We start from the raw sequence: 144,179 nt of genomic DNA, 5'->3' as shown, positions 1-144,179 counted from the left end.
GGCTACCGCTCCAACACATTGTACATGATAGGTTAATGGGCGGGACATCTCTAAGCGGTTGCCCAATCACAACAGAGCCGGCTAGCTAACCAATCAGATCAGACTGGGCTCTGGTTTCAGACAGAGGGTGAAAAGAGGTGCTGCAGCACAGGCAGTATGAGAAAGATAAAGAGCTTTTTGAACATTAGAGCATGGAGACATGTCCCAGTAGAGACACTACATACTGATATGAAGCTGAAAATGAGCAGAATATGGCCCCTTTAACACCACTGTTGCTTTCAGTCCGAAAAAAGTTTTTTTTCTTTTTTTTTTACTTACTAAAAAAGATTGTGTAAAAGCCCAGAAGTAACAATTTATTCATTATTTAATCAAATAAAATGTATTTATAGAAATTGAATAACATAATAAAATCTTGTGCCAGTAATACAATGACCGTTTTGGCTAAGAAAGTTACATTCTTAAATCTAATTTTACCTTCAGGAGCTTTAATGGCCAATTCATTGTAGTAACTGTTTTCTTTTTCCTTGTAGGTTCTTGCCAGGAGAATTAGCCAAACATTTCCAGACATCTCCAATGAAGTTAATAATGACACAAACCTGCCAGAGAATGTACAAACAATGATGGCCGAGAGCAAGTTCGCAAGAGAGGTGACGGCATGAAGCAGAAACGCACAATAATCATCATCTGTGATTTTCACTATTCCAAACAGTTTCATTTACTTTTCTTGTTGAATCTCTGTCAAATATCATTACATCATCCCTGTAACATCTGAATGAAACCCACTGAGGGTCAAAGGTCAAATTGGCCACTTTGTTTTTTGTTTGTTTTTGCATCAGTGCAGCTGTGTCCTCTGTCTGAAGTGGACATCTGTATTTATCTATTTAAATTATGATTAAGTTTAGTTATTTCTCAGCGCTCCAATAGACATTTCTACCTAGTTTTGTAACATTTTGTAATAAAAAGTCTTAATCAAAAACGGTGCAGTGTGTGCTCACTGAGAGGATTACTGAACAATGTTTGCAAATACACTCTCCTGTATACGCGGCTGATATTAGATCCAACATTAATCTAACACAACAGAGGAGGTCTCCTGTTGGTCTCTCATGTATACAGTACTTTATTCAGTGTGGAGGAAGTATTCAGGTGCTTGACTTTAGTAAAAGTATGTATACAACAATGTGATGGTACTTTATTACAAGTAACAGCCCAGTAATTCAAGTTTTACTCAAGTAAATAAGTAAATATAGTCAAAATGTAGTTTAACTATCAGAAATACTTTTCCAAGTGCTTAAAAACTGAATTTGTTAAATTAAGGGATTATCTTTTGGTGTTTTCTGTTGTAATAAGCAGTGGTGGGAAGTTAGTACATTTACTCAAGTACTGTACTAAAACACAATTTTGAATTACTTGTACTTTACTTAAAGGTGGGGTAGGTAATTCACTTCAGAAACACTTTTTGTTATATTCCATGGAATGCTCTTAACATCCCGATGGCAATGAATACATTAAATGCTTTGACAATAAATATATATTACAAATATTTCATCTGTGGAAGCCGTGGCGCTGTAAAAAGCACGACCAATTATCTGCCTTATAACTTATCTCGTGCCCTCATTGGTCATGTGCGTGTTCGTGTGTGTTGGAGGAGGGGCTCTGTAAGGAAGTCTGAAGGAAGGGGCAGATTCTTTTCGGTTGTGTACTTTCAAATTCTAGGGCACGCGAGCTGGTTTCTCCATTCTTACCTACCCTACCTTTAAGTATTTACAAAAAACATTGTGAAATCACTAAGAGGCCAACATCTGGTCAGCTCATTTTCAGACAGGTTTTAAAATAAATGGATCAGGACAAAAAGAGAGAATCTTTTTTCATGAAACTTTCAGAGTCTCTTTACACCAAGGCCCCCCATTTATGTATACAATACATTAAACAGTGGATTTTTCATAATAGGTGACCTTTAAAGATAAAATAGCAGAAAATGAAAGTACTCAAGTACCTCTAAAATGTACTTAAGTACAGTGAGAGTACACTGACTATACTCTAAATCTGAGGAAGGTAAAGCATTTCAGTGCACCACTTAAGAAAAAAAGAATTGATTTGATTGATTCTTTTGCAAGGCATTCACGTTTACCCAGAATAAGTGAACGCAAGAACACTTTATAATGAATATTAACCAGATATTATAATGGGCGTCTATACCATGTGTGCATAATAACACACACATACATACAGTAAGGGACCACACACACACACAAGCCTCTGCAGGATGTCAGCTGTTTCTCATATCCATCTAAAGCAACAACCAATGACACTTTTAATAGCTTTGGTGAAAATCAGAGAAAACTTGAAATTCCTTTTTTTGTTTTTTCACCCAAACTCAGCATGAAAAGTGCTTTATTAAGGTTCAGAACACTTTGAATATATGTTATCTTACAGTATCTGTGTTCGTAAACAACTGCCCAACATTTCAACCAGCAGAGAAACTCACAAGTTCAAGCTTATGACACAAAGCTTAGAAATCACACAATCTGTATTACAAAATAACAAAGAAATGAACATGAAATAAATGGATAAAACACTCTGTTAGCTAATGTTTATGGTATAGTTCATATTTTGGAAGAAATCCATTTTGGTAGAGTACTTTATAACATTCAAACCACTTGCTGCAACGGTAAAAACAGCAGATAAAAGTCAATAAATATGTTTAAACTAAGAAAACAAATCAATTAGTATTAATAGGGGGGATATATACTATACTGGCTTGAAATGAAATGAAACCCTGGTCATGTGTACTTAAAGCCGAGCACAGCAGGTATGTTGCTATGTACAGGCTTAGTAACAAAGGTTGATACATTTAGACTGCACACAATCTTACTGCAGAGATTATCTTGTGAATGGATTTAACATTAAATGGTCAAATAATATCAAATACATGTCATTAGATGTGACGCCCACTGCAGAGGATTAGGGCCATGTGATCTCTTTGGAGATCTGACCAAAAGTGAATTTCTTCTGAGAAAAAGTGTCAGAATTCTGAGATAAAGCCAGGATTCCGATAAGCTAAAAAAAGTCAGAATTCTGTGATAAAGCCAGAAATCCGACAAGCTAAAAAAGGTCAGAATTCTTCATTTTCTTTCTCAGAATTTTGAGATTTAAAATTATTTTTATATATTTTGAGTTCTGAGAAAAAAAAGACTGAGAACTTGTCAGATCTCAAGAAATGTTTCACATGCGGCCATAATCCTCCCATGTTGATACTTAGAAAATAGGTAAAACATTAAAATGCAGTTAGCAATTATCCTGAATGCTGAAATACATTCTCAGATGGGGTTTGATGGCCAAATGATTCAGGAAACTGTGGAAAGGCAGTGAGCAAAGTCAAATGTAAGACCTGGATGTAAACTAAAACAGTTTAGTCGGTTCTATGCGGTAGCGGTCATTGTCATTACATAATATAAAACATAATTTGAGCATACATACATTGAGCCCAACAATCCACAAGGTGCAACAAGAAAAATCAAACTTAAGGCCAACATTTCAACAGCTTTTAAAATAATCTACTATTTTTCTACGAGGTTAAGTAACAACTGAATCGGAACATCACACCTAAACCAAGGTTATCACTTTCATATGAATGAAATCAAAACAAATATGGGGACAAACCTTAAAAGGAATACTTTACCTACAAAATGACCATTTCCATTAAAAGGACCCCGTGTAACCTTTAATTATAGAAGAAAACACAGATTGGACTCGCAGAGAGCGCATGTGAGAAACTGTATTTCAATTGTAAGCTTTAAATAAAGAAGCACGTGTTTGGGAAGTATTGAAAATAAAAATGGATTTTGTTTAGCGTGTATGAAGGTGAGAAAACCCAACGTTTTCTTTAAGAATTTGAAGTAACACGGAGTGAGTAATTCGTCATTTTGTGGCTAAAGTTGAATCCCTTCTGTGATGTAGAACTACGTATGCCAGGTTTATTAGTAATTAGTGAATCTTCAAGTTAATCAGAACAAATAAAATCAGACAAAGTAAAAAAAGAAGCTTGAGATCTAAAATCATTTCACCATTCTACACAAGTCTTACCCTTTCCCTACAACAAGAGCTACCTTGTGTCATTGGAAATCATATCATTGGTAAAGTGAAATCAGTCCGGAGGACCAATTATTCAGTCATTTTGAGATAATAATGGTTTAACTTTGGAAACGTTCCAATAACACTTGTCATGGCACAGCCGGCAGCTTGCACTTTGGAGCAGCAATGCTATAAATCGTTGGACATTGCACAATTTGAAATCCCCTTTTTGACACATCTTAAAATAGGTTCACTTGTGAGTTCCTTTCCGAGGAGCAAAAGTCACTTCTAAAAAAAATGTAAAAATAGAAAAAAAGACAAAGCAACATTATCCCATTTAGAAATAAATAAAAATAGCAAAAATACAGCGAGACAAAAAACACTTGTTGCTCGACGCTGCACCTGGTTATTTCTAATCTTTTGGAGAGCAAATGCACAATGATACACCCACAATGCACTACATTGAAACTGATCAGTCCACTAGAGTCCAGTAACTCAGTACAGATGGGTGCTATTGTTACACTCTATCTTGAATTCCCAGCTTTCTGACATCATGAAGTATGTCATGGACTTTATTGGTCAGTGAATGTAACAGCCAATGTGGATTATAGAGCGGAATTCATAGCCACAGAACTTAAGAAGTTTGCAGCCGCCCGGCGTTGACCTCTGACCTGGGCACACTCCACCAGGGCAGGAGACCCCGCTCCTTATGTCTTTAGGCAAGAGACTGGAATGCAGATAACGGGGGGGGACACACACACTAAAAGGAGATGAAGTCCTTTTGAATTAGTGTGTGAAAGAGGCTAACTAAAATAAATGCAATGTGAGAAGAAGTGGGTTTCACTGAAGATAAAAAAGCCAAGGATTATCTGCTGAACAGAAGGCAAGTGGAGAAAAAAGGCCAACAAATAAAAAAGTACAAAATGGTGATAAAAGTAAGATGTTAAAATAATTAAAGCCAGAGAGAAAGCACGGATGGAGGTGGACAGAGCCATCCAAAAGGCATGCACGAAGAACAACATACATCTGTACTGTCGCCCAGCCGTCCGTCACTCCACTCGCGGCGCAGCGCGGCTACTGATTCGCTGAGGGTCGGGACCCACTGTGCTGAGTTCAGGCCGTCCACCAGACAAGAGGAGATTTCACAACTGTGTCATCTCCTGGCCAGGTGAAGGGACGACCTGGGGGGGAGAGGGGGGAAAGTCTGGGGGGGGTGGGGTGGGGGGTGGGCTTTAGAGGGGACAGAGGAGGAGGGGAGTGTGGTAAATGTTCAGTGCTTGCACGGCCCGTTGCTATGGAGTACGGCGTTAGAGATGCTGTGGAAGGAGGAGTTCATCAGGTCGAAGGAATTGTCGATGAGGGAGGGGATGTCGTCTGACGTCAGCCCCTTCGTCTCGATCTTTGGGAGGATCTTGATTCTGATGGTGCCTGCAGGAGAGAACACTGTCAGGAGTCACATCAAGGAGCCGAGAGGGCATCTCAACTGATGATATCATCACAGTAGGATAAGCCTTGTTTCAGGACTTGTTTTCTACTATCAGTGTGTGTCTTGATAAAGAATGCTAAAGGTCCATATGTCCAGTGCCACCTTTTGGCTGAAAGAGAGTATAAAAGCTGTCTCAGTCTTCAGACAAAGGCTCCTGATTCACGTATCCTGTCTCTTATACTGTTGTAAAACAATAATCTATAACTTCAATCACCAGCAGTTCTGTGTTTCTATTGTTCTGTATTCCAATGTCCAGAGTGTTGGTTAGCAGATCCACGACAGGACTGCTGACACACTGCATGTTGCATGGTATACAGAGAGAAAAGGTATCCAATACCCTGTTGTTAAATACAGTACTACTGTATACCACATTTTATTACAATGAGTACTTTAAGAACGGTGTATTCATGAGATGAAACATGTGGGCATGTTTGTACTCCTATATGCATGCTGCATCTTTCATAGTGACTAAACAGGAGACTTGGCTGCGTCGTTGGGTTTTGTAGGATTTCTATTTGGGAATATTGGGAATGAGAGGGGAGCTGGAGACGCCATTGCAAAGATACAAAGCTGGTTAAACATCGGCAAAGTATTCCTTTTAGAGTTCCACCAGTCTTAGTTGGATATTTAAGCAATAGCTCACGACAGGCTGTGGTATATGGTCACTATACGCTTCGCGTCGGGCCGAACCACGCCTCTTAGCTGTGATATAATGACCATATACCACGGCCTGTCGTGAGCTATTGCTTTTATAAAACGGTTACAAAGTATGGCAATATGAAAGAAAAATACACACTCTAATTTAAATGTGAAAAGTAACTACAATTCTACCCGTGATATACGCTCATATCACGGGTAAGAACCAATCAGATTGCTTGATTTGACTTATCCGTTTTTATAATTAACTGTATAAACGCAGTATGATACAATAACTTTTTTCACATCCTTATTGACAAAATAATTTCAAATTCAATGTCTTGTCATCTATTATTCCAATACTTTAACAGATGTTTTAGGTTTTGCCGTGGTATCCTTTCAGTATCGATGTTGAGGTATTCATGAATTGAAATCATTATTTTGGTATTGTGACCAGACTTCTTTCAACAGAAAAATGATGTTAAAATAAAGATTACCCGAATTGAACTGCTTTTGTTTCCGTAGGTAGAAACCGCTGTAGGAGGAGAAAACAATGGGTATGATGGGTACCTGAAAAACAAGAGAAGAAAAGGGATTAAACAGACTATACAAATATTATCATCACCTTTTTTGTAGTTATGTTAAATATCTAAAGTAATGTGACTCCTAATCTTTCCCTTCTCCTGAGCCTTCAGCCACAGGAGGAGAATCAAACAGACAGAAGTGCATGACTGCAGCTCCATCACGTTCTCTCTCTCTCTCTCTCTCTCTCTCTCAGCACGAAACTAGCAGTCTCCGTCTCCTCCACTAATAGAGGCCGAGTTGCTCTCCCGAGGCCCCGAGTGGCCCCTTCCCCGGGACTGGCAGAGCCGAACGTGGCTCCCCCCTGGGGGCTGTCCTGCTTCCACTCAATCTGGCCGGCTGGGTACAAATGGAAAAGGCTGCGCGGTAACTCGGCAGAAGCAAACACGCAGAGATAGAAATAGTCTCAGAGCCAACAGGGAGAAACCAAAACACACTCGGTGCGTTCTCCAGACCTCAAATGAAGTTATTCCGCTACCTCTCTCCAACACAAACACACAACAGATCCAGCTCGAGTATCGAACATGGAAAAACTATTTTTAGGCGGAATAGTTTGAGGATTCATTCATAGTGCAGCTTCTTTTTTTTGCATGTCTATTCCATCTGTTTATAGTCAGTATTTCTGCAAAGTTGCAACATTTCCAATAACCCCAGATCGTTATGAAGTCAAAATATCTTAATAATAGATTATGTTATCCTTTCCAAAATTCACAACATGTTTTTTATAATTGAAATATTCTGCTTGAATCCTATTTGTTGGCATTATGGAACTTTATTAACGGGGCAGCAATATATATAACTCCTGTGGGGATTGTCCACAGTATTGAGTATGTAAGTCGCTTTGGATAAAAGCGTCTAACAAGTAACATGTAATGTAATGTAATGTAATAACACCAGCATAACAAACATAAATAAATAAATACCAAACTAACTAATTTAATCTAATAAATCACATTATTCACATAAAGAACTTTATTTAAGGACATTTACATTATTTGTATACTGTTAATGACATACTGTTATACTACTGATAATACGGCTCATACCGTGTAAACTTTTGCTTTTTTGATATTTGTCATATGTATTTGCTTGTATTATACTATACATTTTACTGTACTTAACTTCTGGTTAGATGCTACCTACATTTCGTTGTCTCGGTAGTTGTAGTCTGTGCAAATAATGTAAATCTAATCTGATCATATGACGACAGACATTTGAAGCTCCATGTGTAAACCTGGATTAAGGCTCTGAATGTAAAGAACAGACATTTGGTCCAGCCTTCACTGTTTGTGTAACATAAGCACATGTGAGCCGCGCGGCAGAGCCAATAGAGGCCCTACAGACATTGTTAATGGGTTTGCTAATAAGGAGCAGCAGGGCTTTGTTTTTCTAGCCTCTCAGCCTCACTGCATGCACATCTGAATCAAACCGATATTAATCTTTAGCAGCAAGTAACAAGAAGAAATTGGCTCACACAACACACCACAAGGTTTACGCCTGAGTCGCGGTTCCTGGCCAGATCTCATTCAACAATGTTTTTTTAATTCTTTCCACCTGTCGGACCTGCAGAGTGAGCGCTACGAAACGTGGACTCAAGGACAGAGACCTCCCACCTGCATGCAGGAAGAGAGCAGCTCATAAAAACACCCTGCCAGTCACTCTGCAGTCATTATATGCCGTCTTTTCTAACTTCAATCATTAGGTGAGAGGAGTCGGGGGGCAGATTACGTCACTGCACAGCCGAGAAATCAATTCACAGAAGACAGAAAAAGTAAGAAAGGGCTCAGACAGACAAAACAAGTCTGACCATTTCAAAGCATTCCTTGTTTCATTCGATATTGGATATGGTAGGGCTGTGCGATTATGGCAAAAATCATAATCACGATTATTTTGGTCAATAATTGATATCACGATTATTAAATACGATTATTCATTGACTTTGAAAACGTCAATTTATTGAACTTTAAAACAAATTAAAATAATAATTTGAACAGTATCTGTTTAACTGTTGATTACCCTGAACGTATAATTCAACTGAAAAACCAATACATAAAATAAATGATACATTTATATTTACATTTACATAAATAATATCAAAATAATAAATACCAATAAAAAAGATCAACAAATATTTTGGAGCGCACTTCAACAAGCTACTAAACATATATAAATATGATAAATAAATTAGACTATAAAATAAATTAGATCAAATATGTCACAACCTAGCAAAGCAAAATAATCGTTTTTTTTCGATTATGTTGTTTTTGTAATTGTGGCAGGCCAAAATCGTAATTGCGATTAAAAAACGATTAATTGCACAGCCCTAGGATATGGTTAAATCAAAATGTGCCTTGTGCCACATAAGGTTGCTAGCTCCCCCATGTGTCTAGAATCAGCACATTGCTCCTTCTTTTAGGAAACAAAACTTGGCAGAAGTGCCCTTGAACACAGCCAGCGTTATTACAGGCGCTTTTTGCCAGCAGGGTTAAGTAAACGAACAGGAAGTCATGACACAGGAAATGGGTACGATAGCAGACACTTTTTTTGTCACTCAGGGGGAGGATTCACAAAAGTGGATTGCGGTTGCTGATGGCATAATGATTGTCGTTCATTTGAGCAACTGTTATCTGCTCAAGGTCGGATGCTAAAATATATGACTACTGATAGTAAGTTTTGCAGCTGAGTGCAATTTTCCTTTTTTTGCATTTGATTTTAATTATATATGTGGCAAAGTATAGGCTTAAATGTTGCATTTGCACCAAGAACACAGTAGGCAAAACAATTGCAGAGGAGAAAACGAAATATACAATTTTCAGAAAGCAAGCTACGAGGAGAGATGCAGAGACATTCCTCAAGACATCAGGAAATAGTGTCAACATCACAGATGAAAAACCTATTTTTTTTTGTCAGTGTCAATTACTGTAAGGTAATAATCCTTTTTATTTAAGTATCATTTTTCAAGCAAGAGAGTTTTCCTGGGCAAGGAAATTCAAAACTAAATTGCAAGAGGACCATCACTTGAATTAAAAGAATATTTGCATGAGTCAAAGCAGAAGAAAGTCTGGGCCTAACCCTTCTTATGCCTCAGGAACCACCAACTCTCTGAAGATAGAAGCCATGCAGTCCCTTTGTGAATGTGGCCCTGAGTAAACATACACAACAGCATTTCAGGAGATAAGAGGAAAAGGGCTCACTTGTGCCTGCACTGCCAGATGGAAAGCTCCTTTTTTGAAGGGCAGCAGGTTGCCCGTCTGGTTTCGCGTTCCCTCTGGAAACACCCACAGACGAATCTGTAGAGGGAAAAGCACAAAAGTGTCAATTCAAATCATAACAATGACACATTATTTGCAGAAGGAAAATCTAAGAAAACGACACATAAATAACGGTCAAATTAATTTGACATAAAAGCATCTCCTTTTTTTCTTTGGGATGTAAAGGCTTACTTTAACTCAGATAAACAGATCTCCCTTTAACACTGATTTCAGGGTGTTCTGGTGTGACATCATCCACATTACCTTGTCGTCCAACATGGTTTTGGAAGCGTCAATCATCACACTCTTGGCGTCGTTCGGCTTCTTGCGGTTGATGAAGACGATGCCTCCCAGCCAGCAGATGAGACCCACGGTGCCGGCGTAGATCAACTCCTTCTTGGCGATCATGGTGCAGCGGTCCGGCAAGATCTCCATCAGACCTGAGGAACAGAGGATAGCAGAGGAAACAGTCAGAGGAAATGCATGTATAAAGGGCTTTATTTAACCAAAAATAACTAATGTCAAGTACTTCATAACTTTAGTTAATTATCTCCAGGTAAAGTCATATCTGAAAAACTGCATCCTAAATGAATGAGTAAGCTATATAGCATAGGAGTTCGAAATAGGAGCAAAGGCAAATCATTTAGGTGTTTAAGCAACATATTTACAACGAGAGGCACGCACGTACTTTAAAAAGGTGGTCTAATAAAAATCTAACGCCACCATAAATGACATTCATTTAGCGACAATTAAAGTATTTGTATAAGATGATGTAAATTAGTCATATTTCAAAGGTTGAAGACATCATAAAATATGATGAAGATTTGAAAATACATTTGAAAACCTCAATAGAAGCTACTAAAGAAAAAATGACTGTGTAAAGCCCTAACCATTTGTATAAATGCTTAAAAATGTAAAAAAATGACTAGATTTAATTAAAGGTCCCATGTTATGGCCATTTCTACTGATCATAATTCCATCGTTGAGGTATACTAGAATAGATTTACATTGTGCAATGTTCCAAACTCACATTGATTTCTCATACAGCATCTCTGTATAGTATGTGTATTCACCATAGACTGTATATATAAAGGTATTCACTCTCTGCCCTAAACGGCTTGTTGGAGCTCCTGCCCCCCCCCTCCCTATGAGCCCACTGTGCTCTGATTGGTCAGCTCGCCCACTCTGTTCTGATGAGTCTACCACCGTTACAGCGGAACATCAGTGATTATGTGTTACAATGGCGTTTTTAGCAACCAGAAAACGACACCAGTAATGACAAACAGATGAGAATGCTGCGTGGGGTCTGGGTGCCGTGTTGGTGGGACGTTGCGGGGCTCGCTGGTCCGCCCTGTGGGGCTCGAGGAGCGGACAGTGTGAGGTGGATTACTGGGTTGCGGTCGAATAGTCCAAAAATCAGCTCCTATCGTCTATCCCTATCGTCTATTCCTTGACCTCCGAGTGAAACGTCACGGGGTTAAGGAATAGTGGATAGGAGAATTCAAAAGGACTTCGGAGAAGAGACTGCGGTGCTTTGAGAATCCGACTGCACTTTCACTATCCGACGTATTTATGATGCGCCAGCGGACGTCATGAATGTGTGTCTGCTGCTGTGGGGAAACTATGGAAACTACAGTTTTCTATACAGCGGACTACAACAGGGATGTTTAATAAGAACGAGGGACTACTGTAAACTCATCTAGAGACTCTGCACCGTGCTCTGATGCTGTTGCTTTATGCTTTATGAACGGGGACAACAGAGAAACATATTCTTCATGACCAAAGTTGGAATTGAAATAAAAAAGGAAAGTGAAACTTATGCTCGTCACCCTCTCCCTCCGGTCCACATTAATACAAATGATCCCAATACGTATGACTGTATGAAAAGATCTTAAAATGAATACAAATGTATTTATTGTATTTTATCTCAACATCAGCAAAACAAAGGAGCTGATTGTGGATTACAGGAAGCAGCAGGGAGAGGGACACGCCCCCATCGCCATCAATGGGACTACGGTGGAGAGTCAAAAGCTTCAGGTTCCTTGGGGTCCACATCACTGAGGATCTGACATGGTCTCTTCACACCACCACCATCACCAAGAAAGCTCGACAGCGGCTCTTCTTCCTCCGCAGGTTGAGGAGGTTCAAAATGGACTCCAGGATACTCTGCAACTTCTACAGGTGCACGATAGAGAGTATCCTCACTGGCAGCATGACGGCCTGGTACGGCAGCTGCACCGACCTCGATCGTAAGGCTTTACAGAGGGTGGTGAAAACTGCACAGCACATCACCAGGACGGAGCTGCCATCCATGGAGGACCTTTACTCCCAGCGGCTCAGGAAGAAATCACTACGGATTATCAAAGACCCCCATCACCCCAGCCACAAACTGTTCTTTCTGTTGCCGTCTGGCAGACGTTACCGCAGCATCCGGGCAAGGACAAGAAGATTCGGAGACAGTTTCTTCCCGCGGGCAGTGAGACTGTTAAAAAATTGAACTGTTGAAACAACTTCAAACATTCATCTGCTACTCAGTAGTATGTATCTAATACCTAATATATATATATATCATTCCAATAACTTGTATATAGACTCGTACTGCACTATTCCACATCATAACTTTATTTCATTTTTATAACTATTATTATTTTTGTATTGCTCTTGCTCTTATTGTTATTATGTTATTATGTTGCATTGTTGGAGAAGCCTGTGACATAAGATTTTCAACTGCATAATTACTCTGTAGCTATGTCAGATTGACAATAAAGAACCTTGATTATATAAACGTTAGTCCTTAACATCTATCACTGTGTATATCACCATTCAAACATCTTTTCAAAGTTGAACAAACCCCACACAGCTCAGTAAAGACTGTGAAATGTTGACTTTATTTGATAATTTCAGTAAAAACTAACGTTCATATTTCTCTTTGTGATTATAATACTGATGATTGTTCAAAACAAAGCACTTTTGGCAACTTACCACATACGTTTTAAAATGCTTAATAAGTCATCGTAATTTTCATGATATCATTTCTCGTTCATAATCGGTTGTTTCCGTGAGCGGTCGACTGTTGTGTGACGGCAAATGCTGCGGCCGCAAGGCATTGTGGGGCAGCATTTTCTCCTTTCCTTTCGTAAAGGGAGGTCCAGTGGTTCCTAAGCTAAAGGAGGTTATAAAGGAAGTTTGAAACCTCCTTTCCTTTCATCAAGAGAATTAGAACGGCTCTTATCATGGCTGCCACTGAGGTACTTCTGCGGCATTTCACTCCGTTAGGAAGGTTCCTAAGCTAAATGGACTATTCGACCGCAACCCTGGTGTCATTTCCTGGTTGCTGCGTGGGGTCTGCCTGCCATGCCAGCGGGGCTCAGCCTGAGCTGAGATAAGAATAATGAAAGATATCACACACAATATTAGAGACAATCAAAGGATGGTACACAGCAAGTAGATGAGTTGAAGCTTGAGGGGAGAAGACAGAGCAGACAGAACCAAAATTAACTCAGAAAGGGAGCTTGAATCGGAGCTGCAGAGGTGAGGGATCTCAGGTCCTCGCGGTGTTATCACATTGCTGGAGGAGAATCAGCTAATACTGGCTGGGTGTAGCTGCTCCCATGGCAACCAAGACGCCAAGCAGACTCCTGTAGAGTCTGCTCAGCACTAATTAAATGCCTTGTTCTCCCCTGCTGTCACCTCCTTGGCCTCCAGCCTTCCCTCCTCACTCAGCGGCACAGAAACACTCTCCCAGGTACTGGTGGAGGGAAACCATTCCTCTGCTCAGCACAGCCAGAGTCCTCGCAGATTCAGGATAAAGAGGAATGAGGCAGTGCTCATTGAGTCATAGACAAATAATGAGACTAACCCCGAAGATCAGCTGTGAATGTCTGTTGTCATTTTTTCATAACGTCATCACCATAAAAAAGTGGGCCGGATAGTTGGTTGTTATATTTATGTAATTCATGGTGCTGTTTAATTGCTGCTAGAATGCCCCAGTAATTAAGCTGCATGAATCCCTTTATGTGCGGAGAATAGGAGAATAGGAAAGGCTAAATGACAACAAATATATCATTTTTAAGATAAAGAATTATTAGGAATTTTGTATACATCTGTCTTTATTTTGACTTGACAAAAATATGTAGTTGTTGGAAATCTGGAATCTGTATACAACTTGTATTATAGGTGTAGCCTAAGCTTATCTTTCTCTATGCAGAGATACCAGGTTTACACAGAATAAATAGATGAATGTGTGTGTTTGTAAAGGTGTTGTAATTCCTGTGGTTGCACGGCACTCGGCTGAATTCATTCTCCTTTTTGTCTAACACCCTTTGTCAGCACAAAGCTGGTATCATTTTACATTTGTCCCAGTTTCTGCAGGACTGTTGTTAACCTACTCTGCAGCCTGCCTGAGCACCAACATCAGGACATGTGGAGTTTGGATGGGGCTTTATTATTCTATTCAAAAAGGGTATGCACCAGATTGTTTATGGTATTTAGTCGATGAGGCATGGAAGCACTGATGATGTCTACAGTAGTCTTTATTTGGTTGCCGAATGAGATTGTGACTAACGGCAAATGTAAACAGGATCTGTCCACGCAGCTGTCAGAGACAATCCGGCTCTCTGCGATCACAAACACTGTGATGAATTCATTTGTGAAAGGTTACATCAGATCTGTGTGAAGCTATGAAGAGGATATTTAGTTTGTGTCTTCGACAAAGAGTAGGCTTCACTTGGCGATAAAGACAAATGCTTCAGGTTCCACATTATTTATGGTTCCATCGCCCTTTTTCAAATGTTGCTTTTATTTTACACCAACTTCATAACCTCAACCAAGCCTAATAATGCAATATTTGAAGTTATTTTTTGCAGTTTTTTTTTTGCAGAAATGGAATCTGTGCACAGAAATAGCTGGATGAGAATGCACGTATACACGCTTGAGATGATGAGGGGTTTGTGCTTGAGCCCATTCACCCTACAGTGAAACACATTCAGGTCATCAGCCAGTTGTTCATTGTCTGCAGTGTGAGGGGATGGCTTCCTGTGTGACTCGGCAGTGAGCTCATCCAGGTCAGCAGTGCACTCAAAGCAGGCAGTATTTCATGATGGAAGATTCCTAATAGTAAATCTGATTTTTTTTTTTAAGAAGCGGAGGATGTGAGACCAAATTAAGAAAAACTCAAATGAGTGCAGAGGAAAAGCTGCCATCTGCACAACCATCTTGCGTCATGATGAACCAACACAAACATTTCAGTCAGCATTTACAAATAGATGAGACTGGATGCATTTCTAAAACTTTCAGCACCGTTTCCTTCTAAAAAAGAACTATGACTGTTCTGAAATTGTACAGGAAAACAATTAATATGACAAGTTCCAATGTTGAAAGCTATCTTAATTTATGTTTGGAAAGTGTTTCAGTTTCAAGGTTCGCTTATACTGGTTTGACAATGTAGGAATCATAGTTCTTTTTATACCATCTTAACTGTTTGCAGCAAGAAAACTATAAGGAATAACTTAAAGTGGACCTATCATGCTATATTTGAATAATATAGTGTAGGACCATACCTATATAATGCATATTTATACTTTTTCTTTTCAAAATACCAAACGGATCATGCATTTTAGCCATGTCTCATTTCGCTCAATTTGAAAAATGTTAGCTCTGTTTTTGCAAGGGCAGATTCAGTGAGAACAGCACCATCTACAGGCCTGGCATATGTACTACAGCGTCTCCAGCGCTTTCGAACGGCAATGCCGTGGTTGTCTCCTCCTGATTGGTGGAGTTGGCCCAATAGCCGTAGCGCCACCGTCCTGACGTCAGGACAGTGTTCAAATCTGGATCAGTTTTTATCAGATCCGTTGCAGCCCCTTTTTTAGAGATTTGGGTATGGAGGAAAATAGAGAGGGTTGTGCTTTCTGACACTTGGTGAGTTCCCTGGAACACCGGGGACACATATTCATGTATAAAAGACGTACAAAAGTGCATTTTGCATGATAGGTCCCCTTAAAAGTCAGCAATTAGCATCCGTTTTTGTTTTAATTCATATCTGAAAATCTATGGATTGGATGCTTTGCAAGTTTTCTGCAAGGTGTAGAGCAACAGAAACTGTTGTTTTGAGAATGAAATACATATCCATCTTCATACATAAATGAAGCACAGCACCCACCCAAAACATCCAGGGAGCTCTGGTGGTTGGAGATGATGACGTAGGGACCCTCGGTCTGCAGATGTTCCCAGCCGCTCACATCAAACCGGAGACCCAGGAAATACTTGACATGACGAACCAAGGAGCGGATAAGCCTGGGGGGGGGGAAAGAGGTCATTACAGTCCAGAATAAGTATAGGTTACTGTTCACAGTCATGCATGTGCAGCAGGCTACATATTATTAACCCAGGACCAATGTTTGGGGAAACAGTAGGCTGTAGAAAGCCTGTTAAATAATAAGGTATTAAGAGAAAAAAAAAAATCCCACTTCAAATGTTTAAATATTGACCTAAATCCGACAATCAGGATTAAAAATACAGGATATCTGCTTAATTAACTATGTGCCACATCCCCATCAGCTTTGTTTGTTTCTTGGTTGGTTAAATCATCGCCTGCAGTAAGAACAACGCTCCAATAAGCTTTAAAGAAAATATCCTCCCATCTGCCCCTGAAATAAAACAAAACACACAATTAAAGTTACTCTAGGGATGTTTCTGATTTGATCAATTCTTTCATTTGTCTGGAACCAAGAATGTTTTTATAGCAGTGGCGTTTTTGCTAGAAGAAAAAAAATCAATTTTGTATATATATTGTCTAATGTCTATATAGTCTATATTGTGAATAAATCAACTAATCAATGTCTATTTGTAACTCCTACCAACATAATGAAACATATTGAAGCTGCATTTAGCCATTATTTGACTGGACTTCTCTCTGTGATTTGGTACAATGAGTGACACTTACACATCACAGACAGGCATTTGATCTAATGTAAATATCAAGATACATTATGAAGCTTTAAGAACAGTGTGCAGGTTAACTATTCCTTAGCCCAATGACATTGGAAACACAGATTTTCACACTGAATTTTCCTGTTTTTACACTCTCCGGTCAGGGCTTATCTTCAGGAACAAACCACACTTGAACTGTGTAGTGACAAAGAAGATAACAACTCTGAAATCTGTAAAGACATACGCAAGGCCTCTGCTCCCACTTGGAAAAAAGGTCAATGCCTTTCGAAAAACAACAATGTTCAATGTGAGATAGGGCTGCTCGATTATGGCAAAAATCATAATCTCGATTATTTGGGTCAATAATTGATATCACGATTATTAAAAACGATTATCCATTTACTTTGAAAACATCCATTTATTGAACAAAATTGAACAGTATGTTTTTAACAGTTGATTACCCTGAACTTTAAGTATAATTCAACTGAAAAACCAATACAAATAATAAAAAAATAAATAATAATAATAATAATAATTAAAAAAGAAAAATCGTTTTATTTAGATTACGTTGTTTTCGTAATCGTTGCAAGCCAACATCGTAATTGCGATTAAAATATGATTAATTGAGCAGCCCTAATGTGAGACCTGTGTTGCAACCAGAGGTGTTCAAGCTTTTACTTCTAACAACTGATATGAATTCTCAGCAAGCACTCGCATCCATTACATCTTCAGACAAAAACAAAAGGGCAGTTATTTTCAAATGAATCTAAAATCTCTTGATGTGTTATGATGAAAGGAAAGCCTTGGCCTTTTATGTCCAGGCCAACTCCACATTACCAGTCATTGAGCACTCTATTTCTTAGCCTTTATTTGAAAATCACCCTCTTGTCACCAAGGTAGCAGTGTAATCAAATTGTACATAACTGCTGTAAAATTACTGTTACACTTAGTGTTTTATCTTAAAGGTCTCCTATTATGCAATTTTTAGGCATATATGGGTCTCGGATATACACAAATATATAAAAAACATGGCTATCGTGTTTTGCTCAAAATACCAACAGATCCTGCATTTGAGACATTCCTCATATCCCTCTATTTCAGCCCTGTTAGAGAACTGCAGGTTCGGGGTCCTTAGCTTGAAAAGGAGAGGAGGGGGAGCTTGTGCCTGCTCAGAATTCTACGAGACACAGCTAAATGCTGCCGTGATGAAATCCCATATCATGTTCCAAACCACATCAAGAATCATTTCTGAAACAGTATGGAGCTCAAATGCTTTTTCTCTTGCAGGTTTACCACAAGGTGAGTTCCTTTTTTTATTTCCTGCTTTTTTTACACATACTCTCTCCAGTACAGGTTAGCTCTGAGTGTTAGCGATGCTTGCTAATAATAAAACACGTCGGGCATTGTTTCTGATAGCAACGTTTCTGATAGTGCCGTGGGTCCACATTTCCGATGTTACGTCATATCGGACCCAAATCTGGATCAGCTCCGTTGTACCTCCGTTTTTAGAGATTTGGGTACGGAGGAAAAGAGAGAGGGTTTTTTTTTCTGATACTTTGTGAGTTCCCTGACACACAGGGGACACAGTTATGTATACAAGACATCAAAAAGTGCATTTTGCATGATAGGTCCCCTTTAAGGTTTGAGGACTGAGTTGATTTAAAAATTGGCAAAGGACAATGAGGAATATGAGGCACTTAAGGTAGCCTTGGAGTTCATCTTAGCCCATAGCATTTAGGAAGCTACAAATACAAATTTTGAATTTTTTACGTTAGATATGCCATCTTTGCAAATGTGAATTGTCAATTATAACATGATCATACAGACAAAACTCTGTCTAATTCGGGTGATGCTTTTCAGAGTAGGGCTGTAACCGAAGTTTTTGATTGAATTTATTGAAATCTCCAATATCAACGTATAGGGATGGGTATAGCCTTTCTGTTTACAGTTCTGTCATCAGATTATTTAATACGATTTGTAAAAACATTGTTGTTTCTTTTGATGTGAAATATTATTTATTTTTTATATTTAATATCCGAATATTCGCTGCTGAATACTATCGAATATCCGGAGCCCGACATTTTTTATTCGGGACAGCCCTATTTCAGAGGAAAGAATTTTCCTATTCAAAATTGAACCACACATTTTTGGAAAACAAATGAGCTGTTTTGCCTGTGCAACAAACCAAAACAGACTTCTGTTACACCATTATTTCGACCTTCCCTCTGAGGGAAAATAGATGAGTAACTCACCATCTTATGTCTCATCTTCTTCAAAAAATACCTCATGTCCGTTCCTCATCAGTGAATCACATCCCTTCTCTCAAACTCCCTCATGTTGTTGATGTAATAAGCTCTACTTTTAAAAATGCCTTCTACCAATTTTCTTGTAATTTACGGACCTACAATCTTAGACTTTGCATTTATCTTTGTTAACTTGGAACTCACGCTTTACAACCTTGAAATAATGATGGCAATAATGTAATAATAACTGTTATAATAAAAAAGAGTGGGCTCCATGTTTATTGACAGTTTACAACAGTAATGTGTAAAAAATAATCAACCTTTTTCAATAAGCTTTCGCAAATGAAAGAAAATGAAATGATTAATTAAAGGCTCTTGCTGTGCTAATTCTCTTTGGTTATGCTCCCGATAATTATGGGATTAAAAAAATCAAAGCCACTTATAAAAGCCTTTGTTTCCCCTCATGCCAGAGCTGGTTATTAAAATAGACCAAAGAGAACATTTTCCTGGACATAAAGACTTTGTTTAGATACTGTACAGCTGAATGGCTGTGAAGCTATGGATCAGGGGATCAGGGGAGCAGGGATTTGCAGTTATCTGATACTGTGGTCACTGGTCACTGATCTATGAGTCAAAGCTCACAATGTTAATCAAAGACACAAGAAGCTCCTGAATGCATCACCTGGGCTCGTTACCTTGTGACTCTCCCTTGACACTTAAAGTGGACCTATCATGCTATATTTAAATGATATATTGTAGGGCCATACCTATATAAGGTATATTTATACGTTTCTGTTTTCAAAATACCAAACAGATCATGCATTTTAGCCATGCCTCATTTCGCTCTATGTGCTGTTTGCTGTCTACGGGGCTGATTCTGTGAGACCACGCCCCCCTGCAGGAGAGGGTAGCCGTGCTCTGATCAAGTCAAGAGGGGGAGAAAAAAAGATCTCCGTCCTCCGTGTTTTATCCTGACGTCAGGACAGTGTTCAAATCTGGATCAGTTTTTATCAGATCCGTTGCAGCCCCTTTTTTAGAGATTTGGGTATGGAGGAAAATAGAGAGGGTTGTGTTTTCTGACACTTGGTGAGTTCCCTGAAACACCGGGGACACATATTCATGTATAAAAGACGTACAAAAGTGCATTTTGCATGATAGGTCCCCTTTAAGCTTACCTTGCACATTAAGTATAATTGACTGGTAAACTATAGTAAAATAACTTAACCTTTGACAGGAATACAGTCGCTAGAGTTATCTTTCAACACAACACATTCAGTCTAGTGCAAAAGCCACTGCTTATGCAATGACTCGGCCATGGTTGCAGCAATTGGAAGATTGTTCAAGGGGAATGAAATGGCCTTGGTTCGGTTGGATTCTTTTTATTGCCAATCCACTACGCTTTACCTTTGGTTCATTTCATTATTAGTCTCTAAATAATTTCCTTTTTCCTTCAGAGCATAACACCATTTATGCTGATTTATTCCCAGCATTAATTCAATACATCCTGACTGCTCAGGGATTAAAAGGTCAGCCAGACCTCCTGTTATCCCTGAAAATACTGTACCGACAAAGATACCGGTGTCGAGGCTAATTCAGGTGCTAAAGGTCCGAGAACTGTTCAGGAAAGTGACATGGTCACATGGTCACATGATCACAAAGACACAGTTAGAGTAATTCATTCAGAAAGATAGGCACATGAAAATGAGTGGTTTACCATGTAGGCTTTAAAGGTCAGTTATCCAACAGCCAGTCATACTGACAGCAACACTGGTGGCTTCCCATTGATGATAATACTCCATTCACAATATGGAAACTGAGCCTCTGCCCTTTCATCTGTTGTAATAAGATCCTACCTGATCATTAATATTTCAGCTATAGCAAATATATCAAACAATAAAGCAATCAAAACCATCGTTGTAAGTCTTTCTATTTCTCTAACAATCACCAACTCTAAAAGAGAGACTGAATAAGTAACAACTATAAAAAAAAGAAGTAACCACTGTCAAATTCTGCTTTGAACTGTTAACTAACCCTTAATGCTGGCACATCCATGACACAACAGAAAAATTATAGATAGGCAGACTCGTCTACTGGCAAAGGGAAAGCAGTCTATTGGCTTTTTTTGCGAGTTGTTTAAAACAACCTCTAAATACGTACTAATTTAAGTGGGAAACGGGTATAAGTGACAGGTAAAACTTAGCGTCTGTAGCACAAACAGTACCAAGAAACCAAGAAGAGTGTTTCAGGGAATGCATGCACAACATTCACATTCAGCGTCTATGGATGCCTTTCACAAATTGCACATGCAGAGGCCTGTTCTGGCCAACCATTGTTTACTGTGTTACATTCAAGTCCCCAAAGTCAGCTGTGACGCAAGTCGTGAACCCCAGAATTCAAGTCTTTGTGCACCAATCTGACAGGAAATGTCTGTGAAAAAACAACTCCATCCTGGATGAATGAAAGCACTCTTTATGCTATGGCTGGCTGGTGTAAAATGTGCATCCATAAAACTATTTTTACTCACTGGGCCAGGTCTGAGCCCGCTTTGTCACAGTCAACAGGTTCTGATAACCTTTGAGCTGGCAGAGTGGCTCAATGGTGCAACATGACACCACCACCATAGCTAACATGACTGTGAAACGGTTATTCCTAGAGTAGAGAGCGTGGCAGTGAGGTCTGCTGTTAAAACTGACAGAGCCAAGACCAAGTGAGGAAGCATTGTGCATCATAACTATCCCGTAAACAAACTCTTATCAGGGGAAAATGTGCTATCTGGCATGTCTCTCTTCAAGGGAATTACTGGAATGCAGTCACTTGAGTTCAGCAATCTGTCCTCACTATCTAGGTCACAACATGAGAAATAACCCTGCAACAAAGTGGACACTGAAGGCACACTACATTTCTGTCCTGACAGGTATCAGTTGACCAGGTTAGTGTGCGTGTCGGGTATAACATAACAGATTTCAACCAGTAGTGAGGTCAAGGGGTCATCCATACCAACTGCTGGATGTGTGGAAGTTCATTAAATGAATATAATAAGTCAATATATGTAATGCTGGGTTCACTACTTATTTCTGCTGCAAACAAGTGGTCAAAATTCAGGTTATTACAGGTTTAAAATCCAAGAATATAATAGTCACGGGAGCACCAAATGTGGATTAATCCGCAGAGAAAAAAGCCCCGAACACATGCAATGCTTCCTGCTACTTTAGTACTGTTTGGTGAAAAACTGTGTGCTGATGTGAGTTATTTAGTCTTCTAATTTAGTCACAAGACATATGTTAAGTGTCTTGTGTGCTATATTAAGGGAAAGTAGAACTGGGGAACATAAGGATGACCCCATGACCACTGCCACTAACTATAGCCTCAAGAAAACACCTCATTAATATACTTTCAAAAAAAAAAAAACTTCATAACATTAAAAGCTTCATAACACTAAGATTTGTTGCAGGGCTATAGAGTTGGATTGCATATTTAAAGTGCATTTGTGTTTTTTGAACAGGCACACTGAAATCAGTTGAATTTTCAAAATTCCTGAACAGATTTAGCCTCGAAATGTCCACCACAAGTTAAAGAAAAAGGAGCTCTGATACCAGAACTAGCCAAACAATGACAGCCTTGTGATATTCATTAGGCAGACTAGTGTGCTCACCCCCGTCTAACTTGTTATAGCAAGATATTTGACTGGAGGGAAGATAAGTTAACATTCTTACTGCATATGTAATTACCGTTATCTGAGGCTGGGATTGTTTCACTCACAAAAAAACAAGCCGAGACTTGGCTCGCTATCAGGTTAAATGTTAGCATTCGTGTATCCAGCTAACGTTATCACGTTCCTTATACCAAGGTGTTAAGATAAGATAAGATAAGATAAGATGGTACTTTATTGATCCCAATTTGGGAAATTTCAGACATAATGGTAAACTACAAGCTCCCTTGTGTTACACAGTCGTTATTTTAACATACACTATGCGTCAGTAAGACATTTAAGGTGGCTTGCAAGCATCATATAAAGTGCTGCTAGCCAGCCAGCTAGCACGCAAGCTAACGTCGGCTGGCTGTCAGACAAGCGACATTTATCATGCAAACAAACTCACCTCATGTTTTCAACGTCTCTGCCCCCGCTTTTAAGGAAACACAGGGGAATTGCAAGCAGCGCCAACACCATCATCCAGGCGACGTAAAAGAACTTTTTGAAATAAAATACAAACGTGCTGCTGGTCAACATCAGGAGTGGAAACAGCAGCAGCAGCGGCGGTGCCATCCATAGCACATCCATAGCGATGAAAGTCCTGCTGCCAGCTAGAATACACACACGCGGTTTTTGGGATGAAGAAGCCGCTTAAAAACACTGGCCGGGGCTACGGTGCGAGCAGAGAGGAAAGCACCGCGACCCTGACAACCATTACACAGTCAAAAGTAGTCCTTTAAGGGCACCCTGGCAATGGCTGTGCTCTTCTCTGCCCAAAAGGAACATGTACCGCTGCTCAATGCTCATCTGTTGCTTAATGGCATCAGAGGTGGAGTCAAATCGTCATGGGTTGGGATTTTTTTTTTTACCATTTCCGGTTTGCTGGACCACTATTTCTGATGTCACAAGCTACCAGATGTGGAAGTACTCAGATATTTATGAAAGTAAAAGTAGTAATACCAGAGTGTAGAAAAGTGAAATTCTTGCACTAAAATCTGCAAAAATACATCTTCTAAAACTATAACCAATATGCCGATTGGCCAATTAGAGAATAATATTGCCTACATGGTTTATTTATAATTGTTGATGCATACAGTACACCACTTTAATTTTGCAGCTAGTAAATCTGTATGATGTGGAGCTAATTTGTAATTAATTAATTTATAGATGGGTTGCACAACATTTAATAATACTCCATCACTTATTAGAATAGCTCTTAAACTGTCATTTAAAGGCTGTGAAGGAAAAAGTACAATATGTTCCTCTGAGCTGTAGTCGAGTAGAAATATTAAGTAGCAGAAAAGGAAAATACAAAATATAAAAAGTACAGTACAGTAAATGCAATAACAAGTGAAAGCTACTTTCTGGAAAGCTGAATAAGACATTATAATTATTCTGTTTGGTGGGTACCCATATTGTATTACATTTTGGAAAGACTTTCATGATAAGATTTTGTGCAAAACAACACAGAGAATCAACAATTATTTATCACTTATTTGGAATGTGATGATAACAGCTTTAGCTATCATTATCCTATAATGGACAATTCATATTCATAAAGACACATTTAATTAAACTCTTTTTTTTTTAAAGAATGACATGTTTATTTCATAGCCTGTCTGGTATTCAATTAAATCAATATCTGTCAAAGCTTTAATTAGAACGTTGATATTTTATATAAATCTCATGTTGCCAAAACATAACAGGCCTAGGATTCTCTCTCTCCACACGGGTTATCTTCAGAATAAGATCAGTTGGACAGCGGGTTAAAGCACAACATGTGTAATTGGATTAGCAGTGATAATCCAATCCACGGCTCTAATCTGACTCTGACCAGTAGCCTCACTGTGAAGTCTCGGCCGTGTTTTAGAGCTCTACTTGACATGATTTGGAGGATTAGGATCCATCAGTCATTAATCCTGATTTAACATGTGCAGCTATACTAATCATTGGCAGACTCTAAACCTGGCATCGGACCAATCATTTAGAAGCAGCTATGATGCTCATTTTTACCTTGCTCTTTTTTCCATATGCCCCACTAAACATATAATATTGTACATATTTGTTACAATAGTTTTTATATTAGGCCACATATCTTTTTTATATTATTGTTGTAATTATTCCATTCTATTTTTATGTTGCAATGTATAGCCTGTATTATTTGTATTTCCTCTTATTATGTTCACTGTTTCCTTGTAAGGGAACACCTTCTTGGCATTAAACCCTGTTATAATTATGTAAGATAAAGAGGCAGAGGATATCTGTGTGGTGTAAAGTTTCCAGAATTGAAACCTGACAATATGTTGGGTATCAAAATAAAACAAGAATCTTAAACCTGGCTTGTCCAGATTTGTATTAAGATATTTTTATAAAGATATGTATTATTATATAATGCCTCCGTTGCACATATAAACATAGCAGAAAACTTGTAATACAAAGAAATATAGTTTCATGGTGGTCTATAGTTAAAAATGTACTGTGTTGTTGCAAGCATTTTTAAACTGACCTTTACATGTACTCTCAGGTACCACACGGACATATTTTACGTTTAAAAGGTGTTTTGTTTTTTTAAAGGTGGAGGTGTTACTAAAATGGCCAATACTGAGTTCACATTTCCATGCAACAACATAACCAGAGGCTATATCTTTTTTGAGCTTCAAGTTGTGCAGGCTGCAAGGGAGTCAGGGCAATAACAACTCTGCTGCACAAACTGTCCTTTACACAGCAAAGTGTCAACATTGAGTCATTACGAGTTTGAAGTGAAGCTGGTATGGCACGATTGTGTTAGGGTGAAGTTTATGTCAACAAACTGGGGTCATTGGTGTTTAAAAAGTCATGGATTAGTTGGCCTATTGCATTTACTATAAGAGAGGCTGGTAAAACAGTACAAAGAACTTGACTTGTTTTGTGAAAAGTCTCATATTTGTGTGTTTTCAAATTAAAATCATGTGCCCCTGATAACTCTTCATTCACAATCCTTAAATATCTTTCATATTCCTGATTGAAAATAAGATGTCGAACACACAGTATATGATGTTTTGCCTTTAGGGGTCTCTATAAAATCAATAAAAGACCAAGAAGCGTGGGATCATGGGAGTTCTTCCCTTAACCACCAATCAAGATTGTTCAGGAGGTTTGTACCTGGAGCCTGATGACAACTACTACAGTACAAATATATATGTGTAGTTGTTTTGACACAGTTTCAAGCTGAAATGCAAAAGGCTTTTTATACTTGTACGTATCCTATTCTGCTTCCCTATCTAGGAAACACTTATGCAGGTACACAACACACCCATTTGTTATGATAAGTCTCATGTACTGTTTACTCAGTAACAAGTGTCCTGTCAAGATCTAATGCAAAAAGGATGTTATACCAAACAATGCTGGAGATCTATTGAGTGTGTTTGTGTTGTGGTTTGATATGTGGGTGTGTATTTTCAATAACTATGATATGTGTGGATGTTGTAGCCTATATCTGTACTGATTAATGAGTTTGTCTTTCATCTATATTCTGTATATTTATTATGTAATATTAGCAGATTTCACAAAAGGCATGTGGTTTAAAGATAATGTAAAATGGTAAAGATGTAGCAGCAAATTGAGCTTGTCCGTATCAATTTAGACAACTACATCTGACAGTTTTATAAAAAGGCTAATCCAAACTGCCATTTTAATTTCCTCACTTTATCCCACCACAAATGCAAACAGCTGTCATGCTGTTTCACTTCTGCTTACTTAGAGCTAAACTAAAAGTGTGGTCAAGTTATTTAAGTAAGCTTTACAAGAAAAGTTTGAAGAAAGACATTACTGAACACTACATCGGTTGTGTTGTCAATGAAAGTCGTTATATCAGGATACAGAGCTATGATTGTTTCAATTTGCAGAACTACGTTTTCCCCCTGCTTTTCTCTGTTAACCAAATGTTTACACGCAGGGAGTATTAATAAACCACCTGAACTTAGACCAGGGGTGTCAAACTCAAGGCCCGGGGGCCAAATCCGGCCCGCCACATCATTGTATGTGGCCCACAAGAGCTTGCAAAGAATATAATACGTTTATTATAAGGTTACGTGCCGCTTTACAGGAGCACGTTGCCCATAAACTACATGTCCCACAATGCATCTCATTTTGTGAGATGCGCACTGAAGAGACTTGCCATTAATTGCAATTATTTGCCCTAGACTTCTGCTTTCAGACGTAGTTAATTATTAAGTTATTACCCTATCCGATAATAATCCAATGCAGAGGAAATATTGTTAAATAATACAATATTATATATATATTACATATATTTATCTATGTATATTTATATAGTCTTAAAGTTACCACCGGCCCTTTGAGTGCAACCACAATTCTAATGTGGCCCGTGATGAAATTGAGTTTGACACCCCTGACTGAGACGTTTGAAAGAGGAAACACTCTGTCTGCATCATGCCTGGCTCATGAAGAAAGCAGGTTGTGAAGGAGCCTCCATGGTAGAATGCTCATTGGGAAACAGGCAGGGTAAATGTGGAGTGGATCCACTGGAGGGGCAAGGATCCAGATTTAGTTGAAGCAACATGCTTGTCTCATCCCTTTTGATGTGCATGTGACAACATCAGCTTGTCAGTGGGTCTTATATCGTATTGTTTTCTTTATTTATGGATTTTGTTGAATGCATAATGAAAAAAGGGACCAAAAGAAACAGAGGTCAACTTCTAAATGTTATTTGTTGGGATTCAGAATCTGTGCGAGCCATGACTTGTTTTATCAGACCTGGGCACTCGGATAGATAAAGAGGCTCAGCTGTCAACTGATCACAATATGGTGATGTGTTTGATCAGACAACAATCAAAGAGTCATGATCTCAAGGGATAAACTGAAAGCAGGTAACATAATCTATTCACATTACTGTCCTTTTAAAGTAGAGCCATGCAGACCTCAGATTCAAGTGTCTGCAACTGCTACGAAGAAAGGAGTGAAGCTGGTTGGTTTAGGGGACAGGATGTGTAACGCATTTATTGCTAAAAATGTCAACACAAAAAACGTAATGTTAGTTGTCTCTGATTTTGTTTGCAGACTAGGTCCTGACACTGAAAGCACTTGTGCCCCCCCTACTGGTGAAAACGTTTTCTCTCACCTCAAATTACGTCATTTTATTGTTGCAGTGTCTTTTCTTTGAAGCACAATCATTGGTTCCAGATGCTAAAGAAACAAGTTGCCCTATTTAACTTAAAATGCAAAATAAAAATAAAATTGTCATTGTTGCTGTGCAGTTGGGGAAGTAAATATTTGTTGGAAAAGGAAGAAGTGTTGGATTTTCTGCGTTATTATGACACAAAACTAATTTTTTGTAATATTCAACTAAAAGTGGTTTAATCAATTTGGTGACTGTACTGAAATGCTGGGTATAAAGTCCTGTAAGAAATTCAGTACAAATGTTCCCTAATAATACTGGATGCTAGTTTTAACCACTTTCCTCTATTAATGCTCACAGATGAACTCAGCAGCAGACATTTTCACTATGATCACAGTAGGGAAATCACAGGTGTACGTATTGAAAGTGTCTCAGTAAATAATGCATCTATCCTGAATCCAGCACACCTGAAAATAATGACAACATAAAGTTATTTATTGTATTGTGTTAGACATGTAAAACTGTTTTCTGTCTGTTTTTTTGTTTTAAAAGCCTTCATTGACAGACCTCCCTTAATTTCTCTCAGCTGAACTCACTGCCCCTGTGTCTCTGCATGTTGTGAACATCCAACCACTAGATGGCAGCGCTGTTGTAACAATATGACCAAAGCATTGACAATGAAATGCACCTCATTTCATAACTTCTAATTAAATCACAAATTCATTATTATAATAAAGCACAAGACTTATATCTACTTTACTTATTTACTTATTCATCACAATGATCGTAATTGCCATGATATGTGCCATTATGTGTATCTTGCTTGGATTCCCACAAAAATAAGTATTTTTTTAAACAGTTTTTGACTCCCCTTAATAATGAATACAATTATTTGATGCCTTTGCTTTTGTCTGATATAGGTATCCACCTATTTATTTACCCATTTATTGTATTTATCTGAATGTCACCTTTGTCAACAGTTGGTTTTAAATGTACTGTATGAAGTAAATTGTATTTGACTATTGAACACATACCTCATTTATCAAGGTCAACGTCTCTTTTAAAAAAAAAAACAATAATCAAAAGGCTATAAAAACACAAGTTACTTCAATAAAACCAACAACAGAAACAAACTAAGACAACTGTCACCCACTCAAAATAGTGTGCACAATGTTAAGAGTGTAGGCAAACTACACTTTTGTCTATTGTCAAAGTCACTGAGTCCCGTGATATACTTAATTAATTGCCAAGAAATAAATACTATTCATAGTAACAAGATGGAGAAGCTTTCAGTAGCCAGGGAAATTAAAGGAGGGGTAAATACAATGACCATTTGCAGAATGGGATGAATTATGTTGGTATGGATGCCTCAACTTGATTCACAACCAGTTTTGTAGGTAGATGTATCTGATAGCTTCTCATATTAGTATTATGATAGTAACATCTGGTTCTGTCTGCAGACAAATGTCACCAGTTAAGGCCTTAAGTGTAGACATGAGCAACAGGTCTATTTTAGCTTTCCTTTTATCTCTTGTCTTTAGTACATGCACATTTCTAAACTCTGCACCCTAATGCGACATCCTGTGTGCACACTTCAGTAGAAGCTGAGGCTGCTGTGGGTGCCATGATCATGCATGGTTAGTCCACTTATATCAGAGACAGAGAGACAATGACAGAAGAGAAAGTAGTTGTATTAAACTCAGTGGGGGAATTCAATGAAACATCTGCCGAGGGTGGTGACCTCTTTGACCCGCCTCCCACCCTCCACCACCCCCCATGTTCCCTCAGCAATGCATTCAACCCACATTTCAACAGCTCCTCGGTTCAAACGCACCAGGAAAAGCTAGTGAGCTTTATTGGACATCCCTGCAGAGACACCCCCCCCCCACATACACCACCACCACCTCGCTCTCTTTATTTCCTCTTGGCCGTGCGCGCGCAGGAGCAGCTGTCATTGGGTCGAAGCGGGTGCCCGCGCTCTGCATATAGCGAGACTATCCTGTTTGAAGATTATGCTGCAGCTCTTGGCCATCTTGTATCAGACAGGATGAGACTTTGATTGAGAAAATAACGCGCACAGGAGCACCTTTTGTTTTTTTCCAACTGAATACGGTCGCCAACAGCAAAAAAAAGGCACGAACATCACCGCGGTGTGCTGAAAACACCTCCGACGAGTTGTGGATTATTCCGAACTGTACTGAAACCATGAGCTGGGGGGCAGAGCTATGGGTGAGTGTCTTTTGAACCGTTTGTGGTTCCTTTATACAGGCGTGTGGACCTAACGGTCTCTTAGATAAAATAATATGAGGCTGACACAAGCCGCAGTGGCTCCATGTTTTTGTTTTAGCCGCTAAAACCATGTCTGCACGCGGCGCTTTGTGAGGGTTCTAGCCCTGTGTCGATAGCTAATTTGTAGCGCTAATCACTGGTGTTTGTTTGGGTTCAACCAGTGTATAATAAAGGCAAGCAGGGTATGTGTTTTATTTATTCCGAGCTAACCATCCATTTTAGTTTACATTTGGGAATTCAAACCACGCTCTGCACACACCCCCTCACATTTTAACATGTTGTATGTTCATGTTTCAGTGACACTTGTTTTTTTTTGCACCGGTTTCATAAACGTTTGTATGTAAATATGATGCATACTCATGCTGTGTAGGCTATGATCACTGTCAGTAGAGGAAGTAGATGAGTTCTCTTATCTGCTGCACACAATGGGGACTGGAGCACTGCTGGTTAATTCACATGTGAAATGCAACTGGTTAAATCCAGAGCTGGATGATATAACTTAATACAAAAAAGCAATACCACACTTAAAGTCAGGCAATCAAAAATATACAAGTAAAACGTGTTGGCAAAATCAAAATACTCATTATGCAGAATGGCCAGTTTCAGAATAATGTGAATGCCTGTTATATAACTGGATTATAATTAGTGATGCATTCATGTGTTCATCAGGCTAATGTTGCAGCTGGTTAAGGTGGGACTCATCTACTTTATATACTATTGGTTGGCCTAATTTATAATTAATGTATTCATATGTTGTATAAATAATCAGAATTTGCAAAGACGATAGTGACTGGTGAGGTTAGATACATGTACTGGAGGAATATTTGCTTCTAAAATGGGATGCCGTAAAGGAATACGAAGAATGAAACAGGGATAAGTATCTGGAAATGGTACTGTATGTGTTCTTCATCTATAGTTACTTTCCACCACTGATTAACTCACTTCCAATTGATCTCATTTCACCATGACTGGAACTATAGCTTGCTGTTTTTATTCATGTATTTTTATACATATAACCAGGACGAGACACATCTGACAGTTGTATGGCAAACATCATGTATATAAACATAACATCTGTGGTTTGTAAACTATTTATAAAGCTACAAAGGGAAATGTCAGATAGGTTGGTCTTGGATTGACCACCACTTGCATTTCAATTCAATGAGTAACCTAAACCCGCACACAAAATCAAAGGGACCAGGAATGACCTGATATCTTATGAATGTTTTATTTGGTTGATCAGGCATTCTGTGAGCCCCAATAGAAACAAATTAGAAGCCTGGTGACCTTACTACAACAAATTCCTGTGCAATCTAGACACTGTGTCAGTGGTATTTCACTTTATTCAGACACAAAGATACTCAGACGTTTACGGCATTGCATTGTAAACTACACCATGGGAATAATGAAGGTTATAGGACTGTGTCAGACTATTTTTACGGCTTGATAATAAGCAGCTGTGGCGAGAGGAATTCCTGTTGTTAGGGTTTGTTTCAGTAGCTCATTGTTGTTATTTGGTTGTGGCAATGATCCACTGTATAATAAAAGCTGTCATTCTGCAGGGGAGCTGGCATGTTGTTGCAGGATCATTGCACCTTGAGTTTGAATGATGGTATGTTTAACATGTTTGTGTGTCAGTGCAAACATGCATGTGTTTGCCTGCAGGTTACTACATGGAGTTTGCATTTGACCCGGCAGGAAGGGTCACATTTTATTGTCTTAAACTCACGATCTGTAGCTAAACAATGCTACATTTGATTTCCCTTCTGCAGTTTGGAGCACGTTTTTCCTTTTCTACAAAACAGCAAAGGGGCCTGGAGATAGTTAAATAATGGGATGTGTTTTCCTTTCTAAGAAAAAAGGGAGGGGAATGCCCTCCCCTGAATTCTCCAGTAATTTACCTGGTCCAAAGTTCACAGTGAAAACAGCTAGTACTCCCACATTCTTGCGTTTTCCCACTCATGTCAGTGTATTTCTGTAATGCTTGACCGAAGAACACTGCGACCCAGGTACTGATGCAAAGCGACCGTAGCCTGGAGACATTCTGCAGGCTTTCATGTGTACCTTAAGTCTGGAAAACATTTGAACCTTTTTTAAATAGAGACTGAGCTTTTGCAGAGTAATGTATCACAACCAGATGCTGGCTCTTTTTCTGTAGCGGGGCTGAATGAAATCCAGACACTTGTTCCTTTAATCTCAGGCCCTGCCACAAATGGGCAGTTGACAGAGCGGAGCAATACTCTACAGGTGGATTATGCAACTGGAGAATGCACACAGCTTGATTTCTTTTTGCCCCAACCCAGATATTTCTGCAGAGCAAGGGCAGGATGTTGTGAGTTATACTACAAATACTTAGTAGTTATATGTAGGACTTATGACTACAACTAATTGGCAGATCAATTGATTTGAAATGTTAAAACATTTTGAAATGTGTTGGACGATGTCTTCACATTGTTTGTTTTGTCATACTTTGAGTCAAAAACCCCAAATAAATAGGTTACATTGGCATATGAGAGAACATCCTCACATTTTTGGAGCTGAAATCAGCAAATGTTTGGCATTTGTGATAAAAAAAAAATCCACTGTAATGATTCTGAGACCAATTTCTGGGTTAATTTTCTGCCGATGAACTAATTGATTTATTCACTTGCACTGCAGAATCAGAAACCCTTTATTCGTCCCACAACGGGGACATTCACATTATTACAACAGCAGATAAAATGAGGATTTTTTTTAAATGGCTAATGCACACGTTATTAACAACAAAATAAGTAAAACTCAAAATCAAAATAGCAGGATATGTACACCATGGTAATAAGTGTGAAATTGCAGGAGGTTATATTGCAATTGCATGTAGCCTATGGCACAACGTTTTATATAATCAGACTGTGTTATTTCACATCAGGGGTGTTCCAGTCTATGTGGGGGTGGTCTACAAGGGGCCGTGGTGGTCTTATGGTGCAGTCACACAGGACGCGATGCGAATATTCTAATCGCTCCTATCGCATCGCTCTAAACGCTCAAGTTTCACCGCGGCTGTCAGCTATGTTTACTGGCATCATTCAAACAAGACGCGCTGGCTAGGGGGCTACAACTACAACAAAATGAACATATTTTACCGTGATTTAAATGTAATACATGTTTCAAAATGATGCCGAAGTAAAAACATACTGATACCAGTTAGTAAAAAACATGAATTAATGCTTTGACAAGTCTGCAGACAAGACGGCAGGCAAAAAACCTTTTAAAATGCGTGTTTTCTGAATGGAGATCGGATCGATCAGGCTAAGCTAACGTTGTAGCTGCTCCGTCCAAACTCACAACAACGGCCTACAGACAGAAATAAACCATTGACTGTATTCGCCATGACACAGGCAGTCTGTGGTTTGTACTTGTTTAACTTTTGTCTAGTTTCTGAACAGATATGAGGAGCTGTGAGCTCTGTGTGCTAACAGCTAACGGCTGATGTTTTGGTTTTCTGGTTCAACGTCAGTGACGGCAGGCTGAGATCCTCACAGCTGATTGGCTACCGCGAGATCGCGTCATGCGAATTTGACGCTCGAGTTGAAAAAATTGAACTCGAGCAGTTGTCGCGGCCCCCTCCAGTCGCCTCAATCGCGCCGCGGCATTCGCATCAACCGCTTCATGCGTGCCGTCGGAGCGAATTCGCGTCTGTCCGCGTCTCTGCATTGACTTTACATGTAATCGCGCCGCCCCCAAAAAACTGCATCGCGTCCGGTGTGAACGCACCATTACAGCCTGACTGCTGCAGGAAGGAAGGACCCGTGATATATTTCTGTGAGACACCGCTGAATATAATAATATAACAGAAAGTTCCTCTCCTAAATCATTCAGATGCAACATTTTACTCAACATTAGCTATTCTGAACTCAGGCGTTTAAAGGGAAACTCGACAATCTCAACTTTCCTGTATTTAGTTTAGTTTTCTGATAAATTAGATGAAGCGCCATGACAGATGTACGATTAGGCCCCTCACATTTTATCTTGCTCACTGTGGTTCCTCGCTGTTAACAGGAAACCAAATGATATGTCAGGAAGTAAAGTCACACTCGTTTCTCAACCTCTTACACAATCATCTTTCGTTCTGGTGAAGCAGTGCAAACCGGCCTTGCTGTGATATAGTACTGGTTTATAAAGTTAGAAGCATGGGATTTAAAGTTAATTTCAATAGAGACCTGTTATGGGAAGTCATGGCTGGAAGGGCTTTGTTTATGCTGTGTGTGTCAGCATGAGTAAAGCACCAGTCAGCTGATAGACTCCAAAATGCTGAATGCCTTCTGGGCAACATCACAGTAATGATTACAGTCTTCACCATCTACTTAAAGACAGACTGTGGGAATGTTAGCCGCCATTAAATGATGACAAACACTGAGCTGTCTATCTAACATTACAATCAAGGTATCTTTTAGAAGTGTTGCAAAAGCATCGTTTGCTTAAAGAGACTCCAACTCTGACCTGACCTTGAAAGAATGTTAAAGATCAGAAAACAAAGAAACAAGGAAGTAAAATGTGGTGAGACATGTGACTGTTTCTCAGCGGAACAGGGGTCCAAAAAAAACCAACACAAAAAGGACTATTTTACAACTAACGACAGCGGCATCACACCTAAAATAACCACTCTCGATCGAATTAGCTGAGCTTGTTTTAGACATTTCGAAGAAAGGGAGACCGCAACATGACGGAAGTATTCCCTCTTGAGGGCTCAGGTGTCAGGTCTAGCTGGCACTGTACGCAGCAGAGGGCCAAAGTTATTTTGTGGCACACACATAGACTAAATATCAACCATCCATAGTAGCTTGGAATACAAAAAAGGAAGTTAAACCTTGGTTTTCAGGTTTTACGTCAAACAAAGGGACTACTACACCTTTCCATTATGACACACCTTGAATGTTTCACTTCTGATTTGGGAACTGGATGTGAGCTATACTTTTCTGGCAGTTGCACACAGGAGCCCACTAAATGTTCTGTCTATAGGATGTAAAAGCATCTTGTCCTATCATACGACTTATTGATAAGGAAACATGGTTGAAACTTTTCTCAAAGAGCAGCAGCTTAAGGTAAGTTGAGATGCATCGGGGTCTTCGGCAGTAGCTTTAGGAAAGTAGGCAAATAGGTCGACATGTTGCCCTTAACTGAACCATGCTTTGTTACATTAGTGTGTTACGGTGTTTGTTCTGCTCTATAGTCGCAATGATCAGTAGATTCATCTAAGCAAGTTGCTGGACAGAAAAGTATCACCGACAATCTTTTATAATCTGTTCATTCAAAACTTCATTAGACTGACAAAACTTTTAAAGACAACCTCTTTGACTTTATAAACCGGGCTGAACATTTTCCACCATTTTCTGACATGTTATAGATCAAACAATTCATTGAATAGCCTGAAGAATGAAAGGCAGATTCATTGGTATTGGAAATAATTGTTAATTGTAGTATTCAACGCATTTTGAGTCGCGAATATCTGCCTTGCCTTTGGGGACAGCTTGAGAGATTTTCAATTGTAGGCACACTCTTCTCTGTTAACCATCGCCCTTTTGAGAAGGGAAAGTGCCATTGTCTGCAGAGGCTTTTTAAATGCCACTTGTTTCTCTCATGTCATTAACTGGGGCTTCAGACTTTGCCAGAGGGGAGCAGACAGAAGTCTAAACCTCATGGTGTTGTTGGGTGGGGATGCATTCACAGCAGATATCAGGGAGGGTCTCCTGGTGGTCTCCTGGTGGTGTTCTTATGAAACAGCCAGTGTTAGACGGAGATTTCCTCTGTGTTGTACCTCGACCCCCCCGGGGTCAGCCTCCCCCCCTGCTGATCACTTGACATTTCGGGCCACCTCCAGCACTGAAACCTGAGCTAGTTTGTTTCCCTCTGTCAGTGTGATGAAGTCAGGGGGGGGGGGTTCAGAGTCTGAAACCTTTAGCAGACTACAACAGACATCCCTTCACCCCCCCATTACATCTTATACTCATCACCACCCACCTGCTGGCTCAGTGAGCCCTTAGAGAGGCCCTTTACTCCTCAGTCTTTGAACCTCCATCATGGTAAAGACTGCACCCCGGGGAGAGGAGCAGAAAGAGAGGAGGGGTATTTCAATTGACACATGTAATACATGCAGATACATGAAATAAAAAAAGGGATTCTCTTTTGTCTAATAAGGCTATCCTTGTTTGTCTAGAACATCATCCTATTGAACAAGGTTAGGGTTCTCAAAATACAGTTTGAAAGTAGTGTTGTTTTAGTAAAATACTTTAGTAACAAAATCAATATTTTGAAAGTCCTTTAAATTATAAGATAAGGAAAGACCTTTCGGTACTACTTTACAATAAGACTACCCTTATAAAGGGTTTACGGATAGTTTGTAATTCATTTATTAGGTTGTGAACACTTTATAAATCATTAATAAGCTTTTATAAGACATGAGATAAACAGGGCAACTGTGACCGGTTGCTTGCCAAATAGTGAGCCCACATGTATCTGTATTGCTAAGCCTTATATTGGCTACTTAGCTTACTTCATCTTCTTCATCAGCCAGCATCCTTTGTATCTGTTGCTCACTGAGTTGATTCTCGCTAAGTAGCCAATATAAGGCTTAGTCATCTTGCCAAATAGTGAGCCTGTGTTGATGTATGAAAACTATGTTAGAACTGGTTTATAAATAGTTCTTAATGATTAATAAAGTGTTTACAACCATAAACCCTTTATGAATCCTTTATAAGGGTAGTCTTATTGTAAAGTGGTACCGACCTTTCTTACCTAAGCTAATTGACTATCCTCTGACATTTATATGTGGAGGTAGAAACTACAACATCAATCTGCCACTATATCTTAAAATATAAACAATATACAATTCTCATTGTCTCTTTAATTGGCTGCCTCTGTTCTCTTAACATTGTAGTATATGGAATATATTTGTGTTTGGTGGAACAAAACAAGATATTTAAAGACATCTCTTTTGATTGCAGGACATATGACAGATTTGTGTTGCTTCCAAAATGTGATGGATTTTTGTAGATTCTTTGTACACCAGTTTGTATCTTACCATAATAGTGCTCTTGCATCCCGATAGCAGGGCTCTGGGCCATTTAGTTATTGTATCAATGAAAAGGTGACTCAATCCTTTCAACCACATACCTACTGGTACAGGTACACAGGTACTCGTGTAGCCTTTCATCTGGACTCTGGAGTCATCATTGCTGTGACAGTGGATATTATACAGCTGCTGATCTCACACACACTCTGACATTTTGTCACCTGAGCCCCCTCCCCTTCCATGTTCTCCTAATTACTGTTATATTGTACTGTAGGTGTCATTTGTTCTGTGTCAGCATTGAGTTTCCCTCCACAGAGTAATGGAGCAACATCAGCTCAGTGATTGCCTGCTCTGTTCAAGGTGAAGGATGAACACAGGGCTACATCCTCTTTTCTCTGCAACATCTCCATTTCACCTGCTGATGCTTTCAGGCCTCAGTGCGCCTCATTGTGGAGGTCATTGTGTAGCTTGTAATAGTAGTGAAGTGATTGTGTTTGCATAAAATAAGAGAAGTAAGCAGTGGAAAAAGCCATAGAATTGGCACAATATAATATTTGTTCATGTATTTTTTGTTGAAGCAATTGTCCTTAGAGCTGAGGAATGCATGGAAATATTGGCGCCCCATCAGTATCATCTGTATCGCTTTCTAGCAATAAGCATTTCCAGCAATATGACATATGCGCATGTACCAAGAACAATTAAAAATGTCATTGGTTAATCATGATAAAAATAGATAATAATATGTTTATTTCATTACAAAAGAGTCTTGATCTTCTCTGCAATTAGGTAGGTGCACCCAAAAAAGTGTGTTTAATAGACAATTCATGAAATAAGTATGAAAATATGGGCCTGAATTACATTTTGTGCATCTCTAGAAACAAGCTCATGTCTTCCTGTACACAACAACTAATAAACATTTAGTGTGTGAAGTAAATGTTACATGTTTGGACTGAATGCAAAGATCGTTTTATTTGAATACCGATTTGACATCTGGAGTACTTGGTCAGTGTGTGTTTATTATCCTTAAAGAGCACATAGTGATAGCACAGATGTACGCGTGGTGAAGAACTAAAGATACTGTTGCACATTTTATTAGCTCTGGTATCTCAATCCTCCATCTGTCCTCTATGTGATCATCAAGCCAGGGAATGTTTGAGGCCAGACCGTGGGTGTGCTGCTTGTGGGACAGTGCTGGTCTGTTTTTCTTCTTCCTAAAATCTCAGGGAGGAGAAGATGTCATACCAGATGTGGTCAGTGGACATTGTGGGCACCATGTGAAGCGTTTTATATGTAGCAGTTACTCTACGGCTGCTTGATGTGAAATGATTCAAAGCCATAAAGAAAACAGGCCCGTGCAGCCATGCAGTTACACACTTGTCTCCCACTGCTTAAGAATATTTTAACTGCTGGAGAAATTACCAGCTTTCACTCCAGCCCACTCTTGCCTTTTTTCACATTTCCTAATTTGCTCCGTTTTTTTCTCAATACAGCTTTCATCACGCTGACTCATTCCCCTCTCCTGTAATTGCCTCTGTGAAACCGGTGGATACCGAGCTTGTCCTCAGTTAACTTTCTTCTTCTAGATTTCTCAGCTTTGTTCTCTCACAGTGGGAGAATCACATTGTTGTGATTATTGAGAGGCTGTGTGGGCTTGAGGAGGCTTCTTGGCATCATACTACATCATTGTGGTCTGTTATGCTCTCCAATCTGCAGGACGTCAAAACCTATTTGCTTCAGCAGGATTATCCATCTTCATTTAGACGTTTTTCGTGATACAGACTGTGGATATTTATCAATGTACATGATGGCTGGAGTTTTTGATTGTATTAGTGAATTGTTTAGGCAGTTAAAGTCATTTGGTGTAATATCTATCACTTCCTCTAGGGGGGCTCTGGCTTTATTCAGTAACAACGATGGTCTTCGTTCCCCCCCCCTTACTTTGGTGTTTGCGGTCAAATTTGACCGGTCCTGTTTTAACTGCTATTACATTAACACAAAAACCATTAATCATCACCAAATGTCATTTAACACCCTTTCAAACTGTAAATATTGTATCAGACTACTGGTATACATGAACAACTGCAGTAAATATACAAAGAATAGACACTGAACATGTATTGAGTGTGCCAGGTGTGATCCATGTGGGGGGAGGGGCACATTAGAGTGGGACATGTGTCAAATTGGTGTGTGTGTGTGTGTGTGTGTGTGTGTGTGTGTGTGTGTGTGTGTGTGTGTGTGTGTGTGTGTGTGTGTGTGTGTGTGTGTGTGTGTGTGTGTGTGTGTGTGTGTGTGTGTGTGTGTGTGTGTGTGTGTGTGTGTGTGTGTGTGTGTGTGTGTGTGTGTGTGTGTGTGTGTGTGTGTGTGTACACCATAGGGCTGCTCGATTATGGCAAAAATCATAATCTCTATTATTTGGGTCAATAATTGATATCACGATTATTAAAAACGATTATCCATTTACTTTGAAAACATCCATTTATTGAAAAAAAAAAGTTGAACAGTATGTTTTTAACAGTTGATTACCCTGAACTTTAAGTATAATTCAACTGAAAAACCAATACAATTTCTTTTTTTTTTTTAAATAAATAAATAATCGTTTTATTTCGATTATGTTTTTTTCATAATCGTCGCAAGCCAAAATCGTAATTGCGATTAAAATACGATTAATTGAGCAGCCCTAGAACACCATGGGTGTTACAAAGTTGACTAAATCATCCAAAATGCAATGAAAGTGGTGATCAGCAATTTGATATGTTCAAATGTCTACTGTGAAGGATATCATACAGCCTTAATGCAATCGAATGTAAAACAAAAAAGTTATGATTGATGAAAGTATAAATCGGTCAGATTTGACCCGAAGACAACAGGAGGGTTAACACACTTAAAAGGGGCCTTATTATGCTTTTGGGGTTTTCCCTTTCCTGTAGTGTGTTATAGGTTTGTGTGCATGTAAATGGTCTGCAAAGGCTGACATCCCTGTGTTCCCTCTCCCACACACACAGTAGAGACACTAAATACACATATTAACCTGACAATGAGCATAATATGTCCTCTGAACAAACACTGGGTGACACATGAAAATGCAAATCTGAGCTTCTCTAAGATGAGGTTCCTACTTGAAGCCTCTTAAGAAATGTTTACTCATATCCTGAGATGAGCCATGTCAGGGTGGAGTTAAAGTGCTGCCACCCAATTCAGAGAATTTGATAAACTGTTAGTGCTTCCAGGAAAAACCCAAAGATATTTCAGCTCATTTTGATGATTCGGTGAACAGACTTGGTTACCATGTCATTTCAGATGTTTCCCCCCCCAAAAAGGATCGTAAATATTTATAGCATCAGCATAAAACTCTTTTGTTGTTAGTAAGAGAGAATAGCTATACAGACTCTAAGTGCTTGTGGGCTTTTAGAAGGTTCATCTGTTGGCTTCTCTGACGGTAGAACAAAAGAAGCCAATAATCTAAAATAGCAGAGAGAGAAGATGAAGAAGATGATCAGACATCCCTAAAGCTTAACTCCATATATTTAAGTGTCTTATTCTATAACAGGCGAAGGCAACCGTAGGCGTTATGCCACCATTGTGGTAGCTAAACCAAGGGGTAGTTAGTGTTCAAAAGAGCTTTTTGAGGAAAGTTGAAGTACACTCTCATTCACATGCTAAATGAACTCTTTCACAGCCATTTCAGTTCCACAACCTGTCATTTAAGCTAGCTTGATTCATTAAAAAGAAGTGCATTTCCTATGAAAGAGATTGGTGGAAAATTGGGTTTATGATTTCAACTCTGATGTGGAAATGTCATAAAGATGGCAGCCTTCTTGTAAAGTGCTCTTATAATTAAAATGTCCTGATAATTGGACAATTTTGATAAAAGGAATACAATTACAGATCTTTTAGATATTTAATTTGATGTTGTGTCAAAATTAAACCAAATTGTACCTTAATGTAGATATCACACTGACTCGCAATAAAAAAATGGCACTTGATATGAAAAGGTTGCCTACCCCTGTTATTTAAGGCCATTTAGTTTAAAGTCAAATATTCCTCACCTAATTTGAGTAGGGGAGAGTTCTCTACATCATAGATTTAGCCAACACACTGTTGAGTAAAGCCATGCTAGTTTATCTGAGTTAACATCAGCAGACCTTTCCAGCGAAATACAATGCTCTGGTTAAAAATAGCAAACCCCATGCTCATTGGCTGTACCAGCTGCACTTGGCTGCATGGCTTTAATCTTATCTTATGACGCCTTTCTGCAGTATCTAAATTGAATAAGAAGTGTATGAGAAGGGCTAACACTGCACCAGGAACCCAGAAAAGTAGTACCACACTCCTGTATTCCTAGAGAGGAAAAAAGAGAAGAGAAATGCAATACATTGTTGGCGCAAAGCCAGATGAGCTAATCCTCAAGGGAGAGATTTGACTGGTCATCTGAAGCAGAGTTATTAAACTGTGGAGGCAGAGAGTAGAGAGCCATGGCAAGAAGAGAAGCCTTGCATCAGGCAGACAGAAACAGGCAGCATGGCGTCACTCAGATCTATTTATGAACTGAAACCGTGAGCAACACACACAGTTGGGTCTGAGTGCAAAACACATTTTAATCTAGTCTCTCATTTACCACCATCATGTTGGCCTGCAGGCTTAATTATATGCTAGTGCTGTTTGTTTGTATGTTTTTTCCCATCAAGTTCCTCTGCAGCTGTGTGATTAAAAGACTGACACCTATTGGCAAGGAAGTATAGTAATCACAAAGGTAGTATTTTGACTTTTTGAGCAAGAGAACCTGCAGTTATTACGTTCAAATCATGGTTATTCTTCAGCGGAAAAAGGTCTGCCGGGGCGGAGACATGTCATGGCAGCACATAGCTTGAGTGCCATGGCAATAGACTCACCTGAACCATGTACAGTACCATGAGGGGACAGCTGAGCAGGGTGTCATTTACAGAAACACTGAACACAGTGTTGACTCTCCTCAAGCGTTACTTCCTTCCCAGAATGACCACTTGTATTCAATAATTCACCCTGTGTTACCTTTTACATATTGAAATACATGTTGTTTCTTGCACACTTCTCAAGTGAACCAAGAATCCAAACAAGGAGAATATTCTTGATGGATTCAAGTAAAACAAGTCTGTGTTTAACCGGATTTTTTTTGTTGAAAACATCCATTTACAAATCACACAACACTTCAGTCCAGTTGTGTGCTCAGTCATTCCCAAACACAAGATTCTTTCCCAAACCTTCAAGACTTAGGAATGTTTTGATATATTTTCGATATCATGTGTGTCCCATTGACTTCAATTCACCAAGAAAGATTTTGGGTTCTTTGTTCACCATAAATGCACATTAAAACAATTATTTGCAAATTCAAGGTAACACGGGCACAGTAACTCATTGATATAGAAAGGATCTTTTAGGGGTAAAGTGATATTTAACATGTTTTATGCCATAACTTAATATTTACCCCCTTGATATTGGAGTCTGATACTGCTGTCTAGGAGTTGGGAAAATCGGATATCAATATTTTATCTTCCAATGTTTTTTGATTACGTTATCACATAACAGACAAGTTAGCAGGTTGAAATATACTGTAAAGTCCACTGAAGTCTGGTAACTTTGATTTATTTAGCCAAAGCTTTGATTCAGTCAGACAGTGTTGTTGTACTGATACAGATTAACTTCTCCATAAATAACCCCCCTTTGTTCAGCCCTTCATATCCATCAAAGTGTTATCAAGCTTATGGGCTAAGAGATGGCCTATCTCAGTCAAATCTGGATGACTTTATCTATCACTGAATGAACTACCCAATATCTTGCCAAGTTGTAGCAGTTTACTTTATAAAGACTCATTGCGGTTCTCTCATATTAAGTTCAATACCTTTAGTTTAATTCCAGAGAATGTGTTATATAAGATTTAAAGAGCTTTATCCCCCCCAAAAGGACAAAAACAGCTCAACAAGAACAATGGCTAAAGTGTGTTTTCTGGCCTGGCAGGATTAATCCACAGAGCCACGGCGTCCTATTGGGTGGCTCAAGTAGTAAGGAGGGAGGTGTAGTAATCAGATTAATGGTCATTTTATCAAGCTCTGTGCTGGAACTCGCAACATTTGTGTTGGTCGCTCTCATTGTACCTTTAGTTCTGTGCTCTATTGGTGAATTGGTTCTTCAAATACCAGGATATTTGAAATATTTGGCTCCAATATTTGCATTACTATGTCCAGGATCTTAAATCTTTGAACACTGCTTTGCTAAATCAAGACTTCTTCTCTCGTGTTGTACTCCTCGAGATGGATTAACTTGGTCCGGAGCTCGTTTTTTTCCACTTTGTTGTTGCATGAAAACGGTCACAATGTTGCGCAGAAAAAGTGAGTTTTTCATTTTCCTGGACAATGTTCGTTCTGGGAAATCTGAAACGGAGGAGCAAAAGGAAGAGCAGCAGCTGAGTCCTTATGAAGACTATCTGCAGGTGCTACTGCAGATGAAGATGACTAGTGATGTAAGTGAGCAGAGACATTGTTGATTTTTGAAAATGTACTCCTTTAATTTCAATTAGCACTATTAGTCAGGCAATAAAGGCTGTGGTAGTCATTGTACCAAATTACAAGAAGCACTTGTTAGATGGCAGCTTTTTAAACTTTTACAAGGGCGGAGAAGAATGCTGCAATAAAAGTTTCTTTTTGAGACCATGAATGAGTTGACTACCCTTCCCGTTACTATGACTCACAACTGAGAGGCGGAAATTTCCTGTTGCTTAACCGTTGAAAGAAGGGCTGGTCTTTCTAATCGAGTAAACCAATTACTCATACATGAAGATGCTCTGGACCAATATGCTAAGAGGTAGTGGGATTAAATGGTGCAGGGGTCTTGCACAGGCAGGCACGGAGAAGACATGTTTTATGGACAGGGAAGCATGATACACGTGTGCATACGCCAACACACATTCTTAGATTTCAGACAGAAATTTCGGCAGAGGAGTTGTTTCTATAAATATCTGCATGGCATGCAAACAAGCGCTCTTACACATAAGGTCACCCACTGCCCAAAACAGCTGCTCATATCTTGCAGAGCGTTGGTGTGTGTACATACATGTGTGCGTTTCACAGTGGGCATGTGTTTGTTTTGTACATTCAGAGGAATATTTTGCATGAATATCTTTACCGAACATCAGGCAGTTGGTAACTGATCCTTGTCAGTGGGAGTGTCTATGAAAATGTAAGCCTACTTGTTAGTGATGGGTCAGTATTGAGGTACAGTAATCCAGCATCAAATGAGTGTATGTTGCACCAAAGATACTAAAACCAAACATGTAATAAACTTACCCTGCAGTTTGATATTTGTATGGTCCCATTGGCTTATTTTCATAGTGATAATTGCCTAATAATAATTTATTTTGGTCGATTCAAAGTCTGGGTTGGACATTCTAAAAAATTGTTCCAAGTCAAAGATGATGTCACTGATGTCTTGTTTTGCCATTGAAAACACAAATGTATTCATTTGGAAATCTCCATATTCAAGAAGCTGAAAATAGAATTTCCTGACATTTTTGCACGGAAAATCCCATGATTATCAAGATAGTTGTCGTTATTATTTCCATGATCAATTGTCTACTTGATTGGACCTCTTATAATTCCAGCTCTTGTTGCTTCTTTTGCTTTCATGTGTGAAATTGCCACTCAGGGTGCGTGGTAGGTGGCTGAGAAACACTTCTTGCCCTTTAATAGACCAAAGAGAAATAGCTTAGGGCAGCATTAAGCAGCCATGCCTGTGTGTGTGAGGCTACTGTCCTATTTCCTGGTACTCCTCTCTGACACATGGGTTAATACACCGGGCTGTGGAGCCATTGTTCCGCCCCGCTGTCTTATACAAAGCGCAGTGTGTGTTCCAGAGAGGGTTTGGCATCTCCCCCAAATATTTGTTCTCCCTGCAGGACGCCCACCGTCCTGAGCCACAGTGGAGCGTGCATTGACCCACTCATGGAGGACAGTAGATTTCAGAGTCATCTCTCTGGTGTCTGCCATGGTCTGCAAGAATGGATCATTAATTACTAGAACAACTCCATAGCATTTGACATTTTCTGCCACCATGCTTTAATCACGGAGGGTGGGCTAGTTTTGAGAACAATTGGGCTACTTGTTTATGATTTTATTTGGCAGGACACTCACAGCCTAATGACCATGTTTGGATGAATGCTCTCTCCTCCTCACCCCCCTCATCTCACTGCAGTTTGGGCTTTGTTAGCTAACAAGTATCCTGCAATAACTCTTTCATGTTTACCGTAATAGTTCCAATAGACAAGCGCATCAAAACTTTGCAGTGTAGTCAGTCACTGAATTCAAATTACATGGCCATTTTTGTAATTAGAAACGTTATCAAGTTGTAAAAACAAAGTTATCTTATGCTTAAACTTCCATTTTCAATTGAATTAGAAATAATATTAAGCAACCAATTTTTTTGTAATGTCTTTACATAATCCTGATCATATGTGATCTCTTACGACCCAAATCTGATTAAAAAAACACACTTACAACTTCTATTATAACTCTTTAAACTAAGTAGGTATAGGTTTCACATTCATTCCTTCCACTATAGTTTCTGTCACACCATTTTCTTTCTTAAATCTTAATCAACAAATGAGTATGGACTCCAGGTCATTATGCTCGCCTTGGAACAGTAAAGTTTCAGTCTGTCCTACTGTCCTACTCCACACACTTAACCATTAAACAAAGACAAAGGGATCTGAAGGCCTCTTGTCCTATTGTCCTGCCTCCAGAACATCTGTCCCCTCAGCCTCTGTCTCATTTCCTTTGTCTCCTCAGGTTTCCTGTCAGACGTCATATAGATACCACTGACACAACCTGAAAGCTTGAAGTGAAGTTAGGGGAGTTTGACATTTAGTTGTGAGAGCTTGAAGACCACTTTTGGAAAGTTACATATTTTTAGTTTTTAGCAATGACTGCAACAGAGCAACACTGAGGAAGGGCTGACACACATACGTTTCCTAATGTCCTACCAGCAGTATGCATTATTTAAAGTATTACACACTGATTTGCAAATGTGGAAGAATTAATAATTGTCATAATTTACATATTTGTACCTTATTAGTCAGAGGTGTCCTGTTCATCCCCCCCACCAATGAAACGGCTCACTTTTTCCTCTTCTCCTGTGTTTTAATGGCACATTGATTTTGTGATCATCAGAGCAGCGCACTGACCTCTGCAGAAGTGGCAGAGCTGCAATAAAGAAAGCAGTGGGCCCCGGAGCGATTTGTAAGAGGTTTTTAAAAGCAGTGCATTGTTATTGAAAGTGTTCAGTTCACACTGCTCCTCACTTTCTTTCTGTTGATGTGTCTTTATCCACGTTTTCAATATCTTGCCTTTAATCCACACTTATAACAATGACCATTAATAGCTCTTGAAGGCAATGACAAGTAGAATAAGACTTGGTCAGATCATGCCTGAAAATGTTCTTGCATAGCAGCTTTTTTTGCAACAGCAACAAAGACGAAACATTGAAAGGTGCATTATTATGTAAGACCCAGCGGTCCTCAGGACATTTGTGGTCAGGTCAGAGAACACTTCTTCTACATGCTCCATTTATTTCAGACTCTGTGTCTTTAAAACCCGCTGAGGATTTAAAAAGAGCATCAGCAGTAGAGTTAGTATTAGTAGTGCTATTACTCTCTACTGCCTTCTGTGGTGGAGGGGAGGAGGAACAGGAAGACATTAGGGCTGAACGATTAATCGATTTTTCTTTCCTTGTGTGTCAGTCATCTACACCAATCAGAAGTGCTGTGCTCCACATGTACCAGCCATTGTTAACCAATCAGAAGTGGCCCATGATAGAAGGTGATAGACAGATTGATCCAATCACCTGCCAAGTATATTTGAAAGTCCCTGCCCTTTTCCAAATGGCTTCCAATGGAGCTTTCCTAGATGGTTTGGTGAACCATCTGAGTCAGGTTAGTAATGCTCCATCACATGTTTCTATTACAGGGTGAATCTTAAACTGAAGCTTGACTTTAACCCAACGGAAGTTTCATGTAAGTTTAGTTCTTTCACTCGTAGCTCGGGCTGCGGGGGTGCTAGAGACGGGAGCACGTTGATACAACCTTCCTAGCCGGAGATATGGCCGCATTTTACAATAAACTTCCGTTGGGTCGCTTAAAAACAAATATCGCAAATCGAATCGCAATCGCAATATCTGTCAGAGAAATCGCAATTAGATTATTTCCCCAAATCGTGCAGCCCTAGAAGACATACAAATAACCGCCTCCTGGACAATAAAGAACACACAGACAGGTACAGATGCTGGTGTGTTTAAGGAAGAGGAGTTATCAGTTCAGATCAAAGTCAAATGTTACAGTACAATACATTTTGTAGTTAGATTACTCAGTAGTAGTTACATTTCAATATCAGATATTCAGTTGCTGTAAGGTTTACACTTTTTACAGTTGCAGTCCTAAGTGGTACACAAAAAAAGACATGAAAGCATTTAAGGTACATGCAAAGTTGGTAAAAGAGTCAGAAGGTAGGACAAAATATATAATAATAAAAACAAACAAATAAAACAAAAAAACAGTATAAGATGAAATCATTTAATTAAGATCAAGTCAGAATAAAATCAAGCAGTAGCATGAATAACTAAACAATGTGGTAAAAGTGTGTTTGTTGCTATATTCTGCTACGTGAGAACAGAGGAATCCTCTATGTTGTAGGGATGAAGGTCAAAGGGCCGTCCGTGTGGATGGAAAGAAGAGATTTGATCTGGATTGGTAAATAACGTGCATTAGTTCAGATTAACTTGCAGTCTAATACATTAAACTGCAGCATAATCTGCATCAGCAGTTGGGAAAGGTGGGGGGGGGGGGTCAGGGGGCTGATCCTTAAACAGGCATCTATTTGTTTTCCTACTGAACATATGGACAGACGACATATATTTAGTAACAGCTAAGTGTCTGCTTTGTTCTCCGTTTGAACCTGTTCCCAATTTCCTGGATAATAAAAAATATTTAGCTGCACGGTTCTATTTATTTTCCTCCATGTACTACCACAACACTACATGCATCAGAGTGAGTGGGATCGTCCTGAAATAACAAGCAGAGAGGGGCGGGTTGGTTTCCTGCAGGGACCCCCCCCCCCCAGCCCCCTCCTGCAGGAGCGAGGTCAGGTGTCAGAGGCCGCACATGACGGAAGGGAAGTTTGAAGCTGGAGTTATTAGTCTTCAGTACGGGGGGGCCATAGGAGGGGGTTTACAGAATTCCTTTGCATGTTTTAATATGAGTGTACTGTGGCAGAACACCTGACACTATCATTTGCATGCAGTGCAGACTGAAGGTACTGAATTCATTCGAAATTCATATATTCCTGCTGACATTATTTTCCTATTGCTTTACAGAGGAGGGGGGCGGGGGGAGTCATTTAGTCTTTACCTCTGTTTTTAGTTTTGAAATATTTGTATTCATAGTAAAGATCATAGCCTGAAATATAGCTCAATTGGAATGGATTTATATCAAATGTGTGGTTTTCTTCAGGGTATGGTTACTTATTGTTTCCAATGGGAGAAAGTTGTCTTGCGTCAATACCAAACATCACAATATAACAGAGTAAATAGGAAAACACATGCAAACATTAGCCTTAGATAAAACTATCAAACTGTCCCAGGTAATGAAAGAAACTCACATCATCACTTCAGCATCATTCTAAAGGCCCGGACACACCAAGCCGATTTTGGCTTTTCGACACGCCCTACTCAGATTGGTGTGTCCCGCACCGTCGTGTCTTTTCAGCCGTGCCGACACCTTTTCGGCCGAAAACCCGACCCGGCAGTCGGCCAAAGGCTGTCGGCAAAATAAATCGCTCTGATTGGCTGTTCAGCTAGCGAATCAGTGCATGAGAAGCAAAACGGAAGTGAGGGACCCAAACAAACTATTAAGAAGGCAAATCTGAGATTTCATTTAACTCCAGCTCTCGACACAGGTTCGGGAAAGCCCCATGAGCTTCTTGCTGTAGAGTGAACATGGAACGCACACGCTATTTGTTGTTTGTTTATATCACGCAGTCTGTTCTTCTTCTCTCGGTTATCACGCAGTCTGTCTTCCGGTTGTTGCCTCTTTGCTTGGTGTGTCCGGGCCTTTACTCAACATTTCAATTCATTCTCATCTCTCATTCTCAATTAACTATTATTGTCTTCAATAAAACGTAAACAAATAAAGTGAACCTTTCAACTTACTAGTTTGTATTGATTGACCAAAAATAGAAAACCCAATAATATGTACAAAAAAGTACTCGTATGTGAATTTCTGCTCCGGGCGTGATTAAACAATGACCAAAATAGTATGGATTGACTATTCCTCCCCCACTTCACATGCTTTTCTGCTTTTCTTTGCTCACAGATTTCTCTCATTGGATCTGATTTCCATTGCTAGTGCCAAATCACTTGCAAAGTGCACAATAATCTGTACAGGGCTAGTCATTGTTGAAGGCAGGAGGCTAATGTAATACAGCATGCAGACTATGTCTGCCCTCATCTGACACACTTTCACATAATGTGTTGTTGTCTTTGATACTCGCCCCACTCAGACTCATCATTTATTAATCAGCTCTTTCCCTTGGAGGTAGAGAAAAGCTTTGTTGATGACTTTTCCATTTTTTCCTCGAGCAACTTCTATCCCATCTGATGTTAGCGATGATGAGCTCGGAATGACTCGTTGTGTCTCGGTTCATAAAGTGTATTTCATATAGGCTATACTTTATATGAAATATGGTAAAGTGAAGGGTTTATGAGACCCCAGCAGCAGTATGACCCCCCCCCTCCTTCCATTATATGTAATCCCCTCTCATATAATCCCGCCTCTTCTGTCATTTCTGCTCCTCTCAACCCCCCTCCCTCTGCTTTTCCTCTCTCTCTCTCCCCATCCCACTTCCTCCACCTTACGCCTGATGGAGCTTTCAGCCTGAATGCTGTGTGCAGCCGTGGCCTCATATCAGTGTGTTATGTGTGTGTGAGGGATCCAGAGCTGCATCGCTTCCTCTCCTGCTCTCTGGAATTGTTCTCCTCAAAGACAATCTGGAATGACTTGCTACCACTGTGTAGTTTCTTTGTTAGCGCGTGGGGTCAGCGGACATTGTTCCCCACTCTAATCTGAAACTGTGGATGTAGCCTAACCTCAGCCTATTGTGCTGCTTTGGAGTTGGTGTTGGATGGACGTTTTTTGGATTAAGATATTTTAAAGGGGTGTATACATTCCACACTGGATAAAATGGTGCCCCAAAAAAAGGTAATGTGAGTTTTGTGTGTGTGGAAGAGTGATTTTGTGAAAGAGGAGAGTTTCATGTGCATGGTGTAGCAGCAGTGATGTTTGTTGATTTCCAAGAAGGGTTGTTGCCTATGTGATAATGAAGCAAATGCTGTTTTAATTGGCACACAGATTTGAGAGTGAGCATGCTTTTGGGAATTAAAGGGAAGGGAAGGGGAGCTGTTTTGCAGAATCAACAAATAGGAGTCTTGGGGGTAGAGAAACTGAGAAAAGAAAAACAAGTGACTAGACTGAGAAGTTATCAAAATAAACGTTCTTATTGTTAGGTTTCATCTTGTCATTCTTATAATGAGTAGTTGATTGATTGTTCATTGACTAACAATAGGAAGTCCCTCTCATTGAAAGTTCTCCATTGTTGTCTTTGTGTGCTTCAATTGGGAGACGTTTAGTCTGACTGCAGCTTTAAAGGTGTTTGAACGATGTCATCACACTTAGGACATGTGACTCAATCAAAATAGAATAGTATATGAACATGTTGTATATTCAGCATGCCTTATTCTAATAACAAGTCAGTTAAAGAAGTGCTGCACAGAGGCCTAAACGTGACGCTCAAACTTTTCATCACCACAACCGCTTCCTGTGTCTTTGATATGAAACTGCTCTTTGTGCATGAGAGGCTCCTAGCAGTCGTAGAGTTCATTCTTGGGGCTTTTCTCAGAGAATCAGACAAACCTTTTTAGAGCTGGTGCTTCACTTGCTTGGTGTGCAGTGCTAGAGGGACTGTTACAGTAGCTGGAAGACTTCAGACATGGTGGAGGACAGGATGGGGGACTGTTGGAGCCACACCAAGGTTGTTTTTTATGTTTATCTTCAAAACCAACGCTATGGTCATTTGGAAGAAGCCGTATGGTTGTCAGTGGAGATTAGCTGTAGCATGTGTGTGTGTTGATGAAATGCTTTTTTCTGAACTGATGGATTTCTAAACGTGACCTCAGCCAACTAGAGGCTCATTTTTTCCTCACAAGTCAGGAAGAAATCATGATTAATGAGTTCAGCTGCCCCAACAGCTGTATTTGGTTATCAGTAGTGTAGGCTGTGAGGGCCTGTTTTGACTATGAACTACACTCAGTCCCTGACTCCACTTTGAGATGGGATTAGGGGAACCAATGGAAACTCACTTGTCAAATCTACGACATCCAATGCTGGGTCGCTGTAGGCCAGGGAATTCCCCCTTTGAAGGGGTTAGATGTTTGAACTGTTGCCATGAGGGCAGGTCAGCTGCACGTTGACAACACATTGACTGACACACATAGCATGGTTGCTTTGGCTGAAAGAAAGCCAATGGACAATATTTACACAACATGAGGATAACTTGAATCTTTAGACGATTGGTAACAATGTGTCACTAGGGTCAGGCAATATATCAATATTATATTGTTATACAGTATGACACTAGATACACACTTGGATTTGAATTTCGTTAGATGGCTTAATTGTTGTCTTTACCTGGTGTTATAGACTGAGATACAGCAAAGTGATGTCATTTTCTATTTTTTATTATTGGTTTTAACCCAATTATACATTGTATTTTAATTACTGATCATTATACTCCATACGGCCAAGCCCTATGTGTAAAGGCTATTTCTGAAATGCTAATGCTAATACTCTGGGATATTTGAACTTCATTCAGAGCGGTGTGATACTTGACTTCAGCTTTAGTTTCCAAAGTGTATACAATAGAAAGTCGTCATCAGGTTGATTTCATCTTTCATTATGCTTTATTTTTCTTTCGTTTTCTGTCTGCTTGTGATGATCGATTGAAGTCTCTTGTATTTGAGTGATTTAATCATCATGTCGTCGTCTTCTTTTCTGCAGGATCAGTTTGACAACTTGGAGAAGCATACGCAGTGGGGGATCGAATTTGTGGAGAAGTACACCAAATTCGTCAAGGAGAGGTCGGAGATTGAAACAAGCTATGCAAAACAAATTAGGTGAGTACTCGAGCTGACTTTTAAACTACATTCAGGGTTGAATGTTCTCCATCCAGGTGGCTTTGATAGAGACCCCCCCCCCCCTCTCCTTTAAAGCAGGATTTGACCTACTGAAGTGTCCTTGAAACGGGAGACTGAATCTTCCCCAGCTCATTATGTAGCTGACCGTGATCTCTGACCTCCCTCTGGGTGGGGGGAAACTGAAACGGGGAAGCAGTACATTATCGCTGATATATTTTTAAGTATCATTTATTTCCACAACTGTAGATCAAAGTAAACCGCTGTGCAGAGGATGTCTGCTCCCTCCATCTTCCTCTCTTTTTCTGTGTCTCTGTCTGCCTCGCTCTCTCGTGCACCACGCTGTCTGTTGTTGCCTCTGCTTCGGCCGAGAGGAAGTCAGGTTGCGGGGGGGATTGGGCGGAGCTTGTGTTTCCATAGAGACTGCTAGGTATCAGCATTATCAAGCCCAGGTCTGACCCAGATTTTTTTTTTCCTTTTTCCTCCAACCACGCGTATTGGCCCCGCCCCCTCATAGTGCAGTCACTGATCCTCAGAGGCAGGCATGGTAGCATGAGCAGCCCCCCCCCCCCTCTTAAGTCCTCATGTATCCCAACACAGTGGGAGATAGCCCCACAAATCCACAATCCTCATCTTTAAAGAGGCCTGGCAATATGGCTAATGCTCCAAGTATCAACCCCAAACCCCCCCGCTTCAGATTGACAAGCCAATACCAATCCAGCATTCAGATAGTAACCCTGTGTAACAGATCCTCCACAGCATACTGCTCAACATAAGTCTGCTTGAGATAATAGGACTAGCTGTCTGTGTTTACATGCATGCAGTAAAGCAGAGCCCTACACCCATTAACTGTTAACACTTGAAGAAAGATCAAACTGAATATGTTTGGTTATCTCTCGTACTTCTGTTTCATTATTTTCTTTCTATGCATTTACTGAATTAAAAGAAACACTGTCAAACGTATGCAAAGCAAATCATTATTCACAGAAAGTATCATTATCAAATGTCTCAATATTTGAGAGGCTAAACAATATTTGATTAGATAGAGTAGTTGGATTTCTTTGTCCCGTTGACTTAATAATCAGAATCAGGATATCTTTATTGTCATCATACTCAGGTAAAACACCATTTTGTAGGTTTCTCTTAATGTAGTAAAAGACATAGGAAGAATGAATAACAGTGATAAAAGCAGTAGTAACAGCAAATAGAAGGCACTTGTTAGGTTAAATTAAATGTACAAATTGTACAACGCAAATGTACATATATGAATAACTAGATGGAAAGATTAGTGAAATTACTAATCAAATCAAATGAATGATTGATTCAAAATCAAATCCTTGCAGCTCTAACAGAAAATATTCAGGTGCATTCATATCTTGTTTACAGTGGCGGTTGAATTACCTTCTGATAATGTGTACAACTTTATCAGTAAGTAAATCAGTTTAGAGCACTGTGATGTAACCCCCAAACATACGCACAGACAGATTTTCCCTTGCATTTCAACTCAAACAGATATCCCATAATTCAATTAGTCAGCCAGCATCTGTGTACAGTATGTTGGACAAAGGGTCGGGGGCTGGACTCCTCTCCTTGGCAGGTTGGCTGTTATTAAACTTCAGGCTCCACAGATGGTGCGGATGTTTTCAGTCGCTGTGCTTACACAGACGACCTGCTGTCAAGCTGGGTCTGTTATCAAGCACACACACACTTGCACGTGCACATTTGCACACTTGTCAGTAAAAGGCTAAAATGAGGAAATTAGGATGTACTGACAGGAGAGCTTGAGTCATAGGGTTTCCTGTGTTTTCAACACACTGAGCCTCTTTGTTGTGGAGCCACTTGGCCCTTACCTCAGGACTAATTATCCCTCTTAATGAAATTAGGCTTAATCTAACGGGCGCTCAAACAAACAGAAACGCAAGGCTGTTAGATCTAATGCAGTAATGGAAATATCTGCTTGATCTTCTCTTCTTTTGTCTAAGCGCTGTTATTGGGGAGATTTTTGTCCTTCTGCGCTACCCTTCCAGAGGTAACAGGCGCTTGAAAATCCCCCAAAAATAGTGAAAAAGTCCTCAAAAAAGAAGAAAATCTTAAATATATTTGAGAGGCTAAAGAAATCAATTTTTGAATGAAAAGTGACTTTCAATTCATTGATTGTCAAAAAAGTTGAGTGTTTTTTTTCTGTCAATCTACTAATGGACTAGAAATCCTCTGATTGCAGCTTCTTAAATGTCGTATTCGGCTTTGAGAAAACGTGATCGTCATTTGTCATTATGTTATGACAGTCACAGTCCAAACAACTAATAAATAAAGCAAAATGAAAATAATTGTACTTTGTTTGAAGTTCAGCAGAAGTTTTTTTTAATACAGTCTACATTTGTCTCCAATTGAACACCATCAATGCCTACCACACTACTTTGTACCATTTCGATCACCCCAGCAACCACACACTGCACTAAGCCATGAATAATCCTCTTCCAAGGCAATGGTGTAAACATGCACAATGCTTCAGTCTAGTTAATGCAGGGCAATGCATTAATGCCTCCTCCTCCTCCTCCTCCCCTACATTCCTGTCTGGCATAATCCATATCACAGTGGGAATAAAGTCCTGCTCACAAAGAGACTGGGTGAGGTTAAATAAAAGAGTCCGTCATGGCTGGGTTCATATTGAAAACCAGTGTATACTGTAGCAGCCATGTTGTATCACCTTTCAGACAAATACACTCAGAGATAATAAGGCAATACACAAACATGTATTTGTGCAACACGTGCTTGTTAAATCCTAATTATGAGCTAACTGCTGGACTCATTTTGACATGTTTGTTATAATATGTTGTTGAGGTGAGCAGGCACACACAATCTGACACATGACATCTGGCTGTGAATGAGAGAGTGAGTGAGAAGCAGCTCTATAATTAGAGATGGGGTTAGAAGGACATGGTAGACAGATAGATCTGCCTAGCAACAGTGCAAACACCACCAGGGAGGAGAGGCGTGGGGGATGTGAGCCGAGCGAGACAGCATTACATGTCGGTTTTTTTCTTTAGAACATGCATTATTTATTTCAGCAGGAATTTTGAATGACCTTTTTACAACATGTTCATGCTGAGGCATTTAGATTCCAGCAGTGCTATAATCTCACAACAAGGGCATACCACCAGCGGTTAACAGCTCTATAAAAGCACATTATCTTTTTGATTCTCATATGAAAAGTGGATAGACTTTTTGAGCTTCTCACCTTGTACTAATAATTGTGATCTTTTTATACATTTTATAACTTTTTTTGCAAACATTTTTCTCTTTTTATATATTTTTACAACATGGATGCATTATGAAACCCACAGAACAGACACATACAAGTATAAAAGGCTCAACAATAGAATCAAACCAAGAGAACAGCAGCTCAGAATCATACGTGCAGCACAAAGGGTTAAACTGATAATGCAAATAAGAGAATAATCAAGAAATTCCCTGCAGCATTAAAGCAGACCACCCTCTTTTATATAACTGTTTTTTTTATGTTTAACACATGTAATGTGATATAATGGCACTTCATCAAACAGCTTTCTCTGCCATTAAACTCAACAATATCATGTATTTTGTTGCGGCATACAAAGAAAAACATTCATTATCTTCCTGTTCTCTTATCTGCTTATTAGGCCCTGTCCGTCTCCAGTTACTGAACCGGCATTTTTTCCTTTTCAATTATCACATTAGACGAATATCTACTGAGGCGGAAAATAAATCAATCTTAATTTAATAGTATCCGATCCAAACAAATCTGTGCAGCCATTCAACAAAACATCCTATTAAGCTGTGGCTTGACTTGTAGGACATACTGTAACATATGGTTGGATCATTTGACTCCCTCATTTATATTTGTTATATTCAGATTAGCTTTGTTTTAGTGAAAATGAATGGCTGTGCTCGTTTGTGTACATGCATGACTTGTTGGCTCATCTTTTCAAATAGAGAACAGTGCTCTTTAATTATGATTTAACAAAGCATCCTGAAGGCCTGAGCACACAATGTGCACCCAAATCCATCAGAGCATAGTGCACGTTATTATGTTTTGTTGACAGGGCAGCCATCAAACAGAGCATTGGGTGTTGCAGTGGCATGATTTTTTATTCTAACCTTTTATGCTCTTAACCTTTTTTATATTACCATATTTTAATCAATATGGTCCTTAGATCATTTTTTATTTAGTTTTATTATTTTCTCCTTATAGCATTGTGAAGCACCTTGAGATGACGTTGTTTTTAAAGTGTGCTATATAAATGAAATGTATCATTATTATAATGATGGAACAAGGGCTGACATGATGGACTGTAACAATTCAAAAAAACACAAAACGCTTGCTAGGTTGAAAACAGGACATTGAAGGATGGTCAGAACCATATCAAAGTTATTGTCCGCAGTCTTATCCCTACAGTACTCCGTCACCTTCATCTTATTTTCTTTCATCCTTACACACCGTCACATTTTTCCTTCTCCCCTCACGCTGCACTTATCTCGTGCCACTTACATACAGCCAGAGTCAAAACAAGGGCAATGGCCGCATATGAAAAGCAGGCCTGTTTCTGGTGACTGGCTCTGCATGCATGCTTCTCCTGGAGGGCATGATTTATGAGCAGAAGAGAGGAAAGGGGATGTTGTGGAAGAAAGCACTCTGCTGGATTGAATGGTGTTCTGGATGATCCTTTGGCAGGTTCCATAAAGGCGGTGTCAGGGAAATATAATGGGAAGGGTGCACTACCCGTCTGCAGAATGAGCTTTTAGGAAAGAAATGTCTGACAAGGCTGCATTCTTTGTCCTTACAGGAATTTATCAAAGAAGTATCAACCCAAGAAGAACTCGCGAGAGGAGGATGAGAGCAAGTAAGTGAAAGGATGTCGCTCTTACAATAAATCAAAGTAATATTCAATTGTTTCCTGGGGGGGAAATAAGGTTATGTTATAGTTTATCTATATATATTTTTTTATGTTTTTGAAGATATTATCAACATTGCACCATTTTCTAAACAAAAGTATATCAAATTCGTAAAAGAAATTAGTTTGCAAAATGTGTGCATTGTACTTCAATATATAACAGGGAATAGAACAAAAAAAAGAAATATGCAATGTGCAAAATATGTATTTTACAATATAACATTGTGTAATTGAAAAAGCACTTACCAAAAGGGTGTTTAAGTGTTAAAGATGAAGGAATAGAATAAATAAAATGATATTTTACCAATGTACAGGATTGAAACGGTTATATTTAGATATTTAAAAAAAAAAGTAATCATTTCTTAGGAAGTTATATGAGTAAAAAATTCACACCATGTGAAAATGTATATTTGTGTTTTTAAATGCTATTATGTTGGATTGAACGTGTTTCCTTCATTTCTAGTCCTTATGCTAAGCTAAGCTAACCCGATGCTACCTGTAGCAAAAAATAATCATTTAAAGGTGGGGTATGTAATTTATTTCAGAAACACTTTTTGTTATATTCCATGGAATGCTCTTAACATCCCGATAGCAATGAATAAATTAAATGCTTTGACAATAAATACATAAAGAAATGTCATCTGTGGAAGCCGTAATACTGTAAAAAGCACGACCAATCATCTGAGCCGGCCCGGCTAAAATAACTGGATGGCCTACCTGCCTGTCAGCCTTCCATCTGGGCACAAACTTATCTCGTGCCCTCATTGGTCATGTGCGCGTTCGTGTGTGTTGGAGGAGGGACTCTGTAAGGAAGTGGCAGATTTTTTCCGGTTGTGTATTTTCAAATTCTAGCGCACTCGAGCTGGTTTCTCCAAAATTACCTACCCCACCTTTAACATGATCCTGCAAGCATCACTAATCCAAGCTCCAAATGACTTTATCTGAACATATTAATTGTGTTTGCCTCCGTTTGCAACCGTGTCTTTCCTCTGACATCACTTCCTGTCTCTCCAGGTTCACCTTCTGTCGAGCCTTCCTGACATCACTTAATGAGCTCAATGACTACGCGGGTCAACACGAGGTCATAGCGGAGAACCTGACGTCTCAAATCATCGCCGAGCTGTCACGCTACCTGCAGGAGCTCAAAGCAGAGAGAAAAACCGTGAGACACACTTTTATATCCGCACTTATTTCTCTCTCTCCATATCCAATGTTTTATTTATACGTCTATATCTTATTGCCCATTCTCACAGTGCTTTAAATCAAACATTCATTCTGGAGTGTGTGAAATGGATTCTATAAAAGAAAAGAAGACACACAGGCCTACAAGAAATGAAGTAGTCCTTTGCCTCGCTGCATCCTCTATTTTGCATGAACTGAGGTCATCGCTGAGTAAATATAGATGCACCCTGAGGCTCGCTAGAAGTGCAGAACGTGACTAACTGAGTCATCGTCTCCCTATCATTACAGGCTTATTTCTCTCTTTTATAAACCATTCTACAACCACACTATTTTTACCGTTAAAGTCACTTTGGTCCTCGCCATTATGAAGTGATTTGGTGGAGCGGTGAGCCTGCAGTGCGTGATTCACAGATAACAGTGTGGAGCCCATTACATCTATGGAGTTGTTAGGTGGAGCAGAGAGAAAGCTGCTCAGCTGGAAAAAAAAGTAATCCTGAAAAAATATTTCATGCACTCTTGAGTCACGGACGTCCAGCTGAGGGAACTGGAGTGGAAAACCATAAGCAGAGGGTTGCTCAAAGGCACAGTGACCCTTTTTTGGGAGTAAATGTTCAAAGCACATGATGGTGACATCCATGTTGCTGCAACTGCTTCTTACACTAAATACTGGAAGCCCTCGGTTGCATTGTTAGTGATCAGTTGTGATTTCTATCTCAGTTTTAGCTGCAGCAAATGCATCAGAAATGGGAATTTCCAGCACATCTCAAGGGGAATCATCCACCGCCCCCAGGCCATTTGCTCTTTTGGCTTTGTTTTAGCGTGGCCTGGGTTGGCTTGGCACATCATCTGTATCACTAGTGTCCAGATAGAGAGTCCATGAACAGACCCCTGCTGTCCCGAGCCTGCAGGATGTCACTCTGACTCCCCTCTTCCTCCTCACTTCCCTGCAGTTTCCCTCTTAATTTTGACATGATATCCCTGTTTCTCTCTTTCGTTCTCCCTCTGTCTTCCTAGTTAGTCATGTGTCTGCCTCTCGTGAATTGAAAAAGCTTCCAGTTAGCCAGTGCTGGGGAGTTTCCCTTCATAGCATAACTTTGTGTCTTTTCTGAACAGAAGCTTGTTTCATCTCAAAGGCATTGAGCAAATAGTTTCTCAGTCATATGCAGAATAGTGTCCTTGTAGGGTAAATGTAGTGTATTAGCTTTTCTTTTCTTTTTTTAGTGTTCATTGAAAGACATCGGTGCCCTCAACACACTCATGAATGATGGAGATTTAAACTATTTTACATGTTCCAAGTGTTTAAAAGGCAACCAAGCCAAAAGAACCTAGCTACTCTGTACCCGGACAACAATAAGCTTTTCATATTTTTGTTCATAACATTATTAGAAAAAGCAATATTGTGAAAGTTGTTGTTGTAAATCAATCCCATGACTTCCTCAGCTTCCCGTCATTCTTTTCTCTGGTTTCAATCACATGCATTTTTAAGCAGCACTTTCTGTTGTTGTTTTTTTTTTAATATCTGCGTGTATGTCAGACAAATCCGTGCAGGCAGACTCAGACAGTGGGATTAGAGGAGGGTCCGCCAGTTTATTGGACAGGTAAAATCCACGCTACAGACCAGAAGGAGAAAGAGAAATAATACCTCATTAGTTTCTCCTGTGGGGTTGTTTGGTAACTCCCTGAGTGAACCTCTTGCTAAGCTCAGCTTGGGGTGGCACAGGAGGCGCGGCCAAGAATGTTCTTAAAGGAGTTCATAAGAGAGCAGATAAACAGTACTTGTTTTTGCAAAAGTTGAACCTTGTTTTCAACTTTTGGATTTAGTTTGTTGTTGAAATATATTTACTTCTTTAGATTTAAACATATCATTTCTAACATTATACATTTAAAAAGTATAAAAACAACTTCATCTATGTTAAATCTTTTGCCATAAAAAGGTTTTTGGTCAGAATACTGGCCTCTGATTGGACTCCTTTGTTTACTTTTGTAATATAATGACATCACTATGTAACACTCGCACTTCTAATGGCTAGCGCTCCAACACACTGTACGTGATAGGCGAAGGGGCGGGACATCTCTAAGTGGTGGACCAATCACAACAGAGCTAGCCAGTTAACAAATCAGAGCAGACTGGGCTCTGGTTTCAGACAGAGTGTGAAAAGAGGTGCTGCAGCACAGGCAGTATGAGAGAAATAAAGAGCTTTTTGAACATTAAAGCATGGAGACATTAGTAAAGGCACTAAATACAAATATGAATCTGAAAATCTGAATAAAATGTCCTCAGGAGAAATGTACTGAAACATTTATAAACTTCACTGCGTATTTTGACATGTGTCCAGATGAGGGTTAGGTTCATTTTGTGCTCTTTTGGATCCACTTGCACCAACAGCACAAATGATATCTTTGGGTTTTTGGGGTTGGTTCCATCGGTCTTAATCCTGCTGAGATGTGACATGTTCAAACAGCAAGAAAGATAGAAAATATGTCTTATTTAGCTGGCAGGGTCTGGAAAGTAAGCAAAAAGTCAGCTGAAAACTACAAGGTGCTATAAAACATCTTTAGGTGGGTTTGGCAGGGCATACTGTCCTCATTTATCTCTTCAGAGGCAGAGACCAAAGCGGCAACCTCGGAGAAAGAACAATGTGTTACTCTGGACGAGCCTCACAGCAGAAAGACAAAAAGAAAGAAGGGAAAGAGAATTGATCGTTGGATATTTCCATAGTAGCTGCACTCACATCTGCATCCTGAATACTTTAGTATAAATGACCTCAGCAATGCTCCGAACCACTGCCTAATGGTCTAAACATGAGGAGCCTCTCCTGAGATTCAATCATCTCTATACATCATGTATGACTTGTGGCTATTTCTAGTACCTTATGATTATATGTATGTTGACAACTGTAGAGGACTGCAGGTGCACATTCCTCTGAGCCAAGTCAAGTCAATGAGTGAACAGTGTGTAAGAGAGTGTGTGCACACAGATGTCCATGAGCACCTCTTCACAAACACAGCACTGAAATGAAATCCTGGAGCAAAGTTTTCGTTCCTCTATTGTGTGGAAAATAGAGAATGGAATCTCTCAAATCCTTTTATTGGTTTTACAATAGTATTGAGAACATTGACTGATTAAACACTAACCATCCCTCACTTCTATCAACTCCTACTCAACCTTCACTTACCTAGTATCCCACCCACATTCCCAAATTCCTCATTCCCATTCCCCATTCTCACAGTGCTTTAAATCAAACATTCATTCTGGAGTGTGTGAAATGGATTCTATAAAAGAAAAGATCACACAGAGGCCTACAAGAAATGAAGTAGTCCGAACAAATTCCTCCCACTGGCGAAAATAAATCATAATGTAACTCAGAGGAAAATACTGTAGGTTAATTGATCAGACAGTGGTGGAGGATGTTTGTTAAATGTCCCGTCCTTCTTCTCCTGTCATCTTTTGCTCAAACATATTACCCAGCTAATAAATGAGTGTATATGTGGAGGGGACAGCCTGTGAGTCACACAGCCCCATCAGAGCATGTCTGGTGCAAAGATGGTACAAAAAAGAAGTCAGACATTGGACACTTCATTTCATGGTTAAGTGTCCATCATACACACAATAAGAATAGACTACTTTATGGAGGAAGTGGTTTACAGTTTTACAACCAAACAAAGTAAAAGTTTTTACGAAATGAATAACCTTTACAAAGTATACATATAATTAATTTGTGGATAAATACAGCACTAAAAACAGCGCTAAAATACTGTCTAAAATTCAGGGTATTTGTTAGCAATCTCAGATCTCTGTAGAGGGTTTCTGCCTTCTAAAATCACTACACTTAAAGTATATTCATATTTGAGGTATTGTAAGACTGCAGAGGGAACAACATTTGATAAAATGTTGACATTTGAACCACGCAGTGATAATACTGATTATTGTGAGAACTTGTCATCTCTTAACTTTCTCTGTTGGAATTAAATCTATTAAATCTAAAAACAAAAGTCCATAGAACCACATTGATCTATATCTTTGTTTATAACTACGTCTGTGTATCTTCATTCTTACCTGCCTTTGTGTTTTGTTACCTGGAGATAGTCTTGTGCTGGGAGGTGCGAAGAAGCAGAGTCTAGCATGAAGAATTACTTTGTTTTTTTCAATGTAGTCATAGCACAGAGCAGCGCTGCTTAGCATCATTTAGTAAATATGTAATCAGGCTGACCTAACGTCTCTGGATGAATAATGATCATATTTTCCAGTCCTGCTTTCATCACAGTGCAGTTAAGTTTCTAACTGTTACTCAGATGTGTTATTGTGTTGGTAACTGGAGCTTTTCCTCTCTTGTCACTGTGTAAGTGAGAGTGGCAGCTTCAGGTCCTGTTAGAGTTCCCCAGATGTCTTTAACAGTCACATGCTGTTACTGAGACGGACAAAGAGACACTGGGTGCGTCTAATCTTTCTTGTGCTGAACAGACTAGCTGTATGGATCCCTGCAGTGTATTGGTTTAAACACAGAGGCCAACACTGCAGAACATCTGCCTAAAAGCCTGCACCATTTCATACCTGCCTCCCAGATGGCTGTTTGTCACATATGATGATACATCAGGTTCTTTTAATCTCGTTTGATAGCGAATGAGCTCATGTTCCTCTGTTGTGGTCTGTACATCTTCATCCTGCAGCAGTAACTGTCACGCTGTTTGGGGAAAGTTTGTATATCTTTGTACAGATGGAGGATTTGTTGATGCAGGCAGCATGATTTTGTTGTTATGGAGACGCATATTTGGTTGATTCAAACAGTAATAATGATATCACCCAATCTGCTGCTGCGTGTCCTAAAAAAGCTTCATAGTATCTTCAGCGTATCGGCATATCTTCATCGCTGAATAAGACTCTTCTTATCAAACAGGAATTTGAAGGTCAAGCAGTTGAAAAAATACAAAAATCTTTATTACACACCAGTTCTACTTTAGAGGCTCCACAATGTCCCATTTTCAGTTGAAATACTTCCTCTGAAACACTGAAGCACTTCCCCTTTTTACCCAGCTTCCCTTGTAACTTTGGGAAGTGCTACTACCTGAGGTAAACCAGGGCACGTTCTGACTAACACATCCCATGAAGTGTTCAGGATGGATTAACCTTTATGCCTCTGCTTCATTTCACATCTCTTGCTTGTGTGTTTGAGTTAGTACACAGAATACTAAGGTGCTGAATGCAAGAGAAGAAAAAGCCAAAGCTCTCTGTGCCCGTTTTACTGGCCTGGTTTCGTTATTGAATTGCAGCATCGATATTCAGCTCAGCTACTGACCCTGGCTTCCGCAGTCAGCGCAACCCGGGGAAACCTCATTGATAGTCAGGTCTCTGTAACATTTTCAACTTCATTTAGTTCCTTTTGGATATTTTTTAGCAGATTAACACACCACAGACTTTGAGGATTTTTGTTATATGCTTTGTGAGTAATCACAATCTATTTCAAACAGGTTTAAAGTTGCTATTATGTGTGCAGGAGGTCTGGCTCTGGTCCATTCACAGAGCTGTAGAGAGCGTGCTCTGCCTCCGGGCCAAGTGCTCTGCTCTCCTGGAGAGAGACAGGCCAAGTGAGGTCTTTTACAAAATCACATATATGCTGTGTAGTCTAATAGGCCACATTTTGCAGTGCACAAATCAATCCTTACATTACTGTGGCGCAGCTATCCTCAGAAGCTCATTCAGCTCATTAGAAAGAAGCCAGAGAAACAGTTCTCAACCACTTCTTTTCAACCACAGTTCTCAATTTACTTTTTTGACAAGTGCCTTCATAATGACAGACTGCCTCTTCAATTATAATACAATACCTATTTTACAAGAAACAAATACCTCTCACTCCAACAAAAATCCTCCTGAATTATAAGGAAATGTGTATGAAGAGGTTTCGATAACAATGAACCAACTAAACAAAATAAAGCCTGTGTGTTTTATAGTTTTAAGTCTTGAACAAATACTACTACAATTTCCCCTGATGCAATTTAAGACAGAAAAGTAGCTCAAAAGTATTGTTCAGTTCAAAAGAAAAGGGATCACCAAAGTTATACCTAAGGATATATTTCATCTTTAGTGGGACATGAATGTCTGCACCAAATGTCATGTCAATGTGTTCAATAGTTGTTAAAATATTACAATTGTTACATTTTGACATTTATTACAATTGACATATTCTTTGTTGAACAGCAGATAGCATTCAGGTTTGAACTAGTAGTTTCATGAAATTATTATATAATACACTATGTTGGACCTTCTTGTATTCATCTCTAGCCTTCATTCAGTTGGGTGTAGGGCTGCTCGATTATGGCAAAAATCATAAACTCGATTATTTGGGTCAATAATTGAAATCACGATTATTAAAAACAATTATCCACCAGCTATTATTTACTTTGAAAACATCCATTTATTGAAAAAAAAAATGTGAACAGTATGTTATTAACAGTTGATTACCCTGAACTTTAAGTATAATTCAACTGAAAAAACAAAAACAAAAACAAAAAGAAAATAGATAATCGTTTTATTTCGATGATGTTGTTTTCATAATCGTTGCAAGCCAAAATCGTAATTGCGATTAAAATACGATTAATTGAGCAGCCCTAGTTGGGTGTTAGTTTTGGTGCTATGTTGAAATCGTACGAGTACGTCCTTTTTTGCACTCGTGTTGAACTGTTGGGTTATAATATGGCTGCTCTTCAATCAAATCAACATACAGCCATCTGCTTGGTCAAATCTCTGAGAGTAAAGCTTGTAGGTTATGCGGCCATCATTTCTAATGTAGCCACAGTATAATGTCTATTTGCCCTACTTTCTCAGCTTACATGAATGCTTCTCTGTCACAGTGTGAGTAATATGCATAGTGTTTAATGATATGGTTGAGAATCCCACTCCACTGTTTCTAATTTATTATCCTTACTATGTGAGGGTCACTTGCTTTTAAATCCCTTACGCTTGTGAATGGTATGATAATATCATTTTTTCTCATCTCTTCTGACAGTCCTTCCATGATGGGCGCAAGGCACAGCAGCACATCGAGAGCTCGTGGAAACAGCTGGAATCGGTGAGTGACCCAATTAATGTGCAGTGCAGTTATTCACTAGAAGCAGTGGCCATTGATCACAGTAGAATCAAAGGAGACAAAACTCGAGTAAAGTAATTAACCCTTGCCTTGTGACTTACTTTTGCAGTTATATATATCACTGAAGCACCTGGGCAACTTGGTTTCCAGTACGACTATTTCAAACGCCAACAAGTTATGATTTTATACGGTGAAAGCGACAGTCAGTGCTGGCTAAAGATGATAAACTTGTTAACGTTAGAGAACGTTGAGAAGTAAAACGTTTAATATGAAAATACAGCATTCATCAGCTCGAATTATAAAAAAAGAAAATAAATTGCTGTACTTTGTCATTTTTCCCAAGATAAAACCAGTTATCAATTGATTCATTATTTTAATTATGACTTAAAATTACGTATTTTATAGGTCAAGTTCTGATTATGAACAGCACACACACACTTTTAATGGAATTTTAGCTATGTGCTTTTAGTTGCTTCAGCTATTTATCAAATCATACAAAAGATGCATCAAGGACAGGTGTACTATTGCAGAAAATGAATAAAAACCATATCAAATTGTTTATAAATGTTCTGTTGATATTGACAGTCTTATGATCAATCAGCATCAATGTCACATGATACCACAACACATGTTTTAACAGGGACTTCATGAGGAGCTTAGTTATTATAAAGTACATTATCATCATCAAAAGCTTATTGTCAGTGGGTGGCAAACATTCATTTCTGAAAATCAGCAGAGGGCCGTGCACAGAGCCCTGAGGGACAACTTGTTCCGTCTTCACAAAAAAACGCTTACAATATGCTATTTATTTGAATCAAAATGTTGATATTAATAATAAACAGGACAGTGTTACATAAGGATTGAATTATGGTACATAAATCATGTTGGTTTAAGACTTGTGTGTTTAAGTGTATCATTTAAGTTGTCTTCTTTTAGGGTAGCAGACTGATCTACCACAAATTGGTCGGTTAAAAATCAGACACATTGTGAAAAATACTGAAGTAGAAACTGAATTGTAAGTTCCACTTGTGTGGCCTAGTAGTGATCAAACAGTAGACCAGACTAAAACACATGACGTTATAATTCCTATCTTTGCCAAAGACCTAGACCTAGATTGTCCGTTGTATTTGTTTTATTGAAGCAGCTGAAAGAGAGATTGCACAGAACACCGCTTCTTATCTCTGCCTGGCCTCTTTGACAGGGTACAGACAGAAAGAGTGTGAGAGAGAAGCAGAACTGCCTTGTCCTCCTCAAACTTTTCTCTCTTCAATGATGCCTTTGTGAGCGAGGCAGATAGGCATAGTTCAGAGTGCACACTGACCCAACAAACACTGATTGTTCAGATGGAGGGGTCGAAAGAGGGTTGAATGAATGCTTGTTTTCCGTACACAAATGGCCACTATGAACATTTATTTAATCTGCAGGCTGCACACTTTGACAGACCCCACCGCTGTGTCAATGGCATAAACTGACCTCTGTCACAGACAATGCTGTGTGTGAGATCTATATGACGCATATGAAACATGTTAAGATGTCATTACTATGCTTATTAAAAGGTCAGGTTATAAAGTGTTTCCCCCTACAGCTCAAGGCAGGAAATGAATGACTCACAGGTATTATATTGAACATTTCCGCTATAAAATGTCTAAAAAGACTAGACCTATATTATATAGCTTGTTGAGTTGTTTCTGACAATTGTCAAAAAATCTACAGATTTAATTAGGGTCATTTTCCTTTGGTCGCATGTGATGGCTGCATATCCCCTTTGCACAGTGTTGTGGTTGTCTTAGCTGTCATGCATCAACTTTGTATCAAGTTCAAGCCTTATTTTTACATTTTCTGGATTAGAACATTACTTATTTTACGTTTAATGTCTGTGTTCTATTACATTTTGCCTTTCTTATGCTCTATTTCAGTGTAAAAGAAGGTTTGAGAGGGACTGTAAAGAGGCGGACAGAGCACAGCAATACTTTGAGAAGATGGATGCTGACATTAACGTGACTAAGGCTGACGTGGAAAAGGTATGTGTCATCTCTCACTCCTGTTTTACAGCCACCAATCACGCAAGCCTGTCGTTTTCTCATCATGCTCACCACGATTGCCTGCCCCCCCCCCACCCATCATCCTTCCCCTTTCTCTCGCCATGTTTTTTTTAACATTTTGTTCCCCCTTCCATGCACCCCAAGCCGTGAGTCGCTCTCGGAAAGACAGAAAGATTGAGTGACCGTGTGTTTGATGCCAGGGTCTGTGTGTAAAGGCTGGCATTGTCTCAGCAGCACAGTGATGTCCTGCAAAACAAAGCTGATAGCAGTCCTCATTATCACTGGAGAGCAGAAACCAAGCCTTAGCAACAGAGAGGACTTTGTGTCCATGCTTGTGCTTGTTTGTGTCTTATTGTGTTTTTATGGCTGCAACTAACAGAAAAAGACATTACACATACACTATGTACAGTATATCGCCTAAAGAATAATAATAATAGGATATATGTAACAAAAAAGTTGCAATAAAATATTTTAAATAAAGAACATACTGTACAGAAATATACAGATATTAGTAGTACATTAATATTCTAAAGAGAGATCATTTAAATCACCATAAATGATAAACTATGTAAATGGACATATGACATTTCCAAAAGGTTTTGACAATAAATTGGTAAACAAAAAGTGAATCCAATTATATCTCACATACTAATTAGACAAGGTCATGTCTAGTTCCTTTCCAAAATAAATTAGGAATTTCGCCCATATTTTATAGGAGGTATCAGGCTTTCCCTTTAAATCATCGTTTAAAAAAACAAATTTATATATATTAACAGTCTTTTAGAACAGTTGTGGATCATATTCCTTTGATAGGCTTATTAGTTAATGAACTACTCATTGCAGCTCTAATGTGTGTGTGGATTACACACATTTTATTTGGCTTTTTTACAGTGAATAATCTGAATATATAGTTTTGTTTTTCTGTGATTACACACACTCACATGATGCAGCGATGATCCGATTCAGAACTTGTGGACGCAGAGCCCCCTGGGCCTGTAGCGGATTCCATTTCCTGTTGTTATAACCAATTAAAAGAGCCCTGTAAAATCTCAGCCTTTAACCCACACGGCTCCCACGCCCGCAAGGCATCATGGGTCATCAGCGCGTGCTCCTGCCGCTTCATCAGCTGTTGGAGCAGAGCCCCGACTCAGAGTTGACACAGTTCAGACCCGATTATTATGCAAATATAGGCTGGAATAAAGAGCCTTTCTGCTCTCCGGACATACAGCCAAGAAGCTACAAAAGGCTCCAGCGAACACTGAACTCAACTGGAAAGAGCCGGCACAGCAGCTCCAGAAACCAGCGCTAAAACAAGAGAGGAGCTGTGTCTGATTACAGTTATTTCATTTATTGAACCGTGAAAGACTCTCACATTACACAGCAGTCAGTACTGTATTATTGCTCTCAGTTAGTATCACTGTTTGTGTAATGTGATCATGGAAACAGCTCTTTAATATGCTGGAGTCAAATCATCATGCAGGATCATAGCTTTAGTTTTGCCTGTGCTAATGCTAAACTTTGAACCTGAGGCTTTAAGTTATTTTTCATACCACTTCAATTGTAAAGATGCTTCATTTAATACAAAATAAGTATTTATTATTTAGCAGAAGTACCAAAGTGAACATGATACTTTTACAGTGTGCATATTTTTTTATTCATTAAGTTTTGTTTAAAGGAAAGAAGTGTATGTGTCAATCAAGCTCTAATTCTCACCATTGTTGACATTCTAACTACTGGTCAGAATAACCTTGCACTGGAAAAAGAACTCAAATTGTAAATGTTTATATAAAATGTAAGTGTATTTCTCTCTATAACTCTATCTGAAGGTGGTAGAGTAACCATGAAAGTAGGAAATACATCTAAAACCCTTTTAATATGCATCAGAAAACGGTAGGCAGCAATGGAAACTATATGAGAAATGTATTTAATGGGCTCAAACACAATGCTTTTCAGCAGACCTAAAACCCCTTTAAACCTCCTGAATCATGTCATTAAGATGCTGTGGCAAACGATCCCACATACCTCAAAAGATAAAACAAACGTGCCTTTTTGTATATTGTCTTGCTTGCCATTGTGTAGATCCTTGCAACAAATAATCGCTTTCTCATTTGCTTTTCCTTTCTGTGTGGGTCGTTTGACCCAAGTCAGTTTTTCACCTACTCCCATTTCCATTCTCCAGAAATGTAAAACGAATACAAAAGACTGTCACATCTGTCAGCGTGGAAGATCTTTCTCCCACATGTTCCTTTTCAATTCTTCTCTCATGTCCTTTATTGGTGTATTGTATCTGTGGGATTAGTTGTATTACCTATGATTTTCTAACTAGAGTCTAGAAAGGGCGCGAGAATATGCGGATGTTTGAAAAAAAGAGAAAGGAAGTTTGTGTTTTGTGTCAGTCTGTGGTTTAGACACTCAAGTTTTGACGCCTCGTGACTTTTCCACATCCGTTGTGTTAAAGGTTATTTAGCTCAATTGCAAATAGCATATAAAAGCAGCACTACTATTCTATCGTTACGCTGCATCTGCTATGTTAGGGTGAAAGTGAAGAAAAAGTCAAGTACCATTTTATTTTTGCTCAAGTTATGTTTTGGTGAGAGCCGATCATGTGTCTCAATGTGTTATTTTCTGTGGCATTTTCCCTTCAATATTTAGAGGACCTCTGAGTATTTATCACCCGAAGGAATGACATGTCACAACCCCAGCCTTATTTGTGTTTGTGTCATAGTTGGAGTCTTGTGGTGAAAGTAGGTTTGGGTCAGACAAAAAATATGTTTTAGTTATGTGTGTATTTATGTCTGTTAACATTGGTCTTCTGCGTCTTAAGGCCACTTTCAGATCCCTTTGATACTAGTGAGGACTAGGCTAAGTTACTTGTCTGTGCGATGTCTCCCCATTAGTTTGTTGAGCTGAGGTCTTGTGGTTTTCCCGCAGCTGGAGCAAACCTCGATCTGTTCCCACTCCTCCTCTGGCAATCAAACCCCTCAATTTGGGGTTTTGGATTTGCAGCCCAGATACCCACACACTGTTAACAGTTCTTTGAGGGACCCCCCCCCCCCCCACGCCCTCACACACACTCGCAGACTTGCTATCAAGGAGATCCTGAGTCATATTATAGCATCGCAAAAAATAACACTTCTGCACTTCTCTTCAACTTGTTTACACCAACTTCCCCTTTTGAGTGATGACACACGAGGAAGTGCATCTATGGCAACCTGTTGTTTAGCTGGAAACGGCTAACAATCCTTCTTTTTTGTTTTGTTTGTGTGTTTTTGCTTATCTATTTTATGCAATGCCTTGAAGCGAAGTTCCCACAAGGTAGGTTCAGCGTTTGGAGAGCCTGTTATATCTGTGGGAACACACACTGTCTCGACTATTGTCTCGACACACACACACATGCCTTCCCGTGGAGTTTGACACGATGACCTGGTCCGGGTCGCTGTGACCTCGCTCCGTCCTGTCTGACTGTGATCGGCTCCCTGTTCTGTACGGTGGCTTGTCTCGCTGTCTGCTGCTGAACACGTTCTAACCCTGAGGTTTATATGTGTGGTGCAAGGAGAAAAGAGAGAAGGCTTTTACAAAAACATTCATTTCAAATATTCTTAGAAAGGTAGACAAGGGCTCCATCATATATCGTTTTTATCCTCCCGTTGCGCGATAAACATATTAGAGAGACTGCGATACCGTTCTCAACAATCTTTCTTTTGTTAAAGAGGCCCTATTAGGCTTTTTGGGGTTTTCCCTTTCCTGTAGTTATATAGGATTTTGTGCATGTAAATGGTCTGCAAAGGCTAAAATCCCTGTGTTGCCTCCAGAGGGAGTTTCTCTCCCTTATTCCCCCCCCCTGCCTGAAACACCTCCATTGGACTCCTTTGTTTACTTCTCTAACATAATGACATCACTATGGAAAACTCACACTTTTTATTGGCTTGCGCTCCAACATGTTGTACCTGATCTCTAAGCAGTTGACCAATCACAACAGAGCCGGCCAGCTAACCAATCAAAGCAGACTGGGCTCTGGTTTCAGACAGAGGGTGAAAAGAGGTGCTGCAGCACAGACAGTTTGAGAACAATAAAGAGCTTTTTGAACATTAAAGCATGGAGACATGTCACAGTAGAGACACAAAATACTGATATGAACCTGAACATGAGCAGAATATGTCCCCTTTAAAAGTCCCCTAATATACTGTTTTTCATCAATATATTATAGGTCTCAGAGACAAACATGTCTCTGAAGTGTTTGGCTCGAAATACCAAACAGATCATTGCAGCATCCCATAATCCCCTCTGTTTCAGCCCTGTTTCAAAAGTGCTGATTCTGTGTCTGTTACTTTAGATGAAAATAAGGAGCCACTCCCCACGCCTCTCTGAGAGATATTTGGTTAAAAAGAACACAATGGTGCTCTAGGAGGAGATTCAGGTGATAAGGGGGGGGGGGGGGGGGGGGGGGGGGGGGGTTACCTTGGTTGGTGATTGGCTAATGGTTACACAAGCCAAAACATCGTTATGACATCATCAAGTGGCCAAAATCTGATCAGATCATTTTCAGACAGGTTTTTATATAAATGGATCAGGACAAAAAGAGAGAGAATCTTTTTTCCTGAAACTTTCAGGGTCTCTGTACACAGAGGGGACACGTGTTTATGTATAAAAGACATGACAAAGTGCATTTTGCATAATAGGTGACCTTTTAAAGGGAGTTTAGTTTTGTTGGTACCCTTAGTGTTCAGTGCAATGTTACATTTGTTCAACAAGAGGAATCCCTCAAGTGTTTTTCTATTTGACAAGCAATTTGTTTTATTTGAGTCGTATCATGAAAGCAGCAGAAAGGCAGGTAGTATCAGCATTGAGGTTTTAAACAGCCCATATTTTCCTGATATCATATTTACCTTAGGTTTAAAGATAAATACTGGTGATAAATATTTGAGAAGGTGGACATTTACACATGGATTCACACATGAACATGTGTGTGAGTAACAGAAGGGTGATTTCCAGAGACTGACAACAGGATGTGATGTTGCTGCAGAGACAGCAGCTTGTTACGAAGTTTGCCATGTTGCCATGGTGATTGTGTTTACCCACATCATTTCTCAACACATTGGGCACCACTTTGCATGCACCTACAGCAGCACTGCACACATCCCACAATGCATGCACACTTAAACAGCTGGACTTTCACATGTGCTTTTTAGCTTTTCTCTGGATTTCACATTCCTTTTTTAGTTTCTTAAGACTGTGAATATCATTTTCCACCCGAGGTATTAACTGTCATCCCTCCTGCGCCGGAAAATAATGTACCATTGTGTCTGATGAGTGTCTCCACTCTGATGTCCTCCTTTTCTTTTAGTATGTTGTCTATTACTAACCCATATGTGTGAGTGTGAGAGTCTTTACTCTCGCCTCAGATCAGTGCGTGGGTGAAAACTGGATCCTTGTCATATTTCCCTCAGGAGTTTGACATAACAGGGTTATAGGGACTCTTTGTTATAGATGACCCAATGAAACCACTGATGGAAAGAGGAAACAGATACGAGTACTTAGCCACACACACACACACACACACACACACACACCACACACACACACACACACACACACACACACACACACACACACACACACACACACACACACACACACACCCCCCACATGCTGTCTAGCTGAGATAATCTCATCTCCATCTGCTTGCATTGGATCTGTAATAGGCTGCTCTTGCTGCATTTCTGACTGCCTGCCTGAGACTGAACTAGCTTAAAATAATCGACAGTAGAGATACGCCAGACTGGGCGGGCAATCAAAATCCAAATCCCCTCATTCTGCAGCCTGTGCAGGGCTGTTGCAGTTCTCTTTTTATACATGTATGTGGTCATACACTGACTGAAAACAAATGCTAATGGCTGTTGATTTCAATTTGCACTTGTGACCTTGTGTCCACGAGCTTTATGTTTATACGTATACACGTACATGCATGAACACTCCCATGCACAAATGTGTCAAATAATGTGGTTCTTATGCACTGACTGTGTGTGTGTGTGTGTGTGTGTGTGTGTGTCTGAAGTGTGTGTGTGTGACCCATATGTCCGTGTTGATCAGGGGACACTGAGGTTTGCCGTGTTTCTGATGAGCATGTTTCTGTGTTTGTTTTTTTCCTCAGGCACGACAGCAAGCTCAGATGAGGCACCAGATGGCTTCTGACAGTAAGAGCGATTACTCCGCCTACCTGCAGAAGTTCAATCAGGAGCAGAATGAACATTACTTCACAGTTATCCCCAACATATTCCAGGTAAATGTGACAGCACTGCATTTCATCTGATTTGTTGTTGACTGAAAAATCTGAACATTGGGTAAAGTTAGGTTCAAAAACTCTTGCATCCAATCCACTTTATTTATATAGCACATTTTAAAAACAGAGGGTTTGCCAAAGTGCTTCACAATGAACATAACATTATAATAAAAATATAATATTACACGAATAGATAAAAGGCACACATAAGAATAAATGCAAGGCACACAAAGGCTATGGACAGACAATAAAAGCATAAAATAGGTAGAGCTCAGACTGACTCGAAAGCGAGGGAAAAGAGGTGGGTCTTTAGGCGGGACTTAAAAGCTTCAAGAGTGGGCGACAATTTGACATGAGGGGGGGGGCAGGTCGTTCCAGAGCCTGGGGGCTACCGCTGAGAAGGCTCGGTCTCCCCTGGTCTTTTTCTTTATTTTAGGGACTACCAGCCGCTGCTGATCAGCCGACCTCAAAGCCCTTGAGGGGGTGCACACCTGTAGGAGGTCGGAGATGTACTGAGGGGCCAGCCCATTAAGCGATTTAAAAACAAACAACAAAATCTTAATTCTAAAATGGACAGGAAGCCAGTGGAGGGAAGCCAGAATTAGTGTGATGTGGTCATACTTGCGGGTTCCTGTAAGCAGACGAGCCGCAGCGTTTTGTACAAGCTGCAGGCGTGCCAGCAAAGTCTGGTTTAGGCCGGCATAAAGTGCATTACAGTAATCTAAAGGAGTAGAAACAAAGGCATGAATTACACGCTCAAAGTCTAAAAAGGATAAAACCGGTTTAATTTTGGACAGGAGCCTCAAGTGATAAAGACTGGACTCAACCACAGAGTTGATCTGTTTATCTATCATGTCTTATAAATCAGGCTGTGAATGATATATGATAATAAAAACCCTATATTAAATAGATGGGAATGTATTTGGGTGAATAATATGTAAAAACAAAACAAAAAAGCTCAAATACATTAATTGTAAAATTCAAATGACTTTGCAATAAACTACAGGTGAATGGCGTACATCATTTGTATCACTATGATATTCATATTTTCTGAAATTAAATGTTTAAATAAGCAAATGAGTCATTATATAGTACATTTCAGTGAACTTAGAAGAAATCTACAGACTCAAAAACACAAAGTTAGTAGCATTAGAACCTAAATGTGTGTTTTGGATGTTGCTTCTTTACAATAGTCTGAAAATACATGTTATGAGAGCACAATAGCACAAAACTCTTTTAAAATGCTGTATGAAAATGCAGAGTACTCACATTAAAAAGACAGTGCATTCATGTGCGATCATTAGTGAGCTTTTGAATCCAATTATGTTTGCAGCCCACCACCCCCCCTCCCCTCTGGGTCGACTACTAAAAATACATTCCAAACATGTGGGAAACACACATCATGATGACGAGTGCACTAAAAGCTATTTTGTGTGCTCATTTGTTTGTTTAAAATCTTTTTTCACTTCTCTGATGCTTCATTTTCAAAATAGGGTCAAACTTTTAGAAAAATGAAAGTGCATCAGAGATTTCCCAGATGTCAAATCTTTGATGCTCAATATCAAAAGGCAGCTCTTTCTGCCAGTTTAAATCCAAACTGGCTGTGTTTCATTTTGAAGCTCTGCCATCTCTCATTCATTTTATAACCCAAGCTAATAAATCTTGTATGTATGTATTAAAATGCCTGCTTTTTATCACACAGAAACTTCAAGACATGGAGGAGAAACGAATTGACAGGGTAGCAGTGTGCATGAAGACGTTTGCAGACGTGGACCGCCAAGTGCTGCCCATCGTGGGGAAATGTTTAGACGGCATGACGAAAGCCGCCGAGTCCATCGAGCCCAAGACTGTGAGTACACAGCGGTGAAATATATGTACACACACACACACACACACGCACACACACACACACACGCACACACGCACACACCACCATCTGGGACGTATTACTCACTCAGCCTGTGTGTCAGTCACAGCCCACACACGACCGATTAGGCTGTCATTTAAGCAACAAATGCGGGAGGGTTGGTACTCTTTGGGGGCCTTTTAAAAAATACAAACAGCCCACCTGTGAACAACAAAGTGCTTACAGAGTGGTGGCAGAGGAGGCAGGGTTACGGTCCATTGAATTTAAAGTAATAGTTTGATTTTTTATGGGGGGAAAGAGTTTGATGAGAAGATTGATGTCGTGTCTGCCTCATAATATGAAGCTACTGCCAGCTGCTGGTTAGCTTAGCATAGTTAGTGATATTAAGGGGAAACAGTTAGCCTGGCCCTGCCAAAAATTAACAACATTCTTTATGTAGCCTTGTATTTATTACCCGGAAGTAAGTTAGCATTTACCTCTTCCAGTTCCTTCGCCAAAAAGCAATGCAATTTCTCCATAGGATTTTGGAAAATAGCTTGAAAAAAGGTCTGTGGTTGAGACACATTGAAGAGACGGATCACGTTTTGTTCTACGACATTAAATACATCAGCAGTGACCCCGCTGGTGATTTTTGAAGAGTGTATGTGTCTGAAAAACTATGGTTGTTAACAAGTGGCTGAATATGACTACAGAAGTTGTCGAGGACGTTGTACGTCATTACGCCGAACACGTAAACACTCCAGCTAAGTTTGTTTTCCCCTGTTCTGCTTGAAAGCAAGTACCTGCCTCCTGCAAACTGTTCAAACAAACGCTTCAACTTGGACCATTTAGAATCTGTATGTTTGAATATGGATCTTAAGTTGGCGTGACGTTGAAGCAGCGACCCTGCTGTAGTTCGTTTATAGCATAACGTTAGCATTTTGCTTCTGGTGATTAGATTTACGATTAGAAAATTATCAAAGTAGGGTAGAAATGTGGAGATTATCCGACTGAACAAAACATGATCCGTCTCTTAAATGTGTGTCATCCACAGACCTTATTTCGAGCTATTTTCCAAAATCCTATGGAGAAATTGCATTGCGTTTTTGTCGAAGGAACTTCCGGGTTTTAGGACGCGTCACTGTGGCACTCTATTGTGCTCACTGTAGTGTGAGACAGTTGTATTTGCAGATCACACTTTGCAAAACGTTGCTGCAAAACGGCTGACACTGTGTCCCATGGCTAATTATTGTTTATTTGGAAATTGAAATTGAAGGCAGTGTTTGTCTGCGTTAAAGAGAAAATAAGCAGGGTGATATATTGAGATGTCACATGTTGGCTGCCCACCGTGTGACAAAACAAAAGACTACCTCGAGGGAAGTGTGTGTGTGTGTGTGTGTGTGTGTGTGTGTGTGTGTGTGTGTGTGTGTGTGTGTGTGTGTGTGTGTGTGTGTGTGTGTGTGTGTGTGTGTGTGTGTGTGTGTGTGTGTGTGTGTGTGTGTGGCCCAGCTCCAGGGAGATGACTCTAGCCTGAGACTGTCTGCTGCAACCCATCACATGTTCTCTCCCTGTCTCTGTCTCTCTTCCTCTCGTAGTCTTCTCTCATGGCCATAGTGCACAATCTCTGACCCCTGACCTCACTCCAAACCAGACCCTCAATGTGTTATCAGTTCATTGAGGCTGATGCACACTGCACTTGATTAATGTCCTTCTTCCTGTGTGAGAGGAGCCTGGCTGTGTCCCGACCTCAGTGTTTCTGTCATAACTCCTGCCTGACAGATTTAGGTCTTTCCCTCTTTCTTCTGTGGCCCAAAAACTGGATAACAGCAGCCTCCTGCCCTCCCTCTGCTTTTATGACACATTCATGAACTGTTTTCAGAGAAATGAAAAAAATATAAACAGGAGGGTCACCATTGTGCTGCATCTTATCTGCAGACCTGCTGATAAGCTGGACAATCTGTACAAACAAAGACCCTGCTTTTTTGGTCATGGCTTTGAATGTTGTGATTGTTCCATTGATGTTTAAAATTAAAGGCCCTACGTTTTCATGTCCTTTTTGAAATTATAAAACGGGTATAGTCTATATAAATACTGTGAACAGTATCAAAACACTCAATCCACTGGGAACTTTAAAAGTCCGTATTCAGAAAATGTGCCTTTACACATCCATCAGGACTTAAATTCACAACTTTGTTGATACACAGTTTAGTAAATAGGTAAAAAGTGACACTATTAATTCTGAAATGATGATGCACAGACACAGAGAGAGCAGACATGGAAACCCGGAAAAAGATAGTATGACAACAAACAATGGGATTTATGAACATGTAAGCATGTTCACATTTTATATTAGAAACCCCAAATACACAAAACCCAACAATTATAGCACCCTGAAAATGTGCACCATATGTCCACCTATCATGCAAAATCCACCTTTTCATATCTTTTATACATAAACACGTGTCCCCTCTGTGTAAAGAGATTCTGAAAGTTTCAGGACAAAAGATTCGCTCACTTTTTGTCCTGATCCATTTATATAAAAACCTGTCTGAAAATCAGATTTTGGCCACTTTATGATGTCATAACGACTTTTTGGCTTGTGTAACCATTAGCCAATAACCAACCAAGGTAACCCCCCCCCACCTTATCACCTGAATCTCCTCCTAGAGCACCATTGTGTTCTTTTTAACCAAATCTCTCTCAGAGGGGCGTGGGGAGGGGCTCCTTATTTTCATCTAAAGTAACAGACACAGAATCAGCACTTTTGAAACAGGGCTGAAACAGAGGGGATTATGGGATGCTACAATACATTACCTGTTGGGTATTTCGAGCCAAACACTTCAGAGACATGTTTTGTATCTGAGACCTATAATATATTGATAAAAAACAGTATAATAGGGGACCTTGAAAGTGAATACAACTGTATAAAGGGAAAGGCCGTCACTGATTGGTGCATCCTCTCTCCCCCATCAGGACTCGCAGCAGGTAGTGGAGTCCTACAAGTCAGGGTTCGAGGCTCCGGGCGATGTGGAGTTTGAGGACTTCAGCCAGGCCATGAAGAGGACGGTGTCTGAGACCAGCCTGTCCAACTCCAAAGAGGTCAAGGAGAGGACCGGGGGCAAGAGCAAGGGCAAACTGTGGCCTTTCATTAAGAACAAGAACAAGGTAACACATGAATGCACACTCAACACCGACTTACATCTACACACACCTTACAGCAGAGCATCGCTGGTTTTTAGTGCATACTTTCCTCATCTGGAGGTCACGATGGAGAGATATCTGTTGGGTGGAGGGCTATGTTGTATTATGTTATATTGTTTCTGTCTCGTAAAACAAATATAAGTGTTTAATGTGACATTTGTATTATCTGTTAAATCTTTACTTATTTTATTTAGTTTCATTGTGTTGTAGATTCTTTCATTTTTGTAAAGCTCAACAATTATCTTGCTAGCTCTTGTTAGCATTAGCATTTTCCTTGTTATTATTTGCCACCCGTTTCCCTCCTCCCTGGCAACCACCCTCCCTGATTTATTGGAAACTTCCTTCTGTAACACACACTAATGCATTTCTACTGTCACCCTGCGGTCGGACTCAACTGGCAGTTGATAGCTCGATCTGAAATAACACAGTTTTTCTCTTGACTGGAGATCATCTCTATAGCCTTCCTTCAGTTTCCTGCTTCAGAACAGCAAAACTGATCTCTGACTGTCTTATGGGCTGGTTGCAATGTCAGTATTGAATTAGATCAGAGCATAAGTGAGTGATTGTGTCTGTGGGAGAGAAAGGCTGGGAGCAAGTGTGCCATTCCAGATGAGAAACTACAGCAAACAGCCTGTATGTGTGCAGAAAAGGGTGTCTTAAAAACACTGCTCATGGGTGCTTGATATACTTGGGAATCATTTTCGACACAAGGTTTTTAGGAGCACAGATAGCTATGAGAGGTATTCCTGTTTGTGCACACTTGCATGGCATAACAGAAACACTTGCAAAACTATAACATCATAGAGGTATTTCTATACAAAGCACCATTTCTGCTGTACAGAATCAGGGTTTTTTCAGGCTATTTTCTTCGTAGCGGGGTTCCTGACTCACTTGGCCATGCATGCGCATTGATTGGTGTCTCCTCTCTGCTTCTTGTGACACTCCACTACTTGATGAATTATGCAGTCAGATGTTTTAGGACAGCGATAAGCAATTAGATTTCTCTGATGATGACCTCAAATTCATATCTTTTGGGATGTGGTGAATTTCTCTGCTGGCATGTGATGAGGTCGGGAAAGGATTTTGAAAATGGAAGCCTGCATGCGCTTTGACTGAAGCTCTGTGCTTTGTTGCAGCCGCCCGCTTTAACACATTTGGCGCCTCCTAACCCCCTCTGGTGGTTTTTCTCTTTTTTAACTGTTTTATATATGTTTGACATTTTGTTCCATGACATAACAACTGATACACTGGGTTTGACGTACCTTCGGTTGTCATTTAATTTCTGTTTGAGTTTTCTATTATGTGTTTATTTTTTAATATTTGTAGGAGGCTTATTTATTTCGTTTTGTGTTCCCTCCTCCTTTTCCTCTTTTGTCTTTTTTCCGTTGAAATCTTGCCCCCTTCTTCTTCTTCTTCTATGTTTTTCCTCCTCTCCTCCGTCACCGCTCCTTCTCTTACTGGTAGCTTATGTCCCTGTTAACATCCCCCCACCAGCCCCCACCTGCCCCCCCAGCCTCATCCCCGCCCTCACCCTCTGCTGTTCCCAACGACCCCCAGTCTCCCAAGCAGCAAAAGGAGCCCCTCTCCCACCGCCTCAACGACTTCATGAACTCCAAACCTAAAATGCACTGCCTCCGGAGCCTGAGGCGAGGGGTAAGTGTGTGCGTGTGTGTGTGTGTCCGGCAAGCTTTGTGCATGCGTGTGTATCCTACACCTGTATCTGAGCTCTGAACCTGCTACACTGTATGGGCGTAGTCAAACAAAGGCATACATCAAAGTATAAAAAGCATCCTTTAGATTTGAAGGCCATAAATGCCTACATGGTAACATCAAAAAGCAGGGGATACAACTCTATTAGGAGTTACTGAATATATCAAAATGTTGTCATTGTGACCTCAATTTGAAAACAATACTTACATAGGCCAATTGTAACTTTATTTTAGAAACATTTGATACACTTGATTAGGCCTTTCACCTTCGCCCATACAGTGCTCAGCCTATTTGCTTCTTTAGCATGCTTCTGTAGCGCATAACTATGAATCCACAGTTCCTGTCTCTCCATCTTGTCCCTCTTCATATTAACTCACATCAGTCCCCCTCTCACCCCCTTCCCCCCCTCTGACAGATGTAAGCGAGACACCTAAAGCAGTGTTGGCAGTAGCATGGAGACTGCAGTAGCTCCCTGCGCACTTCCCTGCAATCTATGCTGGAGGCAGATTGTCGCTTTTTTTGCACGTGATGTAAGGAGTAGAATGGAAAGACGAGGGTTAAAGGGACAGTTCTCCCTAAATTGAAATATATGTATTTTTCCTTCTTACCTGTAGTGCTATATCTCATAACAGATTGTTTGAGTGTGAGTTGCTGAGTGTTATTGGAGAGGTTGGGACATCTAAATATCTGCCTTCTCTCTAATATAATGGAACTAGATGGCACTAGTGAGCCCAACAATACATTTGAAACTCAACAGAAATGACCTGGTTAGTCAAGATAATCCACGTACCTTGTTTTGAGCACCTTCATGTAGGAACCATTTTTTTGTACTGAACAACACCCACTCACAAGCGCTCACTAGGCTCTTATCCATAAGTAGATGCAGGTATAGTTTGGTAGAAAGAAAATAGTTCCTGCAGGTAACTTCTGACAACAAGGTTTGAGGATTATCTTGAGTAACCGGATTATGATTATTGAAAAAAATACATTGTTGTTACGTTTTTACAATTCATAGTTTGGCTGCTTTTAGCACTATACCAATATATCCAACACTCTGCAGCTACACTAAACACATCTACATTGATAAATAGCACTAGGGATAAAGGGAAAATACATATTTTACATTTTAGGGTTGACTGTCCCTTTAAGGCTCACACTATGAACAAAGTGATGGTTAGTGGGAATGGCAGCAGGCTGACTGAGTCACCCACCCCACAAGGAGTGAGAAGGCCGGAGTAATTTTAGAAGGCTTCCCGGAGGGTGGCTTTATCACCCGGTGGGTCCTGGAGGGTGTCAGCACCAGCTCCTGTTGTAAACTCCAGTGTGCGTTTGTAATGGAATTGCTTAGCCTGGGCAGGTCATATCACGCTTTCCCATAACACACTTCAACCCCCAGCTCTCCCTGACCTCAGGATTGGGCGGCGACTCACGTGTTCCTTCCGGACCGTTCAAATATAGTTTTTGTTTACCCTCATATTCTGAAAGGGCAGCAGTTGCTCAAAGTGAAAACATTTGTATGAATCGGGCTGACATGACGTCTGAAAAGAACAATACGTGTGTGCTAGCATATCGTGGAGGAAATGATTGAAGGTCGGCAGAAAAAAGGGAAGTGTGTGTATTTTTTCTAGCAGTGCACAGATCTAACAGGAAGTGCACGTTTCTGAAAGCGGAAGTACTGAAACAGCTCTCGAGAAGAGCGATAAAAAGAGTTGAATCAGATGCATTGTCTGTCGACTATACAGAGATTAAAAAGATAAAAGTTTGACCTTACTGTAATATTTCACAACACAGGAAAAGGTTGAAGGACTTTTTTGTATCGGGGAGAGGTTATATACTGTATCATTAGCCCATTAGAGAGTCAAAGAGTTCAATATAATCGCTACTCTTTCCCATAACTCATGACAAAACATTTATACAAGTCCCCCTTTCATGTCTCATGGCAGTAAGCGTTTTATGTGTTTTCATGTATATAGATGTTGAGTACTTTTATATGTGATATTTTTCTTTTTTGAATACATTTTATCATATGTCAGAGATAACTAAGTCAACAGAAGGTGCATGGTTAATCCAGTGAAATAACAACAAGTCTTTTAGGGACACCGGCCTCACAGACAGACATCTTGGGGTAATGCCTCTGAACAGCTGCTGGTGGAGATATTCAGATCTCTCAACCAGGCCTACATCCATCTGTGAAAGCAAGCTAACTAGGAACACTGTATCTGCAGTACTACAATATTTTATTTAGAGAAGATTAGCTTATTTTTAACAGGGTACAGGGTGCAGCTCTTGCAAAGCCTTATGAAGCTTTTATTCAGTTTTCTCTGCAAAGAAATCAGAAAAGTATTTTTAAAAGTCTTCATTTTGATTAACAAAGATCTTAAATATGAAATACGTTGCCTGCTTCAGTAAGTAAACCTACTTATAATAGTTTTGTGAGCTGTCAGGAGACATTACAGCGCTCATTGTGTCATTGGATATTAAAATAAAAAATACTTTTATGAAACTTAACATAAAGGTCCTGCTAATTTTTATATTTTATAATAGGGAGTTATTAATATTTCCTCCCAGGAATTGAGAAAGTTCACATTGCAAGTTCACATTGCACCTAACTTTTTTTTAATCATACTTACAGTCCTATATGTTGGCCTGTATGGTAGTGAAACAGGCATTACATTGCATTTTTGTGCTATTAAATGGGGCTCAACTTCCTGCCAAAACCCTTTTTTAATAATTGAAAAAGCAAAATGAGATATTAAACCGACTTTTTAATATTTTTAATATTTTTTATGCTGCAGGTAAATCAAGAAAAACATCTATTGTATTCCTCTCCCACCTCCTGCAGGGGAACATACTGCAGAATCACATTAGGGGATTAGAGTAGTTGTGCAGGTGGAGGTGGCGTCTCTGCGCGGTGGAGGGATGTTTACCCCCCCCAGGAAAGCCTTCATGTGGCTGTCTAATCATCCCCAGTATCTGTGTATGTGCGCGTCTATGTGTTCTGTTTGGGAGGATAAAGAGAAAGCATATCGTTTGTGCTTTGGCAGTTAAATAAGACCGTATACAGTATAAGATCTTTAAGACAATATTGACAAAGCTGTGTTTTCTCCGACGACCACCACAGCAGCAATCCCCCCGCGCGCTCATTTGTCACAAAGAGCTTATGAAGAGGACTCTGGGGCGACCCACATATGCTTTCGAAGCCAGGAAATATGTTGTAAGTGTGTGTGTAAGATAGGCATCAGTGAGTACCAGCAGTGAGTGTGTGATCCGGGTGGTTGGGAGAAAGTGTGAATGAATATTGAATGTGTGTGATTAGTAGAAGCCATGCACTTTCAGCAGCCTCCTTAAAGGAACATCTTGTATATCCGTTACTCATCTTGTGTTACCTTGAATTCTTGAAGAGAGGTTTATTTTTCTCGCATACCCCCACGGTGAAAGAAGAATCAAAGAAAGGGAATTATTGAGGAATTAAAGCAGATGGGGGCCGCATTAAAAATCAGCAAAGTGATGTTATATTTACAAACTCCTAAATGTCTACATTTAATTAAAGAGCCCTATTATGCTTGTTAGACACTACATACAAATACTGTAAGCACCTGAAAATGAGCAGAATAATGCCCCTTTAAAATCATCAAAAAGTTCTCCTTTTTTTACATTCTTTGTTCAGTTTGAAGGCATGCGAGAAAAACAAAGATTCCTTCACTAATTCAGGGTTACACAGGGTGAGTAAATGATACCAAATGGTCATTTGTTCCTCTATGATACATTCAGTCATCACAATTTACAAGGCCAACGTTCCCCACAAAGGAAGCTGGTGTTTGTGCCTGGCTCAGTATTGATCACATGGCTCTCAGGCGTGAAAAAAAGAGACGAATGATCAGAGAGATGACTTCATCATCACATGGCTCAGCTTGCGGTTTACTTGTTGCTGGCTGTTGTCCTGCGGCTGTTCCCCCCCCCCCCCCCCCCCCCCCACTGAGTGTCTGCACGGGGTTCATTCACAAAGTGTCACCTGAGGATGTGAGAGATTACAGGCGTGAGGATGCTCTTCCTCCCACCATGCAATCACTCCCTCCTTGCTATTTAAATATCACTGTCAGGTGCATGTGACATTAGGTGAGGTGTTTGTCACACTTTGGATCTGGGATCAGCCAACAGTACCCAGAATTCACCCCTCCAGGGCTTTCTTTGTGCTGGTGTGCCATTCTGCAGCGATGTTATCTGTGTGTAAGGACCATAGTTGTCCTGTTTCTCTGTGTCTGTCTGGGGGTTGGAAAGAGTCCAGGTGGATCTGTGGAGCCACGATATACAGTTTCTGCTGTAAACACATTTATTATGCGATGTGCTCCTACTTACTGTAAAGTGCAGCTCTCCAGTGATCACATGATTTATCACATGCATGCTCACAGCAGGGTAAGCCCAACTGGGACAAAATATTCACCCTGTATCTGCCCCATTGTTCATTCTTTAAAAAAAACTTAAAAAGTGACATCTATTTGTAAAAGGAAAATAAATGGAGCAAGGAAGAAACCCTCTTAAGCCAAGTAAAATACTAGTCTTATACATCAAAAGTGAGAACTCTCTTCAATCAAAGAGATTTTTGTAAGTTGTTAGAAACCCAGAACAATACATTAGAAGCCATCATTTCTCATATACACAGGTTAATAAGAATATAATCCACATCTGATCAAATAAAAACAGAAACAAGACCCAAACTAGATCCTTCCCCAGAGTTTATGAATGTTGTCTACCCCCTCGGTGATATCATTATATACTTCTGATTTGAATATGATTTAATATTCTGTAAAGCGAGCCTCTCACAAAAACCTACTTACTTTACAAAATGTTCTTTCATACAGACCTTTGGTCAGCCTAAGTTGCATTTCAATGTGATCCCATAATAACCGTAACTTAGTTACTAACTAGTGAGGAGATATAACTGTAATGTAGCAGCGTGGAGGTTGGAGTCGGGATTACAGGCGTGATAGTAAAGACCGTAACAATGCAGTTCAGGTGGATGAGATGATTAGTGGAGTAAAGTGTGTGGAGCGGCTCAGTGCAGCAGCCTGTGAGCCTCTAACAGGATTACAGGTCATCTGCTACAGCTCTACAGCCAGGGGGGCTCCACTCTGCTCTGTGCTCAAACATTACTCAGCAGAAAAATATACCTTTCCAACCATTTATTTTGTTGTTCTTAACCTACTTACCAATTTGTTTTCATGGGAAATTCATGTGCAATATACAAAAACCTGGATATGTGCAGATTTCTTCCTCATAACAGGCAATAGTTTCCCCAGCTTGTGTGTGTTGGGTATCTGCCTCCATGTCAACGTCTGGATCAGCTGATGTGTTTATGCTTGTGGCGCCCTCTGCTGTCAGTGTACTGGCAGCAGAGAGATGAAGAAATAAAGTGTTCATCCGCCCCTGTCGAGTCACCAACCCTCTACTTCTTTCTTTACATTTAAATTCATCCGTCTTCCTTCGTTTTTACCCTCATAACTTCATGCTTGTGCAGTAGGTTGGCACTTTTTAGCCGACGTGTTTCTCATTTTTCATTAATCCATCATATCAGAAATGTTAAACTTCACCCACATTGGAAAAGAGTGGTGGGTTTATAGCAGAAACTGTGTGTTGTACACAGATAGCCTATAAACCCAAAGTCCTACCACCTCTTTTCTTTCAATGGTGAAGTTTGGCAAATCATCATTATAAAATACAATTAAAGTATTTTTATTTAAAGGAAAATGGGAAAAAATGGCCGTGAATATTCATCTGATGTTGACTGTTGTTTCTTTCTCTCTCCTGCTCCTCGCCATTTTTTCTCTCCTCTCCCCCCATGAAGCTTTCTCTCAAGCTGGTAAGCATGACCGTATAACCTCACGTCCGTAGCGGCATGACCATAGCACGCATGTCACCTCCTCCCAGTAACACACTGTTAATAACGTTGTGTTCGCCATAACGTTTTTGTTCCCCTTTTTTTAATCATTTTTGTATTTAAGTTAATATTTATTTTTGCTGTGACTCAACAATGGACCTCAGACTCATGTCCTTGTCTCATTTGTGTGTTGTTTTGTTTGTTTTTGTGTTGTGGTTGTGTTCATGTCTCTCCCAAACTGTGTCTGTGGTCTCTGTGGTGCAGATCACACTCAATTCCCACGTCCGGAATCTCATTGAGGTGATCAGATTTACTCTGTTTGACCTCTCTACCTGTCCGTCTCTTAGTCCGTCTGGTAGTCCTCCCTCCATGTCTCGACAGATCGTATGTCCTCGTAACAAACATTAACTCGTTCTATGTAGTGTCTCACTCACATCCTTACACTGCATGCCAATGTCTTTTAAAGAATGCTGTTCTGTAAAGCTCACATAATGTACTAGAAGTGTATGATGGCAGGCCTCCACAGAAAATCAATAATTACTCTTAAAGACTTAAATACATAGGGTAAATATCTCCCTCATATCTGTGCACTAAACATAAAGCGACAGCCAGCAGATGTTTGGTTTAGCATCAAGAATGGAAACGGGGGGGAACAGCTAACCCGTCTCTCTCAAAGATATAAAAATGTGCCTAGCAGAATCTGTAAAATTAAAAGAAAAAAAGTAGCCTCCAAATCATTCCTACTTCTTTCTGTGTCGCCTTATTCAGCAAAGGTACTATGTTCACAGGGATTGGACTTCCTGATACAGACCAGTAAAGTAATACAGTTAAAAAGCTCTTACATCTTGTCTGCCAACTACAATTTATTTATTAGAACAAATGCACATACCCTAATAAATCTGCTACTGTATGAGCAATTTGTGCAACATTAAGCAATATTTGTAGCATATTTATTATTCTCAAATGTCCTACAATGCCAAACAGTACAACTAGCATAACTTAGCATAATTATGCTAGCTATGCTAAGTTTCATATTTTCATATATGGATATTTAGTGTACAACATGAGAGTGTATCTCTGAAAATAAGCATATACATGTCAAACTAAGCTGATTTTTGAGGAATTTAGGCCCCATAATGATTTTTATATTAAAAAATTCTCTACCTAATGTGTTTTATAAATCCATACATGATTCTGTATGGACAAATAATTGAGTAAATTCTGATCCATCCCATATTCATCATACTAGAATCAACACATGACCTGATGTCTGCCCATAGTTGTAGTTGATGTTTCCTAGATGATAGTGTTTGGAGTGTCTTGCAGTACATAGAGAATGTGAACACTAATATATCTGACTGCTGTACTGTAGCTCATCCCAGAGATGAGCATGTCTCTGCATGATGACTGACACCATCTCTGTTATGTTGCATGCCCCGTGGTGTGTGCTGATGCAGGGAGAAGGGGTAAGGTTGCCATGGTAGCCTAGCTGCATGTGTTGTTGACCTGACTGCAGTGTCGTCTGTAGCTCCAGCTGTTATATGTCCTTGTGGTGGTCCCGCTGTAACCCGTATCAATAAGACCTATTTAGTCAATGTAAGTTTCCCTTCATTGATAGGACCAAAGCAACAGTGCAAAATGATCACAATGTTCTTCCTTTTTGATACATTTAAAAAAGAAATCATATGGAGAGTTATATGTTTAAATTGATCAAAAGTACTTGATATTTCATAATATCTTAATATGAGACAAATAATAAAAACAAAGCTCTTTATTATGGTGATAGTCAAAATAATTAACTTTTGTATACAGTGACTTACAGGCAGTGCAGTTCAAAGTGCTTTACAACACAGTGAAGAAGAATACATGTATAAAGACAGGCTGCAGATGCAATACAAAACCAAACACTCAAATGAACAACACATATAAAAGACATGCTAATAACTATAGAAGGATAACAATAAAACAAAGTAAGGCATGATAAAAAATACATTTAGAATAAAAGTAAAAAATATTAAAATATTCTACATGAAACTGTCTGTATGTTATCGACTAAAGATTTCTAAATAAAAATCACTACAGGAAAGTCATATCTGTAAAATCCCTGCTAAAATATGTATTCTCTAATGAAAGGGGAAATGTCCCTTTTTAATATAATAAAATAAAAGGAAAAGGGAAAAAAGCATGATAAACCACACAAGAATAAAATAATAAAAATAAACTGTTAATGTAAGAAAATAAGATTGAAAATATTAGCAGATCTTACATAGAATATTTTAAGTTACCTATTATTTCATATTAATGTATAGATTTGATGTTGACAGGCCAGCTAGCACTTAGTACAGGAAGCTTCCGGAAGATTCACTGATGCATTACGTGTGCTGCCGAGCAGTATGACTCATCAGCTCACTGATACAGACTGGAAATATGACCCACAGCCAGCCAAAAAACCTCTCACTCACTCAGCCTCCGTCTCAGGAACACACCGTGCTCTCAGAGAATTATCCTGCTCACTCTGAAACACTATATGAGCTAAGATGTAGCTAATACTTTATTACGTTTCAAGGAAGCAGTAGATTAGATGTGGCGGCTGAATAGGTGGGAGGCTTTTCAATCTGTACTCAAACATCCCAACTTTTGTCATAGAGTTGCTGCAGTATCTCCCACAGGTTCATAAAGATAGAAAATAGCAAAGAACTCCATTTGTGTAGCTGTTATCCATTTTAGTCGTGGTTTACAGGAAAGGGATATAGGGCACCTAGCTAGATAATACATCCCTGTGAAATCAGCAACACAACAACATGTTTCCGTCTCCTCACTTCTCTTTTTGTTTCTTTCTTCTTCCTCCCTCTTGTTTCTCAGGGTTCTGGACCAGAGGACTTCAGCCACCTGCCGCCAGAACAGAGGAGGAAGAAGCTGCAGGGAAAGATCGACGACCTGAATAAGGACATCCAGAAAGAGATGGACCAGAGGTAGCTTTACGTTTGTTATTAAGACGTTTCCCACCTTGTTGAACCCCATCCCACACACAGACACACCCCTGGATACCCTTTTCCTGATTTTGCATTTTATTTATTAAACTGTCCAAACAACTATAGCAAACTCACATTTATTCATATTATTGTTTAGTGTCCATCACTGTCTATATTGTATTCATACTTATTATGTCTAAAGTGTCTGTATTATGCTATCTTTATTCCTACCAGCTCTGTAGTATTATAATAGTAATAATAATATGTATAACTTTATTTGTATAGCACTTGTAATGCTTGAATGCAGCCCAGTACTCAACAGAACAAGATGAGATGAAAAAAACCATAATAATTAAATACAAATTAGTTAAAACTAGGTACAAAAATAATACAGTTTTATTTTATTCACCAGTTAAATGAACCCACATTTAAAGCCATACGTAACAATTAAAGTGTTTATACAGTGTGTTTATAGTGATATACTCATAAATACTGATCATACTGTATATATACTTAAAGTGGACCTATCATGCTATATTTGAATAATATAGTGTAGGACCATACCTATATAAGGCATATTTATACTTTTTTTTTTTCAAAATACCAAACAGATCATGCATTTTAGCCATGCCTTATTTTGCTCAATTTGACATTTTTTAGATCTGTTTTAGCAAGGGCTGATTCTGTGAGCAACAGCACCACCTACAGGCCTGGCATATGTACTACAGCGTCTCCAGCGCTTTCGAACGGCAATGCCGTGGCTGTCTCCTCCTGATTGGTGGAGTTGGCCCAATAGCCGTAGCGCCACCGTCCTGATGTCAGGACAGTGTTCAAATCTGGATCAGTTTTTATCAGATCCGTTGCAGCCCCTTTTTTAGAGATTTGGGTATGGAGGAAAATAGAGAGGGTTGTGTTTTCTGACACTTGGTGAGTTCCCTGGAACACCGGGGACACATATTCAAGTAGAAAAGACGTACAAAAGTGCATTTTGCATGATAGGTCCCCTTTAAATCATATTTATATACTTACACTGCACTTTACTGCTTCTTTCGCACTTCTGGTTGGATGCTAACTCGGTTGCCTTTGTAGTACTAAAAAAAATGCAATGACATTAAAAGTGAATATGCAACAAGGACTTGTATTCACTTTCGTTTTCTTCCCAGGGACGCTCTCACTAAGATGAAAGACGTGTATGTGAAGAACCCTCAGATGGGGGATCCGGCCAGCGTGGACCCCCGGCTGTCAGAAATAGGCCAGAACATTGAGAAGTTCCAGTACGAGGCGCAGAAGTTTGAGGTGAGTTCAGTGCCGGCCTGAGATCTCCTCTCCTCTCTGAGTGTTAGTGTTGGCGAAGCTTTCTTGTTTGGTTTATTCACCACAGCAAATAATGAGGAGTTCAAACACACGTCTCGATCTGGGGTTGATCCAATAAAGTCTGCCGCTCGTCCATATTAGGAGAAGATGTGATGCAGCTGGAGCTTCATGTGGGGGGGAGGAGGCCCAGAACAGTGTCCTGCTTTAACCTTAGACATGGGAAAGAGAGTGGAGTGTAAGGCAGTGTTGTTTAGGAATAGGACCATATCCGAATATTTAGGTTAGTATATAATAAATGTCACAATTCTCTCTCAAAAGAAACAAAATGGTTTACTTTATTCTTCAAATAATCCCAAAAGTCATCAAAATCAACAACAACAAGCACACTCGTTACCCAATGTCATTTGTATGTTTTCGTACGTAATGTGGATGTTTTTGTCTTAATTGGCATGTCCTGTATTGTGGCATGTTTTATTAAGATTTAATTAACCCAATCCAATCTGTAATCTGTCCAGGGACAATATATGAGAAATAGCCAGGCGCATTTGCAGCAGTGATTATTAATGTGCTCTTTTCCCTTTGAATCAGCAAATAAATACAAATTCAAAATGTATGAACATTTCCATAAAACTCTCAACATGGCACTAAAACAAGCTGTTCTCACTTTAGCCAAACTTTTATTAAGAAACTAATATGTGTGTTGCATCACAGAGATAACCCACATATCCCTCATCTCTTCCTGTGTAAAATAAGCCTACATTACATCATCTAATCCGTAGTGTTGCTCCTCCATTAAAAGTTATTGCCATATAAAAGGCCATCTGATTTTAAGATAAAAAAGATTTCTACTCAGCTTAAAATATATCTCAAGTTGTCAGGTTTAAAACCAATAATAATATAATATAATAATAATAATAATGACTGTGTGTGTTTCAGGGCTGGTTAGCGGAGGTGGAGGAAAGGATGCCATCTAAGAGCGATTCGAACCGGAGGAGTGGGCTCTATGAGACCCAGAACAACTCCACTCAACTCGTGAGCAACAACTGTGCGCAGGACAGAGAGAGGTATGGTATACCCTGACGAAACATCCATCACTCACATAAAACATCCCAGAGTGGTTACACACCTTTAACAACTATATATGTTTTCAAAGTATATTTACTGTGTGTGTGTTGGCCCTTGAGCAGCCCGGATGGCAGCTACACAGAGGAGCAGAACTCAGAGACGCAGGTCAAAGCCACCGTCAACCCCCCCGTCAACCCCCCCGTCAACCCCCCCGTCAACCCCACCGTCAACCCCACCGTCAACCCCACCGTCAACCCCGCCCTCCCCACCTCCTCCACGCCGGAGTTCGATGACGAGTTTGACGACGACGAGACCCTGCCCACCATCGGCACCTGCAAGGCCTTGTACCCGTTTGAAGGTAACAGGAGATGCCTCACAGCTGAAGAGATACTCCACCATTCCTGCTCAATTTAAACACTCCAAAGCACTTTATCTGTACAGACGCAGGGTGGAGGTGTTTGATTACTTTGAATGAGGAGGAGTAGGGTTTAACCTTATGGAAAAATATGTGTGGAGGAGGACAGTGGAAAGCCTTTTCAAAATCATATTTGGCCAATTCTCAAACACTTTGACTACAGCGCTGTAAAGAAAGGTGGAAAGAGCCCTGATCGATCGGAGGGATGATAAAAGCTGTTGTCCTCCCCTCAGAGATAAATGAATCTGTTCTCTTTAAACAGGACATTCATTTATTACTATGAGGAAATAAAGACGTCATTATTATAAACTTCCATAGCAAACGTTAAATATCTGAAGAAGCAGGTCATTTGTGAACTTAAAACATTGTTCAATGTGCATCTTAGCAAATACGGTCTGTATGTAGAACAATTCAGACGCCTACATTGGGCTCTTAATGTGCAAAATGCAGATTTGCCATTTTAAGAACATGGCAGGTCTACTAGAGTCAGTGCAGGCAGGAAAGAGGTTTTAAATATAGCATCTACATGGGAGGATCTAAAGGACGTATGTGGGTATCAGCCTATTGGCTTTAGACCAAAAATATCACTAGTTTATCCTGTTTTCACAATATCATATTTCCAGGGAAATCATTTAGATGAGTATTCCCAGGAATCAAGAACCGTGAAGTCCAGCTTGTTTACTCAACATTTTAAATATCCACAATAGTAATAATTGTTAGCTGGTGTTGTAGATAACACCATAATAACTGTTGTTGTCATACATGTGTTTGATTATAGAAGTATCTTTAAGTTATAAGACTGCCTGACTAATATTCTACTCTGATATATATCCAAAGTACCGTGTATGTACAGGTGAGTCTACTCACTGTGTATGCTCATGCAGGTTTAGGAGAAGCATAATAAGTAAGAGAATACTATTCGCGATTTCCTACCACACATCATCTACTGTAGCCTTGCCTTCTCTCCGTATTCAGGAAATCTGATTTAGATATTAAACTCGAGAAGGGATTTCAAAGCAGTGTGTCAGGTGGACATTTGTAATCCTTTCCTTCTCATTTCTCTTTTTGTTTCCCTTGCAGGTCACAATGAGGGCACCATCGCCGTGGCAGAGGGCGAGCTGTTGTACGTTATAGAAGAGGACAAAGGGGACGGATGGACACGAGTGCGCAGGAACGAGGACGAGGAGGGATACGTCCCCACGTCCTACGTCGAGGGTCTTTTTGGAAACAAATGCCAAAGGTGCTATGACATACATTTAACTCAGCAAGTGTGTTTTTGTTACTGTGAGTTTCCATTCACTGCTGAGATGAAAGGTTGTTACTGGTAGCTCAGATAAGAAACACACACTTCCTGTCTCTCTCGAAAGGAAGGACCAATCAGATGTGTCCATTGTGCCTCATGACAGTTGTGGCCGATAGTGTGTAGAAAGAGTGTGTGTCAATCTGAGCAAAACATTTGGTAATGTTTCAGAAATGACACAGAGCTGAGCAAGGGGGATGTTGTGGAAAGAAGCTTCTAGAGAAAGTTCCTCACCTCCCATTTACTGCAGTGCCACCTAGTGGTGATACAAAATAAAACCTGACTCCCAGTCAAAGCTAAGCATTATGGGAAGAATCACCCACTGACAGTGATCATGTATACATTTAAAACACACAGTACTTGATTTTACAATATTTTTTTTGTTAAGATTTTAAATGAAAGTATTTCCTTAAATTATAATACTTTTAATCATGAGTCTGATTCGCAAAATCGAATGTTTGAGCCAGTTTGGTAGTAAATCACTGAACTCTTAAATGAATGTACGCACCGTCTGAAGTGACATCACGTTAGTGTGTTTTGGTCACTCCTTGTAACCTAAAAGGAAAGCATGCTCCATGTGCAATGTAATTTGAATCTGCTGTAAAATATGGATACATATTAAAAGATATTTTTGTAAACTAAACAATCAAATGTTGCATGCGTGTAGATTAATCATAGTGCTGTTACCAGATAAACCTTGTGAATGTAATTAATCTTCCCTCGTAAGGGGTAGTTTTATATAACTATTGATCAGATTAGTAACCAATAGCCCCACTTTCCTTTTTAATCCACCTTTTTTATTTGATAGTGTTGGGCTGCTCTGGTCCTGTTCCCCAGGCCAGACTGAGATTTAGCTGTTCTGAGCTCTATGGTGAGCTGGGCTGAAGGAGCTGGTTGTGACTTTAAAGCTTTGTGGTTTCCTGCACGTACCTCTGTTAAATCGGGCGTTTACTGTAAAGCATGGTGTGTCATTCCACCTCACTGCTGCAAAAAGACATTCTGTGCTACTTTCCAAGATCGGCAATCATCTCTTTCATAAAGCGTTTGTTCAACTCCCTTTCAAACATTTCTACTGAGCTTTGATGGCACAGCATGGGGTTCTTATGGGCAGATCTGGGGGAAGAATTCAAGTCTCTGTAGTTTTGATCAAGGAGCATATGAAATGTGTGGCATGCTGCAGGATTTACGGGATTGTTGTCGTTGTCATGAGGTGATTTCAGCATGTTGTGACAAAGGGGCCGGGTTCTAACATGCATTCAAGCCAAATGACATTGAACGATGTAAAGACAGATCAAGATGCATCTTTGGGTAAATGCGGTCATGCCTACACCACAGTATTTTCTGTCAGTTTAAAGTACTTTCATAAATGCAATGACTTCTTTACCCACCTCTCTAAGTCTGAATAGATGGGTTGCCTTAATTTGCCGTTAAAACCATCTAACTTATTTTTTGTCATTTTTTTTTTTTTTTTTTGTTTGTTCGTATTTCTTTTTTTTTTTTTTTGCAGATTCCTAAAAGTGTGAGGCTGGATGAGGAATGGCAGGGCAAGCAGTCTGGGAGAAACCACCATGTTCCTCGCGCGCTCACAGAGTCAGAGAGAGAAAGTGAAAGATGACCTCAATCTAAAAAGAGAGGGACGCCCGATTAGTACGCATCTCAATTTCCCAAAAACCTTTACGAAACAAACCCTGCTTCCTCTGCGAAGAGAAGCCACGATAAGAGAAGTCCATCTAAATTTTAGAGCTCATAACCCTTTCCACTGTTAACAGCCATGCAGCAGTCACAACCACAGTATTCAATCTGCCTTTTTCAGCTTGCTTTAATGTAACTAACTCGCTTGCACCACACACGGTCATCAACGTGGCTGTTGGCTTCCTCACTCTGAACGCCCCACCCCCCCCGGCTCTGACACCCCTCCTCTTCCTTACCTAACACTGTACACACACACACACACACTCACACACACGAGGGAGGTTGTGGTCAGAGACAGGACGGGGACCAGCTGGAGCCTTATGGACAAAACACCTTCATCCTGCGGTGTGTGTGTGTGTGAGCCATGACCTCCTCACTCCTTCACTCAGAGGAGCGTCACCCCGACGTCATCTACATACAGGCAGTGGTGGAAAAAGTACTAGGATCCTTTACTTAAGTAAAAGTACTAATACCACAGTCTAAACATACTCCATTACCAGTAAAGGTCCTGAGTTAAAAAAAATTCTAACATAAAAGTATTATCAGCTAAATGTACTCAAGTATAAGAAGTATAAGTACTCATTGTGCAGAATGCCTGTTATCCATTTGTTGTATTATTATAGAATATTATATGTTTCTGTTTGAATCATTAGAAACATATGGAGCACATTTTGGAAAATACTTAGTAAATGATTGGTAAATATAGATCATATAAACACATGTATTTAATTTTAAAAGTAACTACAAATAAATGTAGTGCAGTAAAAGTAAAACATTTACATCTGAGATGTAGTGAAGTAGAAAGTAGCAGAAAAGGAAAATACTCAAAAGTAAAAGCACCCCAAAATGATACTCAGGTACATTACTTGAGTAAATGTACTCAGTTACATTCCACCACTGCATCTAGGGCTTAACACACTCATGTTCACCCTCTCACTAAATCATATTTGCAGGTTTCAGAAGGATCATGTATCTGTGTGTTCTCTCTTCTGTTGTGTGTTTGAACGCCTTATTTTGAAGGCCTTGTGTCCCATTTCCTCCACACCACGATCACCCCCACACATCCAGGAGAGGAAAAGAGACGAAAGGTCATTCTCCATCTCCATCTTCCTCTTCCTCATCCTCACTGTCCCTCTCTCTCTGAGCACACCCTCCCTCCCCCCTGACGCGGCTCAGGCTATCCCCTTGCTGCTTCGAGCACCCTTGTTTTGCCGCAGCGGGGGGGGCCTCTCAGCGTTGTGGTGTGCTGCATGCTTGCCCTGTCTTCCTCCTCGCCCCTCTGCTGGCACCCTGGAGCAGGCGATGGGGGGGGTGGTAAGGTTAGCTTACGCCCCCCCCCCGCCTCCAGCCTTTCTGTTCAGTTAACCCTCATTGCCTGGTCGTACTGAATTAACCTGAATGCTACTGTTTAGGTTCGGTGCCTGTGGTTCTTTTTTTTTTATAATACCTTGTTTTTTTTAGTTCATAAAGCATGTTTTCCTGTTTTTAACAACGAGAGTGATCTCCTCCTCCCAGTGTTCACCAGTTTAATCTCAGCAAAGGACGATAGGGACCCGAATATGTTGTTTTCTGAATGATCTTATGCATAGGTAGGTCTTGTGCATTTGTTTTACTGTAAGTACACAGTACAGTATGTATGTACAAATGTTATTATTGTATGTTTTGATCAGAGTGTCTAACACACGTTGTTAGTTTACAGTTAATCAGCCTTGTGGAAATGTCTCCACTCGGTCCAGGCAACCCAAAAATGAAGATATGATTTACACCTGATGTTAGGATGATCCACTTAAACTGTCCACTGTATATGGAAATATACTGTGATCCTTTTCCTGTGAGTCTGTGACTGACCCAGAATCTCCTGCTTTTTTTGGGCCTTAACTTTGGTTTTCTGAGAGAAAGGATGATGCTGATAGCTGTGGTTTGCTGAAAGGATTAAGATGTGATTATCTCAAGAAGTTTGGGGGCAAAATTAAGAGTTTTTATAATCATACAGAGAAAGTATTTCCACTGATTCCCCGGCACATAATGTACGTGATTTTAACATTTTCTGTTTTATATATTTGATGATGTTAAGTTGAGATTCAGCTTTTCTTTTTTTGTTTTCTAAAGCTGGAAGTCTATGTTGTATTTTCTGCCTGAATGGGACTGAAATCCCTTAACTGCAAATATTAGTAACAATGAAATTGTTCTGTATGAAGCCATTCTTAAATATTGATCTGATTCAGCATGTTACAACCACTTTTCAACCGGAGGAGTGACGGACATATTGACCATTTGGACTCTTACATGGAAGAAATGATCAAATCTCTGCTGAAGTTCATGTTTTCTTTTCAACATGTCATGATTTCAAAAACCTTATTATGTTTTTAACAATAAATCTGAAGAGGCACAGATCATTGTAGCTCAATAGCATCCATCTCTGCCAGTGCTCTGCAAAGACACCACAAAACGTTTGAGTCCCTGCCCCGGAATAACCTGCCTGTACAGAGGAAACGGCACGTTGGAATTAGAGAGAATATATATGAATATATAAATAAAGTTTAAAAAGGAAAACATCTATTTTAACTATTGAGAGTCTTACCATTACTTTATCTGCTTTGCAAAGTAAGACTTCCTTTCCTTTCTAAGGTCTACCAAATGGTGTGTTTTTGCACTTTTTCGTTTGTGTTCCATTTGGTAGCCCATGCTTGTGTTTTGGAGCACTGAATACTTTGTATTGTGTTTACCGTGCCAATTAAATATGCCTGGAAAGTTAATGATGTTGAGTCCTGTCTTTGTTTTCTTCCCTTTGGAATTGAGACACAATCAATAGCTAACCTTTTCAATCAAACAGCAACTATGAGCTTAATTACCCACAATGATTAACTCGCTGCTAATGAGAGCAAACAGGATAAATGTGTGATGTCATTTAAAGGTCCCATGTCATGCTTTTCCGGTTATTACCCGTCCCCTTGTGTGTTATGTAGCTTTTTCTGCATGTAAACGGTCTGCAGAGTCACAAACCCTCAAAGTACACCCTGTAGCGAGTAAAACTCTTAACACAGAAAATACCTGTCTCTGCTGCCCCAGAACGCCTCGTTGGAGATTTCTCTTTTTCCATTGTTTTCTTCTTGGGTATAGTGACGTATTTGGGTATAGTGACGTAACGTAACGTCCGCGGAGCCGTTACGTTTGGACCAATCCGCGGACTTCCTCACAAACACATACTCGGCGGGACGTTGCGAGGCTCGCTGCTGCGAGGAGCGGACAGTGTGAGCTGGCTCACTGGTGTGGGGTCGGCGAGACACCGTGGAACTCAGCCTAAGCACACACGCAAACTCCCAGCCAGGCTGCGGGTGTGTGTGTGTTTCGGGCTGGGTTTAGCTGTGTCTTGCTGTCTTGCAGACGGCCACTGGGCTCACAGGGAGGGGGGGGGCAGGAGCTCCAACAAGCCGTTTAGGACAGGGAGTGAATACACATACTATACAGAGATGCTGTATGAGAAACCAATGTGAGTTTGGAACATTGCACAATATGAATCTATTCTAGTAGACCTCAACAATGGAATTATGATCAGTAGAAATGGCCATGACATGGGACCTTTAACATAAGATTGCCCCAACACAAACAGCACAGATGTACCTACTGTGTCTAGTATCCCTGCAGATGTTCAACTATTGCTGTAACTAATAATGACTTTAGTTATTTATGAATCTGTTGGTCATTTTTAAATAATGAATTACTTGTTTACTCTATGAAATATAGATGTAGGTTCTGGGAGCCCAAGGTCATGTACTGACATGTATTTTTCTTTGTCGGACCAGCAAAGAAACGGAAACTAGTATTATACTTATAATAATGTGGCCTATTTGTTTTCTGTTGCACGACTAAATTATTCATTGACAAATTATTTCACTTTATAAGCTAACTGCTTAGTTGATTAGTTATTGAATTGCATGCATCATCCATTCATGTGATGATAGGGCAAATCTTGATATTTACAGTATTCCAGTCAAAATGTGTAAATAAGTGGTTTCCCATATAACTAAATTCACAGCTGTTTGTACCTCAAACAATATTGTCATAAGCAGCCCACAAACTTGAATTTAGTTCAGAAAAAAATATGAATCCAATTAACAAAACATACATTTATCACTCAATTGTATCATACTTCAATGGGATAAATTATGGTAATACTAGAAAATGCATTTCGTGCTGAATTTAGCTGAAAATGCAGAAAAAGCTAAACATATTATTATGTAGTAGTAGTAGTAGCTGTAGTATACAGTAAGTAGTTGTAGTAGTAGTTGAAGTAGTTGTGTGAGTAGTTATGGTATATTAGTAGTAGTAGTTGTATTAGAAGTTGTAGTAGTTGTATTAGTAGTATGGTCGTAGTAGTAGTAGTAGTAATAGTATAAGTAGTAGTTGTAGTAATAGTAGCAGTAGTAGAAGTAGTTGTGTTAGTAGTAGTAGTAGTAGTAGAAGTAGAAGAAGCAGTAACATTCATAGTAGTTGTTGAAATAGTAGTAGTGTTTATTAGGGGGGGGGGGCTTTTATTTAGAAAAGTAATCCTTAAACTAAGCTGTTGAACAGCATTCACACTAATAAGGCTTTAAAACTATCTCATACCTACAACTGTGAAACATAATGTAGGGGTTTTATTTTGAAGGCGCAACTGCTGACAGTGAACCTGGATATATTATTTAGTTTAAAGGGAACCTATCATGCAAAATGCACCTTTTCATGTCTTTTATACATCAACATGTGTCCCCTCTGTGTAAAGAGATTCTGAACGTTTCAGGAAAAAAGATTCTCTCTCTTTTTCTCCTGATCCATTTATATAAAAACCTGTCAGAAAATGAGCTTATGATGTCATAACGATTCTTTGGCTTGTGTAACCATTAGCCAATCACCAACCAAGGTAACCCCCGCCCACCTTATCACCTGAATCTCCTCCTAGAGCACCATTGAGTTCTTTTTAACCAAATATCTCTCAGAGGGGTGTGGGGAGGGGCTCCTTATTTTCATCTAAAGTAACAGACACAGAATCAGCACTTTTGAAACAGGGCTGAAACAGAGGGGATTATGGGATGCTACAATGCATGATCTGTTTGGTATTTGGAGCCAAACACTTCAGAGACATGTTTTGTATCTGAGACCTATAATATATTGATGAAAAACAGTATAATAGGGGACCTTGAAAGTGAATACAACTGTATAAAGGGAAAGGCCGTCACTGAGTGGTGCATCCTCTCTCCCCCATCAGGACTCGCAGCAGGTGGTGGAGTCCTACAAGTCAGGGTTTGAGTCTCCGGGCGATGTGGAGTTTGAGGACTACGGCCAGGCCATCTGAGACCTATAATATATTGATGAAAAACAGTATAATAGGGGACCTTTAAGCAAGGTGATGTGGGTGCAGCTCCCTTGTTGGCCACCAGATGGTAGCCATGTTCCACCGAATGTTGTTTCTTTGGTAACTTCAGAGTGCTTTTCCTTTTTAATCACACAAGTTTGAAGTGACACTGCATGCTTTCTGAATGAACTATTATACTGTAAGTCATGGTTCTTATTCAAACTGATCCTCATAGAAGCTCTTACCTCTGTGTTTGATTCTCATTTATTTTAGTCTGCCTGTTGATTTTCAGTTCATCTCTTCGACTCAATTAAAGTCTTATACACATTGTTTGTATTCTCACCGCTCTACTGATCTGACTGCAGACAGCTCAGCAGTCTCATGTATTGATCCGGCCCTCGGATAGATCAGGATGGCCGATAGCTTCTGGTCCACTGAGCTGAGCTGTGATCAGTCCCAGGTGCCCCACAGAAATATGCAGGTGCATGCTGTGCGGCAGATGCAGCTCTCACCTCCTCCAACACACTTTTCAAACAGCCTAATTGGCCTTTGCTCCCTGGGACCCAACAAGCTGCACTCCAAATGAATAAAGAAATTGAATTGCTTCAGTAAATCCTGTGGGGCCAGCGAGTTTCCCTTTCAAACAGGATTTAGAGCGTTTTCACTTTGCTTTCTTAATTGGTTTGTTTTGCAAAGGCTGTCTACTCATTTATTTACATTATTTGCAGGAGCTAGCCGAACGGGGAATTTGCACCTGATGTCTCTGGCTTTTTTTTTTAAAGAGCTAGAATAAATTAATATTAAACTTAATGAATACAGTTTGCATTATTCATGGGGCTTTTTGCAAGAATGTACCTAATGTTTGAATGCATCAAAGTGCTAAAATAGACACCAAAGAGGGGGAGCAGAGGTCAACCAGCAGCGATAAGCAACAGTATTGAAGAACACAAAACAGAACTGTAACAATAAGGGATTAATTTAAATAAATAAAACCTCAGTACAGGACTTAAAATGTAATTGTAGCTGAATGTCACCATTCAGTTGACTGGAGGATATTGCTGTTGCTGTTGTGTGTCTGGCTGCTGATCAAACATTGACAGCAGCTTGGTGCATTTCCCTTCTCAGCTAATCAGGGGGTATCTTCAGGGCATAAGAGAAGTGGAGAACTGATCACCCAGAACACTACTCTTTCCTGACCTAATGCAACCCCTAACAGCAGATATTGCCAGCCAGAAACTCTGATATTTACAGGCATTTTGAGACAAATATATATGTAGCTTGAATAATAATTAACGAAACACCCTTGACCTGTGACAGGTGACCTGCATCAGGGCAGATTCTAGTGCTCTTTTTGCAAGAGTTTACTTGCCTTCTGATGACCGCCTGCAGCTCTGTTGGTTTATTGATATATTTTTTATCAAAACCCCTTCACACACATTTCTCATTATCGAAAAGGTATTTGTTTGTAATGCACTTGTGAGAAGTGCTTCCCAAAAGTGAATATATTTCATGTTTTCCTGGTTGAGAATATGGTTGGGAAAAGTAGAGCACCGGCATTTGCACTCTTGGGAATTAAGCCTTATCGATATAACTATATGGACATTTATTTATTGATATTTTGTGTTATTGCTCTGAATCTGAAAAGTTAAGTAGAAAATGAAGTAGAATGAAAAGTACAATATTACCCCGAAAAGAAAATACTCAAATCAAGTAGCAGTCATAGGTACAGTACTTGAGGTGATGTACTTGCCACACATTGAGCAGTTTTATCTACTTCCTCTGCTGTGCTTGAAGCTGAACAGGTCATCGGCAGAGCTCTCTGATTACAGCTGCACTGAGGACTGATCAAACCTGCTGCAGTCTAATCTTCTGTCAGTCTTTAGGCCCAAACAAGTCAGAGAACAATCTCTGCTTTCATCAGACGCTGATGGATCGTTCACACTTTTAAAGCTCTTTAAATATTGTTTGACCCGTGGAGACATGTTGAAATCATTTGATGTTTCTTGAGGAAGGAATAATCTAAATTGATGATATTTTGGCTGAACATGAGAGGTAGAGATAAGAAGAAAAGTGCGTTCAGAGTGCGGGTGTGTCTTCCTCCCCGAGTTAAATGTTTCCGATTTACAGCCAAGACGCCTGAAAGATAATTAAAACTTCACTAACACACATTAACATAAATATATCCAGGGCTGCCAACCTTTGAGTTCAGCTTGGAGTGAGACTTTCTTTTTTGGTGAACCGAAAAAAGAAACGTTCATGTGTACAGTGTTACGGTGGACCTCACCTCCTCTAGGGGGGTCCGGGGGCATGCTCCCCCGGGAAGATTTTTATTAAAATATTGAAGTTAAATTAATCAACCTGGTGCACTTTGAGAGCAAAATTAAGAGATCTATGGATACATCTCTCAACATCCATATGAAACAGAACTGTACACAGATTTAAACTGTATTCTTGTTTTACTGTCATGTAGTATTTCATAACTGTTTTTCATTTATTCTCATAAATGGTGACCAAACCGTTTGAGACCCACTGAGATAACTAGACTAAAGTTAACAATCTAAACACTCAGAGAGTCCCTTACCTCACTGAGCTGTAGTTATCTCTCTCAGTCTGACAGGAGAGAGCTCTCTCTCTCTCCTTGTTTTAGAAACAGCTTCTAATATCCGTTAGCGCAGCTAGCTAACCAGATGCTAACAACAACAATGCAAATAGTGAGTTTGGTAGAAATATACTGTATAATAGTAAAGTTATTCAAGATGATGCCATATTTATTGAAGATTTTACATTATAAATATTCCCCAAAATTATTCAAAATCATATTCTTCAAAACTCTCTGCTGTAGTATGACCACCAGGAGACTATTGATGTGTGTGGTGAGTTTGGTAGTAATATACTCTATAATAGTGATTGAATATTAATGTATTCTCTTTTTTCGGAGTTGCACTTTGCAGACGGTCCCTGAGCACTCGTTTTTTCTCCGGCTGCGGATAGAGACCAATAGGCGCGTTCACACCGGAGTACTTTTACCCTTACTTTTCCCCATACTTTTCCCGTTTAGTTCCGTTAGTGCCTGGAATGTCGCGTTCACACCAAAAAGAGTACTTAGTTCCGAGAACTTTTACCCCCATTTGTAGTGCCTGCTAGAGAGGTGGTACTTTCCAGGGGAGAAAAAAGTACCAATTTCGATTGGCTGGGCGAATTGCAAACCACGCCCCGTAAAACTCTGAAAAGTTTTGTGAAGCCGCCATTGTATTTGCTGGCATTAGCATTATTAGCATTAGCATTAGCCCAGCGCACCAACGGAGAGAGAATAACTTATGGCAACACAAAAAAGTCCCCAACTCCGGGGACTTCCGGCCGGGGACTTCGGGTGGCAGTATACGCCGTGAAGTGGTTTGCGGCCTGCCAGTAAACCCAAAGCAGAAAAAGAAGAAGTGACGTCAGCGGCTTCATTTGCGTAATCTTCCCTCAGGGAACTTATTCCGGTGTGAACGCGATCTGTACTAAGTTCCATGGGGGTACTAAGTGCTGGCACTAAGTGCTGGGCACTAAGTACGGCAAAGTACTTGGTGTGGAAGCGGCTAATGTAATGTGTCCAGCACGGAGGACGGCGCGTATTGGCTTTTTTTGATCAAAATGTGATTGTAGTTCGTTGTCAACCTTACCACGTTACTTAGGAGACTTCGTTCATGAGTTATTGATCCGTGAAATCCGAATCTCCCAATATCGTTCCAACTTTACTGAACTAAGCCAGAAGACCGTCTCATTTCGTAGACCGCTCGGTTTGCTGTTCCTTCACTATATTTTTATATACATTTATTTTGGACGAAAACTTAGCGTGAGGAAAGGCATGTGTGGCGTGAGTGCGTGAGATATGGGTTAATTGCGTGACTCTCACGCTCAATGCGTGAGGGTTGGCAGTCCTTTGCGTTGAAATGATGAGATATAAAAACAATAAATAAGTAATAAGTGGACCAAAACATTCAGGATACAATGTAGAAGTCCTGTATCCTTTAGTACTTGTTATTTATAATATTGTATTGCATATTGTCACATTTCCCCTTAGCTGATTGGAGAACTTGGGAGCAGCTTAGTGCATTTCCCTAAATGACCTAATAGAGCGAAATCTTTTATGACTCAAAGGTTGATTGTGAAGTTACCGTATAAACGAACCGACGTGTTTTTAGGAAAGTTCTATCTGAAGTACACACTTCTTGCTACTCTTTTATAGTTCAGCTTATTCAGTGAATTACAAAACTTGGGGGCATACATTCCACACCAGAGTCCAGAGTGTGTTTTAGGCTACCTGCTGGTGTTGGTCTGTTCCATTACGGCTGTGTTCCTGTCTGGCCTGGTGTGAAGGCAGACGGCCTGATGGGGAAAGCACACCTCTGGATATCAGCCCAGTCTGCCGCGTCATAAAGGCCTGGGGAGGGGGCTGTGTCTGTCTGTGAAACGCATCAAGACTGCCACCTCATGCCGTGTGTGTGTGTGTGTGTGTGTGTGTGTGTGTGTGTGTGTGTGTGTGTGTGTGTGTGTGTGTGTGTGTGTGTGTGTGTGTGTGTGTGTGTGTGTGTGTGTGTGTGTTTAATGGTAGGACAGTATAATGGTCCGTATACAACCTTTTTAAAACCTGGAATTAATTTATGATCTAGTTTCACAGTTATTTTTTGTCTTCTGTTAAAGCTTTTTAGATGCATGTAGGAATTTATACCACAAGTTAGTTCAACTTCCTGAATGCATTATGACCATGCACTACTATTATGATTAATAGGATTCCTTGCTATTCATGTCCTTTTTAAAGCTACATTAGCCAGAAGACCCTGAGGGCCTCGTGGACCTCTTTTCTTCTCAAAGAGTTAAAGCACAGATACAGTACAGGTGTGCAGAATGAAGATGGTTGTTATTCCAAATCTTTGTGACTGCAACGTCAAACCAAGCCTGAAATGGGTGAACATCTCTGAACACTGCGCAGCATCCAGCTGCTGGCCTGACAGCTTCGTCTTCTTCGCTGCAAGATCTTAACTTTGAATATTTTCAGAGCCAAAATATGTTCAATCATCACCAAAGTATGAGCACTGTGGGAAAGAAGACACAAACACCAGTGAACAAAAGACAGTCACAGGCTCGATGCATGATAGACATGCCATTAATAGAAAATAGTTCATATCAAACAGAAACACAATCCGCAATGACATTTCCCAAAATGAAAGCACAGAAGTTTTGTCAGTGTAACAAAGAAGGTCTCTGAGAACCCAGAAAAATGTGAGGAGCTGGTTCCTCCATCTGGAATAGATATGCCGGCTGCGTCCCGGGCCGAGCTGAGATAATACTTGGAACGTGGCTTCAGTTCTCTATAATATTCTGCACAGCACTGTACAATATACTCAAGAACACTGAGACCTTATGGAGCTGCCATGTGTCAATAAGTCTCCAACATTGTCAACAAATCTGACGGCAACAAATGTGATTCAAGAAAGTAAAAAATGTGCTGTTTGTTGGCTTGAATGTGCTCCTGACTTGATTCACGGCACGTACCACTGTCAGCAGTCCTTAGTTTCTCGGAGCAGCAGGAACAGCAGGGGTTAAGCCAGCATTGATGTGAGCTGTATGTTTACACCGAGCCTGGGGGAGTCAGCGGATACTTTTCACTTTCCCCGCAGCAAGCCCGCCGCTGCTAGCCACTCATCTCTGCTCTTTCATTAACTGCCGCTAATTACAGACGAAGGCGTGCAACTGTGGGTCAGAAACCATAAACACCTCACAATCTACCAAGATCAGTCTTTCCCTGCGCCCTTTCCCTTTTTTTCCTTCCCTCCAGGCATACAAAGATATGATGGATCCCATTTTCTTGGGAAAAGGTTGGGGAGTTTTGGGGAAAAGGTGAGAGTAAACTTATTGTCACTTTTCAAAGAAGCCCCCATCACCCGTTAAACAAAACAAGACGAACCAACAATGAAATACCTCTGCTGACCTCTCCACCTTGAGTTGGTTCAAGAGTTGCTTCCAGCCACACAGTCAGACTGCAGTTAGACATTTTTACCAGACGGTTCACATTGAGATCTCTCAGTGTCATCATGCTCGTTTTAATCCCACAATAAACCACTATGGAAAAAACATTTGGAAACAAACATTAGTACGTATTCACAGTGAATACCACGGCGTGTGAGTGTAAGGAATGCCTCTACCGCAGGACAAAGGACTGTCTGTTGCTCCAGCCGCTCTTTGTAATCTTTGGACAACTTCATGAGGTCTTATTCTCCCCGGTGTGACAGCATCTGTGGCAAAGCTCCAGACCATTTGACCACCTCTGACTCCAGGCAGCCGCACCACAGAGAACTCATCTCACATCCATGAGATGGTCCAACCAACGCGCTCATACGGAGCCAGCATCCAACCCATTCATTAAGTGCACAGATCCTCTCCAACCAGGCCCGCCCCTCCCTACACGCAGATCACGCAGACTGCGTGGGGCCTCACCTCGCGGAGGGGGCCTCACCTCGCGGAGTTGGCCTCACCTCGCGGAGGGAGCCTCATCTGAAGCGCAAATGCGGCGCACCTTTATGCGCTTATGCGGCGCAATTAGCCACAGTTTCACAGTTCACACGAGTAGCACCCCCCGGTCGACGCTCGCGACACCGAGGGCCTCATCACATAACTTTGCGTGGGGCCACAAGTTGGCCAGGGGCGGCCCTGTCTCCAACCCTCCGAAACCAAGGACATGGATACACACAGACAGGCAAATACTAATGGAGATGAGGCTTGTTTACAAGACTGTTTCCCCCACATCTCTCATATAAACCACAAACTTTGTTGTGTGTTATAATTAGCTTCACTGGATTGGATTAGAACCTACAGGTGTTCACATTATTGTTTCCATTCGTTGTAAATTAGAAAAATTAAATGGCACAAAACATATCAAATTCAGCCCAATATCTCAAATCACACATTTGTCATCTGGTTTCCCAGTGTATGCAGCATACAACACCCTCTGTTCTTAGAGCTCCGCAGCGTAAGAGGAAAAATAAGATATTTTTAAGATCTACTTAACTCAACAATGTCATTTTGTTGTGACAATGAGCCAATCAATTTTCTCCACAAAAAAAGGCACAATTAGTAGGATATGTTAATTGCGGTTTGTAATAACAACATCCTCCTCAGTATAACCAGGGTTGCGTTGTTCATCCTCATTTTGGAACAAGCCTTTTCCGCTTGTCAATATGTTGAATGTGTCTGTTTTTCTGTAGCTGTTCTCTTGCTTCAGTCATTTTTATTAAAATTGACGTCCAGAAAGGTCCCCAACAGCAAACAAACAGTAAAAAACAATAGAGAAAATCCAGCAAACGCCTGCAGAAACAGATTATCCTAATGAGTCATAAGTGATATTTGAGAGGGATCATTTTTGGGTGAGTCAATAAATGTTTCTTTTAAGAAAATCCTACTCATTGTGCCTTTAACAAGTCTTCTGGTTGGACATTTAGCTACAGGCAGGAGTCCTATGGGAATTCATATTGGTGGAACAAAATACCAATAAGTCCACATCATCAAATAGGTGGCCAAATGACTCAGGGTTGCTGTTATGAATAATAAACGCACTTAAAGCTGTAGGCTGGTCCAGCTTCTGAGGGAGTCTCTGTCTACCATGGAGAGGTGGCCTCCACCCTCACCCTGGATGACCACAAAACACTCTCTAATTAAGAGGCCCTGTCAACAATGATGCCTCCAGGGCAGAAGGTTTCATTTGTTCTCCAGTTAATTCACGGGATGACTCTTACCGCGGGTTTGTCTCATCTCTGAACTGATTACCAATCACAGAACCGAGTCCCCAGGCTCCACTAATGAAAATCTGTCTGGAAGCAGAAGAAGAGGTGCATTTAATGAGGAAATACTAAATACTCTATCTTTTGAGCGTTAAGGAGAGCAAAGGTTTGATATACGATGAGCAATCTCCACCCAGCTTTAGCTCTTTCTCATTCTCTTAACATTTCCAGCATTTTTTGCAAACTGCCACCGCAACATTCACAAAAAAAGCAGGAGACATTTTTGTATTGTTTTTTCATAAACAGTACAAATTCATTGAACAAATCGCGGACCAATTAAACATGTGATGCGTCGTATTGGTTCTTATATGTACTGTATGTACAGTAGATAAAAACAAGAGCAATGGAATCGAGGAATAACAATGATAATCTACAATTCACCCTTCTTTTACTTCTATTTTGGTCGTATCTTGGGCACCATCTTTAGCTGTGAAGTATACTATGCTTACAAAGTATTTGCTAAATGTGTCTACCATTTGGTTCATCAGATCTTTATGCTAACAACTGCTGTAAAATGATGAGAGCTGTCGACTTAAAGGGGACCTATCATGCAAAATGCACTTTTGTACGTCTGTTATACATGAATATGTGTCCCCGGTGTTCCAGGGAACTCACCAAGTGTCAGAAAACACAACCCTCTCTATTTTCCTCCATACCCAAATCTCTAAAAAAGGGGCTGCAACGGATCTGATAAAAACTGATCCAGATTTGAACACTGTCCTGACGTCAGGACAGTGGCGCTACGGCTATTGGGCCAACTCCACCAATCAGGAGGAGACAGCGACGGACATTGCCGTTCGAAAGCGCTGGAGACGCTGTAGTACATATGCCAGGCCTGTAGATGGTGCTGTTCTCACAGCTCATAAAAAAAATATATATATATATAAATATGCCTTATATAAGTATGGTCCTACACTATATTATTCAAATATAGCATGATAGGTCCACTTTAAACAATCTAAAGAATTAGCTTAAACCGGCTAAACAGCTTACTTAGGCTGCTTTTACACAGGAACGTTTGCGTTTATGCACAGTATGCGTTTTCAATAAAGTCTTCCGCTCACATGCATTCGTTTCATTTAACGTGTCTGTTCAAACGAGACCGCTGGAAACGCTGTAGTACATATGCCGGGACTGTAAGTGGCGCTGTACTTCCACACGAGACCGCTCGAAAGCGCTGGACACGCTGTAGTACATATGCCGGGACTGTAAGTGGCGCTGTAACTTCCGCCACAAAATACACCAAAAGCAGCGAAGAAGACCCCGGAGCAGCCCCGCAGCAATGTTGCCATGGCTACCCTTCTGTTTATGCCCCGCGGTGGATTTAGTAGTTCATGTAATTCTCCATGTCCACTTGTTGCTGATGGTTGTGGTAGAGGAGCTGTAGATTTTGCACTAACATCTGTAGCATGGTCGAGCTGTAGATGTTGTACTAACATCTGTAGCATGGTCAGTAGCAGTAGCACTAGCAGTAGCTACTGACAGTAGCTACTGGCCATGCTACAGCAGTGAGCAGCAGAGGCGGGGAGAGGTGGGGCTATCGTTATTTTTTCAGGAAATATTCGTATAGAAGTGATTACACGGACTCGTTTGACCCCCCAGAGCGTTTCGTTTGCAAATCTATCCACCTTGGGACCCGTTATCGTTTGTGGGGTCCGTTTGTTACGGCCTCGTGTAAATAATAGGGCTATACGCAAGAGAAACTATGCAGATACAAGCCGTTTCGTTCTCGTGTAAATGTGGCCTTAAGCTCAAAGTGGCTAATTGTTAGCTAATGATACATACTGAACAGTTTGAGTATTCTTCACTAGTGCTATTGCTACGTAATGGTTGCATATCTCACAGTTTAACATTTCAAAGGTTTTATGACAAAAAAAAACAAGATGTAGACAGAACGCACCTCATCATGTCTCTTGGTTCCTGCTTGTGGTTCCATGTGTTATATCAACCTTTGGCCACAATGGCTGCTATTGAGCAAAAGTGACATACTGTCTTTGTTCTTAAAACATATCCATTGCAGTTCCAAAATGAAAGACAAAATACTTGTCGCCTTGTAAGACCCTCATTTTTCTGTTGGCATTTGCAGGAAGAGCACAGGTGGGATTAATCATCACTAATGGCCTCCTCAGACACCTGCAGCTCAGATCTGAGGAATCAGTAAGGTTATCTGTTGCACCTGAGCTTTTCCTGATCACTTGATGTTGGAAGGTTTCCCCATGCAACCTGTAAAAAATAAGAAAAGAAAAAAAAAAAAATATATATATATATCATTGATCAGATATTTATATATATTTATATCTGATCATTGGTAATACTTTTGAAAAATAAGCAAAATATTAAATTCCCTTTCTTTTTGGTGTACTACTGTATTTGTCTTTTTTGAGGTCTATGTGAATCTTCACTCCTACATACTGACTTCCTGAATTATACCTGAGATATCTTTAAATCCGATCTTCTCTTCACTTCTGTGCAGATGACACACACCTTTACACAGCAATACAACTTGATAATATGATAGAAAATCATCCCCACGTACTCCTGTTTTAATTTTTTATCAAAATATGAACAAAGCCTTCCTCACTCGCAGATGATCTTTTGCAGGCTTGATCCATATTTCTTTTTGACTGTCACATCACGGACAAATCCAAAACAAGCTAATATTTCTGTCTGGGAAGCGACTTCACGATGACATGTTTCTCTCCTGTAGAGGAGAATCTGATTCATGTTTCTGTTTCCTCCAGAGTCATCCAGAGCAATGTCTCTGGCTGAGTCATGTCAGAAGTGATAAATATAATGGAGATTTAGCAGCATTGTCCGACTATTGAGCGGTGCAGGAAACATGAACACATTGATTTGCTGTCTCTCCTTTAAGACTTGTTTCATCCTTGAGGTTAAAAAACACACAGCTTGTTTTCCACCTCTCAACCAACCAGCAGCTTCCCTGTGTCTGGTTCATTGTTTTGGAATGAACTCCTTCTGAGTCTATGGAGTTGTCTGGTGGCTTCATAGCACCTCAAATGTGGAACATACAACACCCTAAAAGTGAAGTTGTTCAGTTTGTTTGTGACGGCATATGCAAATATTTTTTTTGTGGACATATCAATGTTAAACAAAAAAAAACGATTAAAACTAACAGAACCATTTCTTGATTCATGATGATTTCATGAATCTTCAGAAATATTTCAGCTAACATTGTTTTAAATAATTATCAAAAATGCAACATTTCATGATACCAGCCATTTCCTAATGTGGTCTTTGTATGTTTCACCAGAGCTCAACATAGTTTTACTGCTTCCCAATAAAACACATTGTTTGTATTCTTGAGGTCTAAAAAATGTGTTGAATGCATTTTTTCCCCCACATAAAGAAGTTGCAAACCTTTTTGTGGATATTTTTGGTGTAGTGTTGTTTACGGAACCATGTTTTTTAGCTAGTTTTTTGGGTTTGTTTATGCAACTGACCATCAGGCACATAGCATAACCATTGCCAGGAATGTGCATCAGGCAGCGTCACTTGATATTGGACCTGATCTTAAAAACATTGCTCCAAGTGCAAAGATTCCACTAGGTAGCTTTAACTCAACCATTCAATTATATTTCAGCTGTAGACCTCTGTTTTGACTTTCTTTGTTTTCTATACAAAATCTGGAGACAAACATTTCTTTGACCTGAAGAAACAATAGAAGCATCTTACTGTTTCAGTGTCTGCAAAACAATTTCAGAATAACTGAAAGCGTACTGGATGATGTAAGAGGAGGCTCCCTTAACTTATCCTAATGGAAGAAATTCCCAGCACAGCAGTATAACTTTCATGAATGTTGCCATTGTTATACTTTAATTACAATGTGGGGTGAATGTGATGCAGAGTGCAATATGAGTATTGCTTGTGATTGAAATGGCTCTTGAGAGAAGTACAAATATTCCATCAGGTCCAGGCCTTTTGGAAAAAGTTAATATGTGAACTATTGATATTGGCCCATGTCTTGAAACTAGTTTCCCTATTTTCTCTAAAAATACAAGAAAGTTGAGAATGTTTGGGAATATTTCAAATGGTCTCAATAAAATATCACTCATATGGAGCTTGCTGTGATTGTGTTTGCTTAAAGGCAGCATGATGAAAGTGCCTCTGTGGGTCTCCAGCTAGATTTTCCCAGCCATGAGGTTTGAACTTCAAAGCACGAATTCACTACTCACTATCACAGGAAACTAAAGCCAGGTGTGAGACTTTCCCTTTTTTCCCCATCTCTTAGACCTTGGACCATAAAGCAGCCATTGTGACAGAACATTTTAGAGATTACGAATTAAGTCAATTGAATACTAAAACATCATTTGATTTTGAGAATAACAGAACACCCAAATGTGCCACACAGATCAGGACAGATTAGCCTCAGCAGGGAGATCTTTCACACTGCCTTTGTAGCAAAACCACCCAGCAGAGAAAAACAAGGGAAGGGATTTGGATTTAGACGGGAATAAAGCCAAGATTTGGTCTCATTTTTTAAAGGGAATCAAAAGCAATTGTCTGTTGGCTGCCTGGATCATTTGGTTTGAGTTTTGTGTCCTCACAAGATCTTTTTTATAGGAAAATAGAGGGTTTCAGGTACAAACTGAGGGTCTGTTATATGTGGGTGGGCTAGGGACCTAAGCTTCATGGACAAAGTAATCTGATTAGAGTAAGCGATTAGCTGCTAAATTGATTAACTCAGCTGTTTTAAACACACTGGACCATACAGGAAAGACTCATGTGGCATTGCTACATTGTAAACAGAGTTGGCCTAAATTGACAGAGAATTAAATTATCCTCCAAAATTTGAAAATGGGTTATTTAGAGATTCAACACTCATTTCTCATGGCAGAGTGGCACAGGTGGAACGAATGACATTAATGATGTCTGTGTTCTATTGAATGTCTAGCAGCCTTGATTCATCTTGCACAAGGCCCTGCATCTGAATCACCTAAATGAACATGCAGCTGCTGTTCATTAGATAAGTTACACCTGTGGATGACAAGTCCAAAAGTCCACCTTAAAAGGTCTGTTTATTGGTGTGTCCCATTTCCACAGACTGTGTATAGAGTTTGTAATTAATATTAGCTGTCATAACAAGCTGATTTGCAGTAAGATAACAAATAGTACTAAAAGGAAATAATACAATATGTTTTTTTACTGTCTGTTGCACATCAAACCGCCGCTTTAAAAAAGCTGCTGACAATTAAACCTAACAGACACAGCTAAAATGTTCTTCCGATGATTTAAAGTTTTCGGAGGTGTTTTTTAATGACAGTGGTTTGGTTTAATGCTTTGCAGCTGTGAATAGCTCATCAATCTCCTTGTGCATTGTAATATGGGATGAAAACAACAAGTTAACACAACATTGATTTGTTGAAAAGTTCTGGGTCGTAAAACCAATACAACTAGCTGAAAGACACAAAACACCCCAAACAATTTGGTAATATTTCTCACTTCTTTCACATTCTACATCTCATTTGATCCAATATAACAGTATACACAGAGTATTTATTTTGTATTTTTTTTATTTAGCCTTTATTTATAGGGTCAAATCTCATTAAGACACAAGGTCTCATTTTCAAGAGAGACCTGTCAGTGGTAACACTACCACACAAAGTTACAGACAGACAGGACACTAAACACAGAGTATGATGGATGGATGGAGAGTATACTTTATTTTGTCACATTATCTGTATAAACACAACAATACTCAAAACTTGAACACATTTTCAGCTGATTAAGGACTAATACAAGGATGCTGTTTTTCATTTATTTGCCTTTTTATTTTTATACATACAGTAAGTATGCAGTATTAGCTCTTATGTCCTGTTTGAGCTGTGGCACATGACTTGCAGAGTGTGACAGGCTGTCGTTAAGAGAGTTTCGTCCTTCCAGCTGGTGTTAGAAGCCTATATTCCGGCCCAGCTGGGGTGTTTAACGGGGGTTAGGAACAGCTTACGTTATCCCCCACCAGTCATCCCCCTTTTCAGGATCCACCAAGATTCACCATGCTGCGAACCAGAGTTTACATGGCCCGTTTTCTTTACTCTCTTGCTAATTATTTACACTGTAGTTGTCTAGCAACCACCACAACACTCAACAACAACCTCCTCCTCTTATTCTCTCTGAGTCATGGTAGTTAACCCCCTTTTGCACAATGCCACATCTGCTGAAGGCTGATGTACACATGTTCTGGGATGTTCAGCATTGGTTGTCCAGGGGTCTGATATGCACACAGATGAAGACGTACACATGCAGAACGACTCTTCCAGGCGCTGTAGGGTCAGATGGGGGATAATACTTTTGGTGGGAGCAATGACAAACAGACTGTGACTCAGAAAAACCTTCTCAGTCGACTAATCAGAGGGAGATAACTGCTTTTTGTTGTCTGGGAACTTATCAACGCTTTGCTCTTCCGCCTCACGCTCCCTCGTCTGCGATGAATGTTTTCTGGAGGAAAAAAAAGAGAACGATCAGAGTCCAATGCCTCCGGTCTGCCATGACATCATCCCTGCACACATCTGGAAACGCTAGAGTGTGTGTGTGTGTGTGTGTGTGTGTGTGTGTGTGTGTGTGTGTGTGTGTGTGTGTGTGTGTGTGTGTGTGTGTGTGTGTGTGTGTGTGTGTGTGTGTGTGTGTGTGTGTGTGTGTGTGTGTGTGTGTGTGTGTGTGTGTGAGAAGAGGGAGCTGCAGGAGAATAGGGGGGCTGGTGACACATCAGCAGTATGGAGGAAAAAGTGGGGGAAGAGCGATAGAAAGAGGGAAAAGACTGTTTATCTGAGGAACATAGACAGAGATGAGATGTATAACCAGTTTGTGTAAACACATTATTTTCTGCCAGAGCACTAATGAATCAGAAACTGAGGCGTACGTGCAGCAATTCGAAGTAAAACACCCGCTCATGGTTTTGTTGAAAATAAAAAGACACATGATTTCTTTCCTCAAGGAAATACTTAGGGGAGTTTTAAAAATCTAATTTATTAGAGTGACACCCCCTAGATTTATTGATCCAGCTTATATTTTATGTTGTTGCTTGTTGAAGCTCAAGCATTTTGCTTGTTATCTGTTTACACATTTTGCTTCTGGAAATGTTGAAATCCAGAGCCAGAAAATGAAAGGAAGTCTGGCTCTAAAATGACTTCGTTTCTCATTCTCACCACTAGGGGGCAACACTTTACATATTCTCTATTCCAGTTGGTGATTTGTAATAATTTGAGTGATTTTCTGTCAAATCAAAAGTGGACCCTTTTATGACTGTTATTATAAAAACTGCAAAGGAGAGACAGCTAATATTAATCACTTCTTAATTCATGCTGTTTTCATGCTTTATTTCATGAGAGTACTTTTGTTGGCTCATACACAGCTGTTAAATAAAGGCAAATTCAAATGGAGTAGCCAAAGTACAGTATACGGCTAAAACATTTAAAAATGTCCACTTCCCATTCAGATTGGAAGGGAAATGCAGAAAGAAGAAAATACACAGAAAAGGAGAGAGAGAAAGGCGATGGTTATGAGGTTGTGGAGAAAGCTGTTAGCCAGATGTTTGTTTCAAAACTGCAACATGCTCTGGCAAACAAATTCAGGCTCTTGCCTTTCATCAAGCATTTTATCATCGACTTCCACTCTGCCTTCATGAAAACCTTTCAAACTGACTTTAAACCTTTAATTTATCTGAAGCAGCTATCCTAACTTACTCTTACTGCTGCTGTTGCCTTGTTCTATTCTCCATTTTGATGATTAATATCACAGAGGAGAGGGGGAGGAATGAGAAAAAGTTGATGTTGGTGGGGGGCAACGTTGTAAAAGAGCGTCCAATTGTGTTGCACAAGAAAGAAACATTAGTGGAAAGTCCAAAAAAGTGATGAGAAAGAGGAAGGAGGAGTGAGAGTTTTATACACGGCAGTCTCCAGCGCTTACGTTTAAGGTCATGAGATGATGGAGGTCCTTTCCCTCTAACCAGCCAGAGAGCCGGAGACAGCCTCTCTCCAGCCAGAGAGCCGGAGGGAGGCTGTCTCCAGCCAGAGAGCCGGAGAGAGGCTGTCTCCAGCAGGGCCCGCGGAGCACAGCGGACCCAGCAGAACCCTGGTCCTGAACTCTGCTGAGTTAGGGAGCATTACCACAGACACTGGCATGCCACATTACCAGTCCGTCACTCCCTCCTGCTCCCCCTCCTCCTGCTTCCTGTCTTGTTCGAAGTACCATTACATCAGATCATTGCTTTACTGACCATCATGACCAATGTGTCTACAATGTTCCTCTGCAGCAGCAATCCACTTCTGATTATCACGTTTTTTCCATGACTATCATCCACCCCACATGGTCATGAATCTCTCCTGGGGTGGGGTGGGGGTAGAGGAAAGTAGTTTAAAGCAGGGGGTGTATTGGTGAGCCAACTCGCCCCCTCTCTAACAGTCAGAACAAGACATCCACCCCCGTGGGGTATCCTTCCTCCAGTCTGGAAAAGTGGAAAAAGGTCTGACTCACAGGGTGATAAATTCCTTTCCTATGTCGAGGGATTCCCCAAGGAAACCATTACTAGCATGAGTTGCCACAAGTTACTTGAGTTAATGAGTTAACATAACTAAAAGCTGGATTTAATGCTTCAGGTAAATTCAAACAGTCAGCAAATGCCTTTCAATAATACCTTTTCTTTCGAAGTTTTGAGCATTACACTCCTTAGTTTAAGTGCACAATCGTTGAGACTGAGGTGTAATTTGACACATGTAATCATGCTTTTTTTCTCTCCTGTTTAAGATTTAAAAACAGTTTCATATTTTCCATGTTATTAGATTTTTATTCCAGTTGATTTATTACTCTTCAGTCGGTGTTGTAGGCTTTAAAAACTTGTGTCACAGCTTGGCTTCTGCAGAGGCTTTACACAGTGTGTCATGCTACTTGGGCAATATTCTTCATGTTCTTGGCTTGCACTTGCAAGTTATGGCGACTGAATAGCATTGATAGCTTTATTTTTCATTGTTTATGCACATTAAATGTTTTTTTTGTAAGTTACCTTTTTTTTGTTGAAATAACATATCGAACTCTTGAACACACCAGCGCTCCGTCCATCCAAAAAGTAACATGTCCAATGGCAAGCAAATTATACACACAGCTGTGAGCTTATAAATCATCTCAGAGAATATCGGCAAAGACCAAGAAACTAAATAATTTCCAGCTGTAGTCCTGAGTAAGCCTTGCCTTCATCTATCCTCAAAACATCATAGTAACGAAGACCAACAGGCTGTTTTCAATCAAATAACACAATCTGCAGTTTGCCTCCGCCTTTGTGCTATTTCCTGCTTTTTTCCACTCCTCCATTCATATGGGGGGATTGTGAGTTGTACACATTGTATTTACTCGTTGATGGAGGGAGAAAATGTGCAGAGACTGTCTCGTGTTGATGTTGAGTAATGCCCACTGCCCAGATTCAGTATAACCAGTGGGGGGGGGGGGGGGGGGGGGGGGGGGGGGATCTGCTATGACTCAAGAGGTGTCGTCATCAAGGTTTGGAAAAATGGGCTCTTGGTATGAAGTTCGTCACAGGTGCTTTGACCAATAACAGAACCACAGAATCAGAGAGATATATTTCTGAAATTATAATCTTTCTCTATGGTATTCTTTAGATCTTATCATCTGATAGTCATGAAGTCCTGTTGCCATATGTCTACATTTAAATTAAACATGTGGCTGAAATCGAGCTGAGTATTTGTCAGCAATGACTTCCATACATTGGTAAATCAAATCTGATTGTTGTGCCTCCTTACATGCAAAGTCATGATCAAATGACAAAGTAAAACATAGAGAGTCTTTAAAGGTCTCCTATTATACTATTTTTAGGCATATATTATAGGTCTCAGATATATAAAAAAACATGTCTATGAAGTGTTTTGCTCAAAATACCAAACAGATCACCCATTATAGCCATGCCTCATACCCCTCTATTTCAGCCCTGTTAGAGAAGTGCTGATTCTGGTCTGTAGCTTTAAAAAACAAAATCTGAAACAGTATGGAGCTCAAACGCTTCTTCTCTCGCGGGTTTACTACAAGGTGAGTCCCTTTTTATATCCTGCTTCTTTACACATATTCTCTCCAGTACAGCGTTAGCTCTGAGTGTTACGGGCCGTCTCCACGGCAGCGTTAAAAAATCTTGAAACGCTTCTGCCCATTCACTTTGAATGGGGTGACGTCACTTTTTTTCGCTTTCGCCGAAATGCATTGTGGGCAGGCGAGCGGAGATTCTCAGGATTTTCAAGATCCAAAGTTGAACAATGTTCAACTTTTGAAGCTGAGGAGGAAGCGTCAGCCAATCAAATCCCGTGTACGCAAATCTGACAGTTCAAGCTCTAGGCAATCAAACGGCGTGTATGCTGGGAGAGACATACCGCAGATCATTTCCTCATATTCCAAAAAATGGAGGAGAAATTAGCGGTAGCGAATCAATCACCCGGTGCTTTATGACCAGACCTACCGGGATATAAACCGGAGGAGCCAGGCATGGAGGGAGGTGGCAGAGACAGTGGTATGTTTTCGCCTGTTTTGGGGAGTTTATATCCAGTTTACTTCGGGCTTTTTGGCTTCGTATGTCGCGGGCGGGAGATTCATGTGATTGGTTGATCGCAAAAAAATCCCCAAGCTTCAGATACGCCCACCTCCAAGATTTTTTTAACGCTGCCGTGGAGACGGCCCGTTAGTGATGCTTGCTTCGCATTGGGCCGTGGGCGTAAAGCCAGCCCACATTTTAGTAATGCCGTCATGACCGCAGCAAATCTGGATCAGCTCCGTTGTACCCCCGTTTTTAGAGATGTGGGTAAGGAGGAAAAGAGAGAGGGTTTTATTTTCTGACACTTTGTGAGTTCCCTGACAAACCCGGGACACATAATTTATGTATAAAAGACATCAAAAAGTGCATTTTGCATGATAGGGGACCTTTAAATAAAATAAATGAACCAAAAGTAGAATGAAATAGGGAAGACAAGCAGAACGTTGATCGTGAAAAGTTTAAAGCAAGCTAAGTTTATTGACTGGATCTTTGTCCCCAGGGTTTATTAAACTTTGCATTTCATCTAAACAGATGCTGTTCTAAAGAAGCACACATTTCTTGTTCTCCTTACACTGTCATTATTTCCTACAGATTGAGTCAGATTGAACAGTCAGCAGGAACAGTCGGTGGACAGACCGTTGATTTTCAGACCAGGCCAAAACTGCCATGGATTTGATCACACAGATCACATCAGGGACTGAATTAGACTTGGGACATTATAAGGACAGAAAACATCAGTATTCTCTGTTTCATTCAAAAGTATTGCCATGCCATCTCATCATTTATGAGTCAAACAGGATGTGTGGACCCATGGCGTTTTCTCTTCCCCAAAGCGAAACAGTTTTATTTCTACTCCTTGGTTCACAAAACATTCTCGAGAATCGACTATTTTTTTATCGATAACTATTTTCTTCCCGCTGTCAAAAGCATAGAATACTCACCCATAGTGATATCCGACCACGCCCCATTACTACTTGACCTCTCATTCACACTGTTACAAAAGACACGTCCCCCCTGGAGACTGCACACTATTAAACGATGATCGATTCTGTGAAACAATCTCTAAAGCTATTGATGATTTCCTTATAACCAATATGTCTGATGGGATATCACCATCTCTTCTGTGGGAGACGTTAAAAGCTGTGATCCGAGGAGAGACTATCTCTTACTCTGCAAGGCAAAACAAAATGAAAAAGCAAAAACAGTTAGAACTTTTGGGCTGTATAGCAAAACTAGATAGCAAACTTTCAACATGTCCAACCCCTGAACTAGATAAAGAAAGGCAAAATCTTCAGATGGACTACAACTTACTTTCAACGCAAGAGACTGAGAAATTGCTTTTAAGATCGCGTGGATTTCAGTATGAACATGGGGAGAAGGCGGGTCGTCTCCTAGCGCACCAAATTAAGAGCCAGTCGGCTTCCCAACAAATTAAACAAATACGGACCCCTACTCGTGAACTCACAACAATCCCATCGGTGATCAATGACACCTTTAAAACCTTTTACTCTGGACTATACAGTATGCCTCACAAGCCCCGGTCGATAATGCGGACAGAACTAAATTCTTGGATGATCTGGAATTTCCGTCCATAACACCTGATCAGGAGGGTGAGTTGGATCAACCTCTAAAGCCCAGTGAAATAGCTGACTCGATCAGGCTGATTCAGAGTGGCAAGGCCCCGGGCCCAGACGGCTACCCAATTGAATTTTATAAAAAATGTATCGATAAATTGACCCCCCTTCTTTTGAGAATGTTCGAGGACTCTCTGGACCGGGGAACGTTGCCACAAACTCTGACAGAGGCGGTAGTAATCGTATTATTAAAACCAGGCAAGGAAAATTCTGAATGTAGCTCCTATCGCCCCATCTCCCTTCTGAATGCGGACTATAAGATCCTAGCTAAAATACTAGCGATACGCCTTGAATCAGTCACGCCGAACATCATATCATTAGACCAAACTGGGTTTATGAAAGGCCGATACTCCTTCTCCAACATCCGTCGCCTTCTCAACATCCTCCTCTCTCCTGCATCCGATGAGACACCAGAGGTGGTGGTCTCATTGGATGCAGAGAAAGCGTTCGACAAGGTGGAGTGGGGCTTTCTATTTGAGGTCCTTAAAAGGTTCAGCCTCGGATCCAAATTTGTGTCGTGGATAGCACTGTTATACTCCTCACCCAAGGCTTCAGTGAGTACTAACGGGATAAACTCTCAATATTTTACACTAGGTAGAGGTACTCGCCAGGGTTGCCCTCTAAGCCCGATACTATTCGCCATGGCAATCAAACCACTATCAATTGCGCTTAAATCTGCTAGCTTTACACAAGGAATTACCAGATACTGTATGGTTCAGAACACATACTCTCGTTATACGCTGACGATTTACTATTGTTAATTTCTGACCCTATATCTACCATTCCTCAGATAATAGATCTGTTAACCCGATTCGGAACCTTCTCAGGGTACAAGCTAAACTTTTCCAAGAGTGAGTGCTTCCCTGTAAATGACCTGGCCCTTCAGATCCCTGATAGACTCATCACCTTCAAGATGTCTAGGAGTAATTTTAAGTACTTAGGCGTGAATATAAGTGGAAAACTCTCAGACCTTTACAAAGACAACGTCCCACCATTAATTGACAAGCTCAAACTTGATTTGGAAAGGTGGAATAATTTTAATTTAACTATCGCTGGGAGGGTAAACTGTATCAAAATGAACGTTCTCCCTTGCTTCCTGTACCTCTTTCAATGTCTGCCAGTCTTCCTACCCAAATCAATTTTTCGTAAAATAGACACACTAATCTCCTCTTTTTTATGGCAAGGAAAGACTCCTAGAATTAGGAAAGAGCTGTTACAAAGGCACAGATCTACAGGAGGATTGGCGCTTCCAAATATAAGACACTACTATTGGGCAGCCAATATCCACAAAATAATTGTATGGACTAAGGAACCAACATTGAGTTGGTGTGAGCTTGAAGCCAAATCCTGTCATAATACCTCACTTTTGGCTTTGCTTCAGGGGCGGACTGACCATCGGGACGAATCCCGATGGGCCGGTACTGAAGTGGGCCGATCGGACGATGTGGGCCGGTCGGATAAGTCACTAGCACCGCCAGCCCCCCCCAAGTAGACAATTTACTAGCGGTATTTACTTACGGCACCGAGGTGGGCCGGTCGAGAGTCCCGGGCTGATTTGTAGTCCCAGTCCGCCGCTGCTTTGCTTACATCTACATTACCCAGCCGGCCAACTCAATATTCGAATAACCCGATAGTTGTTTTCCACCCTAAGAATATGGTCCCAATTTAGAAAGGCTCATGGACTTCATGGATCCTCTATACATAGTCCCATTCGCAACAACCATCTCTTTCTCCCCCCTTACACTGATGGGGCCTTATCAGAGTAAGGGACCTTGACATTAACAATGTTTTCGGTAGCTTTAGCCAACTCTCTGACAAATGTTGTCTCCCAGGCTCTCATCTATTTCGCTAGTTCCAGGTCCGTCACTGTGTTAAACTAAATAACCCTTCCTATATCCCTCCGGATTCAATAATTGACTCAATTCTGGACACTCTAACAACCGAAAAAGGTTTGATTTCAAGAATTTACAATTCCGTCTCCCGTCTCACAGAAACATCTCTTGGTAAAATCAAACAAGATTGGGAAGAGGAACTAGTCCAAGCAATAGATGATGATGTCTGGGATGGCGCATTAGCGAGAGTGAACAATAGTACGTCCTGTTCCAGGCTCAATCTTATACACCTAAAAGTTGTCCACCGTATCTATTACACCAACTCTAAACTCTCCAAAATATACCCTAATGTCACGGATACCTGTAACAGATGCCACACGTCACCAGCAAACATGACTCATATGTTTTGGTCATGTCCTCGCCTACAAGGATACTGGACAAGCATTTTCAAACACCTCGCTGAGGCCTTGGACGTGGTATTGACACCATGTGCAGAAACTGCCATTTTCAGAGTACTACCTGGCCACAGAATGATGAGGAGGAAAACTAAGGACAGTATAGCCTTTGCATCTCTATTAGCACGTAGAAGAATACTCCTAGAATGGAAATCTTCGATAGCACCTAAAGCATCTCTACGGCTTAAAGATCTTATGATGTACCTGAACTTAGAGAAGATCAAATATAACCTGAGGGGCTCCTCAAAACTATTTGATTCTGTCTGGGGCTCTGTGATAGCCTACATAGCTGAACCTAAGACATTAAATTAAGAAGAAAGGGGGGAACTACGAATGTATGTGTTTGTTTTTGTTTTGTTTTGTTTTTGTCTCCTTTTTTATTTTTATTTTAATTTTATTTATTTTTTGTTGTTGTTGTTGGTTTGTTTTGTTTATTTTGTTTTTTGCTTTGTCTCTGTCTTTATATACATGTATGTGTGCACGTGTATGTATGTGCACTGTACGTGTATGTGTGTAGGTATGTACATATATATATGTGTATGTGCATATGTGGGTATATATGGGTACATGTATTATGGCTATTATTCTTTATTTCCGTATCTATTAATTAATCTTCTTTTAATATTATCTTTTACATTACTGTATTTTTACCTATATATGTATCTATTTACTTAGTTATTTACTTTACTAGCTACTGTAGGACCGGGAGGGGAGGCGGGGAAAGGGGAAGAAAAAAATAATATTGACTCATTGTGCCTGATTCAATAAAAACAAATTACAAAAAAAAGTATTGCCAGGATTGAAATTAGGATCTGTTATGCAGATTGTTTTAGTCGCTGCAATTGGGGAACACACATCTGACTTCATCCGTGTTTGTAGAGAGTCCAAATCCAACCTTATTGTTTTGTTTGTATAATACAAATATATACACATTTTGAAAGCAGAAGAAAATACCTCATTAGTTGTGTTAATGTAGATGTGGGTGTCATCAGCATAGAAGTAACATTGATGTTATTCATTGGAGGGATTCTGGTATGTGGTAACAAGGTTATGGAAAGTATGAGAAGGGTCTTGCACTAAAGCTTAGCCCCTTTCAGAGATAAAACTCTTTACAAAAATGTGATTACAATGTAACATGTTTCACGTCTAAATAAACACCTGAGACAATTGTTAGATAAAAAAGATACCCAAAAGTCTTCCTCTGTGATTTAAAAAAGTCCAGAAGAACAGGAATGTGTAGGTCAAGGAATCATTGATTTACCATACTTAAAAGTGCAGTATCACTGATATGGAAGGACCTGTAGCCAGATTGCAACAGTTCAAATAGACTTATAAAGGACTTTAAAAATGAAAAGAACATTTGAAATTGGAAGCGTATTTTTTGACTGATGGTTTAATCAGTATCCCTTTTATATCGATGCCAGAGGAGAACATGCAGGGGTTTTCCTAACCAATAATTGTATTGGATTTGGCAGTCAGTATGTAAATCCATGATGATGTGATCTCATGATCACTGACACTTTTACAAGATGTCAAGTGTACATTGTTATTCCTAACAACAGATGTTGTTGTGCAGTCATCAAGTCGACATGTGCAAGGGCCTTAAATGAGCTGTCTGGAATGTAAAAGCTCTTACTATGATGGGGTTTATTTTAGAATAAAACAAAGGGGACAAATTATAAATGCAAGCTGGGAAGATGGATGATAGATGATTGTTTTAACAATTTGGATACATATTTCTCAGCCACCCCTGTTTTGTACCCTTTTTGCCTTAGCAATACAGATGGCAGCCATTATCATCAACAAACGTGTGGAGGGATCAGAATCCTGTAGGCAGCCAAAGTTTCATAAAATTACCCTTCTCATGTGTTTCAGCGACTTTTGTTTTTCTTTTCTATACCCAAACCCCCGCAAATCTGTAGGACCTCTCGGAGTCATCTGAACCGATGTTTTGGGTCTTTCAAGGACCACTTTTGTTCAAGCTTTTCTGTTGGATTTGATTTCTTTTGAAAATAAACAAAAGCACGGTTTACCTATACTCTTAAAGGAGAACTACTGTTTTAGTTGTCTCGTCATCCTACAATCACAGGTCACTTGTGTTACTTTGTCATTCAACTCGTATGTGTTATTACAAACGATGAAGAGTGTGTTTGTTTGAGTGGGTTTATGTCTGAGATTATAAAGACATCAAAGCAGGAGAGAAGGTAGAGAGAATAAGCATGGTGATGAGATAAAAGACAGAGACAGGAACTCAGCGCTTTCTCATTACCTGCTGATTTTGTTAAATGCTTGTCATTCACCCCCTCCTGACTTTACCCCAAGCCATCCCTGTTTCACTTCACAGCAGAGGTCCCTGACCCCTCACCATCCAGGACCAAAACAAATGAGCTCACTCCTTTCCCCTCGTATACCTTTAGGTGGAGGCCATGTGTGTGCAGAGAGTTTGAAGTTACCACAGATATCAGCCAGGCAATCTTCTCCGCACTCCCTGACCCTTTAACCTACAAAAAACACCATCTTCAACCCCGTGTTGACATTTATGCCCCAGAGCTCTTCCTCCCGGCTCCTCAAAGTCTATATAACCCACTGTACATTACATTAAATCAACTTGTTCTTGACTGAGGTGTAATTTATTCACAGGCCTCCCTGGGGATCATACGCTCCTCCAGGTTGATGTATCCATTTCCTCAAATGTTGACCTCACTTTGTTGCCACATCACAGATTCATAACCAGCTCAGCCCCTTTCCAAAAACATAATCTAAACCATTTCATGAAGATGTCGAACGCACCACAGAACAAGAGGCTGTTCTAGTATCCACTCCCATTCTAGTTAGAGTCCAGATCTGTTCTCATTTGTTTCTACGCTGCAGCTGTTGGATCGTCTCACGTCAGGATTAGTCAGTGTCTGTGCATTTTGGTGAGTTCTGGAACTGAGGGATAGTTACAACCCACAATGAGGGAAATGTCTCCCTAAGTACCCTATGAGTCAGTCCTGTAGCACTTCACTCCGGTCATACTGTACAGTACGGCTCTCTGTCTTAAGATGGCTTTAGTCCTGCAGTTTGTTTTGTGGTGAAGAGAAACACAAGGAGATATCCTACTTCTCATCAAGTAAACAAACTGGCAGCGCAGACTCCACAGATGTTCAATGATGTTAACAACGGAGAAGGTCAACACTCTCCAGATCCTGTCTTAATGACTGCTCAGCTGTGAGACGCTCATTTGCCGTCATGTCTCACTATTTGAGCATGTGAGTGATAGAAAAAGAGACTGATCCAATGAGCATTCTCCATCGTCTCCTCCATCCTCAGTCTTTCCATTCGGACCACGTCTATCTCTTTATCCTGTGTCTTGTGTTTTAGCTGGCAGACATAAATCAAGTGTCTGGAATGGAAACACTCACGTTACTGGTGTGCCACATATGTTTATATTTAAAGCCCTTTCCTCTTTCTTTTTTTCTTTTTTAACTCTTTCGAAGAGAGAGCACCTCAAAAACACAGGAGGGGGAAACCGCTGGAAAGTGTGATCCAATGTGAAAATGTCTGCCCCCCTCCACTACATCTGAGGCTCCCACTCCAGCAGCTTAGCAGAGTCAGATCAGTGTATTAACCACGGGAGAGAAGGGGGGAGAAAGAGAGAGAGGAAGAAGAGGAGGAGGAGGTATGGTTCTGCTTGACCCGCGAGGCCGACAGAGGTGGAAAGAATGTGCTGTCCAGCCGGTGAACACGTTAACATAGAGGGGGAAAAAAACGTCCTACAAGCAGCTTTCCCACCATCCCAAACCCCCTCACACCCGCCATCTACACATGGAGGAACAGAGGAAGGGAGAGAGGAGGAGGAGTAAAGCGGATGGGGAGGAGGGGAATGAAAACTGCAGAGGGATGGAAAAGGTATTGAATGGCAGAAGAAAGGCAGAAAGGGAGGAAGAATGTGGGTGGCCAGAAAAATAGAGAAAAAATGTGAAAGATGCATTTACATACATTACATTACATTGCATTTAGCTGACGCTTTTATCCAAAGCGACTTACAATAAGTGCATTCGACCAAGAAGATACAAACTTGAAGAAAACAGAATCATATCAGTACATCAGGTTTCATAGAGCCAACACATTTCAAGTGCTACTCACCTGGCTTTAGATAAGCCAGTCCTTTATGTGCTTTGTTAGTAATTGTATTGCTCGAAGTGGAGTCGAAAGAGATGAGTTTTTAGTCTGCGCTGGAAGATGTGTAGGCTTTCTGCTGTCCTGATGTCAATGGGGAGCTCATTCCACCATTTTGGAGCCAGGATAGCAAACCGACGTGTTTTTGCTGATGGGAACTTGGGTCCCCCTCGCAGTGAGGGTGCAGCGAGCCGTTTGGCTGATGCCGAGCGGAGTGCACGTGCTGGGGTGTATGGTTTAACCATGTCCTGGATGTAGGAAGGGCCAGATCCATTCACAGCATGGTACGCAAGTACCATTGTCTTGAAGTGGATTCTAGCAGTTACTGGAAGCCTGTGAAGCGAGCGGAGGAGCGGTGTGGTGTGGGAACATTTAGGAAGGTTGAAGACCAGGCGAGCCGCTGCATTCTGGATGAGCTGCAGAGGTCGGATGGCACATGCAGGTTGACCAGCCAGGAGGGAGTTGCAGTAGTCTAGGCGTGAGATGACGAGAGCCTGGACCAGAAGTTGCGTCGCTTTCTGGATCAGGAGGGGACGTATCCTCCTGATGTTGTAAAGAGTGTATCTGCAGCAGTGGGTTGTAGCAGCGATGTTTGCAGTGAAGGACAGTTTGTTATCTAGGGTCACACCCAGATTCCTTGCAGTCTGAGTCGGGGAAACAACAGATTGGCCGATGTTGATTGTTAGGTCAAGAGTGGGACAATCTTTTCCAGGAAGAAAAAGCAGTTCAGTCTTGTCAAGGTTGAGCTTGAGGTGGTGAGCAGACATCCACTGAGAGATGTCAGCTCGACAAGCAGAGATGCGTGCGACGACCTGGGTCTCTGAGCGGGGAAAGGACAGAATTAATTGGGTGTTGTCAGCGTAGCAATGGTATGAAAAACCATGCGGGCAAATGACTGATCCGAGCGAGTTTGTGTACAGAGAGAAGAGGAGGGGACCAAGGACAGAGCCCTGAGGGACCCCTGTAGTTAATTGACAAGGCTCGGACTCTGACCCTCTCCGAGTTACCCTGTAGGTGCGGTCTTTGAGGTAGGAGGTGAGGAGGGAAAGTGCAGAGCCTGAAACTCCAAATTCTTGGAGAGTGCGAAGGAGGATCTGATGATTCACCGTGTCGAATGCAGCAGACAGGTCCAAAAGGATTCATCCCTTGAATTGTAGTCAGAAGAGAACCAAATAGACATGAAAACTTGGAAGGCAGCTTTGGTTTTTGATGCACAAGTGATATGGAAGAAGGTGGGAATGAGGGCTATGTGGCCTGCGTTAAAAAGGTTAATATTTTGAGAAATACACTTTTTTACTTTCGTACCAAGATATCAAGACAAGTTAAATACCTTCGTGCTGGCATACACTAAGCTTAGCTTAACATAGCACAGTTGAAACAGCTCGCCTGGCTTTGTCCAAAGGTAAAAAAGGAAATAAGTGTGATCTGTCAAAATAAGTTAGCCAGAGATGTGTTCTCAGTAAATATAATTCACTAGTGACACCAACTTCTTTATTAATGTTCACAATCAAATGAAGCATTGTTTTAAAAGTTCTGGTTTTGCTAGGCTCTTTCGTAGCTACAACTTAGCGTGTCAGGTGCTAACTGACAGAAAACAGACACATTTAGTTTGTGGTAACAAGAGTATTTTTTTAGGACTATTTTCAGCTTCTAATTTGGATATTGCAGCATAACGGTCGACTCGTTGTAGAGGATTCAGTTAATGATGTGACTCATTGATGTGTTTTTAATAGTTTTTGGACCGCAATGGAGTTTTGTGGAGATGCACATGCGATACTTGTTAATAGGATCAATTCATTGTTGTTTTTTTAGTTTTTTTGTAGATTTGTTGACAATTATAAATGCAAAATGTTCCAAGACTCTTTTGTAGAAAGACAATAACAGTGTGTTCTCAATTTGAAGCCCTGAACTAAATGGGCTAAATCCTCCAAAGTAACTGGTCCTTTGATCACATTTTTTTTTAATCGCTCAGCAGTATGTTACTTAAGCACCCACATCACATTCTTTACATACATATTGTTTATACACATGCACTTATACATGCAAGCAAAGCATACATTCTTTAAGATTTTAGGATCTTATGCAAGACTTGCTGAAAATCTAAATGAAAAATGGCGCAGACTGGAGAAAGCCTGCTGCATGGAGAACTTTAGGGGCCTCTTGGAGATGGAAAACCGTCCGCCTGCCAATACTTTAAAGGATCACTAAGGCTTTAAAGGGTACATTCCAAGTAATGGGGCCACTATTGCTGGAAAAGCACTTGATTTTTTTTTTAATGCAATCTTGCAATGCTCTGAGCAGCTCAAACTCTGCGTTGTAAGTGAGCAATAATGTCTTCTTCTTCTTTTGGTGAACTGTCTCTTTAACAGTCAGGTTAGTGCAAAAAGAAAAAAAAACAGAAAGCAGAGAAACACAGAAACAAACAAACAGAATGCTGAAAATGTTGACAGCCAGGATGTTTCCTGTTGTTTTAGTAAACAGCAGGCCCACCCAACTGGCCTTTATGTGTCTGTGTGTGTGTGCCTGCAGTCACACATGTGAGGGTGTCAGGGCTCCTCTGGGGGTCTCTAGCCCTGCTTTAAGGAGTTTATATGGAACAGACCCACACCTGTCTGCTGTTTCAAGAATCAACCAACGGTCAGCCTCCTCTCAGAAGACCCTCTCGAGTTCCACATAGAGCCAATCCCCACTGGGGGGCAAAGTCTTCGTGATGATTTGGGTTGACCTCCCAGGAGGGGTATAATCCAGCACATCAGGTAGGAGTCCCTCTGGAAACATGGTGTAAATCAGATAGAAAGGAGGACGCTCGGGGGAGAACCAGGGAGGGGTCAGAGGGGCCCAGCCTGCCCATGATATGGCTCCTTCTGCCTGGGATGACTCAACTGCAAAGCATCTCTTTCCAGGCAAAACATCCACGTCAGCACTCTCCCATAAGCCGATTGGGTATGTTAATGACCTTTTGGACTGACGTTCCGTATCTGCAAGACTTTATCCAATCCTAATACTTTACAGTTTGTGGATATTTGTAAGAGAGTCTCATTCTCTGCTATAGTACATTACTTTTTCTTGTCTGTGAGTGTGACTCAGAGCATTAATCTGATTTGGCATGAATGAAATTATGCATGAGAGTTCCTGGAAGTGTTGATAGCTGAGGGGAGAGGGCCCTGATGTCTTTAGCAGACTGTGGAGTCTGTAAACAAGGCCTTTCAGCCCCCTGACCCGCTCAGCCCTGAACCCCACTACCAGCTTCCTGTCCTCCTGTGGGACCCTCCATCATTACTATCCCCCTTTCTTTCCAACATTGCCTCTTCTTTGACCACTATGAATTTGATCCTGTATTGAGTATTCTGTTTCTTGCAAACACATCTTGCACTACGGTAAAGATGTCCATGTGTTCAGCAAATTAATTAAAGTCTCTTTATTTACAGTAAGCACCACTTTTTTCTCAAAACAGAGCTTTTCAGAGAAAATGGAGAATGCCAGAATCTAGTGTGGATAAGGATTATTAGCTTTTGAAAACGTTGACCTGTGAATGTCAAACTTTTAAAACTTCTACTGTACTTGACTGTACATTTTTACTACAATAATGTCATTTTGAATGACAATATCACAAATGACCAGTTATCATCTGTATGCAGTCATTTTGGAACAAAACCATGGATATTATGTCAATGAGTACACATGTATGTTATAGCTTTATTGAAACAGAATTGAAGTAAACAGTGATGCTTACCCCACAGAGCATTTGACCATGGTTGTCAAAAACCAGATGAAGCTATTTAAGAAAAGTCTGTGGTTTGCCAAGCCAAAGAGGAGGAGGAGGATCAAGTATAAATTGTTAGAAAGTAATTGCAGACAGAGAAAAACATAACGACTTGAAACCATCAGTGTGTGGGGTATCTTTTTTGACAGGAACTTATTAATGTATCTTCTGCATTTTAGACATGTGATAGGCAAACCCCAAATCCTTTTTGAGGATTTGAGGCCTATTTATTTCACAAGAAAATACACTAATGATGAATTGTTTGGCTTTACGGCTTGCTGTAAAAAAAGGCAGCTGAAGTTGAGGCTCATTAAGGGAAAGACCATTTCCTGGAGCTTGGGAGAAATCACAGTCATGGCAAAACATGCCTGTTACAACCCACATCACAGAAAACCAATGTGGAGGAAATGCAGCCAAGAGATGCCTATCACCTCACGTCAGAGGTTGCAAGAGGGGTGAATTAGGAACAAGATTGCACAGATTTTGAACGTTTGACAGAATTTCGGTAATTAAAGTGAGAGCATGTTCGCTGGAGCCATGGTTTGCTGATATATCTTCCAGTTTATTTTATTGAAAGATTGCATCTAACCACTAAAACTGGTTTGTTAATGGAAAAGTACCAACTTGCTGAATCATGGAAGACATTTTTTGCAAGTTAATCACACCACTTTAAGAGAGTTTCCACTAAATACAGGATGGTTTCCCGAAAAAACCTCAGTTTTCAAAAGGTTTCAAACTTAGAGAAACCTAATAGTACTTTTGTCAGCAGTGTATGAAAAAAAGGAACATTATTATTTGTATGCAAGGCAATTGCTTTGAATTTTGATGGGGTACCTGACACTTTTTGCTGAACTGCCTTAAAGTCCTCTTAGACGTTGGTATCTTCCAGGAGCAGGGGTGCAGGGGGGCAGAGGAAGGTGGGGACATGCAGACCTGTTGTGCTCTGCCGTGACATTAGGCTTTTATGGGGCAGGACTAGATAGACTATGGGCGATCTCATAACAAACATCCCCATCAATTCAGACAAAAGGGAGTCTTCTGACACATGATAATGATTTATCTCATGGCTTCTGCAGCGTGAGTGAAGAGACTTTCACATTATATTTTTAAAGCTTTGGTTAGACCCACCTAAAAAGAAATGTTCTTGGCAGGCCTGGTGTTTCCATAAATCAACTTTAATTTGACATCACCTGACACCTAAATTGAGAGTCACCTACCAAAAGCTGTGGCTCAAAACAAAACAGGCCAAATCCTGGCCGCATCCATCTACTCGGACCACAGCTCCAGAACAGTGTTAAAGATGAGCATCCACAAGACCGTGATTTAGAGTTTAGTTTTGACTCCATAAGCTATAAGTAGTTGTAGTAAGGAAGTCTCAACCTCACATGGTTGTGGTGTTCCCTTGTTATTTTCTGCATTTTAAAACTGTCCCTATAGATGGAGGATGGTTCTTCTCTCTGAGATGGAGAATATAACTTAAAGCCCCTGAACACATTTTAAATTCTAAATTGTATTCCATATCATTAATAATGACTAAAGCATAGTGGTTCTTAAGTCAAACAAATCCTTTTGCTAGTTATCAGAATATCTGTATACGAATCAGAATGAGCGCTTATAATAATTCAATTCAGCTACAACATCTATTTTTTATTTCACAAATCTATTATATTATTGAATAACTATGACTCTTGTTCCCTTGCCGGGGCTCAGCCTGCCAGATACAAATTGTAACCCTAGCCCTAATCCTGTGTTACAGTTGGTAGGAATTAATGTTCATTCATCTTCTTATTATAGACACATACATTTCCAAACCTTTGGACTACCCATGTTGTAAATGTATTATCTTTTCAATTTACACACGGCATCTATTGCACGTCTGTCCGTCCTGGGAGAGGGATCCTCCTCTGTTGCTCTCCTCAAGGTTTCTTCCATTTTTCTTTGGAAGTTTTTCCTTGTACGATGTGAGGGTCCAAGGACAGAGGGTGTCGTATTGTCATATTGATATTCTGTACAAACTGTGAAGTCCACTGAGACAAATGTCACATTTGTGATATTGGGCTATATAAATAAACATTGAATGATTGATTGATAGATCTCAAAAGAACCCTTACCCTAATGCTGCACCTCCTTGGGACCTTCACAAATCACCCGCCAAGTTTGAAGGCCATTGGATGAATGGTTCTTGAGAAAATCAAAGGACCTACATACATACTGCACATACAAACAAATGGTTTCATTCTATTGTAGCTCTATTATTTTTAAACGCATCAGGGTTGTGGGAATTGTTTTCCTTACTCCCACATTAAGCTTCATTCGGAGGAAGTCTTGAGAAAATAATAGACTTGTAAAATAATGCTGTTTACATTCCCCCACGGAACGAGCAGAGGGTAGGTCTGTTTCTTATCCCTGAGACCAGAGTCATCCTCCCTTTTTAAGTACACACCCACCCAGCCATAGTATACATTAATGAAGAAGAAAATGAGCCACAACCTCGCTATGTCAGACAAACCTGTGACAGGCCCTACTCGAGCTGATTGAAGACCTCTTAAAGTATGTCTAACCCCTTTCTTGATTGTTGATATCCGTTCCCTTCTTGTTTTTCGTTAGTAACCGTCACACCACGCTTCACCCTGAGTGGTTCAAATCAAGCTGATGGCAGGATATTGGAACCATGGTCACAGTAAATGACGGTGTTTTCATCCAAGACAGAAATGGAAGCAAAACCAACCTTCAGGAAGGGTTACAGAGCAACGATAGGGATGGAAAATAAAGGGCAGAGAAGTTACAAAAGAGAGGTGAGAGAAGTTAGGAAGAGGGGTATGGAAGGAAGGGTCATAAAGTAGGGAAAAGAAGGGAGGGGAGAAATGAGAGAAGCTTCTTAAGAGGAGAAAGGGGGAGGGAGGAGAAAAAAAACGACGGGAAGAGAAAACGTGGGAGCAGTCAGTGATGCAAAAGGGTGGGATGGAATTTGCTCAAAAGTAAGAGCCAAGGAAAGTGTGCAGCTGTCAAGGACTTTTGTTCTCTTTAAAAACATTTTTCTGTCTTAGTCTTAGTGTGACTTGTCTCAACACACAAGGCAATGGTCGAAAATGTGAATAGGAAAAGAAAAAGTTGAAGGGAGATCGAGAAGATTGATCAACACTGCTAAAAGGAAAATGACCAAACAGATAAAGACAGGCCAGAAGAAATTAGACCCCGAAGTGGAGATCGTAAAGTTCAGTTGCATATGGAACAAGTTAGAACTTGGGAGAGTAATGTGGGGGATATTATGCACCAAGTCAAATGCGAAAAGAACAACACAGAAGAGAGGAAACTAATGGGAAAACAGTAAGAAAGAAGGGAAGAAGTAGAATAATTAATAGTATTTTTTCAGTGCACCATGTATCCCTCACCCTCCCTGTGGACCCAGGGCCTGCGCACATGTCAGCACACCACTGCACATATGTTTCTACTATTACATGATAGGCTGTGGAGAAAATATAGGAAAACAGTATCTGTGCGTGCATTGGGAGGGGGTAGAGAGCAGAGAAGGAGGTGGAGTTATTCTGACAAAGCTGCCTTTCCAACAATGAGCTCCACCTTCGTCTAGTGTGTCTGTAAGCTGAAGTTTCCAGTCATGGCTCAGAAGCACCGCCCTAACCCACCTCCTCCCTCCATATTCATTTTCTCTTATTGAACAATGACGGTATAACCTCAGAGTAGTCAGACACAGCAATATCTTATATTTCTTTTCTCTTTTAAACAATGACAGTTGTGTTCCCCCCGTCCAGAAGTATATAATTGAAGGAATATGTCTCTATTTCTGACTAAATTTGAGCATTCAACTTAAATGTGGTAGTTTCAAATGTCACTGAGGTCAAGTCAAACATGCGTGACTATCACCATTTACACTTCATTACACATTAACAGTGTGGTCCTGGGGTGAAGACAGCATGGTGATGTCATGACATGAAAGGCTGTCTGGTATGTTGCCGCTGTGTCGTCTGCATGTTAGTCCCATGATGATGATGTTTGGCAGAGCGTTGTTACAGTCGGGTTTGTTAAAGTATGTTGTGGTAGCTGAAAAGAGAGGGGCTCACCAAGGTGATGCTGTGATGTCACCCCATGAGATCATCTTTGAGGTTTAACAGTTACGTTATGGGGTGGTTAAAGTGCATGCATAACATATACAGTAATTGAAAAATCTCTCTCTTTACCCTTATTTCCCATCTTTAAACTGTCACATAAAAGGCAAGTTATGTCATGGCATATTAAGTTATGTTTCAGCAAGACCATATCATTTGCCGAACAGCAGTCACTGTAGACACAACTAGTAATTATGGAACAAATGGTGTAACAGTAGCACAAGCAGAGAAAAGCCACAGTCAGTAAACCCACTCAGTACTAAACAGTATGTATAGAAGGTTTGCTAACGTTTGCTGCCATTAACTATCACCATCTAGATCAGCAGTTTTCAAAGTGTGAGGCGCGCCTCCCCTGGGGGGCGCCAGAGAGGTTCAGGGGAGGCGCAGCGTGAGAAAAAAATAACGAGAAACAGTGAAATCTAGCTAGTTAACTTCAGCTAACTTTATGCGAGCGGCAACATGGATCGATTTTTAGTGAAGTTACCTAAAGTGAAAGAGGAGACAGCGTCTGGCAGAAAACGTCACTTGCACACTTTTGGCTGTCTGTGGAGACTGAGTTCCCCCACCTCGCCAAAAAGGCTGTAAAAGTGCTCATTCCCTTCACCTCCGCCTACCTGTGTGAGTGCGGGTTTTCCGTATTGACTTTGATCAAAAGCAAGTAGCTTACCGGACAAGCAGGGGCGGATCTACCGGGGTGGCATGGGGTGGCAACTGCCACCCTAAAAATAGCCTTGCCACCCCAGCTGCCACCCCAGTTGGCAGCTTTGTTTTTGAAATAAAAGTTGTGGCTCATCAGATATTTATGAGAGAAAATCCCTAATGTCCAAGTGCAAGTGAATGCAGCACAAGACGCGAGCCTTGTAACCCCTCCCCTGGCCCTGGCACGAGCGAGGAAATGTGATTGGCGGCGATTTCATTTGAACGGGACGGCGCATTCGGACCCAAGTAGACGGAAGGAATGAGGTATTTGCGGTCTACAATGACAGAGAAGAGACTGTCAAGTTTGGCTGTACTCAGCATTGAATCAAAACGCACTAAAGCTTTAGATCTTAATCAGTTTGTGAGGCGTTTTGCTGAACAAGATGGTAATCGCCGCATTCAGCTGTTATAGGCATGCCAACTTGATGCTCTGCTCACGAATGACTCGATGAGCATAAAAAACTGTTAAGATGATACGTGTGTAAATATATTTTTTTCTTTGTGGGGGTCTGCCCCCAAAAAACTGTTTTATGTCCTGAGAAAGTCAAATAAGACGGTGTGTAAAACTACACTGCCCAGCCAAAAAAAAGTAACCACTTTGATTTAACTAGGCCAGTAGGTAAGGGTATTCCACTGGATAATAATACCCCTGCAGTATAGCAACAACAACAATAATAATAATAATAATAGCAATAATAATTGGGAGGGGGGGCGCAGCTGTTCTTATGTTCTCTGAGGGGAGGCTCACCTTCTGAATCTGAAACATCCTCCATGCTATCTTACCCGCATTAATAGACTTTTGTTGGCGCTTACCGTAACTCTTTCCATGCTGGTCACAATGCTCACTGACCTTGGAATAAACACGTAATTTCCCATATGCATCCCTGATTTCTTGACGGACACACACCAGATGGTAAAGGGTGGGCAAACACAGCTTATTTTTCAACAAGGGAGCACCCCAGGGCTACGTTTCAGGGCCTCTACTTTACTCCCCATCCACATACAACTCTTCAGACCCTATCGACTCCCAACAGCATTGTCTAGTTTGGAAATCTGTAAGAAAAGTCCTACCTGAGAGAAGTAGAGGACCTAACCCACCTGTGTCATGTCAACTACCTGCTCCTTAACGTCACAAAGACTGAAAGTCGACCTAAGGAAGAAGCAGAGAAGAACAGGTCCTGGGTGGGGACGGTGGATAGTTACAATTACCTTGGTGTCTACTTACTGACGGCCTGACCTGTGTACTGTATACTGACTCAAGGCATGACAGAAACTGTTTTCACCTCAGCTGAATTTCAACTCCTTCATCATGAAGAGTGTCCTGAGGGGGACCATCACTGCCTGATACGGAGACAAATGGAATAGGAACGCAAGGCCCTGGAAAGACTGGTTTGTTTGGCTGGACATACAAAAGGCAGTGCTTTACCCTGCCAAAAGGGTATATTCACCAGGCAAAATAAGGATAATCATTAAGTATCCTGACCACCTGGTTAAATGCCTTGTGTCTCTGTTGAGGTTGGGAAGAATTCACCAGATACACCAGGCCAGCACTGAGAGGTACCCTCAAGGCACACTAATGATTGATTGATTGAACTTTAAACTGGGGATGTACATCCTTTTATGTTTGAATTACCCAGAGGCATAGAAGAGGAAACACTTTGTGACATCTACTCGTGGCAGATGGGCCTGTCAAACAAACTGTGTGTGGGACTGAATGTACGTGAAAGAGAGAAACACAAAAAAGTAAAGGAATGGAGAAAAGGGGAGAAATTCTAATGAGTTTATATTGTCACACCTAAGCATTATTTTGCAAATGTTAATACAATATGTAAGTGAATGCATAGACACAAAGATAATTTGTCTTAAAGACTGTGCCTGAGTGACATTTATGATAACATTTCAAGAAATTAAGAGTGCGTTCAATCTGCCAGGTAGCTCGTTTTTCTTCTATTTGCAGCTCAGATCTGCTCTCAAGGCACATGGTGTCCCATGGCAACAACCTATACCCGTTCATCCTCTTTATAAGTTGTTTACTGTACAAGAGAAAAACAGGGGTATGGTGTCTACACTGTATAATTTCTTTCTGGAGGCTTCCTACGATAACCTACAGCTGGACAGAGTATGGAGACGTGACTGCCCAGTTTTAGACCCTGATTTCAGTTGGGAGGGTGTTTGGTCAAGCATAAAAGAAGCTTCTCGGAATCCCGATCACCAACAGATCCACTTTAACTATGTCCACAGAACATATCTTACCCCGCGTAAACTTCACTGTATGAAAATGATAGACGATCCCTCATGTAGTTTATCCACTATGAAGGCCCCTGGCACGTTTATGCACATGATGTGGGACTGTCCCCCAGTCGCACTATTCTGGACTAAAGTGGCTTCTGGCATGTCACGTGTGCTTTCAGTGACAGTGCCGGTGACTGTACCCACCCTTCTATTGAATGATCTGTCAAAGCTCAATATCACCAAGCTTAAGATGCGCATCTCACTAGCTGGCCTATCAGCTGCAAAAAAGATGGTTGCGGTTCGATGGAAGCCTCCTAATTCCCTCACCTTCAGACACTGGGTCCTTGCATCTCTGGATGTTGTTTATCTAGAGTTGTCAACTGCCCGAATAAATAGGACAAATGACACTAATGTAAACAATTGACACTCTGCAGTCGATTCCTTCAAAGATCTTTTAGAATGATTTCTCCCTTTCCATAATCCACAGCCTTTTCTATTGCGACCTTTGCGTTTCCCTGTGTGTGTGTGTGTGTGTGTGTGTGTGTGTGTGTGTGTGTGTGTGTGTGTGTGTGTGTGTGTGTGTGTGTGTGTGTGTGTGTGTGTGTGTGTGTGTGTGTGTGTGTGTGTGTGTGTGTGTGTGTGTGTGTGTGTGAGTATGCGTTAGTGATAGTATACACTCCTGTCTGATACCGCTGATGGAGTGCTGTCACCCAACAGCGAACACCCTATATGTGTGTGTGTGTGTGTGTCTTTGTCTGTGTGTGTTTATATGTCTGGGAGGGAAGGTAGGGTTTGTTTTATTTTATTTCCGTTGTCTTGTTATTATTTTTAGCTTACATGTGTTTTCTGTATTCTGCATTTTGTATATTTTGTAAGTAATTACTTTTATCTCATTTTGTTTCTCTTGTGTACTTTCAGTTATTTCATTTAAAAAAAAATGTTGTGCTTGTAGTTGTACATGTTGTGTATTAACATCAATAAAAATGTGATCACAAAAAAAAAAAAGACTGTGCCTGAAGAATTCATGGACTATAAACATACCAAGCATTTCTGTGTGTGTGCGTTTGTGTATATATTTGGGAGGGGGGTGGATAAAGTGACAGACGGACAGTAAAAGGAGAGACAGTTTATATGTGTCCCATGTCAACAGACTTTACATTTAGCTAGTGCTTTGTATATATAGACAGACCATCCTGGATAAATCTGGGCTGACCCCTCTTTCTCTCTTTATCTATCTCTGTCTCTCATCAGAGGAGCAGCATGCACAGGTGGCACTGTTTTCATTCAAGTCACACAGCATGCATGGCTTGTCTGACTTGTGATTGTTACCAGGGATGTAATTGCAGTGGGTTCTCTGTGTTTTGAATATTATAACTTTATCAGGGTAACATGGAGTTGTGTCTAGGTCTTTTTGGTCTTTTATATATATGTATGTTTTATACATGAAAAATAATAAAAAAGATTCACATTAAAATGTATACAAACTAAACTAAAAATCTACAGCCACACTAGCTACTCACTAAGCTGTACTGGCCCTGAGCTAAATGTAAACAGGCTAACATACAGCAATGGTAATATGCTAATGCTAACGCTAACATTCGACAATCCATAGCACAACTGAGCCTGATCCAGGCCCAGACTAGTCATCGGGAGGACCGGGAGGTTTCCCTCATGTGGCCTGCCGACATGGCCACTTTCATACAGATCATACACTAAAGCCCTCGATTGGTCTCTGGGTGTTTCTCAATCGCGAGTAAAGCTGCTCCAGAGCCACTATTTCAAGCATACTACGTCATCGAGTGCCGCCGAAGTACTGTTCCAATGTCCAGCATACTTGGAAATCTACCGATCCCGGCGTACTTCGTTTGGAGACATTTCTAGGCTGCACATGTGTAGACTCCGCGGTCTTAAAATCCCCACAATGCTTTGCGCACGGACCAATTTCCCCAAATCTGTGGCAGAAGATGTAAGGCGGGGCCTCTCATATGACGCACACCTGCACACTTGCTAGCCTGTTCCACTCTTTGTTTTCCGAATGCCAGGAAGTATTCTTGCCTCGCTTCTGAAGCAAGACGCTCGGAAGACATGTGCTACCAAGCAAGCGTACTCGACATTGAGAAACACCCTCTGTGTGTCATTCAAGCTCGGGAGGGTGTGTGTATGTGTGGCTCGAGCGAGCGAGAGAGAGCGCATGCACCGGTTACGTGTATTGTTGTTGTTAGCATATAATGCTAGCTAGCTGCGCTAACGTATATAAGGAGCTGTTTTAACAACAAGGTGGAGGAGAGTCCTCTCCTGTAAGTAAGTAAGTCAAACTTTATTTATATAGTGTAGTGATCACTGTTTATCATAATTCACTCATGGAACTACAGGTTGGGGGTATTGTTCCGCACGGACACACATGTTGACTGTACCTCCTGTGTACCTACTGTGTGCCCTCCTTTCTCTTCTTCCCTTCTCTTCCCGGACTGCAACCGGACAACATGTGCTTTTCTGCTGCTCAATAAAGCCAACTTTGCATCTTCGATGCACCGCCTCCGACTCCCTTCTCTCGGCATACAATAGCACCCTTCTCAACACAAATGTAAAAAGTGCTTTATAGTACAGTACACAGGACACAATTCAAAGTACAACTATAAAATGTAGAATAAAAGGCATAAAACAACAGCAGGTAACACATAGGATAAAACACCAATGATAGACAGCTACTAATGGGGCATTTCCACCATGGCGCAGAGCGCGGTTTAAGCGTGCCGTGTCGTGCTGGGCCCATTTTTGGTTGTGCTTCCACTTGGCCTAGTTCCGGCCCGGGGTACTTTTTCACCTCTTTTCTGGCCCGACAAAATCGTGGTTCTATCGGGGCCAACAAACAGGGCTGAGTTTGCTAAACTAGAGAGAGAATCGCTGGCAAGGGGGCTACAACTACAACAAGATGAACATATTTGACCGTGATTTAATTGTAATACACGTTTCAAAATAATGCCGAAGTAACAACATACTGATACCGGTTAGTAAAAACCATGAATTAATGCTTTGACAAGTCTGCAGACAGACGGCAGGCGGAAAACCTTTTAAAATGCGTGTTTTCTAGATGAAGATTGGCTAAGCTAACGCAATATATGCTCCGACCGTCCACACTCACAACAACGGCCTATACAGACATAAATAAACCAGCGCCTGTATTCGCCATGACACAGACAGTCTGTGGTTTGTACTTGTTTAACTTGTGTCTAGTTTCTGAACAGATATGAGGAGCTGTGAGCTTGAGTGCTAACAGCTAACGGCTGTGTTGTTTTTCTGGGGTTCTCATTGAAGATGACGTCACGGCTCCGCCTACACTGCGTTACTATAGTAACTACCCCAGTTCCTAAACTGTAATGGAAGCGCAGCATGAAGTGAGCCGGCCCTAACAAGGCCCAACGCGGCCTAGCAGTACCGAGCGAGGCCGAGGCCGACCGTGTGGTGGAAATGCGCCATAACTCACCTCCTCCGGCGCCCCAAAGGCCTGTCAGACTGAGAGACTGATAACTACAGCTCAGGTGAGGTAAAGGACTCTCTGAGTCTAAAAGGGTTTGGTCACCATTTATGTAAACACATATTTCCATTTGAGGGAGGACTGATTAGTAAAATATGCATGAATAATACAAAAAGAAATGTTAACTAGGGGAAAAAAGGTAAGATAAACTTTTAAAACTTGTTGAGAGCTAAAACTAGTCTTTGCTTCTGCCTCAAAGAGGAGCAGGGGGGAGAGGAGGGAGACGGGTGAGGCTGATTCAGGAGCCCAGACACACTCACAACTATAAATGAACAAGTTTCAATGTTTTTTCATATTGGATATGGTATGTTATTGGTTATGGCCATTTTCTTATGATTTTATAATTATTTAAATGTATACAGATCTGTTTCATATGGGTGTTTCCATAGATCTAGTCTCTTTATTTTGCCCTCAAAATGCACCAGATTGATGCATTTAACTCCAAAATAAAAATAAAAATCTTACCGGGGGGGCATGCCCCCGGACCCCCCCAGACGATTTGAGGTCCACCCCCACTTAAAATATGTTCACATGAATAGGTTCCTAAATAGATTTGCACATATTTTAAAAATATTAACCTTTGTCCATATGTTTATTTTTGGGTAGTAGATTTACTGTAAACTATAGGGCTATCACTATGGGCAGCAACGCTGTAAATATTGACAAATAAATCCAGCAAAATAGCACAAATAAAACTGGTAGTGGCCTGGCTGAGTGTATAATTCCCGGCCTGACTTATTGTCCCAGTCCGGCCCTGGCCTGATCCCTACAGTATTTCATTATTTCTGAAGGTATTTTGTCAAAAATCAAAGTCAATGTAAAATGTCGACCTACTGGTGGTGTCACTTAATATTTGTTTCCAAAAGATTTGACTAAAAACAAAACAAAAGTCACAGTCACGCAAGAGGAAACTTCACGCTCTTAATAATGTTTGTTAGCTTGATCCATGTGCAAAGGTTAGTGCTTGTATCAAATGGCAAATCATCCAACAGATTGTGTAAGATATAACATTCAGCGCCACAGTGATGGGCTGAGCGACATCGCCATCTCTACAGCCATGCAGCTACTGTGGCACAAAACCAACCTGGTCTCACTAGAATGCGTGACTCCACCACGACTCCTTAACACCGCAGTGCGTGGTGGAGTCACGAACTTTGCTACATTTACGTGTCTGCACCACGCAAACAATCCCCATGTAAAGTGAATGAGGCTCCTTTGTCGTGGTGCACACACGCATTTCTACAACGTCCAGCAGTGAGCTTTTATTCTATAAAACGTTTTTAAAATCTACTTTATAGCTTGTAGTAACTCACGGGAGGCTTCTTTTATTTTATTTGTATTCATAATCATTTTTTATTTTTCGTCAGAATGTATTATGGTGCATTATTTACCCATTTTTGTTCTCAAAAAACAGTGCATTGTGTGTAATACAACTGTGATTTTTATTAAATTAGTTAGTTTTTAAGGAAGGCCAGAGCTTCAGCTGTGTCAAATAGATTGTTCCCTTTAGTTAACGTTATTTAAAAGATAATTATATTCCTATTTGATCAAGTCTCCTTTATTGTATTACGGACCCAAAGAGCTGAGCGTCCATTCCCATTGGATAACGGAGGATTTTACACCCGGAAGTAAGTATTCTCCTTACTGTCGATTGATTTTACAGTGATATCTGCACTACTCATCAACTCAAAAACACCAGATTATCCTTGTTAATTACACAACATTGATTGGTTTAAATTGTGTACAATGCTTTTGTAATTTTCCCCTTCGATTCGGAGAAACAAATATTTGTTCAGAGTTTAGGATGGCCGAAGACACTACACTACCCAGAATCCTCAGCTATTGTTCCGACAGCTTTTTAACCCGCACCTCCTACTGGTTAAAGCACGTTATTACACGTTTAGAGTAATTGCAATGCAGGTAGATTGTGTTGCTTTTTAATGACTGTTTTAAAATGCCTTTTTCTTAATGTCTTTCATTTTTGTAAAGCACTTTTGAATGTGTTATATTTGATGAAAACATTTAAATATTAAGAGTACTAACATAGTGGGAAAGTGGAAGGTCAATGATATAAATAATATAGAATAGAAAATATCAAGAAGATACTGTAAGTGATCTCTACAATAAAACAGTTTCGTGCCTGATAGGAGGGTATGCAAAACAGACAAACTAATAAGGCTTTATTTAAACATTAAAGAATACTTTAGGTTAAGGTCTTCTTTTAAATAAGAAAAAAGCTTTGGGGGTATCTACAGATATTAAGCCTGACAAAGTACTTCACTTCTAATATATTGCATGGTTTGTTTTGGAACTTGACAATCAACTTTCCTGCAATGTTAACTATGTTGAAGCACTTATTTTAACTGATATTATACATATTAATTATACTCTTATAAGATGTATGTAGATAGTATAAGAAATGTGCAGAATATGTTTAATGGTGGAGGTACACAGATATCGATAGATGTCTTGTAATGCACTGTTGAGGAACCTGTGACCCAAGTTTTTCATTCATTGCATAACTACACCGTAGTTGTGTAT

General features: G+C 40.3%; 3 protein-coding genes across 4 annotated transcripts in view; 2 read left to right on the top strand and 1 right to left on the bottom strand.

Annotated features, from left to right (window-relative positions):
- egfl7 (EGF-like-domain, multiple 7) overlaps window positions 1–976 on the top strand; it is an 11,815-nt gene extending 10,839 nt beyond the window's left edge. For both annotated transcript variants that reach the window (XM_034123239.1, XM_034123240.1), the window contains one exon: window positions 531–976. In XM_034123239.1, the coding sequence (XP_033979130.1) occupies window positions 531–550 (20 nt within the window). In that variant the 3' untranslated portion in view covers window positions 551–976. The remainder of the gene's footprint in view (window positions 1–530) is intronic.
- Window positions 977–5,272: 4,296 nt separating this feature from the next.
- On the bottom strand, window positions 5,273–23,478 carry agpat2 (1-acylglycerol-3-phosphate O-acyltransferase 2 (lysophosphatidic acid acyltransferase, beta)). Its single transcript, XM_034123263.1, has 6 exons — window positions 23,297–23,478; window positions 16,187–16,320; window positions 10,291–10,466; window positions 9,970–10,065; window positions 6,691–6,763; window positions 5,273–5,499 (listed from the first exon to the last, which is right to left on the bottom strand). Exons 1-6 carry the CDS (start codon window positions 23,476–23,478, stop codon window positions 5,342–5,344), a joined length of 819 nt encoding a protein of 272 aa, XP_033979154.1. The 3' UTR covers window positions 5,273–5,341.
- A 27,850-nt stretch (window positions 23,479–51,328) lies between these two features.
- Window positions 51,329–98,264, top strand: LOC117476372 (formin-binding protein 1). The gene is made up of 15 exons (XM_034122840.1): window positions 51,329–51,442; window positions 52,468–52,583; window positions 57,425–57,481; window positions 58,547–58,694; window positions 65,716–65,778; window positions 67,713–67,817; window positions 73,990–74,118; window positions 75,821–75,967; window positions 78,938–79,129; window positions 89,613–89,722; window positions 90,886–91,018; window positions 91,973–92,100; window positions 92,212–92,459; window positions 93,597–93,756; window positions 95,324–98,264. Exons 1-15 carry the CDS (start codon window positions 51,401–51,403, stop codon window positions 95,337–95,339), a joined length of 1,794 nt encoding a protein of 597 aa, XP_033978731.1. The 5' UTR covers window positions 51,329–51,400; the 3' UTR covers window positions 95,340–98,264.
- The last annotated feature ends 45,915 nt before the right edge of the window (window positions 98,265–144,179 follow it).

Source organism: Trematomus bernacchii, unplaced genomic scaffold (genome assembly GCF_902827165.1).
Source record: "Trematomus bernacchii unplaced genomic scaffold, fTreBer1.1, whole genome shotgun sequence".
NCBI classification, from domain to species: domain Eukaryota; kingdom Metazoa; phylum Chordata; class Actinopteri; order Perciformes; family Nototheniidae; genus Trematomus; species Trematomus bernacchii.
This window is presented reverse-complemented; position numbering and strand designations above follow the sequence as displayed.

Bases quoted from the DNA above. Each gene is read 5' to 3' on its own strand.
- LOC117476372 (XM_034122840.1), top strand. From the start codon at position 51,401: ATGGTGGAGGACAGGATGGGGGACTGTTGGAGCCACACCAAG. The intron at 52,584-57,424 runs GTGAGTACTCGA...TTGTCCTTACAG, and splicing joins AGCTATGCAAAACAAATTAG to GAATTTATCAAAGAAGTATC. The intron at 75,968-78,937 runs GTGAGTACACAG...CTCCCCCATCAG, and splicing joins AGTCCATCGAGCCCAAGACT to GACTCGCAGCAGGTAGTGGA.
- agpat2 (XM_034123263.1), bottom strand. From the start codon at position 23,478: ATGGATGTGCTATGGATGGCACCGCCGCTGCTGCTGCTGTTTCCACTC. The intron at 10,467-16,186 runs GTGGGTGCTGTG...TCTGTTCCTCAG, and splicing joins GAGCTCCCTGGATGTTTTGG to GTCTGATGGAGATCTTGCCG. The intron at 5,500-6,690 runs GTAATCTTTATT...TCTCTCCTGCAG, and splicing joins ACAAAAGCAGTTCAATTCGG to GCACCATCAGAATCAAGATC.